At 40.5% G+C, this 144,179-nt stretch overlaps 1 long non-coding RNA gene across 2 annotated transcripts; it reads right to left on the bottom strand.

Moving 5' to 3' along the window:
* Positions 1 to 55,665: 55,665 nt before the first annotated feature.
* Positions 55,666 to 90,721, bottom strand: LOC140689102 (uncharacterized). 2 transcript variants are annotated; one of them, XR_012063977.1, is made up of 5 exons: positions 90,641 to 90,721; positions 88,204 to 88,303; positions 85,387 to 85,513; positions 64,702 to 64,853; positions 55,666 to 55,877 (listed from the first exon to the last, which is right to left on the bottom strand). It is a non-coding gene; the product is annotated as an uncharacterized lncRNA (long non-coding RNA). The 2 variants fall into 2 exon arrangements; XR_012063978.1 differs by lacking the exon at positions 90,641 to 90,721 and adding an exon at positions 88,892 to 88,937.
* Between the last annotated feature and the right edge of the window lie 53,458 nt (positions 90,722 to 144,179).

Genomic DNA, 144,179 nt, shown 5'->3' with positions numbered 1-144,179 from the left:
AATTTAAAATTTTCAGATGCATATGCATTATAAGGAGGCAAAGGCATGAAAATCATCATAATAATAACAACGAGAATGCTAATAACAGCCCGCAGTTCTACAGTGGTTACTTTGTGCCCGGTATTAACCACTCACGTCATTCTCACAATTACGACCTAATAAGGTAGTAATATTACTACCCCCATGTTAAATGTGATAAATCAGTGCAACATATTCAAGAATGCTCTTGAAGCAAACCTGGGATTCTAATTTTATTTAAAAAATTCTGTCAGAGTCAAGTTTATCTTACAGGTGCATGAGAATGATAATGGCAATTATCAGGAAAATGTGATACCAAGTATATATTTTTTAAAAGACAACTTTTTAGGTAAATTCATTTAATATATGGAAATCTTGAAATCTTTTTCATCTCTTGACATAGAGTTGTATTGGGCTTAAGAATAGAACAAGGAAACCCATTCTAATTTAGCTGGATTCCTTTTCTGGATGACTTAGACTTGGGTTCAGCCAAACAAGCTCTTCCTACACCATCGTGGAACTTAACCTGGGCAGGAGAGAGGATGACCCTCAAGTAGTCTCTTTAGTGGTAAATCACCCCAGATACTCAAATCTTGCTGTGTTTCAAATAATATTTATCAAGGGATTGAAGAAAATACCCACTTTTGGAAGTCCTCAGAGAGCTGGAAACTTGGTAGTATATTTAAAATGGAGTCCTGGGGACTTTTAAGCATGCTTTCACTTCTTTTTATGGTTTTGGAAGGGGAAAGGAAAGCCATGTAGTACATTTTCCTCCCCCTTTCAGAGACGGTAAACAATTCTGTGCTCCTAACTTAGTCATTTTTCTGCACAGTGTTGCTGACTGGCTCAAGCGTTCGGATGAATTGAGCCACAGGTGGGATGGGTGAGGCCAACGTGCTGGGTGCTCGGTGCGAAAACGTGGCCGTCAGAGTGATGGAGCTCCTGCTCTGGGGGGTGACCGACGAGAGGTCAGTGTGTGTAGGAAGAAAGGATGCCAAGGTTGAAGCCAGAAGCCCAGGGTTGGAGCACCAGCCCTAAAATATAGTGTGTGTGTGTGTGTGTGTGTGTGGCTGTGAACAAATCTTCTGAGGTCTTGGGGCCTCAGATTTTTCATCATGAAATGGAAAGAATATCTAGTTTACTGTTAACCGCAGGCTATACCGAGACAATGCATGTGTTTTAAAACTATTGAATAAGTTAGTGTTTTACTGATGGCAAACAGAAACTTTAGTTATTTGTTCTGCAAATACCTATTAATTGACTACAGTATGTAGGGCAGAATTCTAGGCACTAATGATACAATGAGTGGACGTTAGACTTTCCAGGGAGAAAGACAGACAGTGAGTAGGTAATGATGTCTGTCTGTCTCTACCCATCATCTGGATAAAGAAACAGACTTATAGATATTCTTCTGCTAAGTAAAAAATTTCCTCAAAACTTAGCAGCTTAACCTAACAAATATTTATTATCTAACACAACGTCTGAGGGTCAGGACCCCAGGAATGCCTTCGCTGGTAATCTGAACAGTCGAGTTGTCAGCTCACAGGCGGCCATCTGAAGGCTTGATGGGCCTGGGGATCAACTTCCAAGCTCAAGTGTGTGGCTGCTGGCTGCAGGCTCTGATGCTTCAGCACGTGGGACTCTCCGTAGGACTGCTCACAACACGGTCCCTGGTTTCTTCCAGAGCAAGTTACCCAAGAAGGAAGAGAGAGAAAAAGAGAGCAAGATAGGAGCTCTTTACAATCTCAGGAGTGACACATCATCGCTCCTATATTCTGCTGGCCCGCAGACCAGCCCCGGTCTGCTGGGGGAAGGAAGTACGGAAGGATACGCCAACGAGCGGGAGGTGGGACCCACTGGGCGCCACCCTGGAGGCTGGTACCACAGTATCCGAACACCTGCAGTAAGAAGAGCTGCCAGCGTAGTGAAAGCGGTGTGATGTGCTAGAGGAGGAGGCCTAATTCAGACAGCCTTTCTAAGAAAGTGACTCCTAAGCTGGGGTCTTAGCGCAGAGAAGGAGGCAGCCATAGGCAGGTCTAGGGACAAGCACTGGGGCCTGGGTAGAGGCACTTCAGGCAGCAGCAGGTGCGAAGGGGCCGAGGTGAAAGAGGTTGCTGTTTTTCGAGAGACTGTGAAGCAGATGGAGTGAATGAGGGGGAGAGAGTAAGGCTTGAGATGCCACCGCAGGGACGGGCAAGGGCCAGATCACGTAGGCCGTGCAGCCGTGGTCCTAGTTTGCATTTTTTTCCAAGGAGGAGCAGGAAGTTATTCAAAGGCTAAGTAGGTAAGTGGGACATAGACATAACCTGCATTTTAGAAAGAACTTTCTGGTCCTTTCTGGAAACTGGATAGAGGAAGAGCCAGAGTGGAAGTAGAGGGGCTAGTTGTCAAGTTATTTTCATAGTTCCTAGTTCAGGGAAGAGGGGAGGGTGCCAGGTACAGGTGGGTGACAGTGGAGGTGAAGAGAGGTGGACAAATGAGAGCAGTGTTTTGGAAGAGGAGCTTTCAAGATGTGCTGATGGATTGAAATGATTATTTGTTTATATGGGGGGGGCTGCGTGTGTGTGTATGTGTGTGAGATGGGGGAGGGGTAAGGACAAGATCAAGAATGATTCCCAAGTTTCTGTTGGTGCCCTTTACTCAAATAGAGAATAGTGGGTTGGAAGGTTTCGTTGGAGGCGGGGAATTAGTGGGTGAATGTCCCCGAGAGTCAAGAGCACTTTTTTGGCCATGATATCTTTGAAATAGCAATGAAAGGCAGTGGTACCTATAAGACTGAAGCTTTGAAGACAGATATATGAATTTGGGAATCATTAACATGGATATGTCTTGAAAGCCATGGAATGAATGAGATCCTCTAAAGAAGGTGTAGACTGAGAAGTAAGGAGCCCAGAGAACTCCAAGTTTATTCTGAGGATAAATAGATGACTCCAGTCATCAGCACTGTCACTCCAGTGAATGCCAAGAACATGTATCAAAGGAAGACTGAAAGACCAAAAGCTAAAGAAAAGGAAAGGAAGGAAAGGAAGGGAAGGAAAAGAAGAAAGGAAGGAAAGATCTGTTAGAGGAGAAGCCAGCTAGGATAGCAGGAGAAGAGTCTGTGGACCAAGCAGAAAACACGATGAGAGAAGCCAGAGGATAAAGGAGAGAACAGATAGTGGTCAACTGCATCAAAGGCTGCTGAGACACGGAAGCTTTCCTTGGATGTGTTCATGAGGAGATCATTGGTGGCTTTGACAAAGGAGGTTTTGGGAAATGGTTGGTGAAACCATAGTGGAGTAACGAGTAGATGGGAAATGGAGAAGAGACAGGATAGACAGATACCTCTTCCAGAGCTTTTGCTGCAAAAGAAAACAGAGAATATGGTGGTAGATGAAGGGAAATATGAAAGTGAGGGAGGTGTGTGTGTGTATGTGTGTGTTTCAGGATGCTTTTATATTAGAAATTAAAGAGAGAGAGACTTTTGAGGCAGGAAAGAGCAAAAGCCAGAGCAAGCAAGAGAGAAAGAACAAGAGAGGAAGATGTCTAGATAACATGTGAGAGGCAAAATCAATGTAGGAAAAATTAAACTTTAAATTCTTTTGCCTCCTTCACCGTCACCTCCCCTTATCCTCCCCAATCAAAGATTTTGAAGGTTGATTTTAGCCAGATTTACTGAAGATGTTGGTAGCACCGTCGTCTTCTTTCGGTTTGAAAGTAATTTTTTGCCTAGCAGGCTGAGTCACTCATTCTCAGTCTGACTCATGCCTGGATGGAGGATCTTGAAAAATGACCCAGCTGGGTGTGGAATGAGATCTTCCACACAGCATAAAGGGCTTGTGATACTCCGAGTGGTAGAGTGATGGGACCATCTGAACAGAAAACAAATATGATTTTCTTGGTCTAGTGCCAGCCCAATGCTTGTGGGAGAAAGGCAACAGCAGGGAGGGAGGGAGAACCCGTTGAATGTATCAGAGATCCTTGATATCCCTGTCATGTTCCAGGGGCATTGCTCCTCTCTATGAAGTGTTACATCAATGCCAGTCAAGTTATGAGGAGAAGAATCCATTTGTGTAGTAGCTTGTTCAACAAACCAGTTTTACTCTTCCTCTTTCCTCCCCTCCTCCTTTCATTCTTCACTTTGTTCTTTCTTGCTTTGATACATGTTCCTGGCACTCACTGGAGTGACACTGCTGACGGCTGAAGTCATCTATTTATCCCCAGAATAAGCACAGAATAGGGGAGAGATTACGCAAATTAACATGGATTGTGCATCCAAAAATAGTTTGGCCTTAATCAAGAAGGAGGGTGGCTGTCCCGAGCCCTGACCTGCCCTTGGACTGCCTGGACCTCCCCAGGTCAGTGGGAATGGCGCTAAGTTCTACAGAGGGCTGGGCGTGGTGCCGGGCACTTCATTTAGCCCTCCTTGAGGTCCTGAGAGGTAAGTAGTACTATGCTCATGTTACTGTTGAAAAGAACCGTCACCAAGATATGTTAAGTAACTTCACTGAGCCTGGGTTACATTTATTTATATAATTTATATATATATATTTATATATATATATATGTATGTTTATGTACCTTATCTCTTTCCATGAAACATAAAAGATGGTGTTAAGTGACAGTGGATTGAAAAAAAGCATTGAAAGGCAGGATGGTCATTGGTGATTCATCCGCTCAGGATGCAAACCCATTAGCCATCAGTGTGTCTGAGTCATGTGAATCCTCCTCTTCTCTGATCCATCCCACGTCTCCACTCCCACCATAACAGGCTAGCGTCAAAGAGAACGGCTTAACCTCAGGCAAAACAGTGATTTAGGCGCAGTTTTTATTTCCCTGTGCCTCTGGCTTCTCATTTCTTCCACTAGTGCCATCCTCATGCCCTCCCCCATCTGTAGGTGCCTCCCAGGCCTTCCCCTCTTATTAAATCCTACTCCTGAGAAAGAAACAGATAAACTCATTCTCGGTGAGGTGCCAATTGCCCATCAGTCTTGGTATATAGCCTCTCCTTGGAGAATTTTTTTTTTTTAAAGGGGAAGGAAAGACTTAAGCAAAAGGAATGAAAAGCTCTCCCGGCAGAACTTTCATAATCACTGAGCAGTTGGACAACTGAGATTCATTTTCACCTGGGAAACTTCCTCGTGGCTCTGGTGAGCATCCCGCTGCTGGGTGGCCGCTGTTGGGGTGGGAAAAGGCCAGCCTGGCGGTGGCAGGACACGCCCACTGAAGAGTTTTCTCTTCATCCTCCTTTGACTCACATCCTGAGATGTTTAGGTTTGTAAGTATGTCCTCAGCTTCGGATGGAGGAGAGGGGTTTGGTTTACATATGTGTTGTTGACAACCCAGAAGAAGAAAAACTTCAGGGTCCTCTAAACTGTAATTGAAGGAAACAGAATTTCTTTCTTTGAAGACAAGGTAAGGTGTGATAAGGTAAGGTACAATGACCTAAACATTTTCTAGTTTGGGGCACTTAAAAACAATTTTGGGGTCTGTACACCGTTCTGTAAGAAGGGTTGTTTAAGGATAGTCAACGTTCTTTTTAAATTCACTAGTTTTGTTAGATTAAAAAAAAATCACTAATACATGCTCATTGAAGGAAATAATCAAATACAGGATCTTATAAGGAAAAAGTGTCTACTTCCTCCTGCCCTCGAATCCCACTCTCCTGAAGATATTAGTTTGGTGTGTACCCGTTCACAAGTTTCCCTGTGTTCTCGCAAACATATCTGTATTATATACATATGTTTATATGCGTAATAAATGTGCAAATACACTTGTATGTGATTAATAATTTGTAGGTAATTAAATGTATATATGCATATAGATACACATAGCTAACTGCACAGAATAGGGTTTCTCTTCTCATTTCCGTCAACAAAAATGCTATCATACTACATCAATTACCTATAACTTAACTCTTTTCACTGACAGTAGGTCCCAGACATCCCTCCAGATCAATACAAACAGACCCAGCCCATTCTTTTTTAATACATTATTCCAGACCGTGATAGTGTGATAATTTATTTGACCAATGTTCTATTGATGTACATTTAATTATTTCCATTCCCTCTTCCTCAACCCCAAGGGGTAGAGATGATAAGCTCTAAATATTAAAAACATCCTCAAATTGGTCAGAAAAATAAAACCCAGTAGTAAAGGGGCACAATTTATAAACAGGTTAACAAAATAGGAACTGAAAATGTCCAAATATACACGAAAAGAGGCACAGCTCTCTAGAGTCATAGATCTGCAAACGGAAAGAATTCACTACCTTTTTTACTCATTAGATTCACAAAAATGAAAAAGTCTGTCCACACTGATCAGTGGCAAAGGTAAGGCAAACGGATACCCTGTATGTTGCTGACAGGAACGTGTATTGTGACCCAGAAATGTCTTTCAAAAGCAGGACTGCTTATCCCCGCAACGTTGGAATCCCATGTGTGGACTGCTAGCTGACAGGAGAAGAACACCAGGATGTAAAAATATACCTTTAAAGATGTTTACTGTTGGAACTTCAGGTTCAGTCATTTTATTTCACTCTGATGCTACAAGAGAGGAGTCCACAAACTGATTTCAGAAACCTTAGAACAGTGCCAGGTTCATGGCAAGTACTCAATAAATGTTTACTGTTATTGTTATTGGAAAACTGGAGATAAAACAAAAAGTAAAAAAGCAAAAGACAACAATGACAAAACACAGGAGAAAGAAACCAGAAGAGCTAACCAACCATGAAAAGACATCAGTTACTGTTTGTGGAATATTTGTGAGCACGAATTCCATACAGATGTCCCGCTCTCCGGAGAAACACAACCCCAGGAAGGTGGGGGAGTCACGTGTGTGCTCTGGCTACCAGGCAGCATGCTGCGGTTATGTAGTGAATGTTAAACAAAAAGAGAACTCCGCCAAAGGATGGCTCTAATTATTTCTCAAATTGCCTGTCACCGTACTTAATCCTGATTTTTGTCCATAAAGAAATGCAAGCTTTTAATCTTTTCCTTACTTTTCTTAAACTACTCACCCACTGCTAAAGTTGGATGAATTTCAGAGCACTAGCATTCCAGCAGCCTCCTTGGAGGCGCTGGACGAATCGCATGAATCCTACGGTTGAAATGCACGAGATGGGTGTCTGCTTCAGAGGGTTTACCAGCCCCATCTCAGATGTGGGGGATGCAGGGCAGGAAGGTGTGCAGAGGAGAGGGTTGCAAATTATTAGAGTGTAACGTGATCAAATACTGAACGAAAGAAATGAATTTCCCGAAGAGGAGATGACATTTGAGTCTTGAAGGATGAGTGGACTTATCTCGTGGGGGGTGGGCATTTCACAGGGGGGTAATGACATATGCAAGCCCAGGGAGGTGGGAAGTGGCAGGGGGCAGAGCACTGGTTTTGTAGTGGTTGGCGCAGTGCATGATGGGAATGGGGACCCGAAGGTTACTTTGCATCTAGCTCTCTGGCTGTAACCAGAGAAAATAAATGTGGGCAGTAAGTGGTGGAAAGGATCAGAGTTACATTTTTGTGAAGCAAATGCTGGAGAATTTCTTGAAACTGGGTAGAGAGCTGGTGAGGGGGACGCCACCAAGGACACTACTGCAATTGTATTGGAGCGACGCCATGGTGTGAAGCCTGCAGCTGGACTGCTTGGGTTCAAAACCCAGCCCCATCCTTTATCAGCTGTGTGATCTTGGGAAGGTTACATATTTGCTCTGTACTTCAGTTTCCCAATCTATGCATTGTCGATAAAAGAAAAAAAAAAACCCATCTCGTAGGATTGCTAGGGGAATTAAATGTTAATATTTTCAAAGTGCTTAAAATAATTCTTGATGCATAGTATATGTATTACTGGCTAATTGTTAAAATAGTAAAAATAAATAAATCTTAGTGAGAGATACAGAAGGTCAAGACTAAGAAATTGTCAGTAGAAATAGGAAGGGCTGGCTGGAATTGAGAAATACTTATTTCTGAGGTACAACTTAGATGCTTTTGGGTCTAGTAATAACTTCCTAAGGGAAAAAAAATTATTTGTGTTTGGTAAATAATTGATGCTCAAGAAAGAATTGGTTGAGTCTTGTTTGAGAATAAAATCTTTCATTGGCTCCCCATTGCCCTGGGATGAGAACTACTCTATCATAACTGGACTAGAAAACCTGGTGAGGTCCAGCCTCTGCCTTGCACTCCAGCCTCCTCTTGCTGCATGGACCTCCTATGCTCTCGGTTCCATTCCTCCTCACCATGCACCCTCATACCATAGAGCCTTTGCATATGCTGTTCCCTTTGTCTAGAATATTCCCCTCTCTCCTTCTTGGCAAGTTAACTTCTGATCACCTTTTGGAATTCAGTTCATGTGTCCCCACTCCAGAGAATCCTTCTCTGACTTCTACACCAAGGTGACCCCCTCCTCTACTTCTCCCTCATTGCATTTATTTAGGTACAATTTTCCCATTGATTTGTGAATCCTGAAGAACAGGAAAAATGGAATTGCTGCTTACTGAGATCAGAGAGCCGGAGGAGAAGTCAGTTTTGAACATGCATTGGGAATCTGGACTTTGTTTTTGGGCATCTTACATTTAAGATGCTAAGTAGAGGTATTCAATAAAAGTTGGATATATAAGTCTGGAGCTTGTGAGAGAGATCTGGAATGGAGATAAAAGTTAGAGAACTGTCTGCAAAGAGATGGTATTTAAAGCTGTGAGACTGGATGAGAACGATATCCAGTCTAATGCTGATAAATGTAGATTTAAAAACAGAGAGATTAGATCCAAGGAGTGACATTTAGAGGTTGGGATGGTAGGGGTGCCAGCAAAGGAGCCTAGTTGCCAGGGAGGTAGGAGGAAAAGCCGGTGACTGTGGTATCCTGGAAGTCTGAAATGAGGGTAGCATTCAAAGGGGAGGGAATGACCCATTAGTGCCAAATGCTATTGAAAGGTCGAGGAGGATGACATCTGAGAATTGACCATTGGAATTAGCAGTGTGAAGAGTAATGATTTTGTTGTTGTATGCATTTATGTGTTTAATAGAAGAAGAAAAAAATTTAAGCCATAATGACTTGCTAAGTAGGCTGTCTCTCATTGAAGGGAAATCCCTTTGGGTCAGCTGGTCTGGATTAACATGTGCAAGGGTTTCCTGGAGCCTTAGGTAGGAGAATCTGAGGTAAACTTGACCCTTTTTTCACTATGGAGTAAAAGGTTTTGTATTGGTCACCCCAAGATTGGGGTGACCTGGAAGGAAAGAGATGAAGAGAAGGGATAAAAGATGAAAGAGTGAGGTAGGTTACTGAGATGATCTGAGATTAGGGTTGTAAGAAGGACCATCGAAAAATGCCCAATGATCAGGAGCCTTGAGGAACTGAATAATAATGTACAAATCAGGCAATGAATTGCTAAGATGAAACCATCTCACCTCTGGCTGAATTTTCCATCACACACCAATACCTTTGAAGTGTGTGTGTGTGTGTGTGTGTATGTGTGTTTCTTTTGGGTAGAAACTGACTGAAGGGTTGAATTTTATGCTTGTGTTAATGTGAGGTGGACCACATGCAGGATGGATGAGCTAAATGACTCATAAACTGAATCATGCAGCAGGGTCAGGAGTTCAGAGCTGCAGATGACCATGGGAGTGCGACTCTCGCCATGGAAATTCACAGGAAAATTTGCAGAGAGGGACTGGGATTTCTCCAGGAATGAGAGGCTTAAGGCGGTCTTACTGACATGACAATATCCAGGGACATGTGTGTTTCAACTTATAGGGGACCAGGCATACAACAGAGTCTATACAAATGTTACTTTCTCTCTTCTATCTCAGCTCCTTTCTAATCAAATTTAAGCAGGCTCTCCAGACCTTTAATTCATCCACCACTATGGTTTACTACTCAGAATGGCGCTAACTGTGGTAGACACTGTAGAGCAGAAGGTAAGACAAGGTCTTTGCTTCACAGGTGCCTGAAGTTGTGATGTGCAGGTGAAGCTGACACAGGGCAGGATGGACTCAGAGGCTGAGGGGCATATTTCAGATAGTCAGAGCCATGGAGTCGCTTGGTTATTTCATGCTCTACTTTTGGTCTTCCGAAATTTCCAGGGCTCCCTCAATAGGGCAATGAATTCAACTGGACAGTATTCAAGTTGGACACAATTCAACTGCTCTCTCAATAAGGCAATGGATTAGTCAACGTTAAATAATGCTGTAACAAACGCCTCCCACACTTCAGTGACTAACTTAATGAATATTCATCTTGCTTAAGTCCCAGTCCAGTTGGGAGCAGCTGGGGTTGGAGGAGTCGGGTGCTCTGCTCCACGCTGTCATTCAGGAACCCAGGCTCTTTCTTTCTAGTGGCTCCTCTGTCCCTTCAGGCCTCAGGAGCCTCTGCATCTGGTTGGTCAACAAATGAAGAAAGAGCGTGTGAAGGATCCTCTGATCTCTGTTTCCTCCATCCAACAGCAGCCATCACTTCTGCTCATGTGTCAGTGGTGAACACTGCTCATGTGGCGTCACCTTCACACAAGGGAGGTGGAAAATGTGGTTTTTCTGAGTAGCCACAAAGGGAAACTAGGTCTAGTGCACATCCAAGTTTTAAATAATCCCTGCCATGGGCCAGAGGGGGGAAAATAGCATAATTATATAGGGGATTTTTTAAACAGAGAGAATGTCAAAGGCTGGGTGCAGAAAAAAGTTTTCAATGCATTTTACTTCATAAGAGACAAATTAAGAACACAAATGAGATGGCAGAGGCATTAAATCTGCTTTATAGCTCAGCGCCTGATGTTAAAGGAGCCCGTCAAACCTCTTTCATGAACATTTCTGCATTTATTTATAGATGTATTGCATGCCTATTTAGGTGGTAAAAGAAACCTCTTCTAAATAGGCTTCTGGACCAAGCTGAGTTTGAAATCACTTTTCTCATTGGATGAACACTGGGGGAGCTATAGTTCCTAAGCCAAATTTGGGAGCTTTGAGGGCATTTTCAGTATAAATTTTCTGAAGGAAAATGGGAAAGGGTGAAGTAAAGGTAAGAGCATGCGGGTTTCCCCCTCCTTCGTAGGGGCTAGATCAGGTATTTAGTTCAACCCAGGGATGATTTTCAAGCAAAAGCCCAGTGCTGCTGTGGCTATAACAATGGGCAATTCTTAGTTCTCATCCTAACAAGAGAATAATCATTTTGAGCGACATACAAATCAGAGGCTTTGGAGTTGGCTAAAATAGCATAGTTAGCCAAGCTTTACCATCCCCAGGCAGGATGGAAGGCATCCTCCTACTTTTTGTGGCTGAGCCAGACTTTGAGGAGGAGCACGGGCAGGCACTGTAATAAGATAGGTGAGCAAGAGAGGGATTTCACAGATGGTTTACAGACTGTACGTACTGTTTTCAAAAGAACACTGACATCTTGGGGTAAAACCTTATATTTCTGCTGTGTACTATTCACATGCCCTTGCTTGAAAGTGTATCACCAAGACAGCCTTGAAATTTGAGATTTCTTTTAATTAGCATCCTCATGAACCTTATCACCAGGTTCAATGTGATTTTTTTTTCTTGATACACTCACTCTTTAGCCTGAGGCTGCCTACAGGAGGCCATGTCCCAACTTTCCCATAAAAATGACTTCCACATTCCACATCCCAATTACTCTGAAGGACCTGCCCAAGATGCCTATAAAACCTTACTACAGTCTACACCACCTTCTAACTAATATTCGACATGTGTTTTTGATCACTGAATCAGATTTTCAAAAGTCAGAATGGTTTTCCACGTGGAGTTTGAGTAAACATATAAACCTTTGTTATTTATATACATGGTTCAAAAAATAATATATGAGGCCAAATTCAGAGAAAGAGCATTGGATTTAGAGTCAGTTGAGCTCAATTCTCAGTTCAGCCACTTATTCTCAGAGTGACATTGGGAAGGTTAGCTAATCGTTTTGCATCTCAGTTCCCTGATTTGTAGTTACCTCCAGAGTTATTGGGAGACTCACATGAGCTAATGCATGCCAAAGGGTCACATAGTGAGATGCTTACAGTAGATCCTCAGGAGATAAACTTGCCCTTGCCTTTATTAGGTACATTTAGGTGCCAAGGAAGAAACGTGTTCAGGTCAAACCATTATTAGGAGGTACTTGCAGTTAAAAGTGATAGAAAGCTTCAACCAAACTGATTTACATAGTATAAGAAGTAAATTCCAGAGGTGGGACATCAGGCATGGTTTGATCCAGAGGTTCAGAATGTCATTAGGGCTGCAAGTCTGTTTTTCTGTGATCCTCCTTCATGTTTTGACTTGATCCTTCTGTTGGCTTCTCTCATGTCACAGGGCTGCCTGCTGCCCCAGGGCTGCAGTTCCCTCATTCACATCCAGGGGAAAGGAAAGCTTCTCCTGCCCCAGACATTAAAAAATCATTATGAACTTCTCTCTGGTTGGACCTCTTTACATTATGGGACCATCACTGAACCTATCACTGTGACTAAGAGAAACTGACTCCTGGATTGGCTTGGCTCAATCAGGGCTAACTTCTAGAGCTGGGAAGTAGAGTTAAAGTTTCTCAACCACAAAACTAGGGAATTTCTTGTCTTATTGATAATGGAGGAGAGAAATGGATATGGAAGAGATAATCCATTGGCAAATTCATTCCTTTGCTTCCTCCTTTCTTCCCATATATACAGCTTCAAAAGTTTGTGCCTGCATGAACACACATATTTCCTCATCAAAGAGAGATCCCGCAAGCCCCACCTTGAGCTCCAAATCTGGGCTGCGTGGCTGTGATGCACCTTTTCTAGGTCAGTTTTTGGATGGACCTCTTCACAGTCTGATAACTTACAGCTAAATAACAGCATCCTCTCCTGGGGAAACGTTTGCAGATAGTCCCTATTATCCACCCTCCCAATCCTCGCTTTAGTTATGGAATTCCTCAGTTTTAACTGGACACATTGTACCCAGCTAGATGCTACATTTTCCAGCTTTCCTCGCATCTTGATGTGGCTATAAATCCAAATTCTCAACAATGGAAAGTGAGCAAGTGTCTCATAGGCAACTTCCCCATTATATCCTTAAAATGTATCATTTGTCCTCTCTTTTCTCTTGGTCTTCCTTCCTGACAGCAAGAATGCCATGTGCTGGCGAGCTGCTCAAACAGAGGAGCACAACAACTAAGGGAGGGGTTCTCATAGAGCATCAGCACCATCTGGGAGCCCCTTAGAAATGTATGTTTTGGGGTCCTACTCAGACCTGCTAATTCAGAAACCATGGGATCAGAAACCCCTGCTTTTAACAAGCTCTTCAGTTCATTTTGAAACGTAATTACATTTGAGAACCACTGCCAGTGGTAATTGGTTCCCCACCCTGCAAACTTTGCCAATATTTTTGACTATCACAGTATGGGAGGAGGAGTGGTGCTTCTGGCATATGGTGGGTAGGGGACACGAGCACATATGTTGCATTTAAGGACGCATCCTGCCATGCACTAGACAGTCCTCTACAGCAAAGATTTATGTGGTCTCAAATGGCAGTAGTGCCGAGGTTGAGAACCTCTGTTCTAGGGTAGAATTATTCTCTAGTATAATGAAATAGAAGAATTGTGGGTCCCTGTCTAGCCTTGGGGAGCAGAACTCTCTACTTGCCCTACCTTGACCTCTGCACTGTCCAACATGGTAGCCACTTGCCACAGGCGGCTATTGAGCACCCCAAATTTGGCAACTCTTAACTGAGATGGGCTGTAAATAAGCACACAAAAAATATTTTAAGTTATCTTAATTTTTATATTGACTACATGTTGAAATGATAATTTTTGCATGTATTAGTTTAAACAAAATATATTTTAAAATTCACTTCACCTGTTTCTTTTTGTCAACGTGGTTGCCAGGTAATTTTAAATTACAAATGTGACTTGCCTTATATGTCTATTGGATTATGCTGTTCTAGACTGTTATAGGAAAGAGAAAGAGACGTGTGGAGGTTTTTATTTTTGAGCCACTGGATTTTTAGGACTTTGTGTTGTAAGCGCTGAGCTAGACCTCTTTTCATACAGCACTTGGAATACAAAATGGTGGAGGGGAACTGCAAGACAACCTTTATTTGAAGAAGTGGACAGTAAGGGAACAATACCTAGCGCTCGCTGCTTCCCTGCATAAATCCCAACCTGCGTGGCAGGGACAGCGCCTGCCTTGGCGGTGCAGTGAATCCCTTGGTCAGCCAATTGGGCAAACCCTGGCTGTGCTCTCTGGGAAGATCTCCCTTGTCCATTGCCCTTCTTTGCTCATCTGAGATAGATATTGGTGCATATGCCCGTTCTGGGATCTGTGTTTCTTTGGAGCCCATTACCTTTTGGTGTAAATTTCAGGGGGAGGGGGGCTGGGAATTGCCTTAGGAGTTGAGTAATTACAGGCTGTTGTCAGCCAAGCTTGGGTTTCTTGGGTTGAAGCAAATTCCTGAAAAACTTAGAAGGCTTCCTGTCTGTTTGCCTCCCATCAATTCCATGAGCTGGTAATCAAAGCCAGAGTTCTTGTCTAGCCAACTGTGAGTCTGGGAATGCCTGTCTCTTAGCAACAGGCTTCTGTGTCCTGCCCTGCCAAGATGGCCAGGGATGAGCACTTGACCAAAATTCAGCCATCCATGACTGTTCAGGAGCCTGGGAGGCAGCCAGCCCTAGGGTGTTGCCCGCAGAGATTCCTGGGACCGCATGGTGGACCGGCACATTGCAGGGGTCCTCCCTGTGAGTTTCTGTTCAAGGTGTATGAGGAGTCAGATGGTCGGCAGCGGTCAGACGCAGAGAGGCGGTGGGGTCACGGCGATGACCGAGCACTTGACTAGGAAGCGGTAGCCCCCTGCTGCTGAGGGGCAGCAAGGTCAACAGGCACGAGAGTTGTTTATATTTGAATGAGGCTCCAGTTTCTGGATACCCTTCTGGGTTCCATAAAGCCCGGTTGTGTGGCCAGGGTGGTGGATTTCACGACTGACAGCAACGGGACCTCTCTCTGCAAGAAATCTCTTAAAAGATCCCTTTCTTGGCCGGCACAGTATCACCCCAAGTGAGCATCCCTGCCAGGGACCCCTGCCATGGGTCTGCCATGCAACCTATTCCCGGACAGTATTTTTCAGGCACTCTGGGTCCCCTCTCCTTGACATGGACAGAAGAAAACTCCCATCTCAGATTTGTGAGTGGATTTTTCTGGCGGAATCATGAGCCCCTCTTGCATTAATCTTAATAAGCTTTGAGACTAACAAAATCCGTTTTCCTAAGGTCAAAATGATCCGTCACCAAACTTTGAGAAACAGTTGAACCTTTTTGCCACTCAGGCTAAAGAATTAAAACACATTTCTGGAATTTCTTTTTTCCTGGGGTTCCTAGGAAGCCAGAGTGAGGTGTGGCTACCTCGGTGTATTTTTCTTTACAACAACCTGGCCGTCAGGAGACACAGGCCCTTCTTAGCTCTAGTTTGTGTTTGTATTTCCACATAAAAAGCACGCTCCCAGTGAATGTTTTGAGGAAAAGTAGAAGTGGTGTAACAATGGACCAAGGGAAGTGAAAATGGTTTTATGAAGTAAATAGACTAAAACTGAAAAAAACCAAGAATGACTCTGACATGGATTCACCACCCTGGTTATAACTCAGGCAGCTGGCTACTGGCTTTGTGTTAGATTCTCAGACTGAATTCTTCTAATGCAAAACAGTAGACGGCAACCAAGTGCCCCATTTTCTCCCAGGTAGAGTGACATAGTAGGAGATGTCACTTTGAATAGTCCCAAATGAGAAAGAAAGATGACAGAGTCAGCTGCAGCATGGTTCAAAGATGCAGGAAATGGATACGATCCATGGGGTCGCTGAGGTTTAAACTAAGGCTACTTGAGTGTTCAGTGCTGCTTGCAATAAATATATTAGATTTAAGCCTCAGTTTGAACCTAACCATAACTGGACCATTAACTCTCTGGTTTAAATGACTGGTAACATGAGGCATTTCATAATTTCTGGTCCATTAGTTGCGATCAGGTCCCAATTAACATTCCAGGACCTGGCTTTAACCAACCTGCATGGAAAATTTGAAGAAGGGGCACACATTTGGACAGCCCGTACCTTCGGAATGGTGTTTGCCATGTGGTAGATGTTGTCATCTGTAATTTTTTTTTTTTTTGCTTTTTTGCTTTTGTTTGTTTGCAGGGTTGGGCAGGTGGATGCCATTTGTTATTTTTCTTCTTTTTTAAATGGAAGTGTAGTTGATTTACAGCATCATGTTAGTTTCCGGTGTACAGCATGGTGTGTACAATTATATACATTCTTCTTCACAGTCTTTTTCATTACAGGTTATTACAAGACATTGAGTACAGCTCCCTGTGCTGTACAGCAGGACCTTGTCGTTCACGTATCCTGTATGTAGTAGTCTGCGATTTTCTTTGTTTAACAATAATCTGGGCTGTATGCATTTCTTGGTCCAAAGTTGTTCTGCGTGTGTAATGCAAGAGAAAACCCTTCTCTAGGGGAGTACATGTCTTATCTATTGATTAGTCAAGGCTAAAAGCTAAACTCAACTTCTCTGCTTCCCTTCCATGCCCAAGCTAGAAGGGAAACTCTCTGTTGCCTCAAATTTCGCTGCCTTGTCTGGAAACTCCATGCCATACCCTCCTCACTCCTCCAGTGTGAATCCAGTCTGCTCCTTTGGGGCTGGCAGTCCCTTTCATAGAAACTGGTAGATTTTCTGAAACTCGAACCCATTAAGGGGCTGTGTGTCCAAATGACCTGAAGGAGGAACATCAAAAGGGATTCTAACGCTTCATCCGGAAGGGTCCTCCAGACAGGTGGGCTTTCCACAGCCACAGTGATTAAAGTGGCCAGTGCTAGGCTCGAGAAGAGTTAAGTATTACAAGAGGTTGACCTGGCCTGGGGACTTATAGCCTCCCAAGGCTGTAGCAAGTGATCTTGGTGCAAGTGAAAAACAGTATCTTTTAAAAAGGAGTAGCTCCCTCTTTCAGCCCCTAGATTCACCATGAGCCGTGTTCTCAGGGTAAAGGCATTGGAGGCAGGACCTGAGGGCGCAGGGTTTTGCATTTGCCACAGGCTTTTCCAGCAGTATTATATTCCTGCATTTCCAGCTTTCACCAGAAGCACTCTTTGCTGCAGAATCGATCACTTAATCTCAGACAGCTCCTTGACTTCTAAACTGATTGTAGGTCCAGGTTCATTCATTGGATTATCCATATATTAAAAGACAGCTAAAACCTAGAAGGTCAAGGAATTTAGGTCTACAGGGATCAATGCAGGTGGGAGGAGTTGGTATATCTGGTCGTGGAACAATGCATTAAATAGGATTAAAGTAAAATTGCATCTTGGAGGTTTCAATGAAATGTCCAATAGCACGTGGGTTTCTTCAGGTCTAAAATGGAATAGGAGTGGGCTGGGGGTTGCTAGGGTACATCTCATCTCTGATGTTTGACAATCTGCAAATAGGTTCAGTCCCAGCAGGACGGCTACGTCCTCCCTGCCTTTGCGTGTTTGTACGCTTCTCTGTTTGTCACCGAAAAGCTCTTTGTAGGTTAACGTCTCTCTGGTTCTTTTCCCATGCCATTTTGGAATGACTAGAGATGAAGAGCCTAGTTTGGCTGCATGAGACTTTTTTCCTGATGCCTGATTAGCTACTCACTAGAGCCAGTGGAAGAAGAGATGGAAGACGCAGGCTCAGGCTGCAGGCGGACACTTGCGTGCCCACATGGGATGTTCTGAATGGAATTTGTGTACTGAACAGATCTCCAACTTCCATGCCACAGAGAGCCTAGATAGATGGTATTGGGGAGGAAAAGGATGTTCTCTCCCCACCTCCACCTTTTCCCAGCATCAGCTGGAGCCGGATGCCTATCTCACTTTCATCAAAGTAACTGATACCACCGCACTCAGACGAATGCATCTAGAGAGACAAGAGCTTCCATCCACTTCTAATATAATATTAGTAATGATCATATATAATTGTCTCTATCTGCCAAATAATTATCAGAACATCGTGACATGATCTGCACACACATCCCAGAAACAGATGTAGTTCTTTTTTATTTGGCCCTCAGGGGTACGTAATTTCAGTTTTTCATAGAGTGCTGACTTCTCCTCTTACCTACAGGAGATGAATGAGGAGAAGAGACTGCTGAGTTATAGGCAGAAAAAAGAAAAATGTCTGTTTCCTTTTCTTTCTGTATCCTCTGATGAATGAATGTGTAGGTACCAGAGACGACTAGTTGCCCCAGTTCTAACATCTATTCTCCCTTCCTTCTTAGTCAAAGACCCTGATGTTTAGTCAGGCACATGGCCTCCAGGTTGAAGGAGTATATTTTCAAGGCTCTTTTGTAGCTAGGTATGGTCAATGCTTAGTTTCTAGCCAATGAGATGTAAGCAAAGTATTGTGTGGGACTTCTACAACTGAATCACTATGCTGTACACCAGAAACTAACACGACATTGTAAATCAACTATACTTCAATTTATAAAAAAGAAAAGAAAAAAAAGTGAGAGAGTGTGTCTTTCTTTTCCTTCCTTTTTCCATTCTGCCGACTGGAACTCGCATGTCATAGCTGGAGCTCCAGCAGACATTTGGGACCATGAGGACGATAGAAAGGGGAACTGGAAGAAGCGTGGGTTCTTGTTGCAGGTCAGCTCTGGTTGATGTATTTCCAACCTTCTTTTATATGAGAGAGAAATAATCTTGTGTAAACCACTCTGTATGTGTGTGTGTGTGTGTGTGTGTGTGTGATATGTAGCCAAATCTATGGCTAACTTACACTGTGAACAGGGGAAGAGTGGGTGAAATGAGTTCTTGTTCTTGGCCCCTAGTGTCTGCTTGTAGCAGTAACATTTTCCTGGAGCACATTATTTTCTTGTGTAATATATAAGTTCTATATGAAGCAGACACTCACTCCTCAGATGCCTCAAAGCAGCAAATGGCAAGATTTGTTTGGCTGGGCTCTGAGCAGGGGTTCATGGGGGTCTCAGTTTTCTGTCCCAGGCTAGGGGCACAGTCTTGTTTCCATGTAGGAAACATGTGAAGATGTACTCTGCACATTTCACAATGGGACTGAACTATGGTAGATGTTTTTATTAAAGGTGCTGCTAGCTAGAAATTTAGTCAGAACTAGTGGAATGCTAGATCTGGTTTGTGTTAGCCGTGAGAGCATCTCTTCCTATGTCTATGCTCAGTGACGTCATGTTAGTAGCTTGAAATTGATCTGGTGGGAGTATCTACATTTTGAAAATCAGCAAGAGCTAATTTTTTTTTCCCCTCAGAGATCCTGCTTATCAGCAGACCACTAGCTAACATTGGACTATTGTTCTAAAAGAATCTTCCTCCTTCCTGTTAAACTATCAGAGAAAAATCTAGGGCATAATAGTTACTTACACAGTTCAGAGCTTTATTAGCTACAAAATGTTTTCCCAGGCATGATATAATTTGAGCATTATAACAACCCGTGGAATAGGCAAGGCAAGTCTCATCCCCCTGCTTGTATCAGGGAGGGCTGAGATTTAGCAATGCACACAGCGAATGAGAGGGGAAATTGGGATCAGAAGCCAGTGCCGTTGTTTCTTATTCCTGCTAGACCACAGGAGAGGGAAGACGATTAGGAAAATTCAATTCTGAAGGAGAAGATGAATCAAGGAAGATAGTGATCTTTTCACCTCCAATGTTACTTTTCTAAAATAGGCCTACTTGAAAGATAATATACAAGGAATTCATGTCAGAGCTTAGAAAAGAGACATTTTCTTTGAGTTCTGGTACTAAATGTAGTCCTTTATTAAGCTGTGGTGGAAACCAGTGTGCTATCAAAGAAAGAACATCAGTTTCGGAGTCAAACACCTGGTGCCAGACCTGGTCTTCTTATTTTCCTGCTGGATCAGCTTAGGCAAATCACTAAACTGCATCAGTTTTCTCATCTGTAAAATGGGTCTATTGATGACCACACAGGGGTTTGTGAGGATTAGAGGTAATTATGAAAATCAAGCAGCTCAGAGCCCAGCATGTAGCAGAGACTCAAGAAAAATTGTGTCCCTCTTCGCTTTTAGATTTTGAGATAGTAATTATCGTGAGTCATGAGCTGCGAGTCACACCTACTGTTTTCTCAGAATCAGTCAGAAGGTCTCTCATCTAAAACCATATGTATGTTATACATGTTCCAGAGGGACGTCTGTGTGTCCAAAGCCAGGTTAGTTGGGAAACTGAGAGTTCGGGGGAGAATTTTGTGAGGAAAGAGCAGCAGTTTTTAATTTTGCTCTCTGTCTGTAGTACATTCCATGCTGGCTTTTGAGACCAAAACCAAATCTGGCAGCGGCAGGCAATCATAGAGTTTTCATGTAATTCAATAATTTATCACAAAGAATATTCATTTATAAACAATGACTTGTTTTGGAATGATAGCAGCTGTCAGTTTGGAGGCCTCCCTTCTCCCCGCCGGGACAGAAGTCTGGCTTCCCTTTCGCTAACTCACGCGGGGTCGCCGGGTTTGGAATCTGAGGCTGAATGTACTTTACAATGTGTTTATGTTTTGGTATGCACATTATTTCATTTTTACTTGGTGGTCATGAAATCCACGTTGCCAGATGCTGGAAGTGCCTCTGTAGAGCCCGGGCCAGCTTGAGGGGAGGAAATAACCAAGCTCAGAGCTGCGACTGCACCTGAAAACGCTTGGACCAGGAGAGGCACAGATGTAAGCCCCGACCATGGCAGACACACAGCATCCTGGTGCTTCTCGGTGTCATCACTTAGATTTGCTTCAGCAAAAAGAATCCTGGATCCTTTGCTTCTTGGAAACTCGATTGCCAGAATGATTTGTATGTCTGATAGTTGTGATTATGTCTCTCCAGTGTCTTGGGAAAGTCAGTGTTTTGCGTTCAAGAGATCAGACTGCCTGCTGGGAACCAAGCATTCAGCATCCCATGAAAGCGCTTGATATCTTGTACTGCTTTTTTTCCCTTTTCTTTCTTTCTTTCTTCTTCTTTTTCTTTTTCTTTTTTTTACACTGAAGTGTAGTCAGTTACAACGTGTCAATCTCTGATGTACAGCATAATGTCTCAGTCATATGTATATATATATACATATACTCGTTTCATATTCTTTTTCATTAAAGGTTATTACAAGATACCGAATATAGTTCCCTGTGCTGTACAGAAGAAACTTGCTTTTTAGAATCTATTTTTATATATAGCAGTTTAATATTTGCAAATCTCAGACTGCCAAATTTATCCCTTCCTATCCCCTTTCTCCCCCTAGTAACCATAAGATTATTTACTAAGTCACTGAGTCTATCTCTGTTTTGTAGATGAGTTAATTAGTGTTCTCTTTTTTTCCACCTTTTCACAGCTTTGCATCCATTTCACTGAGAGCCAGTGGTCCCTGACGTCTCTTAGACCTCCCTGGGCTCTGTTGAGAGCTTGGAAAGCTGTCGAGGGGATCTTGCCCTCAGGCTGGAGGTCTTCCACTTCCAGCATCCATTTTCATTGCCTGCTGTGGCATTTTCTCTTGCAGGTTAGTCTTTCAAAGTTCAATCAAGTTCACTCTCAATGGCCACTTACTAGCTGTAGCCAACTAGAAGACCTATGACAGTCTACTGGGAGATTGGTTGAGAATTAAGTTGTGTCCCTCTCACCAAAAAAAAAAAAAAAGAAGTCCTAACCCCTAGCACCTGTGAGTGTGACCTTATTGAATTAGAATCTTTGAAGATGTAATCAAATTAAGATGAGGTCATTAGGGAAGGCTCTAATCCAATATGAACAGTGTCCTTAAAAGAAGAGGGAAATTTGGATCCAGGCACATGGGGAGAATGCCATGTGACAACAGAGGTAGAGCTTGGAGTAAAGCAGTTGTAAAAAATGCCAAAGATTGATGGCCACCATGAGAAACTAGGAAGAGGCAGGGAAAGTTTATCCCCTACAGGTTTCAGAGGGGGCATGGCACCACTGACACATTGATTTCAGATGTTTAGTCTCCAGAAATGGGAGACAACCAATTCTCATTGTTTTAAGCCACCCTACTTTGGGTACCAAGATCTGTGTTAGTTTCCTAGGGCTGTTGTAACAGCAAGCTGGGTGGTTTAGTTTTCCCTGTGTGTCTTAAGGATGAGAAAAGCCTGGGGGGATTCTGCAGATCACATCCTCCCATCCCTTTAACACAAATCCCTACCACCATTCCTCTCCCCACAACATCTCTCAGTGCTCTTCCCAACTCTGCTGCTGACACTGTGTCATACTGCTGCCACTCCAGGTAGAGGTGCTCGGGTTCCTGACTTCTTGTCCCCCTCATTGGCCCTCTGCCGATGAGTAGACTCACTTAACAAGAAAAATAACTTCCCAGTGGGATAACTTATCCATAATCTTTCTTCCAAGGGTTATGCTGACTTACCAGACATCTTAAGAACTTCCCTAAGAAGCACAAATGAAGTCCCTCAAACACCATGAGGGGCTAGAGGTGGTGCTGTATTTTTATGGTCATTTTACAAAGCAAAAGATAAGTCAAGGAAGAGTCACCTACCTACGTGCTCTCTCTTCAGTCAGCGCTGATTTCAGCCCAGATTTTGTCTCAGAAGGGATTTTTTCCTGGCAATCAAGAGACCATACATGGTTTCCAGTAAAAAGGATCTTTTCATGGCTTATTATTTGTTAACAGACTAGATCTTCTATACTGACAATGTATGCCTTTCCTTCAAGGAGCTTCAAATAAGTTGTTGATTTGTGATGATATTAAGCCCACCTTTTTCATCCATTTCTTTCCTGTAAGCTGGACTGTCTTGAGCCCCCTTCTTTTTGTCTTGCCTGTGTGCCACGGATGGTCTGTGAGAACCGCGTGGCACAGTGAGGCATATGGTAACTTTCCACTTCTGTTTCTCCTGAAATATAGACTTCCAGCTGGTTTTCCCCTCCTGAATTTGTATTCAACTTAATTTCCAATTGTTAGGTTTCAGTAAGCAATCTGGGGTGCTTTAGAATATGGCCAGGGCTGAAGTAGGGGCGAGAAAGAGAAAGAGAAAAGAGCTCTGGAAATCTGCAAGAATGTGGTACATTTGAAACCTGATAAGTGGCTGCTGGTGTTACCAGACCTCACGGTTTATAACAGCCATGCGACATTTATGGCTAAAGACGTGTGTGTCCCTTCTACAGGCACTTGGCTCACACACTCTAGGGCAGACCAGGGATACAGCACTAGGGATTTGAGCCTGAGACTTACTGAGCCCTGTGTCTCATGACTGTCTCCCATCAGGAGCAGGCCCACACAGCCTAGCCTGCACCAAGCACCACATTGGGGGACGCAGTTGGGTTGACATCACCAGCAGACCCATTTTAAATAGCTGCCTGATCTATAGCTGTAGGATCCTGGGAAGGGTGACAAATTGGAATGAACACAGAAGAGATGGAAGAATTTTTGGGCTCCGGGGAAGACAGCATTGTTAGGAGTTGCAGACAGACTCACTGATGCTTTCTCATGAATGATTATAGTGACACTCAGCATCCTTTATGAGTGTTTCCTATGCATCTGGCATTGTCCTAAGTGCTCGACATGTAGTATGTCATTTAACCCTGACAACAACCCTATGAGATGTATTTGATTATTTATGCTCCTTTTTAGAGATGCAGGAACTGTCTTAGAGCTGAGCATGGTGCCGTCCCATAGGCAACCTTTCATCAATACACAATGACTATGTGACGAGAGGTAAAAAGTGTGCTTAGGTTCACATGGTTGGTAATTGATGGAGACTACATTTATACCTACTCCACATGGTGTTTTCAGTTGTACAGACCAGTCTCCTCTGAACAGAATTTCAGATTGAAGTAGCTGAGCTGGAACTCAGACTCACTCATCTGAAAGTCAAGAATCCAAGAATAGTGGCACTGAAATACTTTTATTTTTTGGCAGACTAAAGGGAGGAGGGTTGGATTGACAGAGGTGTAGATTAAGGCAGACAGGGTAGGGCTACCAAACAGGCAGGGTTTCAGAGGACAGCCCTGAACCTGTAGAGGGGCCTGTGGATGTGGCTGAAGTGAGGGTGGGAGGTTCTGGAACCTTCCAGGATAGGAGCATAAGGAATGAATTAGCGGCATAAGGGCATCTCTGGATCAGCCAATGCCAAGGGGTCATTGATAACAATCTTGGTCCCTTTCTTTTGCTTGGAAGAAACTGCTATGTCTACATGTTAATGAATGGTTCTTCAACCCTAGGTCCGATTTTAGCATCGCAAGGGCAGTCGGGGCAACAGAAGTCTGATTCCAAAGAGATTGTGTCACACTGGCCAATCTGAAGATGACCACTTCAGAATTGGGAAACGGTCTGTGTCATCGCAGACAAATATGGCCCTCCAAAAAGCAGCTGCTGCTTGAGTCAATGGAAAAACTATCGTGAGCAGGAAAATGTGAGCCATGTGCCTGTGCCCTGCCCAGTGGCCTTCCCCATCTGAGGAGTGGCCCGCCCTTTGAAACAGTAGGAGTGAGGAGTTTGCACGCAGAGGCCTGAGTGCTTGGCGACGTGGGAATGTGGAGTCGGCCGCTTCAGGAAGGGCGCTTAAGTTCAGGCTGGCTTTCAGGCCTGGGTGTTACTTCATTACGTAACTGCTGCCCGACAAGAGGGGAGTGACTCCAGAGGACCACAATATCTTTCAGATGTGGTCCCCGTCGGTCAAAGCTCTCAGGATCCTCCAAGACCCCAGATGGCAACTGAGGAGAGCTTCACAATGAATGAATTCTTATGTATCATCAAAATGGATGAAGGGAATGGACACAGAACTTAACCTGGAAAATGCCCAGTATCTCTAGTGGACTCTGTTGATTGTCAATAGCCAGCATCCATTCTCTCCTTTATTCGCAATGTTATCTCAGTTTTGTGCATATGACTTAGGAGGAACTTATCCCATTTTCAGCTTCAGAAGTGAGATCCAATTTATCCTGGCCAATCAAAGGAAGCTAATCTTGTCAATGAATGCTTTGTGAATGGGCATATGACCTGATTCTTATATTGGAGAGGGTTGCTGGAGACTTCAGGGAAAGTTTTTCCTTGTCTTTAAGAGAGCAGGACGGAAGTCAGCTTCTTCTTTCAAGGGATATGAGTAAGGAAGGATGCTCCATACCACTTGCTGCTGGCCGACACCTTATAGCTGGAAGGAGGTCAGATTCAGGACAAAGCTAAGAGATGCACGAGGGCAGAGACTCAGAGATGGAGCCCTGATGGCAGGACACAAACATGACACTGCACCACAGTGGAGACCTGTTTCTCTTGCATATGGTCAGACCCCTTGGGTTTCCAGATTGAAGCTGTTTTCCTCATTGAACCCCAGTGTCTGTTTATTAAATTAGCAGATAATGTTGCACTTGATTTCAAGAAGTCTTTTCCTTAAGAACTTGAACACGTTTAAGTCCAAATATTCCACATCTCTCCCTAAATGTAACTTTGTGTTGAATTTTCTACATGGTACACGACTTACTTGAAAACTATGAAGAAATAAGATAATCTGAGTTTATAGGAAAGGAAAATTTCATATAGAAAACAGGATTGATAGATGCAATTGAAATCATCCCAAATATCATGAAAAGTAGCAGAATGCTGAATAACTAAAATTTCAATATTCAAAAAATTTTTATTTATTTTTTTAACTGAAGTATTTTTTATTGAAAATTTACAATGTTATGTTAGTTTCTGGTGCATAGCATAGTGATTCAGTTATACGTGTATATGTATATTCTTCTTTGTATTCTTTTTCATTATAGGTTATTAAAAGATAGTAGAACTATTTACAATAGCCAAGACATGGAAGCAACCTAAATGTCCATATCCAGATGACTGAATAGAGAAGTTGTGGTATATATACACAATGGAATGCTACTCAGCCATCAAAAAGAATGAAATAATGCCATTTCAGCAACATGGATGGACCTAAAGATGATTATACTAAGTGAAGTAAGTCAGACAGAGAAAGACAAATACCATATGATATCACTTATATATGGAATCTAAAAAATGACACAAATGATCTTATTTACAAGACAAACAGACTCACAGAGAAGTCAATAGACCTTTTTCTTTAAAAGCAAGCTTTGTGTTTGATTGAGTTCAGTTGTCAATGGCCCTCTTTGTCTCCTGAGGGACGGGTAGGGGAGAGCATTTACTTTTTGACATGGCAACCCTTACCAGGGCATGGGGCAGCCTTAGGTGGCCCAGGTCTTTTTTGTGGCTTCCATCTAGGGGAGGTCCTGGGTGGATCAGTGTGATGCCACACCCAACACAGCTGCAGTACCAGGGATTGCTCCCCCTGCTTGTCCCTGCTGAGCATGGATCTGCCTTGTGGTCCTCTGTGTGCCCGCTCCTCATCTGGGAATAAAGCTGCCTGAACAGGAGAATGCTGGGAGGACTCCCAGAACTGGAGTTCTTCCTCTTATTTCTGAGAGCTCTTGCTTTTCATTTTTCTGCTCCTGGTTGACAGGTGGATAAAACCCAGCACAGTGGAAATCATAAGAGGAATTCCGTCCAGTTCCTCCCTCTTGAAGTCAGCCAGTTGGTCTGATTACAGAGAAGGGAAGCCCACCCAGAGTCTGAATTAATGCCACAAAACATGTTTAATCACAGCCAATGTACACACACACACTCACAAACACACACACTCACACCCACACACCATAACAATAACAGCTCAATCAAGTCAGCTCTGTGAATGAGAGGAGACATTTTGCCAAGCCCACAGTGGACTGAAGCTCCTGGGGGTTTGAAATTTGGAACATCTTTCTTCTCACCCTCCCCTAACTGCACTCCTTCAACCCCAGGAAGGGGAGCAAGTCATCTCTTGGCTAACCAAGACTTCTTGGTGTTCAGGGAAGAAGGTTCGACATGGCACACCAGTGCAGAACCTGTGGGACATGACCGCCCTGACAAAAGGAGATTTGATGAGTTAAGTGTAAATGAATCAGAAACAGATGGATGAGATTTTTGTTAAAATGCACATGGGTTTTACAATTAAGGGAGGGGGGGTTGGGGAGAGAGCTTTGGCAAAAATGCCATGGGCTCCTCTGGATTCTACCAAACTATTCAGTGAACCCAGGACACAGTTGGGGTCAACTTTCCATCATTAATGGATAACATACAGCCCATGACCACACACAAGCCATGAACTTGAAGTGGTCCTGATTAACATGGCCATGCATCAGCAAGATTTTCAGTTTGTGACAAGAATACAACGCCTCATATTATGTCATGTAATTCCATAATATGCATCCCACAAACAGCAGTTGATGTGATCTTGGAACTCGAAAAGGGTGGAGGTGTTCTTGGGGTCTAGGCACTCACACGTCACAGTTCCTCACAAGGTTTTAAGAAGCGATGCTTTTGAATTCTAATGTGCCCTCCTTTTCTTTTTGCCACATCTCTTTACTAATTGAAAACGGACAGCAAAAACGCCCTTGACCACAAATATCTAGAAGAAAGTGGAGACATTCGGACAGGCTGAAATACTTTGACTTTTATGAGTTTTAATAAGGTTAATCAAGGCTCTGGAAAGAATTTTGTTTCATGGGGGACTCAACAAAACAATAAGCTGGGACCTTCCGTGATTGGCCGGAGGGGTAGGCCGGGGAGCGGGGGCCCTGATGAACTGCTGGTCAAGTTGGGTGAGGCCATGCCGCAACTTCTTTCCACGGTGATGCAATCCTGGTGGAACTTGGATGCTATCTGTTGCTTGGCCTTCAGATTGATGTCAGTCTCCGCTCACTGAAAGTACTAAATAAGCCTCCTCTGAGGTTCTCATGGCTGAGTTTCTCCCTCAGGGAATTGGTTTTCTGAGGAGTTTCATCTCAAGTGGACGCATGTTTCCCCAAGACATTTCTTTCTTTCTTTTTCAGGACACACAACAAATTTATTTCTGTAAATACTCCTAATGGATATAAAAAAATTACATTTTTGTTGTGCATTTAACAAATTATGCTCAGTGAGAAGAGTAAAACTGCACAAAAACAGGACTTTGTCAGAAACACCTCAGGTATATGAATGCTACCTTACAACCTATAACCTCTCATATGGTTCCCAAAGCTATAGCCTACTCCCTGCTTCACCCACAAAATGAAAAACTAAACCTGCAATTCACATATTTGGCCACTAGGTGTCATGCCATAGAGATGTATTCTGAATAACAAAGTTCCAGTGTTTCCTCTGTTGCCCACCTCATTTCTTGATGACATAATCCAGGCTGGGGTGTGCTTTGGTTGAGTAAGGGGCAAACAGAAAGGGGCTACTCAGCAGGAATATCAACAGACAAAGTGGGGTAGACAAGCCAAGGGGGTAGTTCTATCTGGGTATGAGTGCCAGTGTCAGATTCCTCACATGTTGAGAAGGGGAGTGGAATCCCTCTCTCCCACCCATCCTTCACCCCCTCCAAAGGGGATGAGGAAGGTTATACCAGCCAGTAGGTTCTGAGGACTGGCTGCTTAAAGACAAGGCTGCTCTGGGTGGGTGGGTGTTACCTTTAGCTGGGCAGGTGTCAAGGCTGTGGGTGTCTCCACAGAGGACCAGGAGGAGTGGGACTTTATCTTAATACCCTTACCCCCTTTCCTGAAGTGATCCTCCCCTTTTTTCCTGTCTCATCTATGATTCCCACCATCCCATGACATCCTAGGAATTTGCTCAAAGTCTCAGGGGAAAGAGAGAACAAACTCTTGAGATGGGGACTGTATCTAACCTAGTTTTGTAACTTTTACTCCAGCACAGTGCCTAGCACATGCGCCCACCACAGGTGACAGAAAACTTCTAAGACAATGGCTCTCCCAGCACTTGAAGCTCAGTGAATCAGCTGTGATAGGGGCGTGAAAAGTGATGGCCTGGTATATTTTAGTCCATTGACATTTTTCTTCTATTCCTCCTCCTCGAGGTGTGTGTGTTCACAAGCTCCCACTGCTGCGCCTTGGCAGGAACCCTCCCCCACCCCTCACCCCGTAGCAGCCTTCATTAAGACACCACCTCTCACCCTCAAGCGTGTGCTCAATTTGAAACATCAGAGTTGAGTCGTGCCATGGCCCATTCCTGCCCTTCTGGAAAAGAAAGAAAGGTATCCAGTATGTTCTGACTCGTGGCCTAAATGCTAGAGGATTATATAAGTATGTCTCCCAGATAATATACTTCCGTTAGCGATGACGTCCTAAATTAAGGGGTGGAGCTGGTGATGGGATCTGGGTGAGTTCCCTGGCTCTGCCGCGTACTAGCCGTAGAAAAGTACGCAATTTACATGACCTTCCAGAGCCCATGGATAGAACTCTCATCCTTGAGCATCATTGTTCTCAGCATCCTCATCCTTGGGATTATTGCAAAGATTAAGTGAAATGATGCATGTAAGCATAGCACACGGTAGGCACACAAAAAACCCAAGTTCCTTTCCTTTTCTTTCAGTTATTCATTTGCTGCTACAATATATGGTAGAAGCCTACTATTGCTAAGCGCTGTGACCGCACTGCCGAGATGCTGCGTGCGTACGTGCGTGCGTGCATACGTACATACGTGTGTGCGTGACGTGGGGGTTGTCTCCCACCGGTGTTGGAGGCCTAGGGCTCCCCGCTTCTCCGCAGGTGCCTTACCTGAGTGTCTCCTGCGCACTGGCTGCTCTGGGCAGCCAGGCGGCCACCCTCCAGCGAGAGCGCTTCCGCAGATGCCTGCGTTTCTGCGCTGCGTCCTGCACTCTGCTGTCCAGGCTCCCGGGCGCTCCGGAGCAGGCTCTGAGGGCTCGCCTCGCCCCTGCTTCACAGCTGCGGGTCCCGCTTCAGGGTGGAGCGGAGTACCAGGCTTCCATTTCCCCAGAGTCACTGTCCCCTGTGCCCTGGAGCACGGGCGGGGCCTGCCTCGGAGGAACGGGTGGGCTGGAGCCGAGCGGATGGAGCAGGCCTGAGGCTGGAGCCGGAGCGCGTTCCCCGAAACGTGAGTCTCCGCGGAGCATCCCGCGGCCGCGCTAATAAATATCAAACCCTTCAACGGAGAAATAAATTATCCCCCCACTGCTAGGCAAAACAGTCGTGATAAATTGTCGTTTTAGCCAACAGTGTTTAAAGTAAAATCAGTAAAGTGTGAGTAATGGTGGCTGAGTCAAAAGTCCTGTATTAAACACAATGGTCTGACCAGGGCGAGGGCAGCGTCCAGAGGAAAGCGAAGGCCGGTTTAAGTAAAACAACTCTTGTCCAGAGTGGGGGAAGAAAGGACTGGGGATTTATTATCCTATTAGTTTTTTCTGTAGGAGCAGCTCTCAGGGTGTCCCGGGCATAAAGTCAAAATCTCCATTTACCAGAGATGTTTAGAAAACATGCTGTTAGAAGTGGGAACTACCAAGTTTTTGACTGGACAACAGACACATGGTTGAATTCTTTCAGTATAGCGATGAATCCTGAGAGTTGTGAGGGATGACTGCCGTTCTCAAAGGGGCTGTCTGGGAAGGATTTCTGGGTGAGGGAAATCTAGAGGATTTTTTTTGCTTAAAAAAAAAAAGGCTCAGTGATTGGTTACTTATGTGACCCTGTTTTCATTATTTATGCATTATACTCTGTAATGCACAGTGAAACCACTAATTCCAAGTAGAATTAAGTAAGAATCAGAATGGTGGGAAATTGAGGGTGAGGTATTCAATTAACTGGCTCCATCATTATAGGACCATCGTACTAACGATAGATAACACTTACTGTTGAGAACTTACCCTGTTCTAGGTCCACTGTGGACCATTTTGCATAAATTAAACATTAAGTAACTTTCCTAGGGTCATATAGGTAGAAAGTGGTATTACCAGGCTCGAGAAACTCAGGCCTGCCTGTTTCCAAATCACCATGTGTGTGGCCTCTGTGGTCAATCTATAAATCCCATTTGATTTATTTGAGTATATTCTGGCACATAGGATTACTCAAGATAGTCAAACGAGTATGCCAAAGGAGCATCACACGGGTCGTGTTTCATGACGACAAATTTCCTTAGTAGTATTCATAATTGTCACGTCACTGTTGATCAGCAAGTGTGTAAGTAGCTAAGATGCTAGATGCTTAAAAATGGTTTAGTTTCAAGGACACGACGTCCTTGTACTCTTATTCATGTTACAGATATTATTAACTTTAGTTACTGAAAAGTTTCAGGCAGCTTAGTACAAAAGAGCATAGTATAGATTACAGAAGAGCATGTATCTCTCCTCTGATGGAAAGTCTGTTCCTCCTCCTTTACTATCTGGTGCACCTCCTTCAATTTTCTCAAGGGGGACTTTGCTGAATAGATCATCTTCTGTCCCTTCTTTATCTTTACCCTTTCTGTCTGTGGGGCTCAACTGTGACTTTTTTGTCTGTCCAACATCCCTTCATTTTGGGAACAATTTCTCTCCCACTTCATGTGAATTAGGGAGGGCTGCCAATCAAAAGACCCTGTGTTCTCTGCTGCAGGAGTGGGCACAAGATACAGTCTGGCCAATCAGAATCTTCTGTCTGTGGACACTGTGATGATCCCCAGGTGACCATAGATCCTAAGCATGACCAGAGTCTTTTTGACAGGGATTTATATAAATGCTAGTAGAGGAAAGAAAGGGAGAGTCTCTTTTTTTTTTTAGACATTTTGAGTTTCAGACCCTTGTAAAACTCAAGCTGGTTATGGCTATCTGTAAATATACCTGAATTGATCATAATGATGAAGCTGAGGGCTGAGAGATGGAAAGAGGGAGCCCTGAAAACATTTTTGAACAGTCTCCTCCATGCCTTACATTCATTGAGTTCTTCATTTCTGATGACCGTAGATGATCATTTAATTAGCTTTTCTGCCAGATTACTATCCCTAAATACTAATGGTTAATTTTCACAGGTTTTGTCCCAGTGAGGTCAGACTCCCAAACCTAAATTCCTTCCATGTCCCCATTAAAGACTTGGAGGACAGCATCCAGTTGTTACAGTCTCAGTCACATGCCTGCTCCCATTTCTGTTAAGTTTTGTGTTTATATTCATAAAGGATATTTGTATATACCTCTTGTAATAGCTTCATGTTTTGCTATTAGGAAAATGCTGGCCTCATAAAATGAATTGTGAAATATTCTCTCCTCTTTTGTTTTTTGAAAGAATTCATTTATAATTAGTATTACTTCTTACAAATGTTAGGTAGCATTTGCCAGTGAAGCGATCTGGGCTTGGATTTTTCTTTTTGAGAAAGCTTTTAATTAACATATTGGATCACTTAAATAGAGAGAGGACCACTCAGACTTTCTATTTCTCCTTGTATCAATTTTGGTAATCAGTGTTTTTCAAGAAGTTTGTCCATTTCATCTGATTTGTCAAGTTAATATTTTTAAATTATCCTTTAAATGTCTGTATGATCCCTAGTGATGTCCGCTTTTCCTGATCAATCTGTCTAGAGGCTTATCAATTATTAATCTTTTCAGAGAAGCAGATTTTGGTTTCATTGATATATCTCTATTGTTTTCCTGTGTTCTGTTTTATTAATCTCTATACTTATCCTTATTTTGCTTACTTTGGGTTTAATCCACTTTTCTTTTTGTACTTTTGTAAGATGAAAGCTTAGATAATTGATTTGGGTCTTTTCTTCTTTTCTTTTTTTCCCAGTTTTACTGTGATATACTTGACATGTAACAGGATATAAGTTTAAGGTGTATAACATAATAATTTGATACATATATTGCAAAATGATTACCACAATAAGTTTAGTTAAAATCCATCACCTCGTAAAGTTACACGTTTTTTTTTCTTGTGATGAGAACTTTTAAGATTTATTCTCAGCAACTTTCGAAAAACAGTACAGTACAGTACAGTATTGTTAACCGTAGTCGTCATGCTGTGCATTATATCCCAGAACCTATAACTGGAAGTTTGTACCTTTTGACCACCTTCATCCGTTTCCCCCACCCTCTACTCCTGGCCTCTGGGAACCACCAATCTGATTTGTACTTTGATGAGTTTGGTTACTTTAGATTTTACATATAATGGGTCTCTTTCATTTTCAAACTCTTCTTCCATGTTCTGAAATTTTGCTGTGATAGGTCAATGTTTGGTCTACAAAATTTATCCTGTTCAGAACGTTCAGAACTTGATAGACTATTTTAATGTGAGAAGTCTTGTCTTATTTAGTTTGGGGAATTTTAGCAATTGTTTTATGAGATAATGCCCAGTCCCTTTTGCCTTATTTTCCTAGTAACATTGGCAATTTGGGATCTAGTCTTCATATCTTTTTTTTTTTTCTCCTGAAATAACTCTGTTTCCTTTTCCATTATAGGCAAATCTTTAGGCTCAGTTCAGCTCATTCATTTTCTCCTCATCTATGCCAGCAAATATATTGAATTTTTATTTCAACAATGTTCTTTTCTAACGTCTCTACTTGGCATTTTATTTAAAATCATCTTTTCTTGTTTCTTATATGTAATACTCACCTTATGATTGTGGTATTATTAATTATTACTAAGATTATGTTTTACTCTGTAATTACATTAAGTATGTGTTTCCATACCTCAATTTTCCATCTTTAATAGGAGAAATTACAAATAGCACTATGTTTATTTATTTCTTCTGAGAATTAAATGTTACGATATGTGAAAAAACCCTCAGAAAAGCTAGAGGTTCTCTGCTGGACAGAACATTTCTTCTAGTTTCGGGGGCTTGTTCTCCACATTGTTTTCAGTGAGCAAAGGGGAGTGATGAAGTTGCTTCTGGGCAGGGCACCTGGGTTGCACCTCTTCTGGTCTTGGATGCTCCTTGTTACTTCCTGGGAAAACAAACCACGTGGGGATATTGCTCAATCCCTCTGCCCTAAACATGGCTGCTGTTAGGAATCATTCATTCTTTTTGCAGCTAACTGGCCCTTGGGATTAGGGACGATATGCAGAGGTCAACTCTCCTTCTATTGTCACATCAGTATCCCAACCAATCCTATAATCAGTTGCTCCACCCCTTTTCATGATCTTGGCTTTGCTCGCTGAGTGTGAACCATCACACTTTTTCCACCTTTGAGATAATCTGAGATTCCTGCACATATTCTGAGTGATCTTTTGTCTGCACAGTGAATCCATCTGTCTCTCAAGGATACTTCACTGATAATTCTCCCTCTTACTTTTGAGATTCATTGTGTAGTAGGCTACCTTAACATTTAGTAGCTTAAGACAGACATTTAATTAGTTTATGCGTCAGCAGCTTGGGCTGACTCAGCTGGGTGGCTGGGCTGATGGTGGCTGACTGAGCTTGCTCGAGCATTTGCTGGTAGCTGCCTGGTAAACTGGTGTCCCATCACCCAGCAGCTGGCTGGGCTTGCTCACATGGCAGCATTAGCTGGGATTCCAAAAGCAAGAGTAGAAGCATGTATATAAGGCATCTTGAGGTCCAGCTCAGAACTTGTACAGCGTGGCTTCTGCTGCATTTAGTAAGCACAGATTAAAGGAGTGGAGAAATGGGCTTCACTTGTTGAGAGAAACTTCAAAGAACTGTGGCCATTTGTACGATCTACCACTCTTTATTATGTAAAATTTTTTCTCGTCAGTAACTTTTGTCTCTTTATCCTGGTGGTGGTGGTGGCCAGCTTTATTAACACTTCATCTACTTTGTTCATCATTTTCTATTTTAATGCTTTGATTCCATCTGCAGTTTGTTTTGATATATGCTTTAAGACATCTCTAATACATTTTCTTGTATAGTATTTATATATCTGAATTTCAAGTCACTTATTAAAATTATTTTATGTTTATTTTAGAGTGTTTACTTTATCACATAGTAAGTTTTTTATAGATAGTTGGGTCTATTTATGAACTCTTGTTGTATCAAATGGTTTTTATTTTGCTTACATACCCCTCCATTTTAATTATCATTTCTTTATGATAGGTTTTAATGAGTAATAGAGGTAAATGCCCATATTGGGTTTTTTTCAGAGTTTTTGTTATTCTCACGTGTTAATTTTTCCTTGTAAAATATCAATATTTTCTCAAGTTCTATAGTACCGTTGCATTCAATTACAAAATAATATGGGCATAAGAATCAATTCTTGTAATTTTTAAAATACTGTATACTTGGATGATGAAATCTCTTTATATATTTAAAATTAAAAAACAGTAATATTTAGATTTTAAAATAAACTCCCCAAATTTCTTTCAAGTTTATCCCTATTTTATTGTTTCTTTACTATTGTTAGTAAGATCTGGATTTATCTTTTTCTTAAAATGATGTACTATTTAAATAGTTATTGCCAGTACAAAGGAATGATATTGCTGTTTCAGAATTTATCTTGAACTTTGTTTCTTTACCTAAATTTTTTAATGACTTCTGGTGGGTTTTCTCATAAGTTTTTGGCTCCATAACTGCATGAGTCAATTCCTATGATAAATCCCCACACCCCCAAATATACACATCTTATTGGTTCTGTTTCTCCAGAGAACCCCGACAAATACACGTATAGAAGCATGTCATCTTCAACTATTAATTTGTCTCTCCCTTTCTAATACATGTTCATCTTCTTTGTCCTACCTAGCATTTTGCATTAAGTAAGATCTCCAATATGACATAAAAATAAACATGGTAGTGATGGGCTTCTTTGCTTTGTTCTTTAGTTTGAATACACCATTGAGAGTGAAATTGGCCAATTTCAGCACTGCCAATTTCAGACAAATGAATTTTCTCTAAAAGATTTTTGATGTGGTTATTTTCTTTGATTTTAAAATATTGAGTCATAGTTGCATTTCTGAGGTTAAGTAGTTGGTTGTAATATTTTTCTTTTAAATTTTTGCTGAACTATATTTCACAGTTAAAATATTAATTAAAGTTAAATTTTTTTGTATTTATAAGAATGAAAATGTCTAAGTACAATATGGTTTTTGTTATTTCTCCTCTTTTAATTTTTTTCTGTATGTATTTTTGGTTGTAGATTATTAGATACAAAGAAACCTTTTTTAAAAAATGTCACGTCTTTATAATTAAAGTATATCTGCTGTCATAGCACAATGATCTTCTTTTGTATTGCAAGAGTTTACTGATATTTGCCCATATTATATTTTAAAATTTTCATTACCCCTGTGCTTTTTATGTATCTCTAACTCATACATGGATTTAAATACTATGTATTTAATCAACTACTATGTGTTTTAATTAGTGAACTAAGTAATTTTATTTTATGTTCTTTATTTTTTTATTCTGTGCTCTGACTTTCTCTTTAAGTTTTTAAAAGTAGAATTTCCATTTTTCCTTTGTATTATAAATTTGGGTAAATGGACTGGAATGTATTCTTTTTCATATGAGAATAATTTAAAAGTTAATTGTCCTGCACTTACCATTACTTATGATTGCTTTAAAACAGATCATAGATATTCTTAATTGCAATAGTCATTAATTTATTACTATGAAACTGGCCACAATTATTTTTAGCAAATGTTTAGTATTCTGATTATTAATTTAGGTCTGTACATTTAAGCATACTTTGGTCTCTCCTCTATGGAGAGTGGCACATTTTTGTGCTTTCTGACTTCCCCTTTGTTCTATTCATCATTTGTTTAATCTGAGGTTCTTACGCCTTCATTATTTTTGATTTACTTCATTCTACTTTTGTTTAAACAATCACTCCAATTAGTTAGATATCTCAGCAATGCTCGCTTCTGTTTTTTCCTTATATGTTTACTCGTCTTATCAGTATTGATTCACTCCCCTTTCCTATTAACGTTTGCTTAGTTCTAAAAGGAAAAAAAGAGAGAGTTGGTTTTTACTGGATGCTATACATCACTTTCTGCATCAGTTTTCTCATTCAACGGGTCCTTCTTACACCCCTACCCTAGGGTTTGGTGAGCCAGTTAACAGCCCACGTGACCTTTGCAGAGCGGGTGTTCAGTAGATTTTCTAGAAAATTGACCATTTGAAAATTTTGTCTTTATCTATGATTCAGAGCTGGGAGATAATTCTTAGAATTATCTCTTTGTTTTTAAGAATTCTAAAGCTCTAACTCCATTATCTTTGGTTAGCAGTAAAGAACCTTGAAGAAATTTTAATTGTGACTCATTTAAAATTGTGAAATCTTAATTCTTAAAATTTAAGAATTTCTAAAATTGAAGTATTCTAGTAGTTACTTTTCAGAGTTAGTTTCTGTTTATTTATTTAACTTTAGACAGTGCTCTTTTATTTTATTTTTATTTTTTTTTACATTTTTTATTGATTCATAATCATTTTACAGTGTTGTGTCAAATTCCGGTGTTCAGCACAATTTTTCAGTCATTCATGGACATATACACACTCATTGTCACATTTTTTTCTCTGTGATTTATCATAACATTTTGTGTATATTTCCCTGTGCTATACAGTGTAATCTTGTTTATCTATTCTACAATTTTGAAATCCCAGTCTGTCCCTCCCCCCGCACCCCGGTAACCACAAGTCTGTATTCTCTGTCCATGAGTCTATTTCTGTCCTGTATTTATGCTTTGTTTTTGTTTGTTTGTTTGTTTTTGTTTTTTAGATTCCACATATGAGCGATCTCATATGGTATTTTTCTTTCTCTTTCTGGCTCACTTCACTTAGAATGACATTCTCTAGGAGCATCCATGTTGCTGCAAATGGCATTATGTTGTCGGTTTTTATGGCTGAGTAGTATTCCATTGTATAAATATACCACACCTTCTTTATCCAGTCACCTGTTGATGGACATTTAGGCTGTTTCCATGTTTTGGCTATTGTAAATAGTGCTGCTATGAACATTGGGGTGCAGGTGTCATCCTGAAGTAGATTTCCTTCTGGGTACAAGCCCAGGAGTGGGATTCCTGGGTCACATGGTAAGTCTATTCCTAGTCTTTTGAGGAATCTCCACACTGTTTTCCATAGTGGCTGCACCAAACTGCATTCTCACCAGCAGTGTAGGAGGGTTCCCCTTTCTTCACAGCCTCTCCAGCACTTTAGACAGTGCTCTTTTAATTCATATCTTCCATTTAAAAAAATTCTGGATTTTGAAAAATTATACCTTGATTATTAATTCTGGCCTTCATTTACTTTTATAGTTTGCATGTTGGATTTATAGTCTTATTTTCCATGTCTTTCATGTTTTCTGGTATTCTTCTGGACTTAGTACTAATTGTATTTATTGGGCCCTTAAGAATGTATATTTTTAAAATCTTAAATATCGCTCCTGAGGGATTTATATCAGAGCAGATGTTTATCTTGCTGCTTTTTTAGTTTTGCTCTTTTACTTTGAGTTATAGAAATTTCTTTAAAATATGTATTTATACTCTTTCCCCTCCTTTTGTTTATTTTTTGGTTCCTGAGGAGGCAGAGAATTTAAGTGCATAAGAATTGTAAGTGACCTGTGGAAAAATGACATTTTACTCATTTCTTTTTTTTTTTAAATTTTTTTTAGGGGGGAGGTGATTAGGTTTATTTATTTATTTAAAAAAATTTTTTTAATGGAGGTGCTGGTGATTGAACCCAGGGCCTCATGTGTGCTGAATATGCACACTACCACTGAGCTATTTCCCTTTCCTCTGAAAAAATGACATTTTAAAGTCCAGTGTTACTCCTGAGCAATCTTCCTATGGTCAGTTTTCCCAGCATCCATGTCTGCATCTGCATTCTTTCTGCCATCAACATAACAGAGGCAACATGGTACCTTCAAACTCAGGCTCCTACACTCCCCATACCTTGACCTACCATATAGATCCTGGGTTTGCAATTTATTGATGCCTATCAAGAAACTTGGAGAGAAAAGAGTTTGCCTATGGGCAGAGCTTCACTTATTGAGAAGGGTGAGTGACGTAGACATTCTGAGTGGAAACGGATGTGTGTTTCGTGTCTATTGTGGGAACAGAACTGCAGCTGAGACGGGCAGGGCTGGGGCTGCTGCAGTGGTCACCCAGGCCCTGGGCCGCTCCAGCGGGCGGCCTGCCCTCGACTCCGGGAGCTCTGACCACTGTTACGAGTACTAGTGGGTGAGCCTACAGGTGAGCCCAGGAAGGTAGTCAGGCTGGCACATCACCTAAGAGCTTCCATCCTTCTGTCCGGAGAGTGAAATAGGCTGCTTTTTAAGAGGCCTCCAGAAAGGGAAGTCTCAGAGCGTGGCAGTGCTTGACTTGGACTCATTCATGCCTCTGCTGTGGCTGGAAAGCCAACTTTTCTTGCCACTTGGTGAGGCTCTGGAGAAGGCTGAAGTCCTTGAAGGTAACAAGAGTGAGCAAAGATCCTTTGGAAGGGCCAATACTGTATCATAATAGAGAGAGATTTTATAAGAGGATCTTCAGCAGCGCTTTTCAGAATGTGGGCCCCAGACCTGCAGCATCAACCTCACTGGAGAAATTGTTAGATATATCTATTGCAAATTCCTGGGCCCCACTCTGGACCTGCTGAGTCAGGAATGCTGAGGGTGGCATCTAACCATTTTTGTTTTAACAAACCTTCCAGGTGATTCCAATGAAAGCTCAAGTTTGAGAACCATTAGTTCCTAAAATGTAGAGACATTAGGTTAACTGCAAAATTAGACTGAGTTTTAATCCACTTCAGAAGTAGACAGCTATATCATTGTGGCCAAAAAAGTGGCCTTTATTTTCTTTTTAAGGCATTGTCGCTTATTATAATGTGGATCAGGGGAGGGTATAACTCAGTGGTAGAGCCCATGCCTAGCATGCTGGAAGTCCTGGGTTCAAGCCCCAGTACCTCCATTAAAAAATAAATAAATAACTGAAAAATTGTGCTGAACACTGGAATTTGACACAACATTGTAAAATGATTATAAATCAAGAAAAAATGTTAATAAATAAATAAATAAATAAGTAAACCTAATTACCTCCCCCCATAAAAAATAATTTAAAAAAATTTAAAAACTGCAAAAAAAGTAAAAATGCTAATTTATTAAAAAAAACCAATGTGGATTAATTCTTTTATATGTTTTAAATAACATTTAGTCATTCAACAGATATCTTTTGAACACCAGCTGTGAGCTAGGCCCCTATACCAGGAAATAGGCACATGGCAGTGACCAGTAAATACCCTTATCACCCTCACTCTCCAATTCACAAAACTAAGGAAGCAGAGTTTTATTACACAGTCCAAATGTTTCATGCTGGTGGACCCTTGGGCCAGATTCACTTGGGAGATGTGATGTATTTGGCCTGTAGTGTCTTAAAAAAAATTGTCAAAAGTTTTCAGTTAAGAGTTTGACATGAAATGCTGAAATTCTGGCCTCTCTTGAAAAGTGAAAAGACCTGGCACATTGATCCGTGCTCTTCACTGAAGACAACCAGATGGAGCTGAGTCCTGGCTGTCTTCTGCCAAGGGGCATTTGCTCTCATTTGCCCAAATCTACCATTTCCAGTTGTTTCCCAGTCAGATGTCAAGTGCCCTTTGCCGTTGACCATTGCCTTCGGGTTTTCTTTTTCTTGTAGTAGAATTTAGAAGGAATGTAATATTTCTTATGCTTACATATTTATCAAAAATGATGAAATAAAATAGAAACTAGCATGTTTCAAGGAAAATAAGAAATAGCAGATTTCTTCCTTCGCATGAATAGTACACTTGTCTTAACTTGGGTTCCATGGAAATCGGAGCCTTGAGGCAGTAGCCTGTTTTTTTTTTTTTTAACATTTTTTATTGATTTATAATCATTTTACAATGTTGTGTCAAATTCCAGCATAGAGCACAATTTTTCAATTATACATGAACATATATATATTCATTGTCACATTCCTTTCTCTGTGAGCTACCATAAGATCTTGTATATGTTTCCCTGTGCTATACAGTATAACCTTGTCTATCTATTCTACAGTTTTGAAATCCCAGCCTATCTCTTCCCACCCCCCACCCCCTTGGCAACCACAAGTCTGTATTCTATGTCTATGAGTCTGTTTCTGTTCTGTATTTGTGCTTTTTTTTTTCTTTTTAGATTCCACATATGAGTGATCTCATATGGTATTTTTCTTTCTCTTTCTGGATTACTTCACTTAGAATGACATTCTCCAGGAGCATCCATGTTGCTGCAAATGGCATTATGTTGTCGGTTTTTATGGCTGAGTAGTATTCCATTGTATAAATATACCACACCTTCTTTATCCAGTCACCTGTTGATGGACATTTAGGCTGTTTCCATGTTTTGGCTATTGTAAATAGTGCTGCTATGAGCATTGGGGTGCAGGTGTCTTTTTGAAGTAGGATTCCTTCTGGATGTATGCCCAGGAGTGGGGTTCCTGGGTCATATGGTAAGTCTATTCCTAATCTTTTGAGGAATCTCCATACTGTTTTCCACAGTGGCTGCACCAAACTGCATTCCCACCAGCAGTGTAGGAGGGTTCCCTTTTCTCCACAGCCTCTCCAGCATTTGTCATTTGTGGACTTTTGAATGACGGCCATTCTGACTGGTGTGAGGTGATACCTCATTGTAGTTTTGATTTGCATTTCTCTGATAATTAGTGATACTGAGCATTTTTTCATGTGTCTATTGATCATTTGTATGTCTTCCTTGGTGAATTGCTTGTTTAGGTCTTCTGCCCATTTTTGAATTGGGTTGTTTATTTTCTTCTTACTGAGTCGTATGAGCTGCTTATATATTCCGGAGATCAAGCCTTTGTCGATTTCATTTGCAAAAATTTTTTCCCATTCTGTAGGTTGTCTTTTTGATTTACTTATGGTTTCCTTTGCTGTGCAGAAGCTTGTAAGTTTCATTAGGTCCCATTTGTTTATTCTTGCTTTTATTTCTATTGCTTGAGTAGACTGTTCTAGGAGAAAATTTTTGAGATGTATGTCAGATAATGTTTTGCCTATATTTTCCTCTAGGAGGTTTATTGTATCTTGTGTTATGTTTAAGTCTTTGATCCATTTTGAGTTGATTTTTGTGTATGGTGTAAGGGAGTGTTTCTAGCTTCATTGTTTTACATGCTGCTGTCCAGTTTTCCCAACACCATTTGCTGAAGAGACTGTCTTTATTCCATTGTATATTCTTGCCTCCTTTGTCGAAGATTAGTTTACCAAAAGTTTGTGGGTTCATTTCTGGGCTCTCTGTTCTGTTCCATTGGTCTATATGTCTGTTTTGGTACCAATACCATGCTGTCTTGATGACTGTAGCTCTATAGTATTGTCTGAAGTCTGGGAGAGTTATTCCTCCAGCCTCTTTCTTTCTCTTCAGTAATGCTTTGGCAATTCTAGGTCTTTGATGGTTCCATATAAATTTTATTATGATTTGTTCTAGTTCTGTGAAATATGTCCTGGTTAATTTGATAGGGATTGCATTAAATCTGTAGATTGCCTTGGGCAATGTGACCATTTTAACAATATTGATTCTTCCAATCCAAGAGCATGGGCTATCTTTCCATTTTTTAAAGTCTTCTTTAATTTCCTTCATCAGTGGTTTGCAGTTTTCTGTGTGTAATTCTTTCACCTCCTTGGTTAGATTTATTCCTAGGTATTTTATTACTTTGGGTGCTATTTTAAAGGGGATTGTTTCTTTACTTTCTTTTTCTATTGATTCGTTAGTGTAAAGAAATGCAACTGATTTTTGAACGTTAATCTTGTAACCTGCTACCTTGCTGAATCCTTTGATCAGCTCTAGTAGTTTTTGTGTGGACCTTTTAGGGTTTTCTATATATAGTAACATGTCATCAGCATATAGTGACACTTTTACCTCTTCTTTTCCAATTTGGATCCCTTTTATTTCTCTCTCTTGCCTGATGGCTATGGCTAGGACTTCCAGGACTATGTTGAATAGGAGGGGTGATAGTGGGCATCCTTGTCTTGTCCCAGATTTTAGTAGGAAGCTTTTGAGTTTTTTTTATCATTGAGTACTATGCTGGCTATGGGTTTGTCATATATAGCTTTTATTATGTTGATATATGTTCCCTCTATACCCACTTTGGTGAGAGTTTTTATCATAAATGGGTGTTGAGTTTTATGAAAAGCTTTTTCTGCATCAATTGAGATGATCATGTGGTTTTTGTCCTTTCTCTTGTTGATGTGATGTATTACATTGATTGATTTGCATATGTTGAACCAGCCTTGTGTCCCTGGGATGAACCCCACTTGGTCATGATGTATAATCTTTTTTTATGTTTTGTTGGATTCTATTTGCTAATATTTTGGTGAGGATTTTGGCGTCTATGTTTATCAGTGATATTGGCCTATAATTCTCTTTTTTGCTGGTGTCTTTGCCTCATTTTGGTATCAGGGTGATGGTGGCTTCATAGGATGAGTTTGGGAGTATTCCCTCCTTTTCAATCATCTGAAGAGTTTGAGAAGGACTGGTATGAGTTCTTTGTATGTTTGGTAGAATTCCCCGGTGAAGCCTTCTGGTCCCAGACTATTATTTGTAGGGAGGTTTTTAATTGCTATTTCTATTTCATTTCTAGTGATCGGTTTGTTCAAGTGGTCAGTTTCTTCTTGATTCAGTCTTGGTGGACAGTATGTTTCCAGAAACTTGTCCATCTCCTCTAGGTTATCCAGTTTGGTTCCATATGGTTTTTCATAATATTCTCGTATGATAGTCTGTATTTCTATTTTATTTGTTGTAATTTCTCCATTTTCCTTTCTTATTTTGCTAATTTGTGCTCTCTCTTTTTTCTTCTTTGTGAATTTTGCCAGAGGTTTGTCAATTTTATTTACTTTTTCAAAAAACCAGCTTTTGGTTTGGTTGATTTTTTTTCTATGTTCTTGTTAATCTCTATTGTATTTATTTCCTCCCTAATCTTTATAATTTCCTTCCTTCTGCTGCCTTTTGGGGCTTTTTGTTCTTCTCTTTCTAATTCATTCAGCTGGTGGGTTAAATTGTTTATTTGAGATTGTTCTTCTTTTTGGCCTGTATCGCAAACTGCCCTCTTAGCACTGCCTTTGCTGTGTCCCATAGATTTTGAGTGGTTGTGATTTCAGTAGCCTGTCTTATTAACAAGTGCCATTCCAGGGAAGCAGAGGCAAAGGAATCCAGAACCATTTATTGGCCTATAAAACCAGTGAACAAAGATGAGGATTTCATCAGCTGTTGATTATATCTATCTTAAACATACAATCAAGGAAGGGCCAGGGCCAGAATTCTGTTTCTGGTATGATCTCCATAAGCCTCCACTCTACTAGAAGACCATGATGGCATTTTGGGTCTTCTGATATTAGTATCATTTCAAGACATCGAATAGTTCTCAAAAAAAAAAAATCTGGACATTCCCTTTTCCCCAGTGTGCAGTTACCTGGCAAATGGCCACAGATACCTCTTGTGGAAGGATTGGAGGACTGTTGACCAGACATATTTGTGGTGGCATTAAACTGCCCCCTTTTTAAAGGAGCCCACCCCACCCCCCTTTAATCAGTTGGCTCTGGGCTTGTGAACTGACTGAGATATAAAAACTGTGTTTTTCACTGTGGGGGCTGCTTCGTCCCTTGTTTTTTTCTGATCACACAAATCGAGCCATGCCTTAGTAGGTCTCCATTTCTCTTGCTCCCGGAAACACCATGATCTATTTTCTATGCCAGATGCCTGCAGGTTAAGCCATTATTGGTAGTGACACCTGCCTTTCCTTATGTCTGTCCTCCTACCTGATCTCTGCTTTTCTGGAATCTTATCATTCTCATTGACCTTCAGTACCATTAATCTCTGAGCATTAATACTGGCTTACAGAGAACAGCCAGCCCCTAGTTTCTCAGTTATGCCGATGCCCCTCTTACCAGTACATTCCTTATTTTCTCAGTGAATTGAATGTTCTCTGGGCCCTACCGGGAACATGGTCATGTATAGAGTTCTTAGATAACTCAGGTAATGTTAGCATAGTTGATACATTTTTTTAACAGAATTACTGAGATATAATTCGCCAATAAAGTATACAATTCAATGGCTTTTTAATATTTATCATAGTATATTAACATGTATTTATCACTGCAGTCAATTTTAGAACATTTTCATCGCTTCCCACGAGAAACCTGCATCCTTTAGCCATTACCTCCCAGTCCATTCAGTGCCCCTAGCCCTAGGCAATCACTGGTTTGCTGTTGTTAGAAATGTACAGATTCTGGACATTTTGAATAAGTGGAATAATGTAATATATGGTTCTTTGTAACTGACTTCTTTTACTTAGCACAATGTTTCCAAGGTTCATTCTTGTAGAATATATCAGTACTTTATTTCTTTTTATTTCTGAATAATATTCCATTGAATGAATATACTGCATTTTATTCACTCTTCAGTTGATGAACTTTTGGGTTGTTTTCCACTTTGGCTGTTATGAATAATGATGCTGTGGACATTTATGTACAGATTTTTGTCTTTGCGTATGTTAGCATATCTCTTGGCTATATACCTAGGAGCGGAATTGCTGGATCATATGGTAACTCTATGTATAACTGTTAGGGGAGCCGACAGACTGTTTTCCAAAGTGGCAGCACCTTTTGCATTCCCCCTAGTTGTATTTGAGGGTTCTAAGTTTTCCATATCCTCAGAAACACTTGTTATTATCAATCTCTTTGATTATAGTCATCCTAGTGAGTGTGAAGGGGTATCTCCTTTTTGTTTTGATTTTCCTTTCCCTGATGGATAATGACACTGAACTTCAATCTTTACAGGTACTTATTGACCATTTGTATATCTTCTTTGGAGAACTGTCTTTTCAGCTTCTTTGCCAATTTAAAAAATTACGTTATTTATTTTTGAGCAACAAAATAAAAAATAAACAAGTGGGACTATGTCAAACTTAAAAGCTTCTACACAGCTAATAAAGTCATCGACAAAATGAAAATGCAACCTACTGAATGGGAGAAAATATTTGCAAATCATATATATGTTAATGGGCTAACATCCAAAATATAGGAAGAACTCATACAACTTAATAACACCACCACCAACAAAAACCAGTCCAATTAAAAAACGGGCAGAGGACTTCCTATTATTGAGTTCTAATGGTTCTTTGGATGTTCTAGATAAAGTGCCTCATCAGATACACAATTTGTAAAAGTTTCTTCCCTTCTTTAGATTGTCTTCTTACTCATTTGGTGGTATCCTTTGAAGCACAACATCTAAAATTTTTTATGGTACCTAGTTTATCTATTTTTCTTTTGATGCCTGTGCTTTTGGTGTCATATCCAAGAAACCATTGACTAATCCAAAGTCACAAAGATTTATACTTAAGGTTTTATTCTAAGAGTTTCATAGCTTTAAAGCTTACATTTAGGTATTTGATCCATTTTGAGTTAATTTTTGTATGTGATGTGAAGTAAAGTTTCAACTTCACTCTTTTGGATATCCAGTGGGCCCAGCACCATTTGTTGAAAAGTTTCAGCAAAGCATGCTTGTTGAAAATAAATTGACTGTAAATAATCAGTACATTCTTACATCCCACCTCTCTCAGCCATCTGAATTCTTTCTCAATACCATTGTTAAAGAAGAGTATTATTATTATTATTATTATTATTATTATTATTATTATTATTACTCAAATGGCTGGGAAGACTCTATTCAAAATGGTTACAATAAGAGCATTGCAATGAGGAAGAGATCAGGCTCACTTCCAAACACAGCAAAGGCAGCTGAGGATTTGTAGCCAGCAAGCAGAATGAGGGGATGAGCAGATGGAACATCACTAAGAGGAGACACCAAGGGTAGGGGAATTCTTGCTAAAGTGACTTAACAAGATTCTTGCTGAAGACAAGTTGTGTTGATCAAATATCGAGGATGGAGGAAAAGGAATTTGATCAGGTTTCAAGGATGAGAGGATTCTTGCTAAACTGAGTTAGCAGAATTTTTGCTAAAATTGGACTCTGAGGAAAGACACAGAAGCCCAAGGTCAAGAACTAGTTGAGTAAAGAGCTTAGAGGAGCCTGACTAAAGCCATGTCAAGGAAATCCTACCATGTCTACTCATATACCTAAGCAGTGATCATAATCTAGTAACCACCTCTGCAGAGTACTAGGGCCATCTCTAGGTATCCTTGCCAAACATTGAATCCTGAGTCAGAAGTGAATGCCCTTTATCAGTGAATTTTCAGGAAAAAACTGCTAGGTTTGTTAGGCCAATCTCAAACTCAACAACACCCACCCAGCCTACCCCCAAACATATTCTTGCTTTTCCTGTCACACATATTAAACAGGTTCTATGGTTCTCTCAGTATAAAAGACATGTCATCCTTTAGGGATTATGCTATCCCTCTTGCACTGTTTCTGAAGCCTAACTCTTATTAACAGTCTGGAGACAATGAAGAATGATGGGGACCAACACTGTGGGGAGACCAGGTATCACCTTGTGGGGCACCTGCTTCAGTTGAGCTCATTATGTGATACTCAGGCAAGGGGAATTTTCTCCTCTGACGATAAGGAGGGAGCCACTTCTGTTGGCCTGGAGAGCAATTTAGGGTTCAAAGATTCTGTCTTGTCCATGCGAATATCTTTGTTGTATATTTTAGGGTACCATGTTGCCTTTCAGGACCCTGACCTTGATATGAGAGACTTGTCAAGGCTACATGACCATTCTTTGCTGCAGCTCTGCCATCCATACAATCAGATCCTGGGCCTGATTTTCTATACAGTCCTAAATACAACAACTGAGAGACGAGCATCTCTTTAAAGTAGCCATAAAGGCCTTTTGGCTTTCAGTGGATATTCTAAACCTATCAATTTCTACTTTCAAAGCTTCCAACATAATCACAAAAAGCCAGCCCTGCACAAATCTGTTATTCTCATTGCTTGCGTATTATTCAGGTGCTATGGTACTGAATAACTCAACATCTTACCTTCTGTTATGCATTATAATTTGTGTTTAGACATCCCACTAAACACAGGTGCAATCCCTAATAATTGTGGTGCCACTGCAAGCCAAGGGTAGTCACCACCCCAGTTGCCACCATCAGTGAGGTCCCTGTTGCTTTTAGACCACTGTGTAATTCACCTCCAAAATCCAGCCTGGAGAGTCAGCTTTCTAGGGTCACTCTTGGTGCCCACGGTTTTACGCTAGGATCCCCTGGCAGTAGAGTACAAAATAAAAGCCTGTGTGCTTCTGCTTTATTAGGGAGTGAAGTCCCTGGGAAGCAGGAATTGGGAGCAGTTGGGGAAGGAAGGAGTGCAAAAACAAGGGTAAATCACTGTCGGGCTACCGCCTGACGTCACGTGCATCTGACGGTCCAATCTCACAGGACCAACTTCTAAGAATTGTATGAACTCCTATGCCTCAGAATAGTCCATTTGGGGAGATCATTTAATCTCTTGTGGTCAGATTCTTGCCCCATGAGCACTAATTCCCCACACTTTGATTTGGGCGTACATAAGGCATGGATAGATGCCAGATGGGTCTGGTGTCATCTCCTGCCTCTGCAGTGACAAGGACACCCTAAGGGTGGAGGTGAGAGGCAGGTGACATGGGAATGAGTACAGGTGTTGTTGGATTTGTGCTTTGGTGGAATTCATTGCTGTGGTGGCAACTGAATGGGTCCATGTTGAGATGACCAGTAATGAGGTGGCTGGGGTGAAACAGATCCCAAGTATGGGTGAAGCCAAGAGGAAATGAGGTGGTAAATATGAGATGGAGATGCAACACCTATCTATTCAATACTCAATCAAAATGTGTCTGTGTCAAAGAATATAACTCAACGTGCCATTATGAAGCAAACCATAGTGAGATCTGTAACTGTTATGCACATGAAAAATATATGGCATAGAAAGTTTATTGAATTGAAAAAGGCCAATATTTCAACAGTTGTTCTTGAATATGAATGAACCAAATGCTGCTGCTGTAAAATGCAGCATCATTGTATTTGCAGCATCATTTGTGTTTGAGGGAAAAAAAAAAACCTTGCCAGGCTCTTTCCTTCCTTTCCTTCCTTTCCTTCCTTCCTTCCTCCCTCCCTCCCTCCCCTTCCCCTTCCTTCCTTCCTCTCTTCCTGCCTTCTTCCCTCCCGCCTTCCCTTTCTTCCCTCCCTCCTTCCCTTTCTTCCTTCCTTCTTTTCTTTTCTTTTCTTTTCTTTTCTTTTCTTTTCTTTTCTTTTCTTTTCCTTTTCTTTCTTTTCTTTCCTTTCTTTTTGTGGGAGAGGAGGTAATTAGGTTTTTTAATTTATTTAATGGAGATCCTGGAGAATGAACCCAGGACCTCGGCTTAAGCACAGACTCTACCACTGAGCTATCCTTCCCCTTCCTTCCTTCCTTCTTTCCTTCCTTCCTTCCTTCCTTCTTTCATTCCTTCCTTCATTAATATTATTCCTCTGGTCCCTTGAGGCATTTGTGTCTTACACTCCTGTGAAAAAGAGTAGTAATAGTACATGGTGTTTACTGAGAGCTTATCTCAGTTCTGGGCGCTTTATGTAACTTATTTGTTTAATTTTCCCGACAGTTGTAAACACTATGTATTACTTCTGTTTTAAAAATAAGGAACCCAGGCTAGACAAATGACCTTAGCTTGCCCTAATTACACAGCTAACAGAGGCAGAGCAGGAGTGAAATCCAGAAACACCTGGCCATGAAGCCCATCTGCTAAGCAGCTGCTGCACGCACTGAGGGGTGGATGGCACACTGTGTTCATTAAGGTTCTCCAGAGAAACAGAACCAACATTTATTTTTATCATAAGGAGTTGGTTCATGCAATATGCAGGCTGGCAAATCCTGAGATCTGCAGAGCTGGAGACCTGGCAAAGCTGATGGTGTGGTTCTGGTCTGAAAGTTGGCAGGCTTGGGACCAAGGGAGAGCTGATGTTTCCATTAGAGTCTAAAGGCAGGAAAAAAGCCACTGTCCCCATCAAAGGCCACCAGGCAGAAAGAATTCTCTTTTACTTGGAAGTGGGAGGGTCAGCTTTTTTGTTCTATTCAGGCCTTTAAATTTTCCCTTGTGAATTCTCTGCCTCCCCCATGGTTGCAGTCTGCACGTTGGTCAGGATCTCACCTGACCAGTTCATGGCTGTACCCCAGACCTGGAAGTGCCTGCGATTCTGTTTGCTGTCCATAAATTGTTGTTGAACAAATGAATGAGTAGCAAAACCTGAAACATATTAATATTATTTTACCTGGAAATTCTACTTCTGGGAGCTTACAAGACCAGACAAGGAGATGCTAGTGGAATATTCATTGTAGCATCGTGTTAGTTCTACACTGGAGACAACCTCTCAGTCCAACAGTAGGGGATTGATTTATAAACATTCTATGTTCATATGTTAAATACTCTGTAGCTATTAAAATATATGTGGTAAATTGTTACTTGGTAATGGTATGGAGGAAATAGTCACAATATATTATTGAGCAAAAAAAGTGGCTTATAAGACACAGTGTACTGTAACAGTCCACTTTAAAAAACAATACATACTTCTTGTACATTCAGAAAAAATTTGAAATACACAGTTCACCAAAACTTTAATAGTGTTTATATCCAAGATACGGGATTGCGGTTCATTTTAAACTTTTTTCTTTGTGTTCCTCTGTATTTTTCAAAATTCCTACAATGAAAATATAGCGCATTTGTAATTTGAAAATTTAGTAAAATCTGTTGTTGCCCTCTGTATTAAAGAGTCCATTTCTCAGGGTGACGATCTCTGCAGGGTCCATCGGCTTTTTTCTAGTTTCTCTTACTGAAAACTGAGTGTATTTTTGAAGTGGGTGTCTGTGATCGTGCGGTAGATCAGACTGCTTAATGCTGTGGCTCCAAAGGAGACAGGAGACTCTAGCAGTGAGCACTCTCAGCCTTTGCCCCGAGGAGAGAATGCTGTGTGGCCCCACATAGGCTGTTGAGGTGACCGGGGCACTTCAGAGCGGTGCTGCCGTGTTTTAAGCTCTCCAGAGCTCACATCCAGAGCTGCCTGTCCTAGTGGCTTTGGTACCGAGGTTCCCTGTCAGCCAGCTAAGATGCTGGTCAGTGTTACGGACTGAATGTCTGTGTACCCCTCAAATTCACATGCTGAAATCCTAACCCCCTGTGATGGTGTTGGGAGGTGATTCGGACCTGAGGGTGGCGCCCTCATGAGTGGGATTAGTGCCCTTGCAGAAGAGGCCCCAGAGAGCTCTCCTGCTCCTGTGGTCATGTGAGGACACAGCAGGGAGACGGCCGTCTGTGAACGGGCAGTGGCTTTCACCGGATACTGAATTTGCCGATGCCTCGATCTTGGACTTTCCACTGTCCAGGACCGTGACAAATAAATGTTTGTTGTTTAAGCCACCCAATCTGTGGCATTTTTGTTATAGTAGTGTGAACAGAAAAGAGCAGGTTTTGGGCAAATTGATGAGTTGCTTTACATAATCCATTCTGTGTCATGAATGCGAGATCCTCTGAACAGCAGTGAGAGAGCCAGGGAAGAAGTAGACATTTCACTAAGTCAGTTAAAAATACATGGAGTTATCATCCTTTGTAGGAACAGAAAAGGGGAAGAGAGAAGAATATATTGTAGGGAAGGAGGGGAAGGTGCCTCTTGTTCTCCAGAAATAAGAAAGTAGAGATTATTTACCTGAAGCTTAAACTCACCATGAATTCACCCAAGCAGACTGATGTCAGATCAACTTGAAATGAAACAACATTTCTTTCTTTACTTCCCCAAATCCATTCTTATGTTAGCCTGCACGTGTTTTGGTCGGGATCCCAGTGTGTTCTGTGAAGAATGCATTTCCCCCCAGTTTACGTTTGCTCTGTTGGTGACAGAGTGATACTGCCTTGGAAATAGCTATTAACCTGGGACAAATTTGTACAATTTGTGAAATGTGTGGCTGGTGTGACTTAGTGATGATGACATTTCTAATGAGATCATCTTCTCAGGATGACATAGAGCAGTTTTATTAAAAATATGTGAATGTCTGTATTTTAAAAATACATTTTATGCAATATAGCATAATATCTTGAGCACTTTTCTATACATGGATTATAATATGAATCCTTCTCTTAAAGAAAAGACTACTTCATAGTAGGACTTATGCTTGAAATCCAAACCCTCAGTTGTATATCCAAGTGTGTAAAATGTACAATTCTGTGCATATAATGATGCAGTGAGAGCCTGAGTTTGAATGCAGTTTATGGAGTTGCAGTAACTTTCGGGGGTCATATTTTTTGGGGCAATGATTATCATAAAGAATTCTATTGTTGTGAAGTGTAGAAATGAACAACATTCAAATAAAAAGCAGTATCTATTTCTCCTTTCTGATCTGTTTCTGACAGAAACAAGGGAAGAACTGAAACTCTCTCTTCTAATTAGTTTCATGCAAAAATGCCCAGCAGTTGGAAGAGGGTGCATGCAAAATGGCTAAACAGCTGACCACAAGTGAATTGAAAAGAGCCTTAAAGGGCATATTATTTAGAGCTGGTATATAGTGACTGTAAGGAAAAGTATGATTGCCTTTAGGAAACAGAAATCTGCAGTAAATTTGATTCTTTCATTGGAGATGTTCTGAGCGGATGTAAGACAGTCTAGGAGAGTAAGAGAGCACAGATCTTCCAAGAAGGTCTGGCTCCTGGATGATACAGGTGGATGGACCCTCTTCCTGTAGCGCCCTTGGAATGCCAGGCTCCCCATACTCAGGAGCATCAGGGTGATAGAAGCTTCCCTTGGGGGCAGAAGGCTCCCCTTCCCCATGGGGCAGCCTCTACCTGAGGGCTGACTGTACTGGGGTGCTGTTTGTTGACTCAGCATGGCCTGGCCACCCCCATTCCCTGCTAAGCAAATGTTCCTCTCAGGATGCAGCTCTCGTGGCACATGAGGACACACACACACACACACACGCACGCCCCTACCACATCCCTCATCTTTCACATCTGCCGAAGCCCTTCAGAGGACTCACACCTGTCGCTCGAGTCCCACCAGCAGATGTCTCTCCTGGGCCTGAAGGCCAGTCATGTCTGGAGCCAACTTGGGTCTTAATCCAGTTCAACCCTCTCCCCAGTTCTTGGTCAGAAAGTCAGTGTCCGCACAGTGCATGCTGTTCTGCTGTCAAAGACATCTTCCTAAATAAGACCCAGGGAGAAGAAGATGTATTTTGAAGTTATTTTAAATATGTCTGACTGGAAAAGACAGTTTCCTTCATTTTTAAGTGACAACATAATGCAATCATTTCAGTAAGTTTGGCCACAAAACATTCTCAACAAAAGAACCATGAGCAGAAGACTTAGTTCCGAGAAGAATTTGTGCTTTGTGGCTCCTAGTACGTCTAAAATATAAATCTGTTTAGGTGGTTCCTCTACTTGAAACCTGTACAGCCTCCCCATTGATCAAAGTTAGTATCAGAAGTTAATTAACACTTATATTTTAATAAAATTTAATCATATGTAATGGAATAATATAACAATATTGCTATCATGTTATTTTTCTGGATTTTGTGATGCCTGTGGTACTCGTTACCTTTTAAAAATTGTAATTTGCCCATTTTTGGATTGGGTTGTTTATTTTTTTCTTATTGAGTTGTATGAGCTGCTTATATATTCTGGAGATCAAGCCTTTGTTAGTTTCACTTGCAAAAATTTTCTCCCATTCCGTAGGTTTTCTTCTTGTTTTACTTCTGGTTTCCTTTGCTGTGCAGAAGCTTGTAAGTTTCATTAGGTCCCATTTGTTTATTCTTGCTTTTATTTCTTCATACAAATGATCAAAAAGCACATGAAAAAATGCTCAATATCACTAATTATCAGAGAAATGCAAATCAAAACTACAATGAGGTATCACCTCACACCAGTCAGAATGGCCATCATTCAAAAATCCAAAAATGACAAATGCTGGAGAGGCTGTGGAGAAAGGGGAACCCTCCTACACTGCTGGTGGGAATGCAGTTTGGTGCAGCCACTATGGAAAACAGTGTGGAGATTCCTCAAAAGACTAGGAATAAACTTACCATATGACCCAGGAACCCCACTCCTGGGCATACATCCAGAAGGAATCCTACTTCAAAAAGACACCTGCACCCCAATGTTTATAGCAGCACAATTTACAATAGCCAAAACATGGAAACAGCCTAAATGTCCATCAACAGGTGACTGGATAAAGAAGGTGTGGTATATTTATACAATGGAATACTACTCAGCCATAAAAACCGACAACATAATGCCATTTGCAGCAACATGGATGCTCCTGGAGAATGTCATTCTAAGTGAAGTAAGCCAGAAAGAGAAAGAAAAATACCATATGAGATCGCTCATATGTGGAATCTAAAAAACAAAAACAAAAACAAGCAAACTAATAAAAACAAAGCATAAATACAGGACAGAAATAGACTCACAGACAGAGAATACAGACTTGTGGTTACCAGGGGGGTGGAGGGTGGGAAGGGATAGACTGGGATTTTAAAATTGTAGAATAGATAAACAAGATTACACTGTATAGCACAGGGAAATATACACAAAATGTTATGATAACTCACAGAGAAAAAAATGTGACAATGAGTGTGTATATGTCCATGAATGACTGAAAAATTGTGCTGAACACTGGAATTTGACACAACATTGTAAAATGATTATAAATCAATAAAAAATGTTAAAAAAATTAAAAAAAATAAAAATTGTATTTTGGTAGAATCACTTTTCTCATTCTAAGGAAATATTCAGTTTTTATAATAAATGTTATATTATTTTACAAATAAATGTATTTCCTAAATAAAAACAAGAACTTTATATTATTTTTAGTGAAATGGAATTCCCAGTCATACTCAGGCCACCCAAAACCTGGATTTACCCATCACACCTCAATCAGAATTCACGTAGAGTGAGTCCTGTGAACATAAGCATCTGGAAAAACCAGGAAATAAGTGGGAAAAAGATGAAAGCCCAAAGGAAAGAAAGTTCCTCATTTGTCTTATCTTTCAAGGAGAGGAAATTGCTTTGTGTTTCTTGGGAGGATGCTTTAACCCAAAGTTTGTTTCTTTCGAGGGTTCTTGGAAATTACTTTTGAACATGAACTTCTAATCCTGTGTCCAAATCATGAGCAGCCCTGGACTTTCCACCTGTGTGTGTTCCAGACTCACAGATGTGTCACGGCCAAGGGGCTTTCCCCTTTCCCAGGGTCCTGCCTCACCAGCCAGCCGTCCGGCTCCTCTTGTAGGAGGTCACCTAACGTTCTCTAGTCCAAGCCAGCTTGTCTCCTCCAGTCCAGCCCCTGGACCAATTCCATGTGGTGCTCCAGAAAAGACAGATCCCTCCAGGTTGAGAGATTGACAAAACCTTGTCTACTGTGGTGGATTCCTCTTTTTAGAAGTTTTGAAATCCTCCTGTTCTATAACTGAGCCCCTGGTAAACAATAGAGGAAGAAATCAGCTAAATTTATATTACTATTACCTAGTATTTTTTTTTCTATCTAGCCTCCCAGTCTGTGTTAAATGCTCCGACAAGAGTAAAGCTTTAATAATCCAGAATGTTTTTACCGCCAGAAAGTAGTAAATTCAGCACAAAGGCATAACAAAAAGGCCCCCCTCCAAACTTAGGAAAACTTATTTTGTGTGACATCAGCTTTCTGAGAACATCAACTTTCCCTAAGGCATAATTTGAACATAAGTGTCTGAAACGTTTAATTAACCTGAGTGCAGCCTTAAGACTGCGTATGACTTTACTTGTCTGTTGAAAATTGAGACCTGGTTGATTGCATTCTCCCAGTTAACCCAAGGAGATCGGCTGTATAAAGTCTAGAAAACGAGAAGCTAAGGAGGTAGACTCTCCCAGAGCATCTCTGTCTCTGTCTAGAGAAGGTGGTGCTCTGTTTGGTCTTTAGTCATCAAGGAGAGAGAGCTTGTACTGAGGGGTTGGACGGATGAGTAAACTGGGCTGCCTCCTTGTTAATTCCATGCTGATCAAGCCAACCTTCTGATTTTAATCTTGTTTCCCCTGTAGATTCTCCTGAGAAAGTACTGACTCTAGAAAGCAGGCAATTAAGGCCTTTGGCAGTTCTGCTTTTATGGTTAATTAATAAATTGGCATTCTCCCAAGCCTGAGCACCACAGGGCACAGAGACCGAGTGGGATTCCTAGGATTGTGGACAGATGCTGGATGGCTGATAGCGACTTCGTCAGACACTGTTTCCAACGCGACAGTGCCTGAGTGGCTGCTGGGCTGTCTAGACGAGCTCTTCATCTCCTTCTCCCTAAGTGTAAAAGAGTTAAACGTTAGTTTATCTTAAGTCTGTTGAAATCATGGTTAGCGGGGATTCGGTTCACAAGTATAACCACACTCATGTCCTAAAGGTTCTTTATTCATCCATTCCTTCAAGTTTCCGTGTAACAAACCGTTACTGATTATCACGCTGTTCAGACACATTTTTTAGACACCAGGGATACAGTGATGCACACAGCAACATCCCTGCCCTCTAGAAGCTTGTGCTGTAGTTGGAAAAACATATTTAAATAATCACATATGTTAAGTACTGCAACAAAGCTAAAGAAAAAGGGGCTATAGGGATGCTTAATTGTGCACATAGCCAAGTCAGAGAAGGCTTCCCATAGGAGGTAACATTTGTGCTGAGTTGCGAAGGTTTTGGCCAGGGCTTTGCCAGGTAGATGGGATAATCAGAAAATTCCCAGTAAGAGTGAAAAACAGTAGTTCAGGGTGAAATGTGGGTGTGTGTGTGCATGTGGGGTGGGAAATAGAAGAGAGGAAGACGGGTGAAGCTGGAAAAATGGTCAGGCATCAGGAGAAGGGCTTTGTATGTCAGGCAAGGGAGTGTGTGTCTTTATTTTGTACAGCAGAGGGAGGGTCCTGGAAATCCTTGCCAGAGAATGCCATGGATCGCATCATATTTGTCTGATTACAGAGGATGGATTATAGGGCATGGGCCTGGCAGCAGGAGGACCAGCTGGGAGACTGTCGAAGCCTGAGGGTTTGAACTAAGGCAGTAAACACAAGAATGGAGAGTTGAAACAGATTTCAAGAAAAATTAAATTGGGAGGATGTCAGAGGGCTAGGACAAGGGAGAGGTCAGGCATGATTCCCACATTCTGACTTGAGGCAATGGCTAGGCCCTCAGCCTCCATGAGGAATAGAGGAGGAAGGGCAGGGAATTTATTGTGGGGAGACACACGGTGTGTTTGTCTGTGTCAACATGGACCTATCTGATACAGAGGTTCAGCTGGTGATTAGAGACCAGCATCTGAAGGTCAAGAGAGATGTCCAGGATGGAAATAAGAGTTTCAGGATGAAAGAATGGTGGTAAATGAAGGTGTGGGAATGGGTAACATCACCCAAGAGCTTGTAAGGAGAGAGGAGAATAGGGCCAAAGGCAGGACTCTGGAGACCTCTACCATCCAAGCAGGAAGCGGCGTACAAGGGACGGGCCAGTTGATGATTTGTTTTGGAATATTCTTATGTTAAATTGTCTTGTGGACAATTACCAGGACTTGTCTTCCTTCCTTTTTTCTTTCTCCCCGCCCTCCTTCATCCTCTTCTCCACCACCACTTTTTCTTTGTCAATTTTCTCCTCCCCCCCCTCCTTTTTTTCCCCCTTAATTCTTGACGATTCCAAAATAAAATCTAGGCACAATGAAGAAACATTTTTTTTCCTAGTAATTTTTTTTCTCTACCCAGTCTCAGCATCTTAATACAGACAAAGCATCGGTTACTTACTCTGCAATTGATACGTAACAACTCATGGTAAGAAAAACTAACATTATTGAGCATTTATTAGGTTTCATGAGTTATCTCACTTGAATCTCCCCAAATCCTGTGGAAGGGGTCCTCTAAGTACCCTCATTTTAAAGAGGATGAACTGAGGCTCAGAGAACTTCCATGGCTTGCCAAAAGCCACACACCAGACGTGTAGTCAGGATTCAAATCTATGTCTCCGAGTCTAGGGCTGATGTCACACCTCCCTGCCCTGATACTAGCTCCTCTTGTCAGTTACAGTCTCTCAATGTTCAGTCCCTTTGTACCCAGCATTTCTTTGAATCCTTCAAGTCTTTTTTTTTTTAATTTAATTTTAGGCAGAGGAGGTAGGTAATTAGGTTTATTTATTTATTTATTTTAGAAGAGGTGCTGGGGATTGAACCCAGGACCTCATGCCTGCTAAGCATGCTCTCTACCACTTGAGCTGTACCCTCCCCCAGTCCTTCAAGTCTTAACTCCTTTTAGCCTGGGGAAAACATTCCCCTGCTGAATCTCTTTCCAGTGGCTTCAGTCAGACTTGTTGGCTGCTGGGTCTCTTCTGACTTTTCCTGTCTCCCGCCCACTGAATGGTTTTGGATTCCTCTCCTGATGGTCGGTTTAGCCACCAAGACACGTGACTTCACTCTTTAATAATAATAATAATAATAATAATAATAATAATAATAATAATAATAATAATAATAATAACAGACACTGGTCCTTCTTACTTGTCGGGAGTGCGCCAGCTCATTTAACACAGCAGCCCTGCGGATCATCTCTGGGCTTGCTGTACTCATCACAGCTCCTTTGCATCTGAGCTCGGCCCTGGCTGGCGTTCCAGGACCCTTACATGGGGTTGACTCCCTACTCTGCTGGGTCCCTGGCTAAGCCCCAGCTGGTCCTCCTCCTGCTGACAGCTAAGAGTTTCTCTCAGGCTGGGCTCTCCTGCCTAACCCTCAAGCACGTGATCTCTATTCTCTGGGACTTTTGCTCCCGACTTCTCCTGCTTTGGAAAATAAACACCCAAAACTCTGCCTTAACAAGTTGCTGACAGTGCTACAAACAGAGTATTAATGGGTCTCACTATCATAAACAGAGTCATAAACAGAGACGGCTGCTTCTGGCACAGACTGCCCGGGAGGCAGGACTGTCCCAGTAAGCCTATTATCCCAGTTTTCTGGAGACAGACATTTCTGGACTAGTTGAATTGTATTTTATTTGCCTGATTTCTCTGACTGTAATAAACTGGGTAGCCTCCTAGTCTTTACATGACCTGGGTGGGGTTGGTGATTGAGTCCCAATTCTGAACTCCCGGGTCCCTGCCTCTGAACCTAGAGCCTCCCATCTAAGAGAGAAACTGACATGGGCTGGGGATTTCACACACCCTAGGATTTGCCAACCCACCGCATCTTCCTGTGACAACTGGATTACTCCACGGCAGAAATGAAATCTCTGTACGTGGAGTAGAAAGCACAATTCATGTTAATTTTTAAGATTAAAGGAGATTTCGGATTTCCTACTTGCTACAGACTGGAATCCAGAGATCTTTGTCACTCTCTTCTGAGGGCAGTGATACTTTGGGGGAAAACTTTGTGAGGCTCTGGCCTGGGGTGTAGGTAAGCAGAGGCAGATGAGAGAGGCTGTTTAATAACTCCTTCTTTCCTCTCTCCCTCCTCCCCTTCTTCTTTCCCCAGGATCTAGTTTTTAATCTTCTGTCTTAATGAAATACTCTCTTTAGTGGGGACAGAATGTCACTGGCATTTTCCAAGCATAACCGAGTTTGGGCATTTGTAGAACTGTCATGGACTCTCAGGTTGCCATCGCCCGCAGTGACCACAGAAGTCCACCCCTTTTACTTCTTAAGTGAGGAATGGACAGTGATTCGATAAAGACAGACGAGGCAGAGCCAGACGAGACCCCAGGGCTCCAGGCTTCTAGTCCCGAGCAATCAGTGATGTGAGGATTGTCAATGAGGCTTTAAACCAAGGCACCAGCTCCGATTTCATCAACAGGTTGTGGGATTTGCAGATCATCTGTTGTTGGTGCTGCCATAAGAACCAGATTGTGGTGATGATAGGAGGTGTCCGCTCCAGATTAGTAAGAGAACAGCCCTTCTGGAAATGAAGGGTTGGAGGGTGGCTCTTGCCAAGCTGTAGTAACCGGTGCCCAGGAATCCAAATCCAGCCCCAATCAGGGCCAGCTGCTCCAGGGGAAGGAACAATCTGTTCTTTCCCTGCCCGTGTGGGGAGCCGGGCACGTCAGTTAGCACAGCTGCCTTCCCGAGGAGGACGCTGGGAGCATCCTCATGTTCGTGCATCTTCCTTCTCCTTGGCAACTGGTTAAATTATTTTTCTCAGTGATGTAGGGTAGGTTGATAACTTAACTACCCTTTTTTTTATTCTATGAGTAAATGCAGATTTCTTCCTTTTGGTAAAATATTGCTCCATGGAATCCATAAAGTATAGGTGGACCAGATAATTTTGTATCCTATTTTTTCTTCAACCAAAGTACCTAATAACTACCCCAAGACAAGTTTCGTGAGAGGAGCTTGAAAGACCCAAAGCAGAGACATGACCCTTGTCCTCAAGGATCTGACTCTCTACTGGGGGATTATAGTCAGTTCCTCTTTCTGCTTTAACAAATTCCTACATTCTTAGGGGCTTAAACAGCACATCTTATCGTCTTACAATTCTGGAAGTCAGAAGTCCGAAATGGATCTCACTGGATTAAAATCAAGGTTCTGGCAGGGCTGTGTGCCTCCTGGAGTCTCTAGGGGATCATCTGTTTTCTTGCTTTTTCCAGCTTCTGAAGGCTGTCCACATTCCTTGGCTTGTGGCCTCTTCCTCCATCTTCAAAGGCAGCAATAGCAGGTCAAGTCTTTCTCCCACTGCTGTCTTTCTGGTTCTCACTCTCCTGTCTCCCTCTGTCAGTTTTAAGGACACTGTGATTACATTGGGCCAACTTGGGTAATCCAGGATAATCTCTTCATTTAAAAGCCAGCTGACTGTCAAACTTAACTGCCCTTTGCTATGTAACATAGCCTAATTATAAATTCCGGGGGTTAGGACATGGACATCCTTGGGAGGCCATGACTCTGCTACTCTGGAGATGTGGATATGTTCATAGATGAGCATTAAACACTGATATTAGTGCTCTGATGTGGGAGGAGAGGAGGCAATTATGAGAGCCTATGAGAAGAGCACCTAACCCAGGATGGGAAGATGGTATGATGGTGGGGCGGCTGTGAAGGAGTCTTTCTGGAAAAAAAAGTGACATTTGAATTCAAATTGTTAGCTTGTGTGAGAGCCTGGCTAAGAAAGGGGAAAAGACATTCTAAGAAAAGAGAAAAAGGTACCACAGAAGCAAGGGTATGGTGGCATGACAGGTAATGAAACTATGGCTGGAGTGTAGGGTCTGGGGAAGAGAGTGGTGGATGATGTAGGAGACTGGAAAGGTTGTGCAGTGGAAGGTTCTGTTGGGAAACAGATGGTGTTTTTAAAGAGGATGATTGAGGAGTCCTTTTACAATGTTTGAATCAGGGAGACTTTCACAATGTTTGGGCTGGGTTAAGGGAAAGCAACGAAGAGCGATAAAGGACCCCAGGACTGGCAACAACCAGAAGGGTTACCATCCCGAGGCCTTGGGGCAATGGGAAGGAGTCACTGAGAGATGGTGGAAGGTGTGACTATAGGATGGGCCATGATCTTTGATCGAAAAGCACAGCCATGCCAAACCACAGCCTGCAGGGAGAGGTCCGGAGGATACAAATTCTGATGTCTTTGTCTTCCCAGTGTCCATCCTGCTGCTCTTGACATTCACTGGTTAATCCAACCAGAAGCCAGGGAACAAGGGAGCCTGGCAGACATGGTGCATGGACTTTTGCCCCCTGTTACTCAGAAGAAAGGGACTCTGCAGGGGAAACTACAGGGACCAGACAGGAGGACCTTATGTATTGTGAATAAAGAATCTCAGTTTTATCCTGAAGGTCACAGGGAACCCACAAAGTATTGTAAGCAGGCCAGTCAATGTCTCTTTGAACCTTTCTATAGGTTTGTTTACCATCTCATTCCCCATATGACCTTTATCCCAAGGGGTAAGGTTTTATCTAGTCTCCATCTCTTGTCTTCAGCCCATCTCTCAGAGCCTTGACAAGCTGATTTATACACTCTGTCCAGCAAGATGTTGATGGCCAACAATGCCTTAATGTGCTACCTCCTTTGGATATGTTTAAAATTATTGGGAGCCTTCAGTTCCTGGATCAGTTAGTTATTTCCACAATTATGCTGTGTTACAACTACTTCCAAACTCTGGGGCTTCAAACAATAAGTTTATTTAGCTCAGAAGTCTGTAGGTTGGCAATTTAGGCTGGGAAGTTTTTTTGGTCTCAGCAGGGCTTGCTCACACATCTGGGAGTCATGTAGCCAGTTGGCTGAAGACTCACACTTCTGGGGATTGGCTAGTGGTTAAATGGTTTTGAAGCAGCTCTTCTCCACATGCTTCTCCCAGCCCTCCAGGAGGCTAGCCCAGGCTGGTTCTAAGCACAGCGGCCCAGGTGCAAAAGAGGAATCAGAAATGTGCAGGCTCTTGACCAAACTTCTGCCTGTGTCATACCTGCCATCATCCTATTGGTCAAAGTGAGTCAGTGACTAGGTAGATTCCACTTCCTGGTGAGAGAAACTGCGGAGAAACTCCATGGCAAATGACATGGAGAGAAGGGCACATAAAGAGCTGGCACCACGGGTGCAGTCGAACTGCCAAATCATTGTTGGGGGCCTTAACCCAGGCAACAAAGAATGATTTGCTTATCAAGCTACATATTTGTTTATTGTCAGAATCTCCCACTAAACTGTCAGCCCTGACACAGCACAGCTGTATCTCCAGTGACTCCAACATATGTGCTCACGGTGAATTTTCATTGGAGCCATGAGTGAATGCTGCTGGGTTCACACAGGAATTATCTGGAAAATGGTCTTTATGAACCTCTTCTAGTCCACCAAGTGCCCATAAGCCCAGTTTCCTCCTGCACATTTAGGCTGCTGCACTGCTGTCTTCCTTTCTCTCTGTCTGGTGTTGATCAGGTTGGGTGAACCTGGTCGAGGCATGAAGTACAAGGGAAAGGTGAGCCTTCCCTCAGTCAGGGCCTTGTCTCACCTTGTCTGTCCCCACTAGGGGCTGGGGAGTTGGGTCCATTGTACAACTTGGACAGATGACATCCCTGAACTGAAGGGTGTGATACCCCTGTTATGGACTGAATTGTGTCCCCCACTAAATTCACATGTGTTGAAATCCTAACCCCCAGTACTTCAGAATGTGATTATATTTGAAGATAAGTTTTTTAAAAAAGGTAATTAAAGTAAAATGAGTTCGTATGGGTGGACCCTAATTCAGTAGGACTGGTGTTCTCATAAGAGGAGATCAAGACACAGGCACATACGGAGACGAGACCATGTGAAGACACAGGGAGAAGTGGCCATTTACAAATCCAGGCGAGAGACCTCAGATGAGACCCTGCCAACACGTGATCTCAGACTTCCAGCCCCCAGAATTCTGAGAAAATAGATTTCTGTTGTTTAAGCCACCCAGTCTAAGCTGCTTTGTGTGGCAGCCCTAACAAATGAACACGTCCCCTTTCTTACAAAGGAACAGCCAGAGGGAGGCTTATTTGGAGGGACTCTCCCCAACCCCACTCCCAGTGTGAGCTGGAGGAATCCAGGTTGACTTCCTGGGAGAGGCTTGCCCATAGAGGAAACACCAAAAGTTACATGTGCTGGGAGCTCGTGGGACCCCTTCGGAGTGGCCAGCACAAGCCGATGACCCACGATGCTGGTCCTTTCACGTGGCCTTCCTTGGGGCTTCACAAGTAGTTCTAACATGTTCTTTGTAGGCTGATGCTAAATTCCATTCATTAGCAAGTTTCCCAGTGACCTCATTTGATTGGTTCCTCAGAAGTTCCTCTCTTGCTTTTCAGTCATCTAAAATGTGGTGTCTTCAGCAAATTCACCCCTTTTTCTAGGCCATTTAGCCCTTCTTGCAGCTCCTTACAAATAAATACAGATCTAAGACCAAAACTCAAGAGGCCATACATTTAATTGCTTTCCATGCTGAGAAAGAATCATTTATTAGCGCTGTGCAAAGCGCAGTGTTTGAAAACTCCAAACCACATGAAACGCCACCGGTTCTGAGCCAGAGCCTCCCGGAGCAACAGCCAAGTTTCATCTGAACTTTGTTAGGCCTCGTGACCTTTCACAAAACCTCAAAGCAAACATAACTCAGCCCCTGGATAGGCTCAAACTCTGAGCTGAGTCCTGTCGTCTGTTTGGTTTTGTAGCAGCTGCTTATATCACAAATCCACACTTCTGGTTACAAAAAAAGAAGGAAAAATCTATGAGATGGCTTCCACCCAGTGTGATGTTCTGTTGTATTTTTGTTTTGCAAAATGTCTATTCATTGTGAAACTCAAGACTCCTTTGGAAAGCTATCCCTGCAGAACAACTCGTGGGTTTGGGATTGCCAGGTAAATTGGGACTGAGAGATATAAATGGAATTCAGTGAGAAACCAGTTGTCGTGAGTCTGTCTAGAACAACGAGAGGAGGAATAGCTGGGGATGGGAGTTGGGAGGCCAGGAGAGAATAATTTTGCTTTGTTTTAAAGAAGAAAGGTTCGGTGCTGAGGCATTGTCTGGATACAACGGGTGCAGGGTCAGAATTCGTTGCTGACCTCTTCAATGCATGACATCTGTAGTTTCTGCTTGTCTTGAACTTATTTCAGAGATCCCTGATGAGAACTTTGCAGCCATTTCCATATCACCGTATATCTATCCGGGCCTGCTGGACTGCTGCCTGGCTGAGTTAGAATGGCTTGACAGTGAATGCTATTATGGAAAGGCGGCCAGACCAGGGCTCATCTTGCTACATCTGGACTGAGAAAGAGCAGGGACATGGCAGACAGGAAGGGTTTGGACTTTGAATCGGACATGTCTGCTGGATTGGGGCAGATGGTAATAGAAGTTGGGTCTTATAGATTACATCCACTACCCGGAGATGATGGTGGTCATCCAGACCAAGAGAGGTGACCAGGACAAACACAGAGACTTCCTCAGGCAAGTGGAGCCACGTGACTGACAGTGGTCAGCCCAGGTTGGCCTCGTAGCAGATGGCGGCCCCCACCATGGGGCTAGGGTTTGAGGGCAGAGTGCTGATCAGTGTGTGTTAAGAGTTAGTTTGGGTAGGAGGATATTATAAAGGTGGTGGTGCCGGAATAGCAGGAGCAACAGTGTATTCATACGGGTTTCAAGGTAGAAACTTAGTTCTAAGAGCTGGCAGATACCCACCTGTTAAGCTCAGTCTCAAAATCGGTGAACTATTGCTGACTCATCTATGAATTGGACCAGGACTACTTGATGCACTTCACTTCTCTTTCCTCTTTCATCTTCCTCCTCCAACTCTCCTCTGCCACAGATGTGGCTGGAAAGGGCCCTGGGGGCTGTGGAAGGAAATGACGTCATAGAAGGAGGGGATCTTGATCACGTGGGGCCTTGGAGGTCATTGTGAGAAGATGGGAAGTAAGGGGATGTCCAGCCACTTAACTCACTGTCTGCCCTTCTCTGTTTCAGTGTCCTAGGGTCCAAGCAGGACCCACAAGATGAGATTAGACGCATTTTCCTACCTTTCAGGGAATATGTGAACCAAATCCAAATTATTTGCATCGGCAACATTTTGTAGATAGTGGTCTTATTCTCACCTACAGCTCTTTGCATTTGGTAAAGTTAATGGTTATATAATTTTATATCAGTCCCATGGAAAGGAACAAAAGAATAAATAATATCTTAATCCTACTGTTTTGGACTTCCATATTGATTTCTTAAGGATATTTTATCTCTGTTTATGGACACAGCTATTTTAATAAGAATTACACCAAAATTGATAGATTTTTACAGAAAAAAAATTTTTAGGATCAGTCTTTGTTAAATCAATCCAATTCTTTGATAACATTTCCATAACACAGTTAAACCATTTTAATTTTTTATTTTTGTTTGAATCAAAGATCATCATTAAGCTCAATTAATTTTCTGGTTTGATTAATTAATTGTGACTCAACTTTTACCTAGCTGGACATTCTGTGATTATGCATTTTTCTTTCGTAGAAATGGTGTCTACCAAGCTTATTTCTTAGATCAGATTTTATAAGTATCTAAAGATTTGATTCTTCCATTCACTTTTGGCTAATAAGCATTTTAAATCATGTGCAATTTTAAATACTGTTGGTTTTGTTTTTTAAAAAACTGTTTCTTCCAAGTGTGTTTATTAATTTTAATTGTTCAGTTTTTTATCTGTAACGACTTTTACCACATAAAGTTTTAGCCAATGTTAGTGTTGATTATATTTTCCAATAATATTTGATAATAATTAGATAAAGAGCTGCTAGTTGTTAAGTTTTAATTGGAGCACTGGGCAAAAAGCACGATCTTAGGAACTGGATGCAGGACAGAGTCTAAAGTGAGGTTGATGTCTTGCACCCACCCACCCTGCCTCTTACCAGTCTGCCAGGACCTTCAAGCCCATTAACCCTTTGTTTGCATGCAGTGAGGCCTGTGAGAAAGATCCCTTGTTAGCTCTTTGACACAGCTGCCAATTTCTCCAATAGGGAGTGATGGTGGGGAGCTGGGAAGGAAGAGTCTAAGAGACAAATTACTTCATTATGACAAAATTCCAGAACAAAGCAAAAAAATTGCATATCCCTTTGACTATAAGTTTTGGCCCAAGATTTTCATTCCCATGTTCCAAAGTTGCAAACAGACCTCTCTTTAATCTATCACAAAACTTTATGAGAAGCCTACTAAATTATCTAATAGGGTAGGAAAGAGACTGTTCTAAGCAGTTTAAGGGAAAGTTTAAAATTTGCAGAACTGGAGTAGAGTAAAGAAGACTGAAAAAAGTGCAGAAAACAAAGACTATAAACTGGATTGGAAAGAACAGGAATGTGGGGTTGGAAAACCTGGTTTCCAATCTCGCTGTGTCTTCTTTCTATCTTGGGAGACTTCGGGCCATCTACTGGGCCTCCATGACCCTCAGTGTCCTTATCTGCAAAATCCTGAACATCTCCTAAGGTGGTCGTGGAGCATACAAAAGCTTATTGAGTAGCGGTTATAAACTTGAGAAACGAATCGTTTTTCTTTTCACAAGAAAACTTGCTGTCCTGTTGTCTCCTCTCCTCTCCCCTCCCCTCCCATTCCTCTCCCTTCTCCTCCTTTCCATCCTCCTTTAGCTGGCCACACTTCATAGTCTTAGGGTGGGGGTGACCACACCAGAAAGATCAGCTTATGATTTAGAGTGGGGGCTTTGGGTGATGTGGTATCAGTGGACCTAGGGATTGAGTCTATCCATGTGGAAATCAATCAATCAATCAATCAGTCATGCTTATACAATTAAACCTCAATACAATCCTGGAACTCAGAAGCTCAGATGAGTTTCCAGGGGTGGCAACACTCAGTGAGTATTGTCACACACCAATGCTGGGACCTCCTGAAGACAATGGAAATGTCACATTTGGGACTCTCCTAGACTGCCCTATGCGTCTCTTCCTTTGGCTGATTTTGATGAATTCTTTCCCTGTGATAAATGCAATGGTGACTCTGATAGCTTTCACTGAGTTTGTGAGTCTTTCTTGTGAATTATGGAATCTGAGGGTGGTTTCAGGAAACATTTAAACTTAGTAATTTTCAGAAATGAGAATGACCTTATATCAACTTTTCTCTCTAGCTGTTTAGTTGAACCCTAACTCCTTGCCTTATTAAGCATTGGCAGTTGGAAGGACCGTGCCCTTAGTTACCCTTGCAGTTTAAGTAACTCCAGGTACCGTCCTCACTGTTCATTATTTCTTCCTCAAAATTCTGGAAAACCTTGTAACATCTTTGTCATCTTGGGTGATTTATGGAATGGAAGAAATAAAAGAAATAGTTTTCAGGTACTTACTTGTATTGAGTTGTGGATGAAATGCAATTTAAATGATGCAGTTTAAGTTCCTTTAATGAGACATAAAGAAAAGTTTGCCTGTGTTACTTGTATGGCTAATTCACTCAATGAATGCTTGTATAGTTCTTATCATGGGCCAGGCATTGTTCTAAATGCTTTATGTGTATTAATTTATTTGATATAATGACCATTGAGGCAGGCTTTTTTACTGTTACTCCCATCATTGTACAAGTGAACAAACTGGGGCCAGGACAATGAAGTAACCTGCTTAAGCTCCCACAGCTAGCAAATGATTGAGCCAGGCAGAAACTCAGGCTCCAGAACTGTTCTGTAGTGCCTTTGTTATTGAGGCTGTGGATTCAAATGCTTGAGTAATACATTAAAAGGAGCCCAGTCTCATGGGGGAGATAGACTTAAAAGCAAACAGTAGTATTATTGTATAAGTTCTACAAGAGAGTGTAGAAGTAGGAGGAACAAACCTAAATTGCTTCAACTAGAAAATTGAGATTGATTTTTCACTCAATATGGTAATCTCTAGGTCCATCCATGTTGCTGCAAATGGCATTATTTCATTCTTTTTTATGCCTGAGTAGTATTCCACTGTGTGTGTATATGTATAAACACACATACATACAAACCACATCTTCTTTATCTACTCAGCTGTTGATGGACATTTAGGTTGTTTCTATGTCTTGGCTATTGTAAATTGTGCTGCCATGAACATTGGGGTGCATGTGTCTTTTCAAATTATAGTTTTCCCTGGAGTGGGATTACTGGATCATATGGTAAGTCTGTTTTTAGTTTTTTAAGGAACTTCCATACTGTCCTGCATAGCGGCTGCACCAGTTTACCCTGGGAACCTCCTAGTGTTCCCTTTTCTCCACACTCTCTCCAATGCTTATTATTTGTAGACATTTTAATGATGGCCATTCTGACTGGTGTGAGGTGATACCTCATTGTAGTTTTGATTTGCATTTCTCTGATATAGCGATATTGAGCATCTTTTCATGTGCCTGTTGGCCATCTGGAGGTCTTCTAGATTGATTTTTACTTAGCTCTCTTCCTTGTACTTCATAACCAATTTATCTCCATGTGCCATTTCTATCCTCCACTTCACCCCAAATTCTGGAAGCAATTCTTTGTTGCAAATATCTTTTCCCAGTTTGTAACTTGTCCTTTAACTTTGCCTATTAATATCTTTTGCTAAACAGAAGTTTGAAATTTTTTTTAACATTTTTTATTGATTTATAATCATTTTACAATGTTGTGTCAAATTCCAGTGTTCAGCACAATTTTTCAGTCATTCATGAACATATACACACTCATTGTCACATTTTTTTCTCTATGATTTATCATAACATTTTGTGTATATTTCCCTGTGCTATGAAATTTTAATTAAGAAAATTTTTTTTAGATGACCTTACTATAAGTCATAAAGACATTATATTTTCTTCCAAAAGTTAAAAAATTTGCTTTTCACATTTAAGTCTCAGGTATACCATTTGTTAGACCTAGAATTTACTTTTGTGTACTGCATGTGGTAAGACTATAGTTTTATATTTTTTTCCCTTATAGATAACCATTTGTCCAGCTCCAGTGGTCTGCATTCAGATATTACAGTCTATCTCTGGGTTTTCTATTCTGGTCCTTTGGTGTGTCTATTTTCATACCAGAAACACACTTCATTCACAAGTATAACTTTACAACAACAAAGTTAACACTGAATTAGTAAATAAATGTAATTTTATAATAACACAAGTATAACAAAAATAACATAAATATGACTTTATAGTAAATAGAACAAATGTTCCTATCTTGTTCTTAAAAATCGTTTTGTTGTTCTGGTCCCTTTCCTTGAGAGAGTATCAGCTTAAGAAATGTATCAGCACATCAGAGATTCATACGCATGCACACACACACAAATGTGTTGAAGTTTGGCCACTGGTCCATTGACTTTATATGTTAACTATTTAGGGGAATTTACATTTTTACAATATTGGATCTTCCTATCTTTGAAAATATGGTATTCCACTTATTTCAGGAGGTGGAATTGTAGGTAACTTTTTATTATTTTTAAGTTACCTCTGTAAATTGTTTTTTTTCCCACTAATGTTTACTAACAGTTAGCTATTGGTATAAAGAAATGCACCTGATTTTTATGTATAGTTAGCTATTGGTATAAAGAAATGCGCTAGATTTTTAAATGCGCTTACTCAACTCTCTTATTAAGTCTACTAACTTGCTTATCAATTGCTTTGAGTTTTAAATAGAAGCAAGTGTTCTGAGAATTATGGCAAAATATTATTTCTATGTTCTAGTCCCTATACTTATTTCTTTTTATTTTCTTATTGCTTTGGCTAGGGCCTTCAGGGCAAAGTTAAAGAGAAGCAGAGGTAAAGGCACCATGATCTCCTCCCACGGATATTACGCCCTGTAAAATCCCCTCTCCGTGAGTGTAGATGGGACCTGTGATTTGCTACTAGACAATTGGCCAATGTAATGGGATGCTGCTTCCATGATTAAATGAAACAAAAAAAAAAGAGTTTAAAATTTTCAATTAATTTAGCTAATTAAATTGATTACTTTAGTTAATTGATATAGTAATTAATTTTAGTTAATTAAGAATTTCTCCTTGTGGAGAATTTGAAATTAAAAGATTCTCCTTGTGAGTCTGACGATATAAGCTGCCATGTTGTTGTGGGAAGGTCACATAGGAAGAAATTGCGGGTAGCCTGGAGGAGTTGAGACTGATCCCTGTCCAGAAAGAAAATGGGGACACAGCCATCCAACTGTCAACTCTTGTAATCCCTCTAGGTTGTGGTGTATAACTTGTTTTATTCATTGTTGGATTGGTTTTGCTAATATTTTGTTGAAAAATTTTGTGTTATGTTCACAAGAGATACTGGTCTGTAGTTGTCCTTCCTTGTAATGTCTTTGGTTTTGGTAATGAAGTAATGCTGGCTTTGTAGAACGAGTTAGGAAGTGTTCCTTCAGCTTTTATCCTCTGAAAGAGATTAAAGAGAACTGGGACACTTTCTTCCTTTAAATGTTTGGTAGAATTTGCTAGTAAACCCATCTGGGCATGGTGTTTTCTCTTTTGGAAGGCTATTAATTATTGTTTCAAGTTCTTTAATAGATGAAGGCCTATTCAGACGGTCTGTTTTTCCTTGTGTGAGTTTTGACATATTGTGTCTTTTAAGGAAGTGGTCCATTTCATCTAGGTTATCAAATTTCTGGGGACAGAGTTGTTCATAGTATTTATTATTCTTTTTATTTCCATGGAATCTGTAGTGATGTCCCCTCTTTCGTTTCTGATATTAGTAATTTTTGTCTTCTCTCTTTTTTCTTTCTTAGCCTGGGTAGGGGCTTATCAAAGAACTATTGATCTTTTCCAAGAACAGCTTTTGGTTTCATTGATTGTGTCTATTTTTAATAATTATTAGGCAGTAGTTTCTTACATTCTTTCTAAATCAGTCTTGAGTTTCTTTTAAAGCCCAAACTTAGTGCAAATTCAGCACTTGTGTTTTCATTGGCAAACACGTGCAGAGGCCTGCCTATGATGTATATTCATATAGTTCTCATATTCGCAAATGATTCAGTGGTCACATTGCCTATTTAAATACTCATCTCCTGATCCCTAAGGTACTGACTTCACTTACAGTTGCTATAGTATCTAATTAATCTTTGTAATATCCCCCATTTTGAGTTGACATACTTTTTTTCTGGCTAAGAGTCAGCATCAGAGATGTGACCATACTGTACCTGGTCATAAACAGGGGCGTCTGAAATCCGCGCCATGCTTTCAGTAACGGACTGACCTCACACATTGACCACCTCTGCCACGTCGCCTTTTAAGACTCAAGGGAAAGTTTTAGGAGTATGTTGTGTGCTGTCTAGCACCTGATTAGTGAACTAATAATGTTCCAAGTATGTCATTTATCCCAGAATTAATTAAAAAGAACTTATATGCCACCAAGTTGTCTGAAATCTACTAAATAACTGAGTAATCTTGATTCCCCCCCCCCAGAAAGGGTTCTCAGAGGTCATTTAATTCAATCCCCTTCTTTTATGTTAATGAAACAGTGTCAGAGGAGTAAGTGGTGTGCTCCAGGCTGTAGAGCCAAAGCCTGGTTAGGTGCCCCCCAACCCCACCTCTACTTGTTAAGGAGCTTTGAATAATTCTTAACTGTCACTAACCCTTCCCCGTGCATGCTGCTGCACCTAAAGGAAGTGTGAGGCTTCGAGGCTTAGCTGCCGGTTTGCACATCTGAAGTCAAGACCCAGGGGTAGCCACTACCGTGGAGCATGTGCCACCCACAGCCCGTCCTTCCTCATAAGGAAAATTTGTGGAGCTGAACTCCTGCGATCCAACTTGAGCCTCAGACATTTGCAGCTTTGCAATGCTGGTTGATAGAACTACTGAACTTTGCTCCTAGAAGATTTGAGCTCTTCAAATGGTATTGTATCCAGGCCATCATCAATATTGTCTGATGTTTTTAATAATGGACGATCAAGACCTTTCCTGAGCTGATTGACCTGAGCTGGTTTCTTCCTCCTTGTCTCAAACCATATTTTATGCTGCAACACTAATGTGGGGACATATACCACATCTGCAACTTTGCCGGAACTTGTAGAGAGGCTAAATAAACCCCATGCAGTGCCACTCATCTTCTCCTTCATCCAACAACCAGAGCTGAAGAGTCTGGCAAAGGAAGACCTCCTTTAAGAATTTCCCTTGCCAGTCACCTGTGGCCTCTTGTTCTGAGTCATTTAGGAAATTTTTGGACAAAGGAACGGGAGGACCAACAAATTTCAGGAGGTATTTTCCTGATGTGATTCCTGGGCATGCTCTGCTAACTTATCCCAAACACCTAATGGGCAACGGGGCTTGGCTCCTGAGTGCCCGTCCTGTAACTGGCAATGCCAGACTCCTGTTGTGCCCCACATGTTGCTGTGACTGTCCATTTTTTATCAGAATAACTGCTCCTCAATGCCTAATTCCACGGTTTCCTCTGCTTTAAGTAGCTGCAAAGGAGAAAAAACTAAAACGAATACAGCAAGGCTGCTTGTTTTGACCATATTGGTAATTAATTAATTCCATGTGCTACAAGTTGAAATCAACATCTGCAGCAAGAGCAGCATCTTCCGGATGAACAGAAGAAATGAAGAGGATGGGGAAAGGGTCTGAGATCTTGGGGCACAGACTTCAGGGACTGATACTTATTTCCAGGTGTGTGCAGACAACTCTCAGAGTAAGAGCTAACTAGCAGCTGCGTATGGAAGAGCTGGAGGAAAGCTTTAATTACATCTGTCCTCAAAGGGGAGATGGACATGGACATCTCAGCACCTGCTGTATTTCAGGAGTGGGGCCAAGGGCCACCCCCATTCTGTTCACGTGTATGCCTTTCAAGAGAAGCACATTTCGAACATGAAAGAATCCCCAGGAGAGGATTCCTTTCTCATAGCATGTGCGCATGAGAGTGACATTGAAATGGAGTTGAGAATGGAGGCTGAAAAGGCAAGGCAAGAATATTGAAGAGCAGAGATGCCAAAGCTGGATGTGATTAACAGTTTATGACAGTGAGACCACCACTCCCTACTCCCACTGCCTTTATTAGCTTTTGCTAATCACAGATGCATCTCCTGGGGGAAATTTCTCTTTTTATTCATAATTCCATTTGCGTGAGAGACTGAATACACACACGCACACGCACATGCACATGCACACGTCCCACCTCCTTCTCTCTTTAGAGGGATGCTTCCGCCTTTGGGGCAGGGATGGGGATTCCTCGGCCTTCCTGGTGAGCCCTGCCCATGCTGTGTGGTGGCCTTGTGCTCTCTCTGTCCCTGCATAGCAGTGCACAATTTTTCTCGGGGCTGTGACTTGTTTTTCTTTCATTTATTTTACTTCCTATATTCTTCCTTAAATGAAAAAAAAAATATCTTGGCACATGGCCTATCTTAAAAAAAGGACTGTTCTGGTTTCCATTTCTAAGAGAATTTTGGCAGCAAAAGTCACAGTGCTGGATATTTTACTGCATGTATCAATCAAACACGGTGCATATGGAAACAGTCCTATCTAGATAAACCCTCAGAGCAATCACTGTTCACAAGCAGCCATTGCAAAAAAAAATGATTTTTCTAACCCCAAGTGGAGCAACAAAGAAAACTATAAGGTATGGGCAAAAAGAATGATTTAGTGACCAAGAGGAATGATACACTTTTCCAGCTCATAAAAATAAAGAATGGTAACTCATTTGCAGTCAGGTTTGATAAATCTGATTTTTGAAAGTCAGGAATCCACTCTTTGCAAACCCAGACCCCAAATTCAAACCATTTTAACAAAAAATGGGAATTTATTTGAAAGATTCTTGGTTGTCTCAGGGGCGCTTAAGGAAGAGTTAAAGACTCCAGCTATCAAAGCGGCCAGGAGGCAGAGGGGACCCCATCGCAACTGGAACCATCTCTCTTGGTGCTGCCTGGCTTTCCCCACGTGCAGAAGCAATGGCATGAGTTTCCCTCTTCACCACTGACAAGAGGCTGATCTATCTCCTTCAGTCCCAAGTCCAAATGTGTAGTGTGGAACTTCCTGGCATAGGTCGGGGCTGGTGCTCACCTCAGAACAATCAGCTGTAGCCAGAGAGATGGGATACCAGGCTGGCCTTGCTCTGGATCCAGCGAGTAGGGATCGTATTGTCCTTACATGGAAGTTCCCAAGTTAACCATGTAGATCCAGGAAAGACTGAGTAGAAAATACCATAGGTGCTGTCTCCACAAATCAACACTGTTTGGAGAACTGCCTTTTCATGCTTGTTTTCCTTACAACTTTGCTGCTTATAGGAAAATTATATGTTTCTTCAACTTAGGAATGGAACCCACGTTTTGTGTTTGTGCCTGGGGGATATTTTTGGCTGTAGGAGGTTAGGCTCACACTATCCCCAGAGTGAGCTCTCATGGCATTAAATATAGGCCTTTGTAAGAACCAAATACAAATGGATGTTAGCCAACATCATAGTTTGAAGAGTATTGTGTTTCTTCTAATTAAAGGCTCTTAGGCAGCAGCTGGACTGAGAAAAACACTTGAATCAAAGATCAGCATCTTACAGCATGCTGACTTTCAGTGAACTGTGAGCTGGGATTCATTGCCACACACCTCTTCCTGCCACGTGTGAGAGTCATTGCACTCTGTTATTTTCATCGTAACTAAAGTGTGGCCAACATGGCGCAGCACAGCACATTCTCAACACACTCCATTCCCTGGATGACTCTATGCAAACATGGATCACCACACTGGTATAAACATCTGAAAGCTTCTCATCTCTAACTAGAATATTGTCAAGGTGACTGGTTAATAAGTCCCAATTTGCTCTATAGGAACACTCATTAAAATCATTGAAAGCAATACAATATTCCAGTAATGTCAGCAGGAATACTAGTCAAGGTCTTCTCTTCCATAGGAAGAATTTGTATTAACATAATCACATATAGAATTCTTAAAGATATAGCAGGGTTGAGGAGAAATACATTGAGAATGCCCATTGGGAATGTACTGCCTACATTCACAGGTAATACAGTCATACTTCTGAGGAGGAAGTGGACAATGAGAGGCACGTGAATCAACAAAGGGAAAAAAAATCAACAAATGGCTTGTAAAAATATTATGTAATACAAGAAATGGTAATGGTTCATTAAAGATAAAAAGAAAAAATTTGTGTAAGATAAAAACTGTTCACTTAAAGGGATCCAAAGTAAATCTTTGAAAGTATCTGTTTTGTGTTCTCAATAAAATTCTCAAAAATATATCCTCTACCAAACAGAAGAGGAAAGAGAAGATGATAAGACAATAGACTGAGATTAAAAGGAAGCTGCTAAGTACAGCAAAAGAAACCATAAATAAAATGAAAAGACAACCTATGAACTGGGAGAAAATATTTGCAAATGGTGCAGCGGACAAGGGCTAAATTTCCAGAATGTACAAACAGCTCACACAACTCAATAACAAAAAACAAACAAACAAACCACCCAAACGAAAAATGGGCAGGAAACCTAAAAAGACATTTCTCCAATGAAGACATACAGATGGGCAACAGGCACATGAAAAAATGCTCAATATTGCTAATTATCAGAAAAATGTAAATCAGAACTACTGTGAGGTATCATCTCACACCAGTCAGAATGACCATCATTCAAAAGTCCACAAATAATAAATACTGGAGAGGGTGTGGAGAAAAGGGAGCCCTCCTACACTATTGGCAGGAATGTAAATTGGTGCAGCCACTATGGAGAACAGTATGGAAATTCCTTAAAAAACTAAAAATAGAATTACCATATGATCCAGCAATCTCCTCCTGGGCATATAGTTAGAGAAAACTCTAATTTGAAAAGATCCATGCTCCCCAGTGTTCATAGCAATACTATTTACAATAGCCAAGATATGGAAACAACCTAAATGCCCGTCAATTGATGATTGACTAAAGAAGTTGTGGTATATATATACAATGGAATACTACTCAGCCATAAAAAAGAATGAAATAATGTCATTTGCAGCAACATGGATGGACTTAGAGATTATCATGCTAAGTGAAGTAAGTCAGAGAAAGAAAAGTACCATATGATATCACTTATATGTGGAATCTAAAAAAAATGACACAAATGAACTTACAAGACAGAAAGAGACTCACAGACATAGAAAATAAATTTATGGTTAGAAATCCTTTCTGTCTTGTGCACTAAAAATCACATAGCTACCAGACATCAAAAGTTCTTTGAATTATCTAACAGCTGATAAATCCATAATATCTTCTTATATTTTTGTGGATGGCAAAGAATCAGAAACTGCATGACATGCAGCACCACATGCTACACAGTCACTGGAGCATTTTCCTTTGTCAATATCTACACCTAAGTCTCAAACTGTCCCTTTGTTTGTCATCCTGGGGTTTTTTAAGCCCTAGACCAATGCACCTGTTTTGGTTACTAATGCTGCATAACTGCTCCAAAACTCAGAGGCATAAAAACAACCATTCTGTTGTGTTTACAGATTCTGTGGTTCAGGCATTTGGCCAGGGTGTAGTAAGCTCTTGTTTCTCCTCCATGATGTCTGGAGTTTCAGATGAGAAGAATCAAAGGCTTGAATGACTCTAAAGCTTGGGACTGGGATTATCTGGAAGTTCCTTCATTTGTATGTTCAGAGCTGGACTGGATGACTAATGGCTGATCTCTGCTGGAACTGTCCATCAGAGGGCCCATGAATAACCTCTCCATGTGGCTTGAGCTACAACATCATGGCCAGGGTAGTAAGACTTCTTACAGGTTGGAGGACTCCAGGCCATTTATTCCAGTGAACAAAGCAGAAGCTGCATTGTCTTCTATGATCTGGTGTTGGAAGTCATATAACATCCCTTCTGCTGTACTCTCTTGGTCAAAGCAGTCATAATCTAGCCTGAATCTAAGAGGAAGAGACATAAACTCCACCTCTCTATGGAAGGGGTGTCAAAGAACTTGTAGCCATTTTGAAAAATAGCCACAGCACCTTATTTGGATGTGTGAGAGGTATGTTTCTTTTCCAAATTGGGAGAAAGGCAACTGTGAAAAGAAAGAAGAACCTTATAATATCTTGAAAGTATGTCTTTTCCTAGATAGATCAATTTTAGGAAAATTTGCATGTAGAGGCTGAGCATCTGGAAACTGATTCCATTAAAGCTATCCATCTCTCATGTATATACTGGTTAGTTTTCCATGCAACCAGGGTTGTATGCACTTTAGTTGGATTATCGCTGCTGCAGATTTGGATGTATTCTAGTGTAATTTTTAAATTATGAGAACATCTCACCATCAAATAAACAGCAATGACAGCAATAAACCCTGTAAACGACAACACAAAAATTGCTTTAAAATAAAAGAACAGAAAAAGAAAGCTGGTATTGACTTTCTCTTTTGCAGTACTAAAAACTAGAGGCCAGTGCAACACTGGGAATACAGGACTTGAAAGGAAATGATTGTGATTCAAGAATTCTCTACTTAGCAAATTGTCATATATGAAAGAAATTCCAAGATAAGAAAGAGCTCAGAAAATAAATTGTTTATATATATTCCAGAAATAAACACTCAAAAACACTAATAGAAGATGTTCCTGAGCTAATAAAGTGAGTGTAAGAATAAAATCTCAAGAATAAGGAGTATTAGAAATGACACCTTTGGTAGTGGCTGCATAGCTTTTGAATCTTCCTGAATCCCCACGTAAAAATAGACCAAGTTAGTAGATAGAAAAGCAAAATTCATGGATATAATTTATAGAAAAACTAAGTGACAAGGTAGCTCTAAAAACCAAATATAAGTGAGTGGTAACAAATCATCATAGGCGCAAGGTTGTATGCTACCCATGTCTGTGCTAGAGAGCAGAGGGACCTGAGAGTGGAGAATGCATAGTCCAGTCGTTCACAGGGAGACCGAGCCAGCTGATTTGAGGAAGCAGATGAACGTGGGAAGGCTTTTGCCACATGGCAGTGGATGAGTGGAAGGCGCTCACTGTAAGCCTAAAGTGGCTGAAGCAGGGTGTCTCATGGAACCTCAAAACAGACCCACTAGGACTCCTTTTAGGCTAGGGCTCCACACCAAGGAGAAACTGTAGGGAAGAGAAATGTAGAGGCAATATAGCCCAGGAGTGTGTAGTAAATGAGTCACCATATTAAGTATGATGCACAAACAATACAAGAGATTATTTTGTGCAGTTAACAAGGTCTCTCAACCAAGCCTCCTTCTAACAGTTCAGGAAAACTAAATTCACATGAAAATACACAACAGAAAAGAACTGAGGCCAAATTCCATGCAATGTTGCTATAGGAAAAAAAAAGAGATTAAAAAGTAGAATAATACCCACAAACAAGGAAAGCATTCCAGAAAGACATGTTCAAAAACAGATAAAACTGTAATGGGCTATTTCAAAACAAACTAAAAGAATTAAGAAACTGATACTGGCATGAAAGAATAACATTAAATAAGAATTAGAAAATCTAAGAAATGAGATGACAGATTCAGTAAAGAATTTAAAATATAGGAAAAACATTATTTTAGAAATGACTAAACTAGAAGGAAAATAAGAGTGAATAAATGCACCAGTTGTCTAAAGTGAAATAGAACATGAACAGGAGGAACCATCAAAATTAAGAGGAAGAAAGAGACAATAAAGGAGTTGAGAGACAATGACAAATACTGAAAACAGGAAAAGAAGATCCAAAATACTGATAATAGGAGTCTCTGATGAAGGGAAGAAAAGGAACAGAAAAATAAGAAGGGCTGTAATTCAAAGATGGTTTGCTGCCATAAAATAATATTTTAAATAACACTTTGAAAGAGTACACTGTATACCTAAGAAGAGGGACCAACACCAAGACATATTCTCGTAAAATTATTGAACATTACAGACCAAAAAAATCCTTTCAGCATCTAGGCAAAAATAGCAAGTAACTTACAAGGGAAGTAGAACTAGATTATCATTGGATTTTTTGACATTAACACTTATGTCAGAAAATAATGAAGTAACATATTTAAGATAGTCAAGGAAAGAAAATACAAGCCAAGAATTTATGTCAAAAAAATTGGCTTTCAAATATAAAGAACACAGAAACTGTTATCAGCATTCAAGAACTCAGGAAATTTTGTTCCCATGAGATTTTACTAAGGAATCTACCAGAAAAAAAAAGCTTCAGACAAGCAATATGACTCATGAGATGTCAACCTAAAGACTTGTGGCAAGTATTAAATATATAGGTATTTGCAGAAATAAGACTAAATGAGGTTTAAAAGAAAGGGGTTATAATATGGAGTGGCTAAATGATATGAAAATACAGATATAATCCAACTGTAATAAAGTGGAGGAGAAGGAGGAGAACACATACAAACAAAAATTTTAATGGTTTTCAAGAATTATAGCTGGTGATGGCAATACTAAATTGTTACTCTAAAACCACTGTATGTGAAGAGTGGATAAAGCAACTGAGTAACTATGGGATATTCTAATTCTATCATCCCTGTGTGTTTGAGAGCTAGGATTCTCAAAGTGGAGCAAAGGAGATACAGATATATTGAAGAGGTGAAGCAAAAATTTTGTAGTTTTAAATTTGAATTAGAAATATCAGTATGACCTTAAAAAGTTTTAACACATATGTAAAATATATAGTTAAATATAAAATTATTTAATATATTATACTACATAGCAAGGCAACTGTCAAAGTTTATTAGAATGTTAAAAAAAAAAAGTAGCGAACTTTCATAGCCAATTAGAAGGGAATCCTACTAGCTAAAGTTAGAACATTTTGAGTTTTTTTTCAAAAACCACATCATTGTGGTATAATTAGCATACACAGTTGAGTTTTATTAAGGATAAAAATTGTAATCAAAACCTATCTAATATTTTTAAATCCATGGAATATTTTTCGACCATCCGGTTGGTGACCTGCTGAGGATGACAGGGAACCAGTTCATTAACCTGAAAACTGAGTGAATAAATGGAAAGAATCAAGAGTTTATCCTGTATAAACTGTACTACAGAGCAGTCAAATGGTGGATCAGGGGAAATGCCTTCTTATAAAATTATTTCCAGCTAATAAATAAAAACAAAATGTTAGACTTTAATGTTACCATGTCTCATCCTACAATGCTGATCACCAATGGCTATCAACATCATAAGAAGAGAGAACTCAGACATCATGTGCCTCCAATTGTCTTACCAATGAGACTGAATTTGTCTCTGGACCCAGTTGCTCCTAAGCAGGAGACACAAAGGACTGAAACTATTGAAACTGTTGAACTGCACCATGAACATGTGATCAGCAAAAACAGACTGTGGGAAACTCTACAGGTTAGTCTTTGGTTCTTCAACACACTAATTGTAAGGAAAATGAAAATGTGAAGAGGGAAAATGAAGTTAAAAAAGACTTCAGAGACACATGGTGAACAAGACCAAAGGATGCAGACTTGGGTGAGAAAATCCTAAAGGCATGAAGGGAAGTGCTTATAAGTCTGGACAGAGTTTCTTCTTGTAGGGGAGGTTAGGGGCTGGAATTAGAATGGGACACGTGGAGGATTTTCTAGGGTATTTGGCAAGGTTCTGTTTCAATCTTTGAGTCTTAAACATTGATACTTAGTAATATATAGGCCACTAGAATTTTGTACCTCTTAATCTCCATGACCTATTTCTTTCCTCCCCCAGCCCCCTCTCCTCTGGCAACCATGTGGGTGTTCTCTGTATCTATAACTCCTTCTGTTTTGTAATATTTGTTCATTTGTTTTGGGTTTTTTAGATGCCCACACATAAGTGAAATCATGTGGTATTTGTCTTTCTCTGTCAGACTTATTTCACTTAGCATAGCAGTGTCTAGGTCATGTTACCACAAATGGCAAGGTTTCCTTCTTTTTTATGGCCAAGTAATAGTCAATTTTATATACACACCACATCTTCTTTATCCATTCATCTATTGCTTGGCACTTAGGTTGCTTTCATATCCTGGCTATTGTAAATAATACTGCTATGAATATAGAGTGCCAGTATCTTTTTTCAGATAAATACCCAGAAATGGAATTGCTGGATCATATGGTAGTTCTGTTTTTAGTTTTTTGAGAACTCTGCGTACTGTTTCCCGTAGTGGCCACACCAATCTACATTCCCATCAGCAGTGTAGGAGGGTTCCCTTTTCTCCACATCCTTGCCAACTTTTGTATTTGTTGTCTTTTTGATGATAGCCATTCTGACTGGTGTGAGGTGATATCTCATTGTGGTTTTGATTTGCATTTCCTTGATGGTTAATGATGTTGAACATCTTTTTGTGTGCCTGTTGGCCATCTGAATGTCTTCTTTGGAAAGAATGTCTGTTCGGTTCTTCTGCCTGTTTTTAAATCAGGTTGGGTTTTTTTGATGTTGAGTTGTATGAATTCTTTGCATATTTTGGATATTAGTCCCTCATTGGATGTATCATTTGCAAATATTTTCTCCCACTCAGTAGGTGGCCTTTTTGTTTTGTTGATAGCTTCCTTTGCTGTACAGAAGCTTTTTAGTTTGATGTCATCCCATTTGTTTAGTTTTGCTTTTGTTTCCCTTGCCTAAGAAGACATACCCAAAAAAATATTACTAAGACCAATATCAAAGCGCTTACTGCATGTGTTTTTTTCTAGAAGTTTTATGGCTTCAGGTCTTGTATTTAAGTCTTTAATCCATTTTGAATTTATTATTGTGCATGATGTGAGAGGGTAGTCCAGTTTTATTCTTTTGCATGTAGCTGCCCAGTTTTTTAAATACCATTTGTTGAAGAGCCTTTTTTCCCCCATTGTATATGCTTGCCTCCTTTGTTGTAGATTAATTGCACATATTTTTGTGTGTTCCCTTCTGGGCTCTGTATTCTGTTCCATTGATCTACTTGTCTGCTTTTATGCCAATACCACAATGTATAGTGTGGGGAACACAGTCAATAACTATGTCATATCTTTGGCGACAGATTATAGCTAGGCTTCTCCTGGTGATCATTTTGAAATGAATAGAAATATCTGTAACAGGAACTAACATAGTTTTGTAGGTCAATTATACTTCAAATACAAGCAAACTCATAGAAAAAGAGATCAGATTTGTGGGTACCAAAGGCGAGGGGTAGGGTAAGGGGAAATAGGATGAAGGCAGTCAAAAGGTACAAATATCCAATTATAAGGTAAATAAGTCCAGGGATGTAATATACAAGATGATAAATGTAACTAGCACAGCTATATGTTATATATGAAAGTTTTTAAGAGAGTAAATCCTAAGAGGTCTCATCACAAGAGAGAAATTTTGACAGCAGCATGTAAAACAATGAAGCTAGAACACACCCTTACACCATATACAAAAATCAACTCAAAATGGATTAAAGACTTAAACATAAGACAAGATACAATAAACCTCCTAGAGGAAAACATAGGCAAAACATTATCTGACATACATTTCAAAAATTTTCTCCTAGAAGAAATAAAAGCAAGAATAAACAAATGGGACCTAATGAAACTTACAACCTTCTGCAGAGCAAAGGAAACCAGAAATAAAACAAGAAGAAAACCTACGGAATGGGAGAAAATTTTTGCAAGTGAAACCGACAAAGGCTTGATCTCCAAAATATATAAGCAGCTCATACGACTCAATAAGAAAAAAATAAACAACCCAATCCAAAAATGGGCAGAAGACCTAAACAAGCAACTCTCCAAGGAAGACATACAAATGATCAAAAAGCACATGAAAAAATGTTCAATATCACTAATTATCAGAGAAATGCAAATCAAAACTACAATGAGGTATCACCTCACACCAGTCAGAATGGCCATCATTCAAAAATCCAAAAATGACAAATGCTGGAGAGGCCGTGGAGAAAGGGGAACCCTCCTACACTGCTGGTGGGAATGCAGTTTGGTGCAGCCACTATGGAAAACAGTGTGGAGATTCCTCAAAAGACTAGGAATAGACTTACCATGTGACCCAGGAATCCCACTCCTGGGCTTGTACCCAGAAGGAAATCTACTTCAGGATGACACCTGCACCCCAATGTTCATAGCAGCACTATTTACAATAGCCAAAACATGGAAACAACCTAAATGTCCATCAACAGGTGACTGGATAAAGAAGAGGTGGTATATTTATACAATGGAATACTACTCAGCCATAAAAACTGACAACATAATGCCATTTGCAGCAACATGGATGCTCCTAGAGAATGTCATTCTAAGTGAAGTAAGCCAGAAAGAGAAAGAAAAATACCATATGAGATCGCTCATATGTGGAATCTAAAAAACAAAAACAAACAAACAAACAAAAACAAAGCATAAATACAGGACAGAAATAGACTCATGGACAGAGAATACAGACTTGTGGTTACCGGGGGGGGAGTGGGGGGGGAAGGGACAGACTGGGATTTCAAAATTGTAGAATAGATAAACAAGATTACACTGTATAGCACAGGGAAATATACACAAAATATTATGATAACTCACAGAGAAAAAAATGTGACAATGAGGGTGTATATGTCCATGAATGACTGAAAAATTGTGCTGAACACTGGAATTTGACACAACACTGTAAAATGATTATGAATCAATAAAAAAAACAAGAGAGAAATTTTGTGTCTATATGAGATGGTAATGTGTTCAGTAAACCTAATGTGATGAATATTTCATGGTGCATGTAAGTCAAATCATTATGCTGTACACCTTAAACTTACATAGTGCTGTACGTCAATTATGTCTCAATAAAACTGGAAGAGAAATATGTAGGATAATATATGTATTTTTTAAATATAAAAGTAATTGTATTCTTTATCTACAAAGCAACAAAACTAGAAACAAATGACATAAATTTTAAACAACAAAAACAGAGGAAACCTTATACATTTGAGGGAAAAGCATGCTCCTAAGTAACTCTTGTAATTCAAATAATTTGGAAATTGACACTAATGCAGTTTATAGCAAAATTTAAAGGATTCAGCAAAAGCTGTATTCATACTTTCAGTCATACACTTACATTTTTTCTCATTCAAATAAATATTATTCAGGAGTCTTTTGGATGAAAGCAAATCCAACTTGAACTAGCTGGAACCATGAGAAACATTTATTGGTCCACAAATGGGAAGGATGGAATTGCTGGGGGAACTCAGTTTTCCCAGGGTCTCCATGTCCTGCACTGTCCTTGCTTCCATCTGTGTGCCAGCTTCACTCTCTCCTACTGCAGGTGAAATTTCTCCATGGAGTGCTAGATGTCTCATCAAGTTTTCACCTTTCCCATCACGGAGGAAAAGACTCCCTCCAAGTCACTTCCTACTCTACTCCAGCCTTCCCTTAAACCTTTCTTTTAGCTCCTGTTTGGATAATCCTGGAACAGAGCTCTGTTTGACTTAGGTTGGGTGAGATTGCTACCTTTGGGCCAATCACAACCACTGGGCTAGAAAAGCAGGTTCATTCCTACTCCTACTCAGAGCACATGCTGGAGAGCGGGAGGGGCAGCTAAGAAGCCCTTGTAAAGATGGTGGGGCTCTTTCTGAAAGAAGGGAGAGCTGCTTGGCCAGTGCTAACTACAAAGAAGAGTGAGAGCATATTCAACTCAAGAATTTAGTTTAAAAAACTTTTTTTAAAGCAAAGGGAAGAAAAACAGGAGATACAAACGAAGTATGAGGCAAAACATAAGAAAGTAGACAAAAAAATGTGGCAGTGAGTAAAAAAAGAGAGAGATTATAATTTAATACTGAAACAGATATTAAAATATAATATTAAATTATTATAATATATTGACTTTTACAGTTATATTAAATTAATGTTAAACTTACATAATATTAAAAGAGAATTTAAGGCAAAAATATTACCAGGGATGAAATTATTATTTAATAATAAAAGGAATAATTTATTAATAATATATTAAATTCAGAATCTGTATGCATCTAAACACTTAGCTTCGATAAGGAAAAATGTTATAAGGAGAAATTGACTAATCCAAAATTATAGAAGGAGATTTTAATATACTTCTCTTAAAAATAATAAACAAATAAAAATTTAGTAAGGCTATATATAAGATTAGAAAAATATTTCCAATGAACACATAATAGAAAACTGAGGTACATCTATTATCTCAAAATGTATATAAAGCGTTTATAAAAAATTTATCTAGTTCTAGACTGCAAATTTAATCTCATCAACTATTAAATAATTAAATAAAAACCAACATTTTCTGACATGGTGCAGTAAAGTTAGAAATTACTATAAAAGTAGTTTTAAAACCCCATAGAAATAGAAGCTAAAAATTATACTTCAGAATAATTGAAAGATTAAATAGTAATCATGAAGGATAATATTAATATCAATAGTCAAAATTTCATTTATAGCATTATTTATCTATTATTTGTTATACAACAAATGTTTGTTATACAACAAATGTTTGTTATACAAAAAAATTTTATTTTGTACTAGGTAGGATTCTCCAGAGAAACAGAACCAATAGAATGTGTGTGTGTGTGTGTGTAGTTATTAATGATAAGAAGCTGGCTTACACAAGTATGGAGGCTGACAAGTTCCAAGATCTGCAGTCAGCAAGCAGGAGCCCCAGGAGGGCCGATGTGTAGTTTCAGTCTGAGTTTGCAGGCCTCAGGAACAGGAGAGCTGATGATGCAAGTTTGGCTAGAGACCCAAGAAGAGTTTGCGTTTCAGTCCAAAGGCAGGAAAAGACCAATGACCCAGCTCAATCAGGCAGGAGTTCCTTCTCATTTAGTATTTATGGTCTATTCAGGCTTCAACTAATTGGGTGAGGCCCACCCACATTAGAGAAGGTAGCCTCCTTCACGCAGTCTACCGATTCAGATGCTAATCTCATCCAGGAACACCCTCACAGACAGACCCATTAATAATGTTCAGTCAAATGTTCAGGTACTCTGTTGCCCAGTCAGGCTGTTGTAAAATGAACCATCAGTTATTTACTTCACTCATAGTATTACTTAAACTTAGAAATCAAAATTAGCAGTCCACACACATATAGAAAGATAGACGATATGAGGCGGCAAAGGAATATCTCCCAGGTCAAGGCACAAGATAAAATCCCAGAAGAAGAAATAAGTGATAAGGAGATAGGTAATTTATATGAGAGAGTTTAACGTAATGATGGCCAAGATGTTCAGAGAACTCGAGGAGTATAGAGGCACAGAGTGAAGTTTTTAGCAAACAGTGGAAAATATAAAGAATACCCAAACAAAGTTGAAGAATAAAATCACTGAAATGAACAATACACTAGAAGGAACCACGAATAGACTAAATGAGGCAGAAGAATGGATCAGTGAGCTAGAAGACAGATTAGTGGAAATCACTACTTCAGAACAGAAAAAAGAATAAAAAGAAATGAGGATAATTTAAGAGAACTCTAGGACAACATGAAGTGCTCTGATATTCACATTTTAGGGGTCCCAGAAAGAGAAGAGAGAGAGAAAGGACCTGAGAAAATTTTTGGAGAGATAATAGCCAAAAACTTCCCCAACTTGGGAAAAGAAACAATTACCCATGTCCTGGAAGTGCAGAGAGTACCACACAGAATCAACCCAAAGAGGAACACACCAAGACACATAGTCATCAAATTGACAACAATTAAGGATAAGGAGAAGATATTAAAATTAGCAAGAGAAAAACAACGAATAACATACAAGGGAACTCCCATAAGGTTATCAGCTGATTTTTCAGCAGAAACAGGCCAGAAGGGAGTGACAGGATATATTTTAAATGATGCAAGGGAGAAACTTACAACCAAGAACACTCTATCTGGCAAGGCTCTCATTCAGACTTGATGGAGAAATCAAAAGTTTCACAGATAAATAAAAGATTGCAGCACCACCAAACCAGCTTTACAGCAGGTGTCAAAGGACCTTCTCTTGTCATCAAACCATAAGGAAATAGAACAAAAAGAAGAAAGAGAAAAAAAAAAAAGAGAGAGAGACCTACAAAAGAGTGTTTGGGCTGTTTGGGGTCTTTTGTGGTTCCTTACAAATTGTGGAATTGTTTGTTCTAGTTCTGTGAGGAATGTTGTGAGTATTTTGATGGGGGTTGTGTTGGATCTGTGGATTGCTTTGGGTAGTGTGGCCATTTTGATAGTGTTGATTCTTCCAATCCAAGAACACAAGAAATCTTTCCATTTCAAAACATGTAGTTCTTTCAGAGTATAGGTAACCTCCTTGGTTAAGTTTATTTCTAGGTATTTTGTTGTTTTTGATGTAATGGAAATGTCTCGGCCAGTTATAAAATTCTGGTTTTTGAAGTGAAAAAAAAATGAATGAAGGGCCGCAAATGGCAAAATATCTTTCTCTTTCATGGGTGACTTGTATTCCATTATATACACACACACACACACACACACACATATACATATATATATACACATACATATACATATACATACTGCATCTCCATTATCTATTCAGCTTAGGATGCTTCCATATCTTGCCAACTATAAATAATGTTGCTGTTAATAGCAGGGTATATGTATCTTTTTGAGTTAATTCTTATTTTGTGGTTGGCTTTATTCTTTTGATAACTATGTAAGTTTAAAAAGCTAAATCTCTAAACGTTCTTAGAAACAGTGAACAGTACATATTTATAAATTAAAAAATATATGTACAGTAAAAAAAAAAAAGATCTATCAAGCCATGAAAGACAGAAGAAACTTAAAAGACATATTGCTAAATGAAAGAAGCCAGTCTGAAAAGACTACAAACTATGATTCCAACCGAATGACACTCTGGAAAACGCACAGCTGCAGAAACAATAAAAAGATCGTGGTTTCCCGGGGTTTGGGGAGAGGGAGGGAGGGAGGAATGAATCGATGGGGCACAAGGGATTTTTAGGGCAATGAAATTATTCTGTATGATACTATAGTGGCTACATGTCATTATGTGTTTGTCAAAACCCATAGAATGTACAACATCAAGAGTAAACCCTAATGTAAACTATAAAAAAAAAAGGAACTAATTCCTGAGTCAAACTAATGCTAAAGAGTTTGGAAGAAAAGTAGAAACCATCAGTGGAGTCACAGAAGAAAAGACCAGTGAGTTCATAAAAAAATAGAAACCAACAACAAAAACAATTATAAAAATGGTAGAATGTATTGAACTGGAACTTACATCATGGCAGCACTTCAAAGAGAGAGAGAGAGACTGACTGTGTCAAATGAAGCCGATAAAGAAAAGTGTGGATTGAGAAATCTTTTTTTTCCTGTGGTAGAATTGTTCTAAAATGGAACTGTGAGGGAGACACAACTCTGCACATTTACACACACAAAACCCAAAGAATTTTGTATTTAAATGAGTGAATTTATGGCATGTAAATTATACCTCAAGAAGTCTCTTTCCAAATGAAGGCGTATTTAGCACAGATCTACCCAACAGAGCTGCTCCCAGGTATTCATCTCACAGGGTAAATGAAAACAGGTATCTAGAAAAAAGATGCGTGCATATATATACCAAAATATTTATTCATGATAACCCACACTTGAACTAACCCAAATGCCCATTATTAAGCGAATGGATTAATATTTTGTGATATAATCTTACAAGGTCAATTATTCAGCCCTACAAACAGAACGAATGGCATGTTCAAATAAAAACATGTAGTTCTAAAACCATGACTTAGGACAAAAGAGACAGACATCAAAGTATACCTTGTGATTTTTTTAAATTTTTATCAAATTCACCACCATCAAACTGATGGATGCATGTCGTGAGAGTGTGTGTATTTCAGTTGAAATGTGGCAAAGGGTATATATTCTGTGTTAATGGATGTGCTTCAAGCATATGGTTCATACACTGACTTTTCTGATACTGTTGAGGGTTAGGAATTTGAAAGATTTGTGAAATCATAAACTTTACATTCACACATTTCACTGTACTTTTATTGTATACAGATAAAAACACAAAAGGAAAGAGGTAAGAAAAAGTTACCGTTAGACAATAATGGAGAAAATGACATTTTAGTTACAACCCTCTCCCCTGACAACCCCCCCTCCTCCCCACCGACACTGACCAGATAACTGACCAGTCTGGGATGTCAGTTGCTGGCTGGGTTCCAGGTGGAATGTTGGGGTGTCCCCTGGGGCTTGTGGTGGCTGGGGGATCCACGGTAACTGGGCGGAGCCCTGGGTGGGTCAGTGCCATGGAAGGGCTGCTGTCCTGTGTGGAGCTTGGCTTTGGGCTGAGCCTTAGGACGCTGAGTGTGGTCCTGGTTTTGCTGCTGCCCAGTGGCCTGTGTTCTCAGCTCATGTTCCAGAGCCTCCACTGGGAGACAGCGTTGAGTCTGCCTGTCCTCAGTTTATTGGTGGGTGTCTTACTTTCAGACTTACTCAGTCTGTTAGAAGTCAAGTTAATGGAAGACATGAAGAGCAACTGGCAAAAGCACTGGCTGCACAGATCAGGGAGAAGTGCCACCTCATCGACAAGCTTTGTGTGGCTAAACAGGAGTGTGCCAAGATGGAGACAACCTTAAAGAACGCCAGGCTAGAGAAGGAGCCAGCAAATATACCCAGCCTTGCTGACACTTACAGGAAGTTGATGACAGTCAACCTGAGTTTGAGGAAGGAAATCAATTTTCTTGTCCAAGAACTGAAGAAAGAGAGATCTTTACAGTCTGTACAAGAAGAGATGGTGGAGATGCTAAAAGTGCTAAAGTTCCTGGAAGAGGTCATGAGAATCAGCACATCACAAGGGGCTTTTCCAAACCAGCCAGGGGACTGAGCACCGAGTCCTGATGGCCTCTTTCCCAGGAGTGGGCCCTCGTATTAAAGCTGTGCTGTTCCCTCCCCTCCACTCAGGCCTCCCAGACTGCCAGGCTGCGCTCACTCACTCAGCCAGATCCCCACCTGAGCTGCACGGAGGCCAGTGGGTGGAGGGCAGTCCCCTCCTTTGGACCAGAGTTCCTCCAGCTGTACCAGTGAGCACAGCAGTGAGCTCCTTCGTGGTCAACATCTCTCACTAAAATACAGTGGAACTCCCAGAACACACCATGAAGCATGGGACTTTTTCTATATTTAGCAAATGTTTGGATTATCTCTTATTAGTTGCGAAAGAAACGTTGTAATTGAAACTGATCTTCTACTTAGTTTGAATCTACATTAAACCTCATTTCTCAAGACAGTTTGGGTAACTATTATATATCAGCAATGTAAATGGAGTGTATATATAGTTATTCTGTGTACAAATATCACATTATAATTAGAAAATATATGCAATTTGTCAATATAAACTTTTAGATGGCCATAGCATTTATTTCTAGAGTTTAATTCTGAAGTCGTAAGTTTAAGTCAAAGAGCCTTTTTTTACCCGAGTATGTATAGTTTTAAAAAAAATAGATGAACTTTTTTGAGATGAAGTTAAATTGTACTCTTAGGAGAAACTTTTATCATTTAATTTTTATATTCTGCTATAACAATATCCATAATAAAAAATAAATTTGATAAATTAAAGAAACTAAGATAACCTGAATAAATTATGGTTTTTATAATAATAATAATGTATTATTTATACATTATTATAATGTATCAATAGTAATGTATCAGTGAAGTACCAATATTGTTTATTAATTGTAACAAATGTGGCATACTAATATAAATTTTAATAATAGGGGAAACTGGATGTATCAGCGGGTGAGTAACATGGCTTCTCTTCATACTCTTTGCTTAATTCTTCTGTAGATCTAAAACATTCTAAAAATAAAGTCTATTAAAAAAATTAAAACTTCGAGAATAGGCAGGAAGAAGAAAAAGGAGAGTGGACTCACCAGGCCAGTAGACCAAATTAAAGAACTAGAAACAGCCACATTCTGGGAACTTGGTTATATGACAGAGATGACATTAAAGCACTGTGAATGAGGGAGCATTACGTCATAAATGGTGCTGGCAATTGATCTGTATATGGGAAAAAACTGCATCCTAACCACAGAGCATACACAAAAATAAATTCCACATTCGCTAAACGTGAAAAGTAAAATTCATAACTTTTAGATGAAAATATAGGCTGATATCTTTATGATGTTGAAGGTAGGGAAGGATTTTGTGAATATGGCACAACAGGCCCAAACTATAAAAGAAAGTTAAGATGTGTTAAAAAATTACACATTAAGTATGCATCAAATTTCTATAAAACAAAAGAAACAGTAAACAAAGTTAAAACTGATACCATGAGCTTGAAGACATTTGTAATGCATTTTAAGGGGAAAAAATCCTGATATACAGATAGTAAAGAAATTGTGTACATAACTTGGGCAAAAACATTTTACATGTACACAGACATACACAAATATATACAATGCTGTTTGTAGTAGGAACATCATGTAAACAATCTAAATGTCCAACACTGGGAGAATGGATATATAAAACTTATTATAGTCATATAGCCAAATATTTATTATACAGCAGTTAAAAAGGATGAACTAAGACTACATATGTAATACAGATACATCTTGAAAGCATAAACTTGAATGAAAAATTACAATAAAAACACATTTAGCATTATACCACTATATGTGTATAAAACACATGCATAACGTTACTGTCAAAGTAGAAAACATGGAAAAGAAGGGCAAGTAGTAATTTTTATCATCACAGTTATAATTAGATGAAGCTACAATAAAGGTTCAGCTCTATCTGTAATGCTTTATCACCTTTGAAAAAAATTGGATCAAGTCTGGCAAAAATAATAATATTAAAAAAATCCAGATGGTGGTTCAATGAATTTTAGTTGTATCATTCTTTGTAACTTTCTGTATTTATAAACATCTCATAGTAAATGTATCTTTGAAGAAATCTGTGTAAATATTCTCAACAGAAGCAAATGTTTTGGCTATTAAGATGAATCCACACAAACTAGTTTTCATTAACATTTGCTGACCTCAGGAATTACAGCCTTTGAGTTTGAGGCAAAGATGATCATGATTCGGGCAGTGCACTTCCTGAGCAATGTGGTTCTCATCCCCACCTGGGTCAAAGAAGCCCTAAAGAGCTCAGGAACCACGTGTGAACTTAACTCTTCTTGATTTTAAAGAAAGATTTCCTGTAGAGTGAGAATTCTGCTCTCTGTAGAACCAGAGATCACAAGAACTGTAGTTTTGCATTTATTAAGAGGGCACCTGGCTGTCTAGGAGGATACCTCTAACTATCACTAATTCATTCAACAGCAAATATTTACTGGACATCTACTTTGGTTCTGGAGACATACTGTCAAACAGGGCATGGGAGGCAGATGTGTAAGGAAATAATTCTCTAGTGCAGTGAAATTTTTAGTGTTTTAACAGCTGTTACCCAAATTTCCCTGAGAGAATGAACTGCATTTGACAAATTACTTTTAAGTTCCTTTAGGTAGAAGATATCCTAAATGGAAAACAACAAACAAAAGCTCTTCTGCATGAGAAAATGTGAATTCTTTCTTCAAAAAAGTGGTACTGGGCAGTGGGGAAGAGATTGAGGTGAGAGAATAGAGGGCTAAGCATGGAAGGGGGAGGAAAGGGACACCAACAAGATTGCAAAAGGCTAGATACTACATAGAGTGAGGGGACTATAAGTAGCCCTTTGCTATCTGAAATAAATTCTAAGAACAGGAAAAAAAGATTACAAAATTGTCATTTGTTTTTTAGAATAGTGCAAAGTAATTCCTCACTGTGATGCTCATATATTCAGTAAGTTGCTCTAAGGATGAATGCTTTAAGGGAGAGACAGTTTTGTAAAAATTGGAGACACAGACTTGTTTCCTATTTAGGTCAGGGCTTTCAAGAACAAAGACAATACACACAGTAGCAGGGGCCCAGAGGCTGAGCTGATTGTGAGCATGAATGTGTTCTTGCCTAGAAATACTAGGAAAAGGTTTTGGATTCCCACTGCCTGAAAAAACCTGGACTTATGAACCAATGTTATCTAGATCTAAGAAAGGCAGTAGAATCCAACTTGAGTGTAATAATAAAGGAATGCGATGCATGTTTGCTGGGAGGAGAAAGTAATTTCCTGTCGGAGTGATAAGGTTTTCATATGGGATGTGCTAGTTGATCTGGGTATTAAAGCATGCATACGTGTGTACTGGATTGACAAGTTGAGAAAGAGCAGAGGGAACAGGCTAGGCAAAATCATAGGAGAAGAGTGTAGTGGTTAAAAAGACTCTGGAGTAGATTGCTTGGTTTAAATTCCAGTTCTGCCGCTTACAACTTACATCACCATGACTGTTACTTACCTTCTTAATACTTCAATTGCTTTTTCTGTGAAATGGGAAGAATAATAGCATCTTCCCCCACAGAGTTGCTTGTGATGATTAAGTGAATCACCAGCACACAGTAAATTCTTAATGTGTTGACCATCATTATTCAGGGAAAAATGAGTAGTTCAGCATGACCTGCTTTGGATGCCCAGCAGTGAGTACTGAAGACAGGTTGTCAAAGCCTTATCCACCAGACTAATTTAAGACCTTCTTCTCTTCTGATATGGGGCAAGACAGTTTTTAAAGTATAGTTGGAATTGTGCTTTAGAAAGATATCTGATGTAGTTTCATGAACAATGATAGACAGTGAGAGTGAAGGCAAAGATAGTTGGGAGCTTTCTGCGTTGATCTGCATTGATTGCTGCAAGGGGAGAGACAAGTTCCTCTCCTAGAGCCGTGCTGGAGCGGGTGAAGGGAACTGGGCTTACATTAGAGTTGGCAATTTCCCAGCGAGCCTTGTCCCAGCCTCAAAATTCACAGTGCTCTAGACCAGAACTCTCCAGCAGAAATACAATGCAAGCTACAAATGCAAGCCACATATGTAATTCCAAATTTTCTAATAGCCACGTTAAAAAAAGTAAATAGAAGCAGGTGACATGATTTTTAATAATACATTTTACTTAACTAACTCTATCAAAAATATTACCATTTCAACCTGTAATTAAGATGAAAATTATTTATTAGTGAGATATTTTACATTCTTCTTTTCATATTAAACTTTAAGAATCTGGTGTGCATTTTTAAAATTTATTTTTTAATTGAAGTACAGTCAGTTACAATGTGTCAGTCTCTGGTGTACAGTGTAATAGCCCAGTCATGCATATACATGCATATATTCATTTACATATTTTTTCATTAGAGGTTATTATAAGATATTGAACATGGTTCCCTGTGCTATACAGAAGAAACTTTTTAAAATTATTTTTATATATAGTGGCTAACATTTGTAATCTCAAACTCTAAAATTTATCTCTTCCTAACCCCTTTCCTCAGTAACCATAAGATTGTTTACCAAGTCTGCAAGTCTGTTTCTGTTTTGTAGATGAGTTCATGGTGTCTTTTTTTTTTTTAGATTCCACATATAAGTAATATCATATGGTATTTTTTTTCCCTCTTTCTGGCTTACTTTACTTAGAATAACATCCTCCAGGTCCATCCATGTTGCTGCAAATGGCATTATTTTATTCTTTTTTATGGCAGAGTAGTATTCCACTGTGTAAATATACCACAACTTCTTTATCCAGTGATCTGTCAATGGACATTTAAGTTGAATATTAAACTTTAAAAATCTGGTGTGCATTTTTTTATACATAATGGTCTATTTTAATTGAAGTATAGTTGGTTCACAACATTCTATTAGCTTCAGGTGTACAACACAGTGACCCAGTATTTTTACAGATTATACTCCATTAAAAGTTAACATAAGATAATGACTATAATTCTCTTTGCTATAAAATATATCCTTGTAGCTTATCTATTTTATATATAGTAGTTTTTATCTCTTAATCTCATATCCCTAATGTGCTCCTCTCTACTTCCCTCTCCCCTTTGGCAACCACTAGTGTGTTTTCTATATCCATGAGTCTGTTTCTATTTTGCATATACATTCATTTGTATTATCTTTTAGATTCCACATATATGTGATATCATATAATATTTGTCTTTTCCTGCCTAACTTATTTCATTCAGTGTAATATTCTCTAGGTCCTGGTGTGCGTTTTTTATTTATATTATGTATCAATTCAGACTAGTCATATTTCAAATGCTATTCAATAGCCACCTGTGATTAGTAGCTACTAGACTAAGAAGGAAGAGTAAGTCTTTCTGCCATCCCTATTGTCTTTCAGCTTAGAAACTCTCCAGAAGGTTCTAGAAAATCTGTCAACTTCTTGTTTGGGCCAGAGACGTAAGCAGGTATTTCATTGTGTATAGGGTCCTTTAAACTGGCCCTGATGGTAGGCAGATTGGGCTAACTTTGAGGGCATAGTATGTGTGCCAAAACTCTTTGTCATTTCCCAGTGGTCTGATGTCCTGAAGACAATAGCCATAATTTTTGAGAATTTGTCTTATTTCCTGCAAACTCGCAGGGCTTGCCTGTGTGGTATCCTGACTCTGCGGTCACTTAGAGGCTCTAAGTTTGCCTCATAAATGGACCCAAAAGTGACCTGAAATGTTTGGACAAGCAAGGGTAGTGGTGAGATTTCTTTTTGTATTGAATCACCTGTTTATTAAAAAGTACAGAGTTCCTACTATGCGTCAGGCTAGGATTTGGGGACACATTGCTGGACCTGAGGCATGGTCCCTTCTCTTGTGGCGCTTCTGTCAAGTTGGTAAAAGCTGGAATCACTTGCACTTAAGCCACCTGGTCCCGGAGGCAGGGGGACTGATGGCGGGGCTCTGGAAGGGCTGCCTTCATCTGATTGTTGTCCAGGTCTCTCCCAGTTGGGGGACTTGTTTGAGTTGTAGGTGATAGAGTGGTGGCAAACAAGGACCTTGCCCAGTTAAAATGGGCCACACTCTCCAAAACTCCCTGTAGTGGACCGAAAGGCAGTCTCCCCAAAGCTGAGTCCCCATCCCGACCCCTAGAACCTGGGGCTGTGACCTTATTTGCAAAGAGGATTTTTGCGGATGTAATTAAGTTAAGGATCTTAAGACGTTACTATCCTGGATTATCTGGTTGGGCCCTAAGTCCCACGAGAAGTGTCCTTTTAAGAAGCAGGAGAAGTAAAGACACGAACAACAAGGAGAACCACATGAAGACACAGGCGGAGCTTGGGGTGATGTATCCACAAGCCGCGGAATTCCGATGGTTGCTGGCATCCAGCAGAAACTGGGAGAGAGACCTGGAACGGACTTTCCCTCAGAGTTCAGAAAGAGCCAATCCTGTACCGGCACCTTCGTTTTAGACTTCCAGCCTTCAGAACTGTGACAGAACCCATTTCTTTTGTTTTAAACCACTCAGTTTGTGGTAATTTGTTATCGCAGCCACAGGGAATGAATACATCCCCCTTTCCTTTCGATTTTGAGCTTTGTGGAAGGAAGCTGATTTCATCACCTTTGTCAACCATTTATTAAGCTCTCCCTGGGTTCCTGGTATTAATCACGGTACTTAGATAAATTCACCAAGAACTCTTAAGGATCCCAATTCACCAGTCAGTCAACCTCTTTTTGTTTCAACAAAAAAAGGCCTCTCAGTTTTCTCCCAATTTGCTCCCTTTTTGATGTCAAACCGGGATCCTCACATTCCAAAGCTTTGGGAAGCTCTGGCCAACTATATTTACAGAATCACTAAATGATGAAGTAAGTGATCCTCAAACGTAAACTTATATAAAGTAGAAATGGAACAGGATAGTGTACGAAAGAGTGACGTGTTGATCAGGCCGTCTGGTTAAATGCAGGCGCAGGTAATAGTTAATGCTTTAAGCATTCAATCAGAACATTAAAAGTCTAGAGCCAATGTTCCCGCAGATCCGGAGCCTTTGAAAGTTGCTGGCTGGCTGGCAAGACCCAGAGCGGTGGCCCTCCCACCCCGTGGGCGCCCCTCCTCCAGTCCCTTTCTCTGGCGCATTCCTTCCCCACCCTCTAGCAGAGCCCACCAAGGCTGCCTGCCACGCAGACACCGCCACTGCTGGATTTGAGCCCCACGCTGCTTTCATCTTCCTGGAAGGGGCTGAGATCCTCTTGTCTCATCAGTCATTTGCTCCCTGTCAACAGGCCTGCTGCTCGAAGCCTTGTGTGGCTCAGGTGGTTGTGGGGAGAGGTCCCAGCGGGGCCGAGGCTGTTCGGAGTCAGACGAAGGCCCCCCAGCCAGCAGGTGCCCAGCAGCCCCAGAGGAAAGGAAGCAACGTAGACGCCTTCCCCTAAGAGGTGGTTTTACCAGAAGAAGGATGAATAGGCCGGAAACCATCCCGCCAGCAAACCTCCTCTTGTCAGCTTCTTGCCGGACAAAACAAATGCGCTTTATCTGCAAGTGAGATTGGCTTCCGCAGGCCGATACATCACGCAGGGACAGAGCTACTCCCTCCCAAGGAGCGTCACTTCTCCCCTCGCGCAGTGCCCTGATCCCCGGGCGGCCTTCCTGCTGGCGGCCGAACAAGTTCAAAAGGGCGGAGGGATAAGGCCGGCGCTGCCTTTCTTCCCGAAGCCCAGCCTGGCTCTGGGATGGGGGGCAGCGGCCTCAGCCTCCCTCTGGCATTGCTTTGCCAAGGCCCGGCAGCCCGAGCCTGACGGGCGGGGAGTGGCTGACTTCCAAGTGCTTTGTTTCTCTCCACTCACCCCACCTAGATGGCTCGGAAGAAGCTGGAATTCCCATCTGCTTAGTGTTCGGAGGGCCTTTCATCGCTGGTGGGAGGATCAGGGCAACTGACCATCAAACGCTCAGCCTTAGGGATTCAGCCACGTTGATCAAGGGTTTTCCCCGGTATGGCTGGGGCTCCCACTGCATGGTGGCAGATTGGTAAGAAGGTTAATTTAATGGGAAAATAAAGGAGCCTATGATATTTTGAGTTTCCTCTCGATAATTCTAACCACCTCCTCAGTACTTAATTCTTACCCTATCTGTTCACTGTTTAGGGCCAAAACAAAGGAGAGGAAGAAGAGTGAGGCAGAAGGATGAAGAAGAGGAGGGAGAGAGCAGGGGCACGGAGAAAGGTGAGGGGCCTGGAAAGGGTCAAGGTCATTTAGACAGAAAGTGGAAGGGGGTCGAGGGGCAGGAGACATTGCAAGAATAGGACCTCTGTCCTGCTGAACCCACTTTTCATTCTTTTCTCAAATCCTACTCCCTTCCGTCTCAAACACAGCACTGGTTTTGGAAATGCAACCTTTCCACTGTCTCATAAACAGGTAACCTTTATCCTTGAATGTTAAAGTCTTCCTCCGGAGGATGGAGCTTAACTCATAGCACTGTGATCAGCCAGTTCCCTTTGGGAAGAGACCACGAGATGGAGTAGAGAGTGAAGAGTGTTCTAGATTCAGCTCTACCCTTCACAAGCTGTGTGACACTGGGCAAATCACTTAACCTCTCTGGGGCTCAGTGTCTTGAACTGCAAGATGGCACACCAAATTCTCAGCTTTTTTCCCCCCTAGCTCTAAAACAGCATGATACCTGATCTGATCTTTCATCTGCTTAAAAAGCCTTTATGTTTCTCCGTGTGTCACTTTCTAGAGGATATTGTGACTCCTCTTCCTATCTGTCTGCCTTTTAGACCTTGATCTTACCGAAGGCATGAGCCATCTTTTGTATTTATGCCCAGTTCTGAGACATAACACAGTGAATGCAGCAGTGAATCACTGAAGCTGACCTTAGAGCTCTTGTCTGTATCTTTCTAATTTTTTTTTTCCTTAGAGATACAGGGATGAAATATTTTCTTTAGTAAGAGAAGGCAGAAGGCAACGGGAGTGGCAGAAAATGGGCAATAAAGCAAATGTATTTGGACCCCAAAGGCCTCTGGATTCTGTTAAACAGTATAGACTCTCAGAGTAAGGATTTGACTTGGGGTTTCAAAGACTTGGAAAGCACAGGGCTGACCTCAGCAGCGCCGTCCCCTCAGGGGAAAGCGCGGTGATGTTAATTGAAGCTCAAATGTGGAGGGGCATTTAGAGAAGTGAGGGAGAGAAGCTATCTTGCTGCATTTCTGAATCACTTTTCTCCATCTTCAGTGACTGTTACTCAGGCTCTCACTCATCCTCTTCCTTAACTACAGAAGTGTCAGGTTGGACTGTCATCCGAATCATGGTCTTCCCACGTTCTCCCAGCGACAGTAAGAAACCAGGCTTTGGAGGAACCCGGGGGCGATTCCAAAACATTGCAAGAGAGTCAAAAGGGCACATGTGTGTCATTACTTACTGAGCAAATGGGAGGCAGAAACTTTGGAAACACATGCTCATTAAAGAAAAAGTGAAAAATGGAGAAACAGCAAGAAAGGGAAAAAAAAATTGACCCGAAGTCTACCCACCCTTCCCCGAAGACAATTACCAAAGAGTTTAGTAGGTTTTATTAACTTCTTTTTTTCAGCGCATTTTATCTCCTTTGCTTTGTTTTAAAATTAACTCACTAATACTGGGTATGAAATTTTCAAAACTTTTTTGCTTAAATTGTGAAACAAGAGTCTTCTTATTTTATATGTACTTTTAATTAACGTTTGGATTACTTTTTACTGTCTTCATATTCTTATTTTTTAAAAGTACTAAATAGACGTGTATCCACAGCAGTGGAGATTGAGCAAAAGTAAAGAAAAATTCAAGTTGTAATCAAATAAAATTCACAATAAATTTAATGAGTGTGTGAACATTGTGTAAGGAGTTCCTTTTCTAGAGTCAAACAAGCATTTCTGGAGTTAATGTGGGTAAGGAGTGGGCTTGTAAAGTGGGAGGAAAAAGAGAAATTTGTGGTTCCTGGCTTGTTTCTCCCCCCAAAAGGGGAAGAATCAACAGCCCTTCTTTTCTCTCAATGATCAGGCCAAGCATCCCCCAAGAATCCAAATTGCTGTTGATTTCCAATCCCTGAGGGTCAGTGAGATGGTTAGAGAGGCCCTGGACCCGCAGGCAGTGTGTTCTCTCCTGCTGGGGGCACCTGGAGGCAGCGTCACCCAGAACTCCTGGAGCAGAGACTGGCTTTCTCTTCTCCTTTGCCAGGAGCTGTCGCTCCCTTCAGCTGGGATGGTGGAGGCTCCAGAGCACTCTGTCCACAGAAGAGGTGGAGGGGCCGAGGGAAGGAACTTCCGCTTGCTCAATGTGATCTCCCTCACAGCTCCCTGAAATGTCTTGAAAGAAAGCGTCATTCAGGTAAACACCTTTGAAAGGATTAACAGGTGCACAATAGCTATTCCTTATCCCAGAAGCCATTCTCAACCTGCATGGAAGATGTAAAAATACCAGTGCTGGAGAGTTTAGTTAAGCAGTAGATAAAGACTTTGAGGTATGATTTTGAAGGAAGTGGAAACTTCTGGTTAATACACAGTTCTATCTAAAATCCCTTTTACTGTTGACTCCAACTATTGGGTAACAAAACTGTTAAAAGATTTTTGTTGTTGTTGTTGTTTTCAGTTTTGTTTTGTTTCCTTTTGAAATGTAAACTCTATTTCGTATCCCTATTCTAGATGATCTATCCAAGGAAGAGTGAGAAAGAAGAAGAATTATAAATAGTTAATCCCAGCACTTGCTGAAACAAAGGTGTCAAGTGCCTAGGTATCCTGGACAGGACACATAGCTGGGAAATGTCCTGCTGTTTTGTGTTAGAGGATTTTTTTTTTTTAATTTTAGTGTTTTACTGAAGTGTAATTGATACACAATGTTAGTTTCAGGCATTTAGCAAAGCGATTCAGTTACATATATACATACATATACATATATATTTTCAGATTATTTTGTATTGTAGCTTGTTACAGGGAATTAAAAATAGCATATTATGATGTCATAGAAATTTTTAGCTGGAAATGGGCATACAGATCCATTGATTCTCATCCTAATCTCAACTGTGAAACCCTTTGTTCAAATAGAGTCTTCCCTAGATTTACAATAAGTCAAGCGTGGGACAGGGCATCTATTCCAGTTAGCATGGGAGGTGAGATAGCAGAGGGGAGTGTGGTATCTAGAAAGATCTAGATGGTACCCAGCTTGGCCTTCCTGCCCATCCAATGTGATCCTGAAGAGGCTCCAAAGACCTCAGTTTTCTGAGCCATCCGTGTATTCCCATCCTCTCTTAGAAATGAGGTAACAGAGGCCCTCAGAGGTGAAATGACTCATGCATAGTGGTTCATTCCAGAAGGGTGTTGAAAATTCGGAGAGACTAGAGGCGTTCTTTTCTAATGCAAGTTCCTCCACTTTTGTCTCGGTCTATAGATCCTTAAGGACCTGCCACAGTGAGGTTTGTTTCCCTTGGCCTTGACTAAATCCTAATGGGCCTCTCTCCTTTCAAGGTGGGAAGAATCCCTAAGTGTGTTGTGGTAGCACTGGACCTCTGCGCTAAGTATTAATTAGCTGCAGAAGGGATGGGGCAAGGAAGAAGGAAACGGTCTGGAGGAGGGTGGGTGTGGTCGGAACAGTTAATAAAAGCACATCAGTGGCACACATGTCCCATGTACCACTGGTGTCATGCATGTCTTGTGTGCATTCTCACAGCTAATTAGAGGATTTTTAATATAGAGAAATGACTTCAAGAGGAGATAAGATTAGAACAAAAGTTCAAGAACAGTTTTCTTCAATGCAGTATTTTAAACTGCAAATGTATAGATATGTACAGTTATATAAAAATAATACAAGTAATTAAATTACAGATGCTTGAGTGACTTCTAAGTATTTCAGGTTACATTATCAAATATTCTGCTAATAGGACAAAGGGGAGAGGGATTTTGTAGAGGCGTGTGGAAAGAATGGATGGATTGTAATGTAATTTGGGGACAAAAAGATTCTTGGATAAAAACTGATCATGTTTGCAACCCCTAGTTCCTGTTGTATCTCCAGCCCTCTTGTGAGTTCCAAATGGTATTGTATTCAGTTAAGGGTTATTGAGTACCTAATATGTGTCCATCAGATCTGACTGCCTTCTGAACATCCCCCACTTCCTGTCGCCACCTGCATGTCCAAAGACATTGTTCATTTCTGAGAAGGGGAAAAAGACATGCTTAGATAGAGAAGAAATCAGAGAGCCTGCTTGACCATTCAACATCCTCCATGAAGGAATGACCCAAGGACATTTAGGACTAGGGATGTGTACCTTGTTGCCAATTCATAGTGATATAATCCCCTTCCATTTCCTGGAACCTTCAGCCAAGGTCCCTCACATATAGCCTTCAGTGGGAAGGTAATACTTTGGAGAGAAAAAGGCCATTGCAGTGCCGAGTAGGGCAATGTTAAATGAAGAAAATGAGTACACAAGAAAATGAAAAGCAGAATGGAGATTAGGAGTTTAACAAAAGGTAAGCAGAATCTTGGAGATACAGGCAGTTAGTTGAAATTTAAGTGCTCAGTCACACCTTAACCCTCAACCATCCCTAGGGAGAAATACAGATTTTTCCCATGATACTGGGTATGGGATTTAAGCAAATGTTAAGCAAATCTTAAAAGATGCAGTGAGCGATTTGATAGGTAATAGCCCAAAGCTGAAACAACCTAAGTGGTTACTCCAGTGGGTGAATGAATAACACAGACTGAAGTGCACCATACAGTGGAATACTACTCAACAATAAAAAGAAATGAACCACTGATAGACTCAACAGCTTGGATGGACATCAAGGACATTAGGCGGAGGGAAAAGCTGATCTCAGAGGGTTACACATTGTACCGTTTCATTTATATAACCTTTCCAATAATACAAGTCTAGTGATGGAGAACAGATCAGTGAATGCTAGGGGTTAGGGGTTAGGGTTGGGGGAGGGTGTGATGATTAAGTGGTAATGTGAGGGATTTTCCTTGTGATGATGGAATGGTTCTGCACACTGACTGTGGTGATGGTTACATGAATCTACACATCATAAAATTCCATAGAACCCTCTCTATAAAAAAGTACACATAAAAACTGGTGATATCTGAATAAGGTCTGTACTTGAGTTGACAGTATTATACCCACATTAATGTCTCGGTTTTGAAAACAAGGCATTTCATTTGAGACAGCTGAATGAAGCATACACAGAAACTCTCCTATGTTTGCAACTTCTTGTGAGTCTTTTAAACTATTTCCAAATAAAAATGTAGATACAGTCAATTCTTATCATTTGCAGTAGTCTGGTTCTTTACATTTTTCTGTGAACACACAGTTGGTGAGTACTGACCCATTGCTCCTATGGGAAATATAAAGTTAGGTGCCTGCAAGCCTCTGGTCGTAACGTTTTCAACAATCGGTCAGTACATAAGCTTTTCTTATGTGTGTTTCTGTTTAAAGACACCTTACTTAATATCTATTGTGGATTCATTGACATTGAATTCCCAGCCAACTCATGCCTAAACACTTATCTAATGAACATTTTCTCCATAAGGCACATCCCAGCCATCTTGTGTTTAGGAACACTTGCCAGGACTCCAGCATTAGGCCATTTTAAACAGGGAAATCACCCCAAAAAAGCACAAAAACTCAAGAAACCTGGCACTAAGGAGATAGCAAAAAGGACTCTTGTTTATGGTATGACAATATGAGAACTGAAACCAGAAAGCCGAGCATCGCCTTGTCTGATCTCAGCTGGGAAAGTGTGTGTGGAGTAACTCAAATTTTGGCTCCTTCGCCCATGTCCACAAATAACTACGCAAGAGTCACAGGTCCTGATTTTGGGATTATAAAGAAATTTTAGTGAGGAGGTGAATTAGAAAATATGAATTCTGAGAATAATGAGGATTGATGCATATGTCTATATATGTCTCTCTTGATCTGTATATGCACGTACACACATATACATGTAGACACACATATATACAAACATATACATGTATATGTATACATATGCACATATGTTCATATTTCCTTTGTAGTTTAGAGGTTTGCAGTTTTTTTTTGAATTGTGGGATTTTTTTTTTTTTTTTTTTGGTCTCAAACCAAGTGCTGTGCCTACTCTGGTCTTTGTCAGCATCATTCAGAAGGTTATGTTTTGTATCTATCAGCCTCCCCTTTTTGTGCCCCTTTCTCTCCCCAACTCATAGTTAAACATTTGAACTTCAGTGACCAATGATCCTAAACTCCAGCTTCTCCATCCATGACTCACACTAGCTCTTTCAAAAACAGCTAATGGTGTCCTTCCCATTGAGGTGTAAATGACTGACAAAGGTCAATGAGAGCCCCCTTTTAAGGGTCAGTTTCCCATTTCAATTAGACAAGGACACCGAATTCAAGCAGGATATAATTTCAGGCCTTGAGCCCCCGGATGGAGAATCCACACACACAAACATTCGGCCAGTGTAAGTGTGCATAGGCAGGCTGGAGATGATGGGAAAGCATCCTAGGTATTCTTGAAGCCACACTTCCCAGCTAGTTGCCTGTTTGAAAAACCCACTCTAATAATACTCAGTCTGGGGACTCTGTTAATAAGGCAAAGAATACCCATAGTTTTCTGCAGAGTCATAGCTGCTCTCCTTCTCACTGGAACTGTGTGCCTTTAACTGTTAGGAAGGTGGGCTTTTAAAGGTCCCAGGAGGAATCCCATTTCTCACTGTTACCAGGAATTACAAGAGCTCTTTCCTGCCTGTACCGGGAATGGTCTTTCAGTGCCGGCAAGCCTGCAGCTCTTTTTGACAATCTGGAACGGCCCTCCTCTGACTTGGTATCTATGACCATTATAGTCTCCATTACGACTAAATTGCCTTTCTTCACTTCGGTTCCCCTCTAACCCCTCGTAGGCATATGCTGGTTCTGGAACTCTCACGCAGAGTCTCTGGTTAGTGTATTTCTGAGAGGTTAGATAAGGCCAAAGCTTAAGTTAAGCTCCACATAGCCGAGTGACAGAGAGCTGTTTTTGGCTAAAGGCCCTTTAATTTTCCAAGTGCTCAAATGGAATCATCTGAAATATAAAATGTATGAACATCTTTCCTCTGAACTATATGGTGCTCTTTTTCTTGGCTTAATTTCCTCTAGACATAAAAAATTAAGACTCTTTCACCAGTACCAGTGATCAGTGAAGCTGTGCATGTTGCCAGACTTACAGATTAGATAAGCATTTCGGTTTCCAGTAGTGTTTTCATGGAATTATCTCCATTCAGGTCAAATTCTATTTTGAGAACTCCAGCTGATTCAACAGCCCACAATTTGTACTTTTGGTCTCAAAGTAAATACTTGATTTCAGTCAAGCTGAGAGAACTGCGCTTGTATTTGAGCCCTGACCCATGTAATTTTAATATCCATTAGCCCTCACTCTGGGATGAAACTGGATGGCTCAGATGCTGTGTAGGTTCATGCAAACAGTGGGGAAAGCCATTCAAGTCCTTTCCCTTCCAAAGCAAACAGTGCGAGTCAGTTGGTCTAAGCAGGAACTGCCGATTAGGCCATGTTCCTCCCTCTACTTCCTTCTGCTTTGAATTGGGGGCCCTGAGTGCAAAGAGATGAAGCAGGAGGTTACACGTGGGCAGACGCCTGTGTTAGCGAGTCTCGATTCAGATATAAACTGGCAGTCAAGACATACTCAACAACACGGGAACCCCGGTGGACAGAAACATGAATCTCACCAGAACCTTCCACAGCCATTTCTCCTGAGACACAGGGCAGAGGGGGAGTCCAGGCAGGACCTGTTCAAGGAAAAAGTTCAGACAGAGTTTGTTAGGAACCTAGAAGTTGATTTGCAAGCAGGTAGGCGTGTTCACACAAGGGGGAAAAAGACACTTGAAGTCAGACGTGAAACCAAATCAAAACCCGTGGAGCCCAGGCCACCATCAAGACAGCAGTGGGGACTCATGCACAGGGCACCGTGGCAACACTGCTGTCCTTCTGTCTAAGATGAAACCCTCAGGCATGTCTGCTCTGACCTAAGGGTATCGTATATAAAGTGGGCAGTCATCCTGAGTCAGTTTTTGAAAAATGACCACTAATGATAAAAGCATTAATGCAAGAGCTACTTTTTTTGAACACTAATGACATGCCATGGGGCCACTGTGGGCATTTTCCATATATACACCTGGTGTCGTGCATTCTTCATTGCATCTCTTCCGTGGTACAGGTGAAAAAAGGCTCAGAGAACTTCAGGAATTTATTCTCATTCAAGAAGCTTGTGAGTGATAGAGTTTGAGGTCACGTCAGTCTGACCTGGAAGCCCGCTGCAAGATCAGAGCCTGATGTTCTTACGAGGTCCTCAGTGTGTGTTTGTGTGTCTTGGACTCTCGGTTTCTGCATTTCATATTTAAATGTATATCGAGCAATGGCTTTATGTTCCTAGTTTCTCTTCTCCTCCCACTGAGGAAAAAAAATGTAAAAACCCCTTTTGATGTGGCAGTGCTGAGTCTGTCTGTTCTTAACACACTTAATAACAATGTTGATTATGTCCTTTTTTATGGCATATGTATGCTTTTAACACGTTGGGCATTCAGTTTTCTGAGAACAACTTTACGACCCTAATAAGTTGGAAATTGACCACTAACTGCAGGGGTGGAAGGGAGCCCATTTCCCTGATTACTACAGTTTTAGATTGTGTTTTATATGTATTGTCATGTGGAACTAATAGCGCTATCCATTTCAAAAAAGACATGTCCTAATGGAATCCGGGATTTTGAGCCTTTGAGCCTTCCATTACGGCATTATGAAACTATTAAGGCAAGATGTGTGTTTTATTCATCCCCCAGTTCCCTGTAGTTCTTACTGTGGTGATCTGAGTATCATCAGTATTTCGAAAGATTTGTTGGTGACCCGGTGAATGAACGATTAGCTAGGTAACGTGTAGAGGTTAAGATCATACCCAAGTAACCTTTGATTACTTGTACTGATGTTTGGCTGGGGACATTGCTTAGGCCACCAGTCACTAAGTTTGATCTGATTATTACTTCTACTAGTACTAGTCATGGTAATTTATTTAATATTTGCTGTGTGCCAGGTACAAGAAGAAGTACGCTTGGAGGGTTCAGTCCATTTGTACAGGGGAAAAGCCAGTGCACCCTGGATTTGAGCCCAGTAATGGGGCTCCAAAGGCTTTCCAAATGCTCACTGGATCATAAACGAGGTTGCTGCAGAATAGCAGATAGGGTCCATGACCCAGAGTTTTGTGGACCCAACCTGGCGCATTGCTCAGCAGCTCAGTTACTCAACAGATGGTCTTGACATGATGCAAGAGATTAAGTAGGAATGACTTGTGGTCAACTAGGCCGTCCCCTACTTTTTTTTTTTTAGATGGAATTAAATGGAAGTGAAACTGGACCAAAAATTTTGTTTTGGTTTCCATAAATCATCCCTTCCTGGTTGGGATAAGTCAGGGATCTGGAATGGGTGCTGACTCAGTCATGAAATTTAGGATGTGACTGTGGAGTACAAAGTCTGGGACTAGGAGATAATAGAGAATCACCAAAAGAGAAGATACAAATGCCTGCTTTTGTGTAGTTTTCAGTCTCTCTGTGTGAAGGAATTTGAGTGAAAGGAAAAGAATAGGGACCCAAGAATCATCACACAGAGGAGAGCAAATTTTTATGGTTTATCCAGAGCAACTATAGCATCAAACTTACAACAAACATGCAGGTAGAATGACTTAGGGGGAGGCCTACACATAACCTGGGGAATCTGTGTTTTAATTTTGTTCTTCTATTGATTCTGGGTAAACTTTTTCCTTTGAAAGGTGCCCAGAGCTCATCCTTTAGGAAAATTTTCTTTTACTTACAAATAAATATAGCTATATTGTCATATACATGTTCCTGACCATGAGATCTTCCAACATTCACTCAATAAGCAGCTACTACATACCAGATACTTTGCACAAACAAAACAGGATGACTCACCACCTTAGAAATTGGAAATTGGAAATTTATTGTGAAACTCTTTTTTTAAAATCTGTAGATGGTAGAATTATGTGTAAGATTTATTTCCCAATTATATTGTGCTACATTTATTAAAATTTCTGCAATTAATATCTATTACTTTTATAACCAGAGGCAAAAATTAAAATAAACCAGGTTCTCCAAATTCAGACTTATGACACATGCAAAAAGAAGATAAATCATAATAATAGCAATTTTGAGAGCTTCCTATACGACAGGTACTGTGCCAAGCATTTTATTTGAATTATTTTATTTAATCCTCACAACACTCTTATTATGTTAAGACTATTTTCACCCCCAATTACAGATAGTGATGTTGAGGCTAAAAGAAGATGAAATCCCAGATTACACAGCTGTAAAGCCATATTTGCCCCACTAAAAAGCTTGGAACCACACTTATCTGATGAATAAAAGTCAAATGAAGGTCGAATTCTCCGTGTACTCTGATCCTGAGAACTCGTCACTGTGTAATATTATAGTGATGTTCAGCCAAGAGGCTTTATACCCCTGGATGTATTGAATGGTATATATTGTTATTTTTGGAAGATTTTCTGTTTCATTCTGATAAGAGAGCAACTGGAGACTGTAAACCATATCTTCTTCAGCATTTTTTAAAATTCTTTCTCCAGTTTGTGGTATTCCTTCTTTCTGCTTGCCTGTCTGGGCAACGCTTAGAAAATACTGTTGACTGCCTGGTACAGTGAAAGTGTTGTCGCAAAGCTCTCCTGTTTGCTGAGGGAGACTGCAGATTGGGTATCCTTGCCTAGCCTCAGTTTCTTGGCTTCACTGTGGGACCTCAAATAAATATTATTGCTTTTTCAAGAAATTGATCCCATGCTTTTTTAAATTTTAATTTTTATTGAAGTGTAGTTGATTTACAATGTTTATTTCAGGTGTAGAGCAAAGCAGTACAGTTATACATAAATATACATATATATTTTTTTTCTTTTCAGATTCTTTGCTATTATATGTTATTACAAGAAATCGAATGTAGTTCCCTGTGCTACAAAGTAGGTCCTTGTTGTTTCTATATTTTATATGTAGTAATGTGTATCTGCTAATCCCAAACTCCTGATTTATCCCTCCCCCACCCTTTAAATATTATTACTTTTCATAATATTTATTAAGCATCTACATGGTTTCCAGCCCTGAAGGAAAGGTCTCAAAGCAGAAAATGCATTGCATATAGAGTATTGAGGGAGCCATGAAGGGCCCCACGGTTACTCTCAGGAGTGCTGCGAGCCTGGGTGCTATGTTGACAATAAAGTGCTCTAAGTTTCTCTGAGGAAAACAGCAATGTCAGTTTCACTGGGATTTGTCTTTATTTTCAGTGATTGGATGACCCATGTGTTAAACTGCACTTTCTCTACTTCTTCAGATTTTTTTTTTGGTGGAGGGAAGAAACTCCATTGAGAATCAAGAGAATTACTGACTAATTTTGTAAGGTTATTTAAATCTACAAATCTAGGTTTAATAGTTACTAGTAAACACTGAATTTCCCTTTGTTTGTTTATTTTTAAAGTAATTATTCATTTAGCACCCTCTTCATGCAAGTCATTATGCTGGTGCTTCAGATAACACAAAGCTGACTAAGACGTGATCCCTGACCTCCAGACACTTAAAATCCCTAGCAATACACATACAGATGATTAGAAAACAAAGCAACAAGCAGTAAGAAACATGCAAAAGGTTTGGGACCATGGCACGTGGAGTGCTTCTGCTCAGGAGGTCATTAGCAACCGTTGTCAGAGTTTTTGAGCACTTGTAATATGCCGAGGCACTGGGGTAAGAGCTTCACGTGAGTTTTTAACACACTTCTCAAACAAACCTGGATCCCCATGCATCATGCTCTTCTCTGCCTGAGATTCTAACCAGTAGAGAAATAAAGGAAAAGATGGAGTAACAAACTATGACATTTATTACCGATAAAGACTGTTGGCGGGTGCAGCTTGGGACAGTAGCCAAATAGTATTTCTAATTTCTTCTCCAGATCTTGGAAAAACTCATCTGAGGGAATGTTTGAGTCTGCAGAGGACACTCAACCAGGCTACCACTTCCCACTGAAGCCAGTGGAGAAAGAGAAAATTCCCTGTATGCAGGGCCTTTGGTAGGTTAGCTCTGTGTGGTCTAGAGTTGTGGAAGTGAAGTGAGAGCATTGAGAGGGCTGTAAGCAGAGCAGTGACAGGAGACGCTCTCCCAACCATTAAACAAGCCTTGAAGATGGGCTTGATTTTGCTTTATCGTTGTTCTGCCTGGCTTCCCTTCGCTATGGGTCATCTCTTAGATCAGTGTCTTTCCTTAGAGTCCAAGTCCATGAATTTCTAGGGCAGGTTCTCTTAGAGTTTAAGTAATATCTTTTTTATGTTTATTTTTATTGAAGTATAGTTGATTTACAATGTTGTTTTAGTTTCTGGTGTACAGCATAGTGATTCAGTTTTACGTATGTGTATTCGTTTTCATATTATTTTCATTATAGCTATTACAAGATATTGAAGGTGATTCCCTGTGCTATACAGGAGGACATTGTTGTTTATCTATTTTATATATAGTAGTTTGTATCTGCTAATCCCAAACTCCTAAGCTATCCCTTCCCCACCCCCATTCTCTTTTGGTAGCCATACGTTTGTTTGTGAGTCTTTCATAGGCATTAATCTTTATCTCTACTTACAATGGTTGTACACCTCGAAACTCACAAGTCATGCTCTTGAGTGTTCTTCTCTGGTTGTTTCACCTTTCCTTCTCAAATCTGTCCAGATTTTCTGTAACTGCTTAACACAGCACTGCTGACCTTCTCAGGGCAACTCTGATTGCTTTCACCATGGCCTTGTTCCTCATGGCTTAGACTTTCAGTGGTTACCTGGGTTCTGTCCGTCTCTGGAAGGACCATGTCAGATTCTGCCTCTGAGATATTGCACCTGTTCTTCTGTGAGACTTCCCTGGGTTCCAGGAACTTTTCCTTATCCTCTTATAATTAAGCCATTTCTTTTTTTACCCCTGGTGGTCGATTACAGAGCAGTTTGATCTGACTGTTTTTCTTATTCCTTTTTGCATCTCTTCTGGCCTTTAGGATCTCATTTTATGTTTTATATGCGTCTAGACCATGTCCTAAGACCTCAACTTTCTTCCCCAAGAAGCATCTCTTGTTCTCCGGTGAAATCAGCTGGTCTTCCTAGGCTCGCTTGCATCCTCAGAGCGTGGCAGTACCCTCTGGATTAGGACCTGGATTATGGCGTCTCCAAGCAGCCTTCCGGAATGTATCCAGTTGCCAGCACCAGCCCCAGGATGCTAGGTAGTTACTGTTATGGATCAACACATCTCAGAACACCTGGGCTTTTCACCCTCGAACAAGGTTGCTCATTGTCGCCACATTGGAATAACGAAATTAACAAACCTGTGGCCACCCCCCGAAGGTTCAACACAGATCTATGTAGGCATTTCTTCCTTGTTCACAGAGATTGAAATTTAAGGAGGCTAGTGAGGAAAGGAAAGGAGATTTCCCTAGAAATCGTTTCCTTTAAGAGCAAGGAAGCAATATCTTATTGTCCTGAGCTGCCAAAATTCATTTTTATGGAATCAAATCCATGAAGAATTGGCTATGGTCCATGTAATATTGTGAGTGTTAGAATTTGCACTTGGTTTCTCTAGTTACTCAAGCTGTGTGAAAAAAAAAAAAAAGCCTGTTGCCAGCCCTCTCCCAACTAGCTCCTCAGAGAGTATTGTTACTCCACTTAGGAATTACTCTCTAAAATGAGACTTCAGTTAAGGCCACTTTAAAGGATAGACTTTGAGCGTGTGCTGGGCCATTTAATCTCCCAGCACCCTTCCCGCCTCGGCCACTCCACTCTGATTCTTTTGTAGCAACAAGTGACCTGTTTTGAAAAGCTCAGTAGGAGACTCCCTACTTCTGAAGTTCACCAGGCACAGATATCACACACGAAGGCTTTAAGTCCCTTTCAGCTTGATAACTGGCAATATTGCTGTGATTCTTACCCGGAGAGATTTTACAATTGGCTCAGCACAGTTGACTGAAGCAATTTCACTTGGGTCAGGGCATCAACAGTTAGTTTCCATCCGGAGAAGACTCCAATTTGAAAAAATACATGCCCCGCAATGTTCATAGCAGCACTATTTACAATAGCCAAGACATGGAAGCAACCTAAATGTCCATCAACAGATGACTGTGTAAAGAAGATTTGGTATATGTATACAGTGGAATACTACTCAGCCTTAAAAAATAATGAAATAATGCCATTTGCAGCAACATAGATGGACCTGGAGATTACCATACTAAGTGAAATAAGACAGACAGAAAAATAAGTATCATATAATATTATTTATATGTAGAAACTTAAAAAATGATACAAATGAACTTATTTACAAAATAGGAAGAGACTCACAGACATAAAAAACAAACTTATGGTTACCAAGAGGGAAAGAAGCAGGAGGGATAAATTAGGAGTTTGGTATTAACAGATACACTATTTATAAAATAGATGAACAGCAAGGTCCTAGTGTACAGCACAGGGGACTACATTCAGTGTCCTGTAATAACATAAAATGGAAAATAACCAGAAAAATATGTATATACTGTAAGTATAACTGAATCACTATGAAACTAGGACAACATTGTAAACCAACTATACTTCAGTTTAAAAAACTGAGTTAGTTTCTGGAGACTCAGGGGTCATACATCCTTAGTGGGTGGTAGGGCGAGGCTGTGAATTCTGACACGCCAGCTACAAACATATTTGGATGGGCTACGTGTGCATGTTCATTAGCAGCAGGCTTTTCATTCATTTGCCACCAAGTATTTATTGAATAACTACTCTATTTCAGAAAGGTGCTGTTTTCGATGCTTAGTTTACTGTGATCAACAAAAGCCTAAAATCTGCCACAAACTCTGACAGTTGAACAAATCACCACTTCCTAATAGGAAGAGGTCGTGACTGGGGTCACTTCACTCTTTGGATCTCCATTACTGCTCTCACAGAGGTGGGCTCTACCTGGCGGTCTGGCTGAGCATCTCAGTCCTGCACTTGTCTCCCACTCTATTTGTAGTCATGGCATCATCCAAGCATCTGGAAAGGCAAGTACTGGTGAGAACATCTGTATAACATAAACTTTACATGAACCTAAATTTACACTGTTACACATATGGGCTAGGTTGGTGATTAATGGCCCTTACTGGCATGGGAATAGAATCATAGAAACATGTAATTTTAGACTTAGAATGGATCTTAGACATTGTGCAATTCAACCCCTGGTATGATCCAAGAACTACAAAGCCACCTACTAACTTAGTCACTGATGCATTCATTCAGTAACTATTTATTCATTAGCTATTATGCATAAAGTGTTAAGAGAGGAAATGGAGGTGTAGTAGTAAACAGGATAGATTTGGCCCCTCCTGGAGCTCATAGATTAGGAAGGGAAAAAATGTGAAGCAGCTATTTACACAGTAAATTATTTCATCATGTAGAAATACAGATTGCTGAAGGAGTGTCTAATAGGACGAACACTCCCCTTGTCTAGGGGAATCAGAAAGGCTGTTCTGAGGAATTGAGTGTGTCGGGGAGACTGCTGTAGGCAGAGGGAACTGTATGCCCCCAGTCTGGGAGAAGTCGGACACGTCAAAAACTCTGAAAGCGATCCAGGTAGCTGGAAGAGTGATTCAGCACAGAATTAGAAGCCTAGGCCAGGGCTTATAGGTTAGGTTAAATATTTAAAATTTCATTGTAATTAATGTGAATTCACTTAGGCGAGTATATCAGGTCAATTATATAGTTTCAGTTTTCAATTATTTTTGCTTCTATACTTAACTTTTTCTATAGGCACTGTTCTTAGGGAAAGTTTATTTTGCGGGGGAGTGGAGGTAATTAGGCTTATTTATTTTATTTTTTAAATGGAAGGACTGAGGATTGAACTCAGGACCTGATGCATGCTAGGTCTGCAGTCTACCACTGAGCTACACCTTCCCCCTCTCAGGGAAGGTTTAATACATGGAGTAGAAAGACTCCAAATCCTGACTTTTGAACACCTAGGTTGTTTTTTTCCATGGTAGTAAAAAATACGTAACATAAAATTTGCCATCTTAATCATTTTGAAGTATGTTGACTTTATAAATATCACAAGGGTTGAGAAATCCATGGCTTTCAGCTCGAAGGGCTGCCGACTTGAGATCATAAAGGTCTTTTTGCCTGGAATCATCAAGTAAAAACCTGAAGAAAGGGAGGGCAAGGTTTACCCAGTATCAATAGACTGGCAAGAGTCTAGTGTTTCTTTAGGAACAGCATTGAGTCCAACTAGCCAGAGGGAGGAGGACATTGGGAGGGGAAGCAACCAGAGCTTCAGAGTAGTGGGCCTCTAAGAAACGCCTCAGCGCCTCGACCCCCTCCTCTGGAAGGATTCCTGAAAAGGAGGACAGTGAATACTCCATGGAAGATTTGGGGGGGATCCTAGAGCAGACGACAGCATCCTTGCTGTCTTCTTAGGGGGCGCATAGGGTACAATTTACCTGTTCAAAAAGCCCTGCATTTAATCAGTCAATGATGTCAACCATCTCTGGCTGTGTAAAAGTCACCCCAAAACATACTGGCTTAATACAAGAGCAATGATTGTATTACATAATATAATAATATTATATAATGTGCTGATTGCAAGAGCTATTGCAGGGGCTTGGTGGAGGCCAGAGCTAGACTAGGGAGAAATGAAGAATGAGGGACAGGTGAGAAATCAGAGAGGCTGGTCTAGAAAGGGAAGGAGAGCAACATGGCAGCTGTCGGGTAGCATAGTGGAAGCCACTTCTTTAAGCAGTTTATCTAAAAGTTATGGGGTGGTTTATAGAGTCTAAGAAAAAAGCTGAATGAGCAGAATGAACTCATTCTAAGTTGTGCCCATTGCTATGGACGGAATATCTGTGTCGTCCACAAATTCGCCTGTTGAAACCCCAACACTCAATGGGATTGTATTAGGAAGTGGACTCTTTGGAAGGTGACTGGGATTAGAGGATGGGATTGGTGTCCTTTGAAGAGTCATGACAGAACTCACGTCCCGTCTGCCCCCTGCCGTGTGAGGATACAGTGAGAAGTCAAACATGTGAGGATACAGTGAGAAGTCTGCAGTCCGCAGCCTGGAAGAGGCCGCTCACCAGGGCCCCGTCATGCTGGCACCCTGACCTCAGACTTCCAGCCTCCAGAACAGTGAGGAATAAATGCGTTGTTATAGGTCACCCAGTGTATGATACTTTATTATAGCAGCCCAAACAAAGACATCCATTTTGTGACCCTCAGCTCAGGATGTGGGGTTCAGGCTGACCGGTTGGATTGGCCCAGCTTGGGTCATAGTTCATACGCTCACCCTTTTACCAAGAAGAATGGGTAGCATTCTTTTTTTGTAAATTGTATTTAAACATACGTAACATAAAATTTACCATTTTAACCATTTTTAAGTGTAGGATTAAGTACATTCACTGTGTTGTACCACCATCATCGATCACTATTTGTTTCTAGAATTTTTCATCATCTCAGTCAGAAACTCTGAGTCTATTAAACAGTAACTCCCCATTCTCTACTCCAGCCCACTCTGGTAACCTCTGTTCTACTTTCTGTCTCTATAAATTTTCTTACTTTAGGTTCCTGATATGAGTGGAATCATACAATATTGGTCCTTTTGTATCTGGCTTCTTTCACTTAATGTCTTCAAGTTTCATCCATGTAGCACGTAACAGAATTCCATTTGTTTTAAGGCTGAATAGGATTCCAGGGTGGGTATCGTGCCGAGAGTTCTACGAAACTACATGCAAAGGACGTTGGGGATTATTGAGGTCGGCCTGAGCCAATGCATTCAATCCAAACTCTGGGTGGGTTTATGCATGCCAACAAACTTTGCCCTGTCAGGCCTTGTAATTTGTCCTTCTCTTCAAACACTGAGGATTTGCTCCCACATGCTCCTTAGACTTCTGCAGATACAAATTGGTGAGGCCCCTCCAGTGTCTTGGTGTAGGGTCCAGGGCATGCCTTGTGCTCTCTGCTGGGCTCTGTTGGGATCTAACTCTCATTACGGGCTTGGCGGCAGTGCTTGGTGTGGGGGTGGACTCCTAAGAGAGGGGCATCTTTTTGTGAGGCATCTGCCCAGGGGCAGTCACTGAAATGCCTTAAGCCTGGGGAGACTGCTTGGGGGCAGGAGGGGCTGCCGCCACAGGCCAGGAAGGTTATGTGGGTTTATCATTCTAAACCTCATTCGTGCCTGTCCAAATGTCCCTCTTCCATATGCCAGGGTCCCCTACCTTTCCCACAGTGCCCTTGCCTGAGCGCAGGCACCCTGACAGGGCTGAGCATCTGCCTTGTGCTGCAGCCCTGCCCCCCTTCCCACCAGGCACTGCGCCTGCTGCTCAGCTGTGTCTGTTCTGCAACTACAGGAGCTGAGACTCCTTTAAAACTCTCCTTCCTAGTTTTTGATTTTTTTTTTCCTGTTCTGAGTAGAATATTTACCACCTTCAGTTTCTGCTTTTCTCTTTGCATTCTCACTAACGCATTGGCAATAGCCTACTTCTTTGCCATTACTGTTTTTCTCATAAACAGCTAAGTGCCACAACATCTTGATGGCCTAGTGCCTGGTCCTGCTCCCGTGCTTTATCCACCAGTGACTCCTGGAGGAGTGGGAGGCCGGCCCCAGGTCACCCGTGTCCCACCGTACCCTACCCAACGTTATCTGTATTTTCCTAAAGTATGTGAGCTACCTAATCCCAGGGTGCCATTTTGAAGTGTTTAGAGAGTATCTCTGGAACAAAGTGCTCATAGAATTGTTGGCATGGCTGCTTTTGGGAAAGGAGCCTGAGGAACAGGGACAAGGGGACAGGGGACTTAATTTTCACATGTACCCTTTTATACACGTATAATTTAATAATAATGGTGAAAACAACTATAAAAGAAATATTCAATGTCTGTGTTGGGATTTTACCTGCCAAAGAGAGAATTTCCCAATTTTATCTCTTTGAATCTCTTTGAGGATGAAAGTACTTGACTTTTAGTCTAATAAAAATAGATCCCTCTTTGAATGCAATGGTGAATTCTGTTAGCTACTATTATTTTCATACGGTTGGGATGGAAATAAAATGTAAAAAACATGTAAATAAAAGAAAGAATTATTTTGAATATACCTAAAATTTTCTTTAAAAAATAAAGAGACACCCAGTTTTCATCTCCTAAGTGGAGATAGATACCTACTCAGGGCTGAACCAGGGCAGTGGGTGACAGGCTGGAAAGCCCAAGGTTCTCTGCTGACGCCGGGGAAGCTGGTGTGGTGCTGAGTGTGCTAGGAGCCTGAGGTGTGTGAGCTGGAGACTGGGGCAGGGCCGAAACTCAGAAATCAAGTTGATGCCGGGATATATAAATATAGCTGGAGTTGGACTGAGTCGGACGTCAAAGACAGGCAGGCAGGCGAGAATCTTACACAGAGGGAAAAAGCACCAGTGTGATTATCCTGGGAGGGCAGGAAGTCTGCAGTCTCTTCATTTATAAAATATGTTGGATTGATTGGTATTTAAGGCACCCTTAAGCATAAAGTATGTCGAATCTATACTCTCCTTTGAATGTAGAATAAATAAAACAGAATTAAATGTGGATTCGCCCTATTAAAAAAGCTTAATGCATCAAAATCCAGATTTTAAAAAGAAGCAAATTGTAGATGATAATTTACTTTCAAAAGGCATCTCCCATGGGCGTCCTTTTCAGTGATTCTTTACCTTGGGGACACCTGAGAGTCGCCTGGGTGGTTCTCCGTGCCCAGGCCACACTCCAGAGCAATTATATCAGAACCTCTTGGGGTAGAAGCCAGCTATCAGTACCTTTAAGGCTTCCTGATGATTTCAATGTGCAGCCTAAGCTGAGAAACACAACTAGTGAACTTAACCAGTTGGATTCACTTAAATGCCCCTATCATACAATTTCTTTAATCAAGAAAACTAGGGTCTGCTAGAAATTTTAAAAAAGAATTTATAAGGATATGCAATCATGGAAGCAAAGTTGTAGCATTATGATATGGAGATGCTAAGTCCATGAGAACAGGTGTATGTTTGAGCCCACTAGTGCTCAGATAAAAGGAAGTATTTGTCTTCCAGGGGTGGGAATCAGAGGCGGGGAGGTAGGAGGGAGTTATGGTTTTGTGATTTTTGTTTTCACAAACTGTATTGTTTCTGATTTTGTAAACCATACATGTGTGTTGAATTGATAAAATGTAAGTGAAAAATAAAAATGGAAGGATATGTATGTCATTTGTGACAGTGATTTTGCCTAGGGAGAGTAAAAGGATTGCAGTTATTCAGTGTTTTTGCTCAGGATGCTTGTGACTTGTCCAGATTGTTTACAAGAATACATTCATTCTGTATTTAGAATAAGTAAAATAATATGAAAGTGAAAGAAATAACAAAAGAATATATCCTAGGGAAAGTTTTTTTATTTTAAATGAATGACTGGTAGACTTTGAAATGAAAATGAAATGGTAGACTGAAAGGGTCTACTAATTGATGAGCAATGTGAATAAAAAGAGACTCACATCTGAACAGAGTATAGTTTAATTTTGGGACACCAAATCTAAAGGAAAAATCCTAAAAACTACCAGAATGAAAAACGTAAATCCCTGTATTGGAAGAAATAGTAGGATGATACTGTATTCCTCCTCAGCCATACTGGTCCTAAGATGGCAAAGCAATACCTTCAAAGATCCAGGAAAAAATTAAAACTTAGCCAAATTATTAAACATGAGGGAAAATAAAGACCCTTGTGATATTCAATTCTTTAAGACATTTTTACCTCCAAACTTCCTCTAAGAATATCAATGGAAGATACATTCCAACACAATGAAAGCAAAGGACGCAAAAGAAATAACGAGCCAAGAGATAAGTCAACACATGGATGATAAAAGAACAAGATTAAAAAATAATCTGGATCTAAAATACCAGTGATAGCAACCATTCTCAGAGGTACAAAAACTATAATCTAGCTTCCATCTAAATATATTCCTTTGAAAAATACAAAACTACATCTATTAGAAGCAAATAAATAGAAACTGATAAATTCCTGGTCATGTTGGAACTTATTAATACACTTCTCAGACATTCTCGACAAAATTAATTGCATACAGAGTTTGAATAAACCAATGTATAATCCTGATTCTATATCTGTATCTATTTATATGTATGTATCATTGTATCCAGCAAGAAGAATAAATATATTTTTTTTCCAAATACAAAAATCTATGGAAACTTCATATACAAAAAACACAGGTGACATATTAAGCTAAAAGAAACTCTAATCAATTATAAGAGCCAAAAGTATACCAGGCATACTCATTACAAGAAAATTAAAATTTATGTAAAATGAATAGTAAAAAAATTAAATTAAAATTAGTTTCAAATATATTTTGGGTTATAGAATAAAGAAAAATATAAATGATAAATTTCTTGAAAATTATAGCATACAACATAGTAAAGTCTATGAATGAAGTATGGTCACAGAAAAACTTAACTATAAGGCCAAATATTATAAGGTAATACTGATTGAAAATAAGTGATTTTCCAACCAAAAAACTTTGGGAAGAGTAACAAAATAGACTTGAAAAAGTAGGAGGAAGGCATATAAAAAGATACAAATAATTCATAAATTAATTCATAAAAATGTTTATTTGAAACCATTAATAACATTATTACAGTCTTTTGGAAAACCTTATTAAGAATAAAAAGACAACTGAAATGTCATTAGAAAAGAGGTAGGATCATAAATACCAATAGAAAAGAGTAAATGTTAGAATATAAATGTAACTTTACAATATTATATTTGAAAGATTGCATGATATGAATAATTTTCTAGGAAAATGTGAATTATACAAAAAAAATCTCAAAACAAAGTAGAAAACTAAGTAAGTTATAACACATTATAATTGAAAAGGGAATCAAAGGGCTAGTATTAAAAATGGTAAAAGAACCAAACAGATTTGTGGATGATTCTACTAAATCTTTAAGAAATAGATAAACTCCATGATCCATGAATTAGTCCAGTACCTCAAAAAATTGGAAAGCTATATATAATTCATTTAACTGGATTTCAAAAACTTGACAAAAGAAACAATAAAAAAGGAAAGCATAAAGCATTCTTATTTAAAAATACAGGGCAAAATTTTAAAATAACATATCAGCAAATTGAATACAACTCTACATTAAAAGAATAAAACACATGACCTAGGAATGCAAAGATGAGTCAATGCAAGGAAACTTTACCAATGTAATTTAATATGTTAATAGCAGATTAAAGGAGATAATCTTTACAATTATCTCAAATAGATGTAGGAAAAATATTTGATAAAATTCAATGACCCATAAATCAAAAAAATTTTAGTCTGCTAGAAATATAACAGGTTAAAAAATCTTTAAAGAGCATCTAACAGAGACCTAGAACAAAGAAACACTAATGGTGAAATATTAGAAGTTTTTAAAATTAAGTTAGAAAAAAGACAAAGCTGTCTGTCTACTATTACTAAGACTCTAAATTTGGTCCTGGAGATTTTAGCCAATGCACTAAGACAAGAAGAAGAAATAAGAGTTGTAAGTATTTGGAAAAGAGGAATCATCATTTATAGCAAAAAAAAAAAGATTTTTATATTGAAAATTGAAGAGAAATAACTGATAAAACTAATGAAAGAGTTAAGAAAGTGGCTAAATATAGGAATCACATATTAAAATCAGTTAAGAAATTTGACTAACTGGATATTAAAATAAATGCAATTCATTTTTTATTTTGACTCAAGTCCCAAGGCAATAGGTAGTGATGGTTGCCACATTCCAAAGTTTGGTGCTGGACCACCCATAAAGGACTAACCACTTCTGTGATCCGTGAATCTCTTACCTAACTCAAAAGTATAAAAGAATTAGAATTTTGGAGTTGAACATTGAAGACATTGTTTCTTTGGTGTGACAGAGTCTATAAGAGGACCACTTGAAGAGACTGCTATGTTTCCTGGAGACTGAGGGCCCAGAATGTGGGTAGATGTTTGATACCCATCCCAGGAATCTAAAGATGTAACCAAACTATGCATACTTCTAATATATGTGTTTGTAAATCTGTAAGGATATGAGCCACGCCACCAACAGTGATTACTTTGGCGTGGGGACTGGGATTAGGACAAGGAAGACACAAGCTTTATTTGAGTTGTTTGAAAGAGACATTATGTTACTGCATCAATGAGTGAATAATATGCTGAAAACTCACTTTTTCAATTATCTGTGTCAAAAGAGAATATAACACTGTGGCAACATATTCATTAATAGATACCACTTTTGATAACACAGAGTCCTGTCCAAAGTGTGAAGACATAATTCAGTTTTATAAAAATGGCTTTATTTCTTGCCTCAGATTTTTTTCATGAACTTTATTTTAAGTCTTATATGTTTATATGATAACTGTATGCTTAAAATTCAAATGATACAGGATAATGTAGTTGGAGTTAATGTTTCCCTTCACCTCTCCTTCTTCTAGTCATAGGTCTCTCCCCCGGGGTAACCATTATTATCAGACCAGTGTGTATCTCTTGAGATAATTTTTGTGTATTTATATGTTTTTTTATGTGCCTGTAACACAGTTACATAAATTAAATCAAGCTACATATATTATTCTGCCTCTTGCTCTTTGACTTAATAGTAGTGGAGTTTATTCCATGTTGGTACATATAAATCTCCCGTATTTTAAAAAAATGCATAATATTTTGGTAGGATGCCCTATGATTTCTTTAACTTTTCCCCTATTAAATATCCAATATTTAGATTTTTCCTACATTTTTACTGCAATGATTATTCCTATACATATATTTTGGGATACAGATTAATACATGAGTGGGAGTAGGATGAAACAGTGTCTCAGAAGGAACAAAAAGGTGCTATTACTGCAGGAAGATGGATGGTAGGTGAGCAAAAGCACCAGGCAGAACCCAAGATCTGAGACCCAACCTGTTCAAATAAGATGCTTGTTTGCTTCTGTAATTTGAATTGTGTGAGAATGCTCATGGTGTGCTGGAGTGTTAGGTTGAGAATAACCAACCTACAGTCCACGAATGGGTAGACTTTGGTCTGTCCAAGATAATTTGAGACTGAGCTTAAGTTCACATAAGAATTTTTATCCCTGTAACCAGTAAAATAAAGTTATGGCCATATTGATATCATTCTTCATGAAAGGGAGGTTTGGCAGGCCTTCAGCTCCTCTTGATAAATGAAGAATACTGATTAGGGAAGTCAGCTCCACTGTGGAATATCTATACTAATTTTGTAGTGTGGAACTATAAAACTTGATTTTATCAGTTGATTGCTGACTCTACCCTTGACTCAGACCTTTGTCAATTCAGTCTTTTTTTTTAATTAAATTAAAAAATTTTTTTAAATTTTTGAGGGGGAGATAATTAGGTTTATTTATTTATTATTTTTAATGGAGGTAGTGGGCTAAACATGCGCCCTACCATTGAGCTATACCCTCCCCACCTTGTCAGTTCAGTCTTAATGACTCCTAAATGCTTCTGATTTATGGGTTCCATACCAGGTTTGGGAATTCTCTTTTCCAAGCTTCTTACCTTTACTTACTCTTTGCCCTGGATCCCAGTGTCTTGGTTGGAGTGCTAACCTGTTAAGGCAGCCTGTAGGGCTGAGCCCTTCTATCTCTGGATGGGGTGATGATCCCACCATTCCTTAGCTCATGGAGAATGTCTTGCAGCTGTCTGAAGAACACAGATCATTAGTGATTTTGGCAGGATTTTGTTGGAAGCACAATGCTAAAGATGAAAGGTCAGTTTTATTTAACTGATGAAAACAATGAGTAGCAGATTAAGCTAGTTTTCTGGTAAACAGTGCCATTACTTTCCAGTAAATAGTGTCAAGATGCCTTGATGAATAACATACATGGAGATAAAGAAGAACATCTCTCAGTGATGGAAAATTAGGTATCTCCATAAACTCAAATATGCCTTTAGTTTTCTTCTTGCTATGATCTGTTCCCTAAAACATTTACCAACAGGTCATCTGGTCGTACTAATGGAAAAAATGAAGTATGTTCTGCTGAAGACACAGTCTACAGAGATGGGCCAGTTTAAGGACTATTCTTTTCATCTGTCTGAAGTGTTAAGACACCAAAACACAGCAGTGCGTTCCGTGCTACCTCTGTGCTGCCCACCCATCTGCTGAAGCTCAGAAATGAGCTGGAATGCAGTTAGAAAAGAGCTAGTCTAATAAAAATCGAATGTGGCATACCAACCCGTCAGCATCCCTCACTGCAAGATAGAAGACATAGTTTTGGCCTGCCTGCATGCATTTTTTTTTTTGAAGCGCACATTAAACAGTCCATGCTGAGAGGCAGAAACTCTGAGCTTGAGACAAGAAGCTGTAACGGTGCTTGTTATCTGGAGAAGTAGCCAAGCATCTCTCTCTGGTAGTAAATGCTTAGAGTAGGTGCTTAAAGAAGAACATTAACTCTTGCAAGGTGTCGAAGGACCGGTTAGTCATTTTCTGACCTGGTACCACTGACCATAATTAAAATAACAGCTAGCATTCATTGCATGCTTACTATGTGCTAAGCATTGTGCTCAATGCTTTTTCAGGGATGACTTCATTCTTCCCGGTAACTCTGTAAGATAAGAAAAAGAAGCATGGAAGGGTTAATAACAGAAGTGCTCAAAGCCACATGGCTACTGCTGAAATTGGAATTTGAACCCAGGAGATATATAACTTTTGGACCACATTCTAGCCATTATATATAGGACCACTAAATTATCTCCTAGAGCCCTGAAGCAACAATCTCCAACCTTTTATGATATTTGTGGTGGCTGGTTTAAAAAAAAAAACCCATCCTGACTCCCCCTAAAGGACTGTGTATGGATGGTATAAATAAATTAAAGGGAAAAACTTGAACCAATTAACTGTGTTTTTTTCCACTTACTTTTAGCATTTTGCAACACCCCTCAAGATATTTGGAGACACCCCGCTGAGTGGGGAAGCAGATAGGAGTGCACTGGTCTGTGACCTTAAGTGAATGATTTTCCTGAGCACTTACGAGGGTTGGGTTTTCCACTGAAAACATTCTAGAAGATCCTGATGCCTGAAAAAAAGAGAGAGTGAGAGCGAGCCAGCGAGCTGGCCAAGGTGAGGGGTCTCCAGCTGCTTACCCATGTCTGGTTTGTTGCCACAGATGTTAAGGGAAAAATCTTTTGAAACCATTACTTAAAAATGGAACTTTTTGGACACCGATTCAGAACTGTTTCTGATCTTTTGGCCCTGTTTTTGTTGAAACGATATATTGTTTTACAAGCGGTGCTGAGCTCCAATCCCACATTCCTGCTGACATAACTATTATTATTTCATGGTTTCAGCATCCTCTCTGGTAACTCTATGCATAATGTTAAAAAATATTTAGAAATAAGTGTGCACACGTGTATGCACATGTGTGTGTGTGTGTTGATTTGGGGGTGAGGAGGAAACTCTCAGGGGAGTGCTGGAGTGGGCATTGAGTCCATTCAGACTTTTCTGAATATGGGGAGCAAAGCAGATTGTGCTCCAGACACCACGTTTACAACGCGACTGTTCCGTGCAGCAGAAACAAACAGGTCCTGGTAGAACAGAGTGGGTAGACTTGGATATGTCTTACTGGGGTAACATCTGGCTTTAGGACAGCATAAGGCAACGCTCTTTCCTTGGGTGAGAATTTCCCCCCTTGGAATGTTCCTGTACAACTCTCTTAACTGATTCCTTCTTTCCACTTTGCAAACGGAAACAGCAGTGGAGGACAGAACTCAATTGCCTTGTAGCTATTTGAGACTCTAATTGGTTTTGCTCAACTCACTGGCCAATTTGTATTTTAAGCAGAAAAGAGAGAAATCTAATACTTCAGTATTGCTTCTTACATCATTATAACAATACTGCATGTTTATTTAGCATGACGATTTACAAGCACTTACAGAGTATCTTCTTATTTGATTTTCCCTTAAATTCAGGAAAACCAAGGCAAGGAGTATTATCTGCATTTTACAGATGAGAAAATCAAGACTAAGTTTAGTCAGAATATACAACAAATGGCACCCAGCTGGTAAGTGTTGGATGTGGAACCAGACCTAGATCTTTTGATCCCCATGTTTCATAGTACACCAAGATCATCCCTCTGGTCTTTTAGATATGACATTTACAATCCTTTCCTACCATTATTCTCTAGCCTCACAACTTCCCTCCTCACTTGTTTCTTAAGTAGTGAGTTCTCTGGAGATATTTTATCTTGAGCTATTTTATCCATACAAGTAAAGATGTATATACATATATATACACATAGCCGTTACATATCCATATATACTATATAGTATGTTCATATGTGTGATGCATTCATACACACATACACATGTATATATTCTTCTCACATGGCAAAACACTGTTACACCTGTTGTCTACCTTGGGATTTTCCAGGAAGCTCAAATACTTTGGTTTTCTAACTTAACAATTTATCTTGAAAATTTTTCCATATAAAAATGTAAAGAGTTTCCTAAATCTATTTTTCCCCCCCTGGCTGCATAGATAAACATTAACCTGTCCTTTATGGATGGCCATTTAGATTGTTTCTGAACTTCATTACCACAAACCACTCACACTGTATAAAGTCATATATAACTGATTTTGAGTGTGTGAGTTTGTCTTTTAGGATAAAGTGAACTGACCAGGTCAAAGGATGTATAGATGTCCAACTTTGTAATTTATTGACAAATTGCCTTTCACAGAGGTTGAACCAATATACACCACCAGCAATGTATGATGTGCCTGTTTCTTCACTTCTATACCAACAGAGTGTGTTATCAAACTTTTTGATATTTGACAATTTGATACGTAAGACATGATTTCCCAGTGTACTTTTAACTTGTGATTCTTTTATTATGAGTGGAGTTAAAGTCTTTTAATGTGTGAAAACAAATTTCATTTTCTGTGAGCTGCACTTTTGTCTGTTTTTCTGTAGGCATGTTAATCTTTTTTTTCTTATTTATTTATAGGGGTTCTTTATATATTAGGGACAGTAATCTTTAATTTGTGACATAAGTTGTTGGTACTTTTTTCCCAATGGTAATTTTTTTTAACTTTGTGACAGTTTTGCTTTGCAATTAAAAAATCTTTTAAGTAGCCAAGTCTATCAATGATTTGTTTTATAGCCTGTGGATTTTGTGTCATAGCTAGAAAAGCCTTCTCCAATCAACAATAGAAAGAGAATTTCTGCTCTTATAGAAACTTTGGGGTTTCAATGCTTATATTTAAATAGTTAATCTTTCTGGAATCTGTTTTAAATGATGCATGTGATGTGGATCCACTTTTATTGGCTTGTTTGTTTTCCTGATGGGTATCCCTTTGTTGTCTTACCATTATCTTAATATATTTGTATCTATTTCTTTGCTTTTTATTATGGTGCAATAATGTGATCTATTTCTTTGCTTTTTATTATGGTGCAATAATGTGTCTCTCTATTCAAGAGCCAGTATCACACTGTTTTAATTCTTGAGCCTATAATTATGTGTTATAAAATTTACTTTAATGATGCTTTTTTCCTTTCTAGGATGTTTTTATTACCTTTTTCAGAGTTTTTCTGTCTATTTTTGCTTGTTTATTTGTCCATATGAACTTTAAAATCAGCTTGCCTAATTCCAGGAAAAAAAGAAATGTTGCTATTTTTATTGGGATTATGTTGTATTTATAGATTAATTTAGCAGGAACTGGCACTTCTTATAATGTTGAGTCTTTCTATTCAAAAACATGATATGACTTGCTATTTGTTCAAATCTTCCTTTTGTCACTTAGGAGCATTTGAAATATTTATTCAAATAGAGAATGTGCACATTTCATGTTTTTTTCCTAGTATTTTTCCTTTTTGTTGCTATTGTAAGTGAAATGTTATCATCCCTATCTTTTTATCTATATGAAACCTATTATGTATTAATTTTCACCCAGCCATCAGCAAAATGTGGTATCTTACTTCTTTGTTTTCGATTTTTGTATCTTTAGTATTTTTCTTTTGTCAAAAGTTCTTTGGCTAATATCAAGAAACAATATGAAGTTAAAAATTATTGATGATAGTGGAAATCATGGTCTTTTTTCAGATTTGAAAAGCTGTATTTCTAGTGTCTTAGAAGCCATTATGCTGGCTTATGTGTTGAGAGAGAGATTTTATCATGTTGAGAATATTTTCATCTCTTCTATTAATTCACAATTTTCTTTGATTATTTGTTAAGATCAAGAATAGATGTTGAATTTTACCAAATGCCTTTTCAAAGTCTATGGAGGAAATGGTAAGATTGTTTTCCTTTGATCTATTACTAGGATGAATTACAATAATAATTTTTCTCATTATTGAACTATTTTTTGATTGCTGAAATAAATTATTAGATAATAGTGTATTATCTTTTTAACAAGCTGTTGAGTCTGTTTACTAAGAGTTCTTTGCTATTTGCATCAGTAATCACAAGTAAGATTGCTTTAAGGTTTTTTTGTGCAATCATTGTGGACTTTTGTTATCAATGTTATGCTTGATGTGTAAAAAATGTGGGAGCTTTCTTCATTCTGTGCTTTGGAACAAGTCAACTAGCTGTGAAATTATCTTAAATTTTTTTATTAGTTTATTAAACAGCTCATCCATAGAAACAGTTCTATTGGTCTTCTCAGAGAGTCAGCCTTTGAATTTGTGTATTTGTTTTAAAATTTGTTTTCAAATTAATTTATGCTATGATTTTAATTTCCTGCATTTATTAAGTACCTTCTTGAAATAGATACTTAGTCCATTTAAAAACTCTTTCTTGTTAATATAAGTACTGTGGATTATATATTTTCCTCTGAATACCATTTTAGTGGTTCTGATACATATTTTCAACATCATTATTTTTCTAGATTGTCCTCAGAATTTATTTGGATCTTTCACCTCCTTGATTATCTTTACAGTTTATCACTCATATGCATCTTCGAGACCCTAGTTTAGTCTGGCTCATTAAAAAAAACTGACATGTCTTTTAATTCTTTCAATCTGCAGGTCAACCTTTTATCCCTTCCTTCTCCTTATAGTTTACCTATTGAAGAACCTGGAGTGCATGACTTACAGAGTTTCCCACATTCTAGGTCTTGCCGATGGCACATTCATGGTGTAGCTCAACACATTCCACTGACCTTTGTCTTTTCTCTAAATTGGCAGCTGGATTAGCCTTCTGTTCTGTCCCTTTGGCAAGACTATAAATGATGGTGTGTTCTTTTGTCAGGAGACACATAGCCTGATCACCTCTCCTTCCATGTTGTTGGCATCCTCTGATGGGACGTTCATTGCCTAGATCCACTGATTCACTGGGGGCTTCTGAATGGTGATCATCTAATTTCATTATTTCTTTTTTCATTTACTACTTGTACTTCTTTTACAGAGACATTTTTTCCTTGTTTGCTAGTCAAGTAGGAAATAAATCCCTGGGTCTTCCCCTTTATTACCAGTGTTAATTGGGTTAGTACTATCCTCTGAGAAAGAGCAGTTAGTTTTCCTAGTGTCATCATGATTCACATATCTCAACATACACTGTGGGTTTCAATAAACTTCAATTACTATCCTTTGTGATATTCAAATTACTCTATTTTTTGGCCAATGGGAGTCTCCTCATGCTGGCTCCTGGGTCTTTTTGACCCAACTCTGGTAGTCTTTGATAGCTCCCTTGATTTCTGGTGATAATGAGATATTTTAAACTCATTTTGTATATTTCCCATCCAGACCTGGAACCAGCCATTCCTGCAAAAATCCCTGCTTTCCTTTAGTTGAGAAATTGTATTTTAAGAGCACTGTGTGGGTGCTAGAGGTCATTATTAATGAGTGTATCTCTTCAGTGGATAGATGCAACACTGATGGAAACCTCGTGAACTCAAATGATAATTTCAATTCAAATTCAGTATTACTTTTTCTCCCTAAGACTTTTCAGTATTACATCTCCTTTCTTCCACACTAAAAAGCCTTAATTTTCAAGGACACAAAGGAAAATAGAATTATTATTACTCATTTACTTTGGGACCAACATTACATGCATCAGAATAACTGTAATATCACATCAATATGATTACTGAAAACAGATTCTAGTTTTTTTGTGATCAGGAATGGTTTTGGGTGCAAAGAGATTCATAACTGTTTTATCTTCATTGTGAAATGTAGCCTTTGGCATTAAAAAGTTCCCTCTTGTTTTATTTAATAATTCTGCATTTAAATTAACTTTACTTTTTGTTGGCATGTTCATGATACGTTAATTATTTTTTATTTAACAGTGAATTGTCTTTTAAAAGGATTTAAATGGGGAAACTTTTACTATATATACATGGCAGGCAGAATAATTGTCTTTTTGTTCCTGTGGTTTTATAATTTTTATGAAATTTGGAAGTATTTCAATCACTTTTTTTCCAAATTTTTTTTCTTCCTCCCTTATCATTGAAACCTCCTGTTATACCTGTATTAGACCACTTTATGTTGTCTCAGAGGTCATGGCTGCACTCATCAATTTTTCTCTGACTTTTCTCTGTTTTGTTTGGATAGCTATTTGTTTCTATTGATATTTGTTCAAATTTTATTAATCTTCTTAGTGTGTAATCTCATGTTAATGTCTTCTAGTATATTTTTCAATTAGACACTTTATTTTTCTTCTCTACATGGTCCATTTGGGTCTTTAAAAAAATATCTTCTATTTCTCACCCAATAATAGTCATGCTTCTCTTTACATCCCTGGGTATATCTGTAACATTTATAATCCGTTTCTAAAGAGGCCTGGGTGTTAATTCATCCTTTCTGTCATGTCTGAGTCTGTTAATAGTGATTTTTTTTTTCTCGACTATGGTTCATCTTTTCTTGCTTCTTTGTGTGTATGTTAATTTTTGATTAGGTGCTGAGCATTGTGAGTTTTACACTGTCGAGTGATGTATTTTGTATTTTTTTGAAGAGTTGATCTTTGTTCCTGTATACACTTAAGTTATTTTTGGATCAGTTTGAGTCATTTGAGGCACGCTTTTAATTTTTGTTAAGCCAGGTCCAAAGAAACCATTTTGCTAGAGATAATTTGATTCTACTATAAAGGTGAAATACTTCTGAGGACCATATCAAATTCTCTGTAAATTACAGGATATCTCCACACTGACTCACTTTTGCGAGCTCCAGGAATTTAGTTGTACTCTGTCCCAGTGTTTTTACCCCTGACCGCAGGGAATTTCTACTTCTGAACGTGTACATCGCTACTCAGCCAGCATTCAGGGCATCCTCTGCTGATTTTCAGAACTCTCACTGTGCATCTCCCCCGTCTCTGATAGTCTCGCTGCAAATTATAGGCAGCTTAGCCTCCCCAAACTATAATCTCTGTTTCCTCTGTTTAGCAAGACTGAGAGGCTCTGTGTTGTTAACGCTCTCTGAGCTGCATTCTCAAAACTATCTCCAGGTAGTGAGTGGCTGCAGTTGTAGGGCCCACCTGACTCGATTCCTCTTTTTTGTCAGGAGTGTCTGTTGTGCCACTTGCTGACTGATGTCTGAAAACAGTTGTTTTATGGGTTTTTTTATTTTATATGTATTTTTATACCTAGTTTTCTATTAGGAAGGCTATAGCAATAAATCTTTCAAGCAAAGAAGTGAATGTCCCCTATTCTTACTTTTAAAGACAAATTTTCATAGCCTAATAACTTGAGGGAAGTCCATCCTGCTTCAATATATTATGATGGCTTATGAAAATGATATGCTTTTTTGGTGCATGTGTGCATGTGTGTGTGCATGTTGGGAAAGAAAAAGGGAGAATTGCTGGATTAGTATGGGTGTTAATTTGGCTTCTCCTAAAATCAGAACATGAAACTCCTATAGCACTTTTATGAATCTGTACAACGGTCAGAAAGGGGCAGATCAGATAATGACATTAGCCAAATCAGCCTGTATTAGGGCAGTGTCCAGGGTGTGAATTGAGTTACATCAGGATGTTACAGTGAGTGGCTGAAGTTACACATCTCTAAGCTGTAAGTAACAGTTACATTTGAAGCAAAGGCTGGTCCCGACATTAGAGATTGTGAAGCCATCCAAAATAAGAGATCAAGTGCTGAAAACCTAAAAGCTTTAGAAAAAGAGTGCAAGACCGTATACGTTTGGGATGGGAGGTTCAGCTCAGCAGTTCTAAAAGGCTGAGACTTCTTAATGGATTGTGGCCAGGTAGGGGGATGGGCAGGATCAGATAAGAAAAGGGGGTTTTCATTGGTTAGTTTAACTGAAACCAAGCTAATTTGGACAGGCCCTTCTCATATCCTGCCTTGTAGTGTTGATTGAGTCTCCCATCCAATCTGTAAGCACTTTGGAGATAATGTGTTATATTTCTGTAACCAACATACCACCCAGCACAATGTTTTGCTCGCTGCATGTTCCCTAACTGGCTGAAAACTTTCCTAACATATCAGCCATTTCATTCAGTCTGGCATAAATAACGCTAAGTGCTAGTTCATGTAAACTACATTTGACAAATCGGTGTTAAATGTTTTATGATTTATTATACCTGGCAATATTTACCAAACCCATTTTACTCTTTAAAAAGTAAATCAAGAACATATTTGCAGGAGGTGTGCGAATTTCAAATCGCTTTCACCCACATTAAATGGTCTCATTTAATTTAATGAGAATAGTCTCATTTCCATTAGGAAGTTCTCTTGTGTTTTACTACCTCAGTGCCCTAAAGAGGGAGTCAAGTTTATATTCCAGCAAAGGGACAGAGTTCCCTGTGCCACTTTCAGAGAAAACTTGCCCATGTTATATTGAAAATTCCATCCTGCACTGATTACTGGTCTCAATAAACACATTATGAAGGGTTTTATGGTTACCAGTGCTTGAGAGTTATTAGAAAATATAATGAAAAAAATATTTAATATTGCCATGTGATTGCTCCCTACCTTTTTTCCTCTATTTTTAAAGTGTTGGTTAAAATGGTAATGTTCACCTCTACCTGCGCAATGCACTGCAGTTATTATAGGAGTGAGAGACACACACAAACTTTAAAGGGCAGCAGAACAGCGCAGGTTTGATGCTTTCCAGATGACTCGGTGTCAGGCGAAGTGATCGCTCAATCTCAAAGCCATTGGTACTCCGAGTGGACAGTGAGAACAGGCGCCCTCACTTCACATCCCTGCTAAAATTTGATGTTACCGAATAGTGAAAATACATGAAACCTGAACTTGTGAAATTCTGCTTATGAACTACAGATTAGTGTCTGTGTGTGTGTGTGTGTGTGTGTGTACACCCACATGCACACGTGGGGACTCTTCTTGACATAATGGATTAACTTCTACCAAAGCTCTTAGAACAGGCTGTCTTAGGCTTTGAGAATTCAACTGAGATTCCTGAGTATCCAAATTACTTTTGAGAGTAACAACAGTTATTTTAGTTGGTGAATGATATTCACAAGGTGAGTAAAGAGTCTGTTCTATGGACTTTTAAACCATTCTAGACTGAAAAAGGCATTCTCTAAAGAGGAGTTACACGGAAATCAGGGGCAGAAATGTCTAGTGCCTGTTGGTGGTGCCTTCATAAGGTATCGGCTTGGCTTGGCTGAACTGTGTCTCCCGGAACTCCGTCTCCTGTGTGTTTCCCATAAGAGTAGGACGCAGAGGGGTGTGGGAGGGCCCACGGGTGTTAGTGTAACTCGCCGGGCTGTTGCTGATCTGCTGACTCACCTCACTGGTGCGAAGTAGTAGCTGGACTTTAGCTGCTTCACCTTCCCCTGGCTCTTCCTTCAGTTTCTCCAACTCCCGGGCCAGGTGTGTGTGTTTAGTTCCACGAGGAAGGGCCCCAGCAATCCATGCCACCAAAGGCAGTGAGGACTGACCCCGGTTTCAGTCCACCCTTGTGGGGCTCTAGCTAGTGCTGTGGATTCTCCCCACACATTACATCCATCTTCCCTGCACACACCTCCCCCCCAGGATACACATCAGCCAAGATGCACTCAGAGAAGCTGAACCATGGGCCATACGTGTCTGTATAATCACACGCGTGTACGTGTCTGTGTGTATAAATGTACAGCCTTTGGCTCTGCTTCTCTGCATGATCCTGACTCATTCACCATCTCCCCATGTCACGCTGGGATTGAGGCTTGCGTTGAAGGCTTAGATTTGTTACTGTTTTTGTTGAAATACATGCTTCTTTTTGGGTGATCTGTGTTACTGAAAGTGCCCTTGTAGTGGATTTCCAGCACCTCCTCTGAGAGATTACTTTAAAAGAGCTGCAGTTGTGAAATCTGGGAAGCTTTCCAAGGCTCTTTTATTAACCTCTTCTCGATCCTCTTCTCCACTGGTGTCCCTCCATTGACCAGGCTTTTCTCTATCTACAGAAAGGAGATTATGCTTAAGAGAGTAGCCATGGAAACATCTTTATTTATTCGATGATTTATACCTGTCACTTTAGAGGAGAAAATTCAGGAAGAATTTTTCCAGTGGTGGTCAATCCTAAGAACGTGGTTTCGGAGTTGAAAATCAAACTAAGCTTAGTCTTGCGCATAGAAAGTTGGCTCAATTCTCTCATGATTTCTTTTTCACTTTGATCTGATATTGACTGTAGGACGCAGTTGGATGCAGGATTCCAGACCCGATGACCTGGCCTGTCAACTCCTTTGTTACCTCATCACTCAGAAGAGGGGGCATTTAGAATTTTGTTGATAGATTGGCTTATATGTGAACCAACTCAGAGTGATCCAGCTTTCTCGTCCAGGTCAACTTTGGCTCAGTGATGCTGACAGTAGCAAAAATTGCTTGTGATTGCAAGAGCAATTACCTTCAGCCACTGGGAGCAAATCTCTGCCATTACTGTCATGGCAGTCGCCCTGAGGTTTCCAAATGTTCTTAGGCCAGATGTGAAGACACATGGAGCTTGGATTGATCTGGAGCTTCGTGAAAGCCAATCCAATTTCTAAGAATTTAAACTGAGAGTCCTAACAGCTCACATTTACAAAGTGCTGATTCAGGCTTGATGCCAAGGGTTTTACAGGCATTTTCTCATTAGAGCAACTCTCTGAGGAAGTTATTATGATCCCCAAGTTACAACTGAGAGCACCGAGGACCCAGGGGTTCAATGACTTGTCCAAAAGTCACATAGCTAGTAGTTTGAAGAGCTAGGATTTGAACCCAGAATGTGGGATGCAAAGGCATGGGGCTCATCACCATGCTACACTGGAAACCGAACAGAAGTCCAGTAGGAAAGAATGAACTAACCTGCCCTGCCGATTTCCAGGGAGAGACAGAAGCTTGCCCGGCCCTACTCCCCATCTCACCTTGCAGTCAGAGAACAGACCAGAGGACTGGAAATTCATACTTATCCCCCTCACGCTTCCAGCCATCAGAGTCAAGGCAAAAAAAATAAAAATGGCCCCAGCAGGTGAGCAGCCACCATAAGCACACCTCCTGCAGTCTCTGCCTTTCCCGGCGGTGGCCCCCTCCTCTGCTAGGATGACACATTAGGGAAAGGGTGCCTTTGCTCTGAAGTCCTCCTAAACAGATGGGGAAACTGTACATATCAATTTTCTCAGGCAGGGTGAACAGACTCTACTCCTTTTGGCAAGACAAGAAAACAAAAAAATCTGGTCCACATGATTCTAGTCAAATATGCTAAGTGCCCTCCCTGTTACCCAGAGAACGCATTTTATGCTCCATGTTAAACTGTCAGGACTTGTTCCATTGAGTGGTACATGGAGAGCAAAGCCACTTGGACTGGGCCCCCGGTTCAGCGTGGCCCTGCTGGTTCTCATTAACATTCCTGTTGCCTTGTCATTGATAAAGAAATAAAGTCGATATGATGACTCTCACTTGACTTACAGTTTGCAGCTTTCAGCATTGCCTTACTCGTTCAGATCTCTAAGAACTACTGAGATATGTTCAGAATCAGGATTCCAGTTCCCGGTCACCTACCATTTTGTGAGCATGGATGTACCGGGTATTGTAGCTCAGTCCCTTATGGGTTTCTTTTCTTTTAAGAAAATCCTTTAATTCCTTAGGTATCTATTAAATGCCTCTCTCTGCTAGCTGTTGGGGACATCAAGCTAAATCCCACACGGTCCTTCACATAAGGGGAGCGGAGGCTGGCACAGGAGACCCATGGCTGTGAATGAGCCACAAACATCCAATGTCTCATGTGTATGGGAGCTTTGGAGGGGACCAGTAGCTCTGTCTAGGGGAGAGGATTTCAGGGAAGTCTGCTGAGAGGAAGGAGATGATTGAACTGAATTTCTAATACAAAGGAGAGGGGCTTGAGAAGTCATGGGAATTTGAATGATTTTTGAGTAGTGGGAGGAGACAAAGGACATTGCCAGAACCACATGGAAAAGTAGCTAAATTCTCATTTTGAGGAAATGGGAACTATTGAATGATTTGAAAAAGGGGAGGGATCACGATCAGAGTAGTAGGTTCATCTTTTGCAGCAAGAAACTCTTGCTATGGCAATGTTAAGGATGGATTGGGTGTCCAGAGTGGAGGTAGGGAGGCCAGTTAAAGGCCATTGCATGGTTTTTGACAAGAGATGGTGGAAAAAAGGAGCCAGTAAACAGACCACAAACTGTGCTCAGAGAAGCAGGGTTTGATCTGTACGGAGGGTGGTCGGGTAAGGCATTTCTAATCAAGATGAAGGGCAGACATTCACAAAGGGAGGAGTGGCCAATAATGTCAAAAGCTGCAGACACATCTGCAGATGCCAAGTGGCTATTGGGTTTGGCATTTGGCAGATGACTGGTGACCTTGGTGAGGTCAGTCTCTGACGTGGTGCAGGTAGAAATCTGATGGCAGCGGGTTGGGGAGAGTGTGGGAAATGAAGATGTTGGGCAGTTAGTATGGACTGTTCATTTGAAAGGTTTGGCGATGATGAGCAGGATGATAGATTTCTTTGGTTGTTGCTTTGTTTTCTTTTTTTTTTTAATTAAAAAAATAAACTAAAAGAACCCTGGGAGTTGGAAATTGCTGTGGAAATGGAACTGACTCAGCTCCCTGTTGTCTTGTTCAGCGTTGGCTCTTTCAACCTCAAGACATGCTGCAGCTTCAGAAAGATGAGCCAGTTGGACCCAGCCGCCATGAGGATAGCTCTCTTTTGTCAAGGGCAATTGTCCTGATCATTTTTCTGCATTTATGCCTGAATTCCATCCTTCCCCCACCCCTTGCCAAACATCCCTCTGTTTACTCGGTTGATGATCGCGCCCTCAGTTAGTCCCCAGCACTCTTGTTGAGCACACCACACACTTCTGGTTTAGGTTTGGACTCTCTCTGCTCTGGGTCCTGAACTTTATGAAGTCATCGTGGGTTGCAGGTCCACCCAAGACTATGAATGAGGCCAGAATCCGAACCTCTCCCAGGTTAGCATCCTCCAAAATGAGTATCAAATGGCAGGAAATGGTGGCAGGTTAAGAGTGGGGACTCTGTGGCCAGACTGCCTGAGTTCACATCCTGGCTCTGCCACCTGTTAGTTGGGTGACCTTGGACCAGTTTCTTTACCTCTCTTTGCCTCAGTTTCCTCATCTGCTCCATTTAGGAGTGATAGCAGAACCTACTTCATGGCATTGTTTTCAGGATTAAATGTGTTAATATATGCAAGATGCTTAGGACAGTGTTTGGCACATAGTAAGCCCTCAGTGCTTGTCCTAATAAATAAGTCAGATTCCATAGTCAGTTCCAGCAAGGGTTTCTACCTTTTTGCTGCCCTCTGGTGGCCAGTGAACATATTGGAGGACTTAAAATGCAAAGTTGACCCCTTGTGTGCTGGACACAATGCAGATCAGATGATGGTGGTGGTGATGATGATGATGGAAGTTCTTGCTTATTATTTCACTGAGTCCTCAGAGTAACTCTAGTGAAGTATATACCCCTTTGTATAAAGGAGAAAATTGACACACATAAAAACTGCTTAAGATAAACTATACATGTATTGAATTAAATACCGTCTGTGCTAAACTAAGCCTTATTTGTAGCCAGGGATTCAATTGGAAAGAAATAAAAATTTATTTGTTTAGTTTAAATTTAGTTCAGGGACTATTTTGATCTGATTTTTGTTCCAGTTCAATAGTTTCATAAAACATATAGCTTTGGCTTTGAATCAAAATGCTTTAGTAGTTTTTTTTTTTTTTTCCCGCTTCCCCCGTGAAAGTTGGTTCAGTTCACGGTTTGGTGAAACATTAACATTTGGGTTCAGTTCTGTTTGAATTTTAGTTTGGAGTTAGGTTTGGTTCAAGTCCTTTTTCCAGGAGTCTGGTGAATTTGAGATTGATGGACATATTCAGGAAACAGCCAATGGCTAACAAGAATGCACTGTGACTGTTTCATCAAAAACATTTCCACGGCCCTCTTGTCTGAACCCATATGATATCTGGTTCTCTTTAAGTTGGCTGTCCAGAGACAGAATAATAATGCTAAACATGGTAGTGAGTAGTGATTTTGCAACAGTGACAAATGATCTCATTTTGCTGGATAGACTTCTAAACTCACAAATTCATGGATTTAGTCACCCATTCATTCTAAAGGATTGTACATCACAGATAGATGGAATTTGGGGGTTCCATGCTTCTTGAACTTGTTGTCTTGTCTTTTTTTGTAACCGTGCAAACTGTGTATGATTGTGACCATTGTTTTGAACATGGATCATTACTCTCTGGTAAGTTATTTTTGATTTTAAAAGATTTTCTGAATTCTGAAGTTCAACTTCATTATATTTGGGGTCCAAAATGATTTTTGAGAGAATTAGTGTCTCAATGTTCTGATGAAATGTAACAGACAAATAAGATGACTCACCTTACGAAAATGATTTATAGCCAACTCAGCTGGAACATATTCATTTGATTAAGCAAGGGGAGCCTAAATTAAGATTTTGTTAGTATCGGGGTAGTGGTTGATGGCATCAGAGCATCTAGAAGGATTAGGAAGCTGGGACCTGAGAATATAAGCTGAATCAGAGTCTTCGTGAGATAATAATTGTAGTAACATTTACTGGGCACAGACTGCATCACATAGGTACCATAGTTCCATTTAATATATGAGAAAAACAAAGCTTAGGGGACTAAAGTGACTTGTCCAAAGTGTCCCAGTTAGCAAGAAGCAGGATTTGAACCCAGGCTGATCCAGAATTCAGTCACTTAGCCATCAGAGTAAATTTGCAGGTCGTTAGGAGTTGGGGGCAACTATAAATTGAGATCAAGTCAAAGGAGAAATTCAGACATCAAGCAGACAAGCAAAACTCAGGGCGTGTACCAAGCAACCAGGAGTCAGGAGAAGTCAAGGGTCAGAACCTTTTCATGTGGATGAAAACCAGAGAGGGGGGTCAAAACCAGTCTGATTAAAAAAAAAAAAAGTAAGCTTTGCTAGGCAAACAAGGGGGCTAGGAGAACCACTGTAAAGCCTCAGCCACAAAGAACTTCTGACTGAAAGAGAGCTTCTAGCTCATGGCATCGGCAGAGAAAGGAATCGACTCAGTATTGGACCCGTTAGGCCCAATCGTAGGAGAAAGGATGTAGGTTCTCAGAAATAAAAACAGGTTTAAACTACTCTTGGGGGCCAAACACTCTTCTATGTCATTGTATGCCACCTAGTTCAATTCCCTACTTAAAGCAAGAATTTCATTATCAGAATCTCTCCTTGGACATTTTCAGGGGTGGCGAGGTTGCTGCCTTCCAGCCAGCTTCTTCCTTTGGTTATAATATTCAATTGCTGGACTGTTCTTTCTTAGAAAGGCTCACAGTCATACCCACAGGACTACCCACTGTCCTGACTGTCCCTGTGGTCACACAAGAACACATCTACCCATTTTTCTAAATGACAGTCTATAAGACACGGGTTCTACTAGATAGCACAGGGGGCTATGTTCAAGATCTTGCAATAACCTATAATAAAAAGAATAAGAAAAGGAATATATGTATATCTGTATAACTGAATCACTATGCTGTACACCAGACAACATTGTCAATCAGCTGCACTTCAATTTTAAAAATATCTAAAATATAAAATCTCCTAAGAGATAAGAAAAAAAAACAAGCAAGCAAGTCCAGAGGTCATCAGGGAGAGAACTCCAGTGGGAACAGAGGTCAGGCCCAGCAATAGCCTGGCGTCTCTTCGATTCTCACCCCTGGAACAGTCTGCCCTCCCAGATACCACTGCCCGTCCCCCAAGTCTTAAGCAGTGCCCTGCTGTCTTTGTAAGTACCAGGAAGAGTTAACAGTGCTTCCTTTTCTTATGAGTTCTGTGGAGGTAAGCTCACATTTCTCAAAAATCAGAAGAAAGAAAAAGAAAAAGGTACAAGAGGAAGATGAGGAGACTAGCATATGATCAGGAGACATGCACCACAAATTGGCTGGTATTTCTTTCCCTCCAGGGTGCCTCCTTCTGTGTAGGGATGGGGAGGGGCGGGCAGGCTGCAGTGGAATCACGTCTTCCCTTTGAAGGCTTTTGGCAGTGATACATCAAGTGTCAACCAAGGGGGGCTGTGCTGGTTTTGTGTCCCGGTAGGTGGTGGAAAGCAAAGTGGTCATTCCTTCTACTGTGAAAAAAGAACGAGAAGAACCACCCTGCCCTGAGCATCTCCTATGGGCCTCTTAATCCTCACAGCAGCCTGGTGGGGAAGCAGGCATTGTGAAACCTATTTTACGGATGAAAAAAATGGAGGTTAATTGCCTTAGGTGCACAGAACTAGCATTAATAATAGTAATAAATATAATAAAAATAAAAGTGCCATCATTTATGGAGTGGCTTCTGTCATGTTGCTAGTCACACACAGCAGTTACCTAGCATTCTCTTCCATTCATTCATTTAATCAGTAAACATTAATTATATAACTTATAGCCAATGTGTGGCCAGCCTGGAATTTGAGCATAATCAAATTTCAGTATGGACTGAAGGCCTATTGACAAACCAAGATTATGCTAAGCAGTATGTTTGATCGACAAAATACGATCCCACTCTGAAGGAATTTACCATCCCGTCGCGAAGACCAGCGCACACATCGGCGATTACAGAAGTGCATGACACGTGTTGGCCTACAGGCCATGTTCTTTCCTCTCCAACATGCTGAGAAACATGGACTCTGGAAACATGCTCATGGCTCCTCAGGCAGGGCTCCAGGGAATTTTCCCTTTTAAAGTCAATGCCCTGCTTACCCCATGCCATGTAGCCCCAGGAGAGGCCAGAGGGGCCTCGGAGGTGGCGCTGCGGCACCTGGGAATGTTAGCATGCTGGGCCATGTGCGTGTGCAGGGGCTTCCGGGAAGCTCGGTCCTTGCAGCGAACTGCTTGCCAAGGTAGGAGTGAACCCTTCTGCAGGGCACCCGAGGGTTGGCTGGGCTCGGCGGGGTGGGGTGGGGGTGAGCAGGGGGAAATGGCGTGCTGGGGTCCACAAAGACAGGAACATAAATTTTTTTCATTAAAACAATCTTGAAATTGTTGGCAAGCCCATAAAAAGGATTGGTTAGAGCCGTCTGGGGGCAGCTTTTCTTTGAGTTCAGTTTATTAATGTAGGTTTTTACGTGGCTTTTTATTAAGAAACATATGGTACTTTAGGCTATTTAACACCAAGGAAAAAACTTCATAAAGAAACAATCTGAACACCAATAGAATGTAAACTTGTACTCCTGCATTTTACAGAAAAGCAAATTATTGGGAGATTTGTGAACAATTTCTAATGTTCATTGACAAGATATTTTATCTTTATTTTGAAATATATACCTTAAGCCTTTCAACAGGGGACAGAACAATCTGGGTAGGAAAGGGTGTGCGGGCATGTGTGTGTGTGTGTGTCTGTGTGTGTGTGTGTGTAAGGAGGATGGAAATTTGACAATAGGAGGTTTTATATACATTCCCCTCCCCCCACGTGCCTTATTGACCCTTTGAGGTGTTTTCTTAAAGCAGCTGAGGAGGCTGTCTGACGTTGCTTGAATTCAGGGCAAGAGTCCATAAAATGAGATCCTTCCAAAACTGTTCTCGACAAAGAAATGCAGCCTAATTAAAGAAAAAGACTTGAGGTTGACCTTATTTGCCCATTTGGTTTTTCTTTTTTCTTTTTCTTTTTTCTTTTGCCTGTCTCTGGGCCCTGGCTCAGAGTGGCAGACTCAGAGGAAAGAGTTCTCGAAAGAGCGTCCCTAACCTCAGTGGACCGTCGGCTGGAAACACATCCCTCTCACCTCTCGTTCTGTGTGGGGAACAACACCAGTAGCGAGATGATAGCTTGGCTTCCCATCCTGGAGGCAGCCGTCAGGAATGTCCCCATGCCAGGGACTGGAGCCTGGACACTAACTCCAGAGGACATATGCAGCTGATCATGGGCTCCTAAGTGGAAGGTTGGACCTGGGACCAATGGACTCCTAACCTGACAGGGGTCATTTATACGGCAGTTTAACTTGTCTCAGTGGTTATCAGCTGGGGGAGATCTTGCCGCCCAAGGGCACTTGACAATAGGTGCAGACATTTTGGGGTGTAACAGCCAAGGGGCCGGGCGTGACTGGCGTCTAGTGGGTAGAGGTGAGGCATCCTAGTAACACCTCGCAGCGCGTAGGCTGGCTCTTAAGTGCAGCCATAGCCAGAGCCAGCTGCCAGTGACGCCACGCTGGGATGGGAATGCCTTCTGGCGACTGGATTTGTGTGCACGCACACTGGAGGGAGGGTGTTGATTTCACTTTTCTGCTCTTTCCAGAAGAGTCCCAGAAACTCCCTTGACCACACCCGAGAGTCCCTGAAGGCTCTCAATCTGCCCTCCCTTGCAGCAGGGGCAGGAGGCACAGACTTCCCTGATAATTGGGCAGCCACCTTAGGGGAGCAGATAGGTGGTTCTGTTGTGTTTTTGGAAGTCCTAAAATGTGAAAGCAGAGACAAATCAGGTGAGGAGGGGATGGGAGAGGGAAGAAGGTGTGTCGGCCTCTGGGTCCGTAAGGCGAAAGACTCCACTCTCTAGGAGTCTTGGCGTCTTGAAGTCCGCGCTCTAGTCTTGGGTGGATCTGAGTCTGGGGGGTGGCTGTATCTGTGACCAAGGGGAGGCCCACAGTGGAAAGCGGCACTGCTCTCGCAGGCCAGTGGAGGTGGACAGGAGCAGGTCCAGGTCCAGGGACTGGCACAGGACCTCCCCAGGTCAGCTGTTGCTCTCCCGCCAGTGCGCCCCCTTGTGGCCATGATGCAAGGTGTTGCGCGTTGCTTCCCTAGTTGATGGAGGGGGCTGGCATTCCTGTCCTCAGGGGACGACCTAGAGCGGGTAGTGCCCCATGAACTGGGAGAGAGGAGAGTCAGTTACTCAGTTTACACCACGCTCAGATTTCGTTGCTATCATTTAGCAATAAAAATCACAAATATTCGTTCAGCTCCTGCTATTAGTAAGACACCACCCTGGGTTCTGTGGGAGAGAGGTAAAGAGGAATGGATCATGGTCCCTGCCCACAAAGACTCACTCTGTGGTAGGGGAGACAGCCATATCTCCCACACTGTGGGATATAGCGGTAATAAAAACCAGACCGTCGTAAGTGCTGTAACAGAGGCAGCGCAACTCAGATGCAGTGGGACAATAGGAAGCAGGAAAGAAATGTATTCCAACTGGAGGCATGTGGAAGACCTTACAGAGAAAGTGGCATTTGTAAAGGACTTTGAAAATGGTAGGACTCTGACAGATGGCAAGGTCAGCATGTGTCCAGAGGTAGGAGAGCACATGGCCTGTTTGAGAAATCACAGTGAATTCTGTGTAGCTGAAGCAGACAAAACTTTCAGGGGCGCTGTGATGAAGACTGCAGTCCTGACCCCGGAGGATGTGGATATACCAGGATAAAGCTGTATTTTATCTTATCTGTGGCAGCAAACTATTTGAAGGTATTTGAGCAGGGGGATGATACGATCAGCTCTTTTTTTTTTTTCTAGAAAGAGAATTTTGTTAGTAGTATGCGAGATGGAATGGAGAGATGGGAGCCTGGGCAACCAGGCAGGGAACTTTGAAAGCAAATGATGATGATTTTTTTTCTGTTTTTTTTTTTTTTTAAGAGACACCAACGATGAAACTGAAAGGCCCAGCCAATATTTGAGAGGTCGGCTGCACAGTGGAGTGGATAAGAGCCAGGGTATCGCGTCCAGATCACTTGGTAACTGATTTATCCTGGGTACTTAACTGCTTTGTGCCTCAGTGTTCTCATATGTAAAAGGTAACTAATAAATAAAATCTTGACAAGTTTGTTGTTTTAAGTGCATTACATAAAATCACTTAGGACAGCATTAGAGCTAATGACTAAATTCTCAGGAATTTTGCAAGCCAGTGGATATCGTGTTGGTAGGCTGAAATAAAACGTGGTGGGAGTAATTACATCATGGAAATTGGCAAATGCTACCAATGAGAGAGAGGCAAGAGGGAAAGAGGAAGACAGAGACAGAAAGACAAAGAGACAAAGAACTCTTACGTGACTGAGCCCTAGAACCACCTGAAACGTCACACCCAGTATCTTAAGCAACTTTGGGTTCTTTGGGTGGTACCAAACATTTGATGGAAAGAAACAGCTCTCAAAAATTAGGTCTTGTAATATAGGTCTTGCATTGTCTATCTCATTATACTTCTGTGAGACTGAATATATATGGAAAATGGAAAAGTGGAATTTGAAGTGACTTTTGAGGAATGAGGTCAAGTGGGTTAACTCAAGCAGCAAGTGCTAGAAGAAATCGTTTATTTTTACATTAAGCCTAAGAACGCACAACCCAGATAACACCAGGGTTTATTCGGAAGTGATGCTCAAGGGTAACATAACCGGTTTGGAAGTCAGACTACTTGAGTTTGAATCCCTCTTCTGTTACTTATTAGGTTGGACAAGTCATTTATCCTTTCTGTGCCTGCGTTGCTACATCTATAAAAAAGGATATTAATAGCACCTCTTTTGCAGGATTGTTATAAGGATTAAATGAGTTACAGTATAAATTGATATATAGTCTACATTGAACAGTGCTAGCTCATGGTGAGTACAATGGACCTATTAGCTACTATCATTATGTTCCCAAATGTTAACTGTGCAGATTTCAGTAAGTCATATGATTTCTTTGAGCCTCGGTTTTCTTATCCATAAAAATAGAAATAATATTAACAACTAACTCATCTATGTCAGGGTTGCTGTGAAGTTTGAATTAAGTATATTAAATGTGAAAGTGCTCTGGAAACCACAAAGCACTAAAGAATCACCTTTGGCATTAAGAGTAAATACAGTGCAGAAAAGCAGTCTTGGGATGAAGTTCCAAGGAATGAGATAGCTATTTTTGAGCAAAACTCACAGGCAGATTGTGAACATAAGAGACAAATTGCAACAGGCTGTGCAAATCAGGAACGCCTCTCCCAAGCGCTCAGCGGCATGCACGTGTGCCCAGCATGGAAAGGAGTCTGGCCACACAGCGGTCTTTTGGCTACAAATCCATGAGCAGTTAGCAGTCGCTGTGAGCAGCACCCCCGCACAGCAAAGAAGTTCTGTGTCTGGTTATACCTGAAACTGGAGGAGCCACCACGTAAGTGAGTAGTGTTGTGATGCTGTGAGCTCTAGGAAAGCCTCTAGGATCCCATCCCTTCTGCCAAGCCCACCGACCTCTGCTGAATAATGTCTGACCTCAGAACGCTGTACGTCACTCCTCCA

The sequence above is a fragment of the Vicugna pacos genome, chromosome 25 (genome assembly GCF_048564905.1).
Source record: "Vicugna pacos chromosome 25, VicPac4, whole genome shotgun sequence".
NCBI classification, from domain to species: Eukaryota; Metazoa; Chordata; class Mammalia; order Artiodactyla; family Camelidae; genus Vicugna; species Vicugna pacos.
The sequence above is the reverse complement of the archived record's forward strand: the minus strand, read 5'-3'. Positions and strand labels throughout refer to the sequence as shown.